This window comes from Mirounga angustirostris, unplaced genomic scaffold (genome assembly GCF_029215605.1).
Source record: "Mirounga angustirostris isolate CCGP_5_RB_7025 unplaced genomic scaffold, mMirAng1.0.hap1 SCAF_13, whole genome shotgun sequence".
In the NCBI taxonomy this organism is placed as follows: domain Eukaryota; kingdom Metazoa; phylum Chordata; class Mammalia; order Carnivora; family Phocidae; genus Mirounga; species Mirounga angustirostris.
The window spans coordinates 35,300,988-35,445,166 of NW_026991721.1; the positions used below are offsets into that span (position 1 = coordinate 35,300,988).

General features: G+C 37.3%; 1 protein-coding gene across 2 annotated transcripts; it reads right to left on the reverse strand.

The window, feature by feature from the left end:
- Positions 1-8,039: 8,039 nt before the first annotated feature.
- On the reverse strand, positions 8,040-114,456 carry ANO5 (anoctamin 5). Of its 2 annotated transcripts, none has more exons than XM_064576730.1 (22): positions 114,172-114,456; positions 103,120-103,166; positions 89,723-89,770; positions 81,222-81,263; positions 78,381-78,494; positions 73,380-73,448; positions 72,053-72,331; positions 67,502-67,615; positions 64,947-65,062; positions 44,044-44,178; positions 43,585-43,690; positions 43,420-43,480; positions 34,910-35,061; positions 32,539-32,613; positions 30,739-30,961; positions 28,387-28,556; positions 27,662-27,759; positions 20,725-20,855; positions 18,336-18,541; positions 16,012-16,190; positions 14,518-14,623; positions 8,040-11,821 (listed from the first exon to the last, which is right to left on the reverse strand). In XM_064576730.1, exons 1-22 carry the CDS (start codon positions 114,209-114,211, stop codon positions 11,600-11,602), a joined length of 2,733 nt encoding a protein of 910 aa, XP_064432800.1. In that variant the 5' UTR covers positions 114,212-114,456; the 3' UTR covers positions 8,040-11,599. The 2 variants fall into 2 exon arrangements, with proteins under 2 accessions (XP_064432800.1, XP_045751241.3); XM_045895285.3 differs by having other exon boundaries at positions 89,723-89,773.
- Between the last annotated feature and the right edge of the window lie 29,723 nt (positions 114,457-144,179).

Consider the following 144,179-nt stretch of genomic DNA (forward strand, 5'->3'; position numbering starts at 1 on the left):
CTGGATTTTTCTTTCCTCCTTTGAAAACTGTTTTTGAAATGCAGTTATATTATTATTAATCCATCTGATTCTTTCATGACGTATTTTTTTTTTAAAGATTTTATTTATTTATTTGAGACAGAGAATGAGAGACAGAGAGCATGAGAGGGAGGAGGGTCAGAGGGAGAAGCAGACTCCCTGCTGAGCAGGGAGCCCGATGCGGGACTCGACCCAGGGACTCCAGAATCATGACCTGAGCCGAAGGCAGTCGCTTAACCAACTGAGCCACCCAGGCGCCCTCATGACGTATTTTTAAACATTGTTAAGTTTAAGAGTAGCCTACATTCTAGGGCTAATTTAAATCTGTCTCACATGAGACTACTCTAAGGTGTCATACCAAGGTGTGACCTTTCTAGGATCTCTACTGATTGTCACAGGTGTTCACAAGTTCTTCCCACCGTACATAGTGAGAACTCTGCCTTTCCCCCATACCGACATGAGCGTTGAGAACTATTCAGCTTATGGCCATCTGGTTATCATTTGCCTGACCTCACACAAAGTTTAGGAGCTGGTAAGAGAATCAAGGGAATTCCTGTGCAGATTTCTGGAGCTCCTTCTCTACATAGGTCCTTCCTTTCCAGTGGTACATCCTGCCAATATCAGCCTTCCCAGATCCCTGAACCCCAGTATCTCTCCCCTCCACTCAACAAGCCAGGCCCTGCTTGGGCCTCCTCTCCCTATTATTCAGCCTTGAAAGTGCCTCCAGGCAGAGAGCCCAAGGGATAAGAGAGCTCTCTTCATTCCTTTCCCTTCTCTCAAGAAGCCCAAGTTAGTGAGGTCTAGTTGTTTATTCTTTGCAGGCAAGTCCGGGACCAGTTGCTAAGTGCACTTCATAAGGTCTTAATAATATCTGAGTATTACATTGGAATTTAATACTCACGTATGTGAGTCCTCTAGCACAAAGTCATGAATAGTGGTGCTGATAATTACTGTTCTCCCTCACCTGCCCACCTTTCAGTTCACAGTAGCAATAAATCAATGTTTAGGAAATTATTTACTCACCATGTGTCTGTAAATATACTAAAATCCACTGAATTGTGCACTTTAAATGACTGAATTGTGAACTATGTATTTATATTTCAATAAAGCTGTTTTTTTTAAAATGCATTTGGCTTCTGTTTGCAAACCAAGAGCTGAGCTTAGAGGTGTCACCCATAGAGCTCTTTCAGTGCATAGAAAAAAAATCTCAGTTTACTATTTAAAAAACCTTGAGCAATAATGGATTTAGAACTCAGAAAAAGCAATGTATGACAAATGGGAAATCCCACTGCTTTGGAGGATGGTGACAGAAAGATGAAATCAAAAAGAGGAAAGCCTATTAATCAGACATGAATTTCAATTTCCTCTTCCTAAGTTTCAGTCCAGAGGAATACGTATTCTAAAAAGGTGAGGGGATGTAAGCAGATGCCACTGGTACCCTAGCCATTGCCCTTCACTCACCTAGAGTTTACTGCAGCTTCTGTGGACAATTTCCATAAAGACTGTCGGCATCCCACCCCAAGTGCCTGCATCTATTTACCCTTTTCAGAATGATTTTTCCGGCTGCTAGAGTGTTCTTGGCATGCAGGGACAGGTAAAACTTTGTAATTTTTCCTAGGAGCAACCTTTAATCAATGAGTCATGGGAGTTGGTGGATAAAGACCCCGTCTTGTCCCTCCCTCAGTGTAAGAATTCTGAACTTTGTTTTCAATAGTGTTTCTGAGGATTCTCAGTAGGGCTGAACTCTAGGTTCCTATAATGGTAGCCCACTGATAAACACATGCTTTATTCCCTGCCTCCTCTTCTCACTCCTTGGAATCACATCCTAAAGACAGTATTTCACCCGATCCTTATCACATTCTCTGCAACAAGCACGGGAAGACTGAAAGCAGGATGTACTTGCCCCGATATCCAGTTGGGGTCTCAAGGAGGAAACTAGGAGGTTATACACAGGACTCTGCACTAATAGGGACCAGCCCAACCTAGCAACAAAGAGTGGATGGGTGTGATCAGGCAGACTATCTAGTTGTCCTCCTCAATTCTTGTGCATAGTGGATCCGAAGCTGAGAACCCGGAAGACTGCCAAGATAGAGGGCACTATCCAGCAGAGGTTGAGAGCTGGCCACAGCACCAGGGGGCCAGATGCGGCCATGACATAAACTGAGAGGCAGCTAGCTAGTGAAACCTGCGGGCAAATAGAGCCGGCAAGAGGAAGATAGTTGCTCCTCCTGAGGCATATTGTCCAAGCCAATATCACAGGTTTACTTATCATAGGATGCCACCAGGCTCCCAGTGGCCATGCTACCAGGGTCATTTGCCAAAGAACAGTGGAGAACGGTGCACATACACACTCCAAAATCAGTGTGAGACCAGAAAAACTCTCCTCCCATTCCACATTTCCCTCTGCTTATAAACTGGAATACCATCTTTGCTGTAGAAATAAGAGGGGAGGCAGGATCCCTTAGAGACTGAGCATTTTTATCCAGGAACTACTGAGATTAACCTAAGCATTCTGTTTGCTTCTTTGGATCCAACTTCCTTGGAAACTGCGTAATGGTTAAAAATTATATTTCTCCCTGCTACCAGCAGGTGGCGATCAAGATAAGAATAATTATGGACAGTAACACTCCTGCTTATCTCAGTTTCTAATGTGAGTTAAATTGTGAACTCAACTGTATACACATGAAATTACCTGTTTTGTAGAATCTCCATATTAATTAATATCTGCAGTTTACAAGTTTTTTATTTCTGTAACATAAATTTCTAGAGTTAAATTGCTTGTCAGACAGTATGTAGTTTGTTTTTGACTAATTCAGATACATATTCAGAAAAACTTCAGATACATACAAAAGTAGAAAGAATAGCTGTTAAAACCCTTATGTCCTCATTATTGAATGAGAACAAATGTGAACACTTGGCAATCTTGTTTTATTCATATCTCCTCCCATTTAATTATTTTAAAGGATATAATCACTATGTCATTTCACCCACAAATAATTAGGATGTGTCTCTAAAAGATACATACTGTCAAAATTATAGCAATAATGCCATTACCATACCTAAAATTTGAAAATGATTCCATCCTCCATTTTGAGATGGAAAAAAAATAATTTTCTGAAAGTTTTTATTATGAATGGGTGTTGGATTTTGTCAAATGCTTTTTCTACATCTATTGATAAGATTATGTGATTTTTCTTCATTAGCCTGTTGGTCTGACGGATTAACTAACTGATTTGTGAAGATTGAACCATCCTAGCATTCCTGGGATGAGTGCCACTGAATCGTGGTGCATAATTCTTTTTATACATTATTGGATTTAATATTTTGTTGAGAATTTTTACTTTGATGATCAGGTGAGATATTGCCTGCATACTAATTTTCCTGCATAATAATGAAGTTGAGTACTTTGTCAAGTATTTATTGGCTATTTGGAATTTTTTTTTTAATATTGTGTGCTTAAGCCTCTTAAACATTTTCAATAACAGGTTGTCTATCTTATAAATTTGTAGCAGTTTCCAAAAATATTGTGGATATATCTTTGTCAGGAATATATGTTGTAAATACCTTTTCCTATTCCATGGTTATAATTTCAATTTTTTATTGATGTATAATATTCATAGAGTACAGTGAACAGATATGCACAGCTTAATGAATTCACAGTTATGTATACACCTGTGTAACCACAACTCAGACGAAAATATAAAACATTTTCAATAGTACAGGAAATTCCTTCATGCATTCTCCCAAATGACAACTCCCCCAAAAGTAACCATTATTCTGACCTTTACTATCATGGGTTCATCTTGCCATGTTTCTTAACTTTATGTACATCAAAAACATGTACATTAGACTGCAAATGTACTCCTTTGTGTTGAGCTTCTTTTATGTTCTTTGAACTTTAATAATGTCATTATTTCATTGCTGTTAGCATTCTATTTAATTAATATAACACAACTTAATTCTCCATTATGTTGTTGTTAGATTTTTAGATGGTAGCTAGTTTGGAGTATAATAGATAAAGCTGCTATGGACATTCTTTACATGTCTTCTGGTGGATTTAAGTATTTAAAAATTGTTCAGTCATAGGATAAACTGTTTAGATTTAGTAGCTCATACCGAGCAATTTTCAAAGTGTTGGTAATAATTTTCAGTCCCATCAGCAGTGGCTGAGAATTCCACTGGCTTCTTTCCTTTCAACACTTTTATTGTCGGTCATTTCATATTTGCCATTCAGGTAAGGGTGTACTGGTCTAACTGGCATCTCTCTTAGAACTAACAGTGCTGTTTACCTTTCCATAGTTCATTGGTAATTTGGACTTCTTTGGTAAAATGTCTATTTAAAGTCTTTTGACCACTTTTAAAAATTGGGCAGTCTTTATTTCATTTATAGAACTTACTCATATATTCTGGGTACGAGCCATTTTTTTTTTTAAGATTTTTATTTATTTATTTGACAGAGAGAGACACAGCGAGAGAGGGAACACAAGCAGGGGGAGTGGGAGAAGGAGAAGCGGGCTTCCCACCGAGCAGGGAGCCCGATGCAGGCCTCTATCCCAGGACCCTGGGATCATGACCTGAGCCGAAGGCAGACGCTTAACGACTGAGCCACCCAGGTGCCCCTGGGTATGAGCCATTTTGGAAATACTTTATCTGTGGCATATATTTTCACACTCTTAATGTTGTCCTTTATTGAATAGACCTTCCTAATTTTAAAGAAGTTAATGTATCTACCATTTCTTTAATTGTTATTGTTTTGCTTATTCCCAGCCATGAAGATAGTCTCCTGATTTTGGTAATTTGTGATTTCTCTGTCTTGTGATCATTTCTTGCTAGGCATTTATCAATTTTGTTAGCTTTTTCAAAGAATCGACTTTTGTCGTTAATTTTCTCTGTCATATGCTTGCTTTCTATCTTATTTTTATTCTTGCTCTTTTCTCCATTCTTTGAGTTTATGTTGCTAATTTCTTCCTATATATTTGAGATAGAAGCTTAATCTATTTTCATAATTTCATCTAATGTATGCATTAAGATCCAGATATTTTTCTTAAAACAGTGATTTAGCTGCTGACCACCAATCATGAAATGTCAATATTCATTTTCATTTAAAAATGTTACCTAATATGCATTGAGATTTCTCCTCTAATCCATATGGCATTGAGAACTGTGTTGCTTAATTTCCAGATATTTTGAAAATTTTCTAATTATCTTTCTGTTGCTGAGTTCTAGTTTAATCCACTGTGGTCAGAGAACATACTCTAAATGATTTCAGTTCTCTGAAATTGTATTTGCTTTATGGCCCATTTTAGTAAATTCCATGTGCCCTTGAACAGAATGTGTATTTTGCTATTTTTGATGTAATGTTATCTCTATGTCATGTTGATTGACTGCATAGTTAAATATTCCACGTCCTTGTTGCATTTTCTTTTTTCTGCTTACTCTACCTGTTACAAGAGCATATCAACATGGTTGTGGATTTATTATCCCTTCTAGTTCTACCAACATTTCTTTTATGTATTTTCTTGTATGTTATTAGATATACATCTTTAGAATAGCTATGTATTCTTTTAAAAATTACCATTTTTTCATTATAAAATATCTCAAACTCTAGTTATTACATCTTGCCTCACAATCTACTTTGCCTGATATTTGTATAGATCTATCTTATTTCATTTAAGTTAGTATTTCCATGGAGTATCTTTTTTCCATTCTGTGCCTTTCAACCTCTCTGTGTCCTTATACGTGAAGACTCAACAGACAGCCCTGGAATTTACCAAGGCTAGTTTATCGGGCCCTGAACTTAAATATTTTTCCAAAGCCCTAAGTCTGTCGAAAGCTCAGCTCAGCTTCTCTCCCTTTTAGCTAGTACTTTTGCTTTTGGAAACTCCCAATTTCCTTAAGGAGAAAAATCACCACAAACACGGGCTGACCTTGCTCACTATGTTTTTCTCCCCTCTCCTGGATACTGATTCTAAAAGGCTGGAAGTCCCCCTTTGCTTTGTAATTCTGATATTTCCAACTTTTTAAAACATTTTACCCAATTTTTCTAGTTGTTCTCAGAGTTTCCATGATCTGAACAAAACCCAGGCTATTACTACTGGAAGTGTAATTTCTTGTTGCTAATAATAAAAGGGGTGGGTCTAACATAGTCCCATTAAAAATGATGTTTTCTGTAAGCTTTTTATTAATTTCTCCTCTTAAATCCATTTCTCCTTCCTTTTCCTTTCTGTTTCATTGCTGTTCTCTAATTTCTTTTGATGCTTAGCCTATTTTTTCTTTGTTCTGTTTGAATAGCCTAACTGAAGGCTATATGCTTCCCCTAAAAGCAACCCACAAGTATTTAGTACACTCACAAAATTTGAGCTGCTCAGTACTTTTAGTTCTATGTAATTAGGTCTTCTAGGTTCTATTTTGATTTTTTGATTCACAAATTATTTCAAAATCTGTCACATAATTTTCTAGTTATCTTATTATTGTTTTCTAGTTTCATTTTATTATAGACAGAGAAAATTACCTTCTGGTTTTAGTCCTTTGAAATTTTTTTTTTTTTAATGGCCTTGCATTTGGTCAGATTTTGTGTTTACAACGTTCTTGAAAAGAAATTCCTATTCTTAGTTATTGAATACAACGTTTTATGAAGGCAAATTGGCTTCGTTTTTTAGTCACATCGTCCAGATGATCAATAGTTTCATTAATTTGGTAAAGTTTTGTTTATATGGTAGTTTTGGTTAAGCTGGAGCTGTAATTCCCAGAAGTCTTTTCCTTAGATGGTGTCAGTGAGATTTGCAAAAGAGGCAGACAGAAGTGAAGCAGCTGCTATTTCCCTCTGGAGATCTTTGCAGACAGATAGATGAAGGACACATAGACAGGAATCTTGTCTCACTCTTCTCCACTTCATGTCCAGATCTTGCTGACCAGCAGGGAAGCTGGGCTGCAAACTCACAGAAGTAGCTTTAGGGAAGCAATGACCTTCCAAAGACTCCTTCATTTGCCCTCCTTCCCAGTCTCACTTCAGCTCTTGAATATCTGTAAGTGGTCCAATTTGTCCACCAACTGCAGTGTTCCAGGAGAGCTGAACAGTGCCTTTCTCTGATCCTTCAAATCTCCCTTCCACACCATTGCTTCCCACTTTCACAGTTTCAAAAGGCATATTTTTCTATAACAAATTCTTTATTCTATAATATTCATAGTTTCGCTGTCCTGATTAAATTCTTTCAACCTAAAATTTGTCTTTCTTACAAAGAATGTGGTGGAGTCACCTTGACTTCTGACCAGTGTGCACTTTTCTTTTCTTGAATATACTGGTAAAAGCAAATATATTTTATTTTATCCTCTCTCTTTTTTTAATTAAGTAGAAACTACAAGTCTAGGGCTCTTAAGGTATAAGATTCGGATTACTTCTGCACACTGCAGAATTAGAACAGTTCTATGAACTTGGAAATCCCGAGTCTACCTGCCTTGACATACCTCCTTGATGAGTTGGAATGACAAGTTTGGGAGCTATTATGAAAAAGTGCTTTAGGCTAGGAAATGTGGCATTCTGAGGAAATTCTTGAGTAAAATGTAACTTGGGAGATTTTTTAAAGCTCTTCTCCCAAAGATTTTGATCCTAGAGATCTGGGATAGGACCAAGGGATATGAATTTCTCACAAATATCCCAGATAATTCCAATGTATGTGGATGTGGGTTTCTTTTTCAGAAAGATGGGATTTTTATTCAGAATATATCTCAACATACTATTTTTCTCCTGGGGCTTTCTATTCACCTTTATCAACTTCCCAAAGCAGAAAAAAATAAAGAGGCAAAACAACAAAAAGTACCACTTTCTCCAAATTTTCTGGACCATGCAGCCTCTTATTTTGAGGAATTTGCACCTCTAAATGTCACAAACATGTAATCTGGTGAATTAAACATGTTACATGTAATGCATTTAATGTTTCTAAACAAAAAGAGGCTTAAAAACCTTTTGAGAGCACTCAAATTCAGAAGAATTACATCAAAGTTTACTGTAAGAATAAATTGAATTCATGTCAAAGTATTACTTTATTCACTGTATGAGTTTGAATCTTGAGATTTACATACATGTTACTAAAGAGCAACTTCCCCTGCGTAACTCCATATACATCACCTTGGAGGAGGGAAAAAAATGGAAGAAAGAAAAGAAAAAGGAGTACTTATTTTCTTGGTTAACCATGGCACAAAATCACTTATAGGAAAGACATTCTTAGTCAAATGTTTTCGGGGGGGAATGGAAGAAGGTATCTCATATACATTGAACTGTGCTATTCTTTTTAATATTCTCATGAAGTTTTACATAGTGCTGGAATAACAGACATACTTGAATTATCACACATAAAGCAGAAGAGTAAAAATTTGTCTAGAAAAAGAATAACGTAATAGTTATAGTGAATCATGGTAGCAGACTTCAAAGCCTAGCCAATGGTACTTCTGGAAATGCTTTTTTCCCTGTTAACATTCTTTGATAACATAATAACTATTGCTAATTAAAAACAACTATTATAGGGAGGTTCTTTCAAAACAGTAGATTCCCCTTTTGAATGAGCAGTACAAACTCCTCACCCTCGACTGGAGTCAATCAACAGAGATTCACAGCTGCACATGGCACCTGACAGTACAAAATCACTTGGGAATCCAAGTTTTACTTTTGACCTGGAACAGTTTTCAACTTGAAACTTCTTTGGCTTCCTCTCATCCTAAGATGGCTTAGGGGAGACGTTCCTCTTACCACCCACAGCTGCACCATGCTGTCTCCACAAATGTCTTTCCCATGGAAGCATGCATAGCTTTATAAGGACAGAACTCTTTATCTCATTCATTCTCTGTCCCTCCTCTTCTTTATCAACTTCTTTCCATCTTCTTGATAACTTGCTTAATGGCTTAGTTAAGAGAAGAATGTTAAAGCCAAGAGGAGTCATGAGATGCAGCAAAAATAGGACAGCATTCCATCTAATTAAGATATTCCCTTCTTGATGGATTCCTCTAAAATAAATGTTTTGAAGAGGATTCTGCTTCTTGTGTGCAAAGAAAAACTAATGAAGGAAAGGATTAGAGATGACATTTGAAAGAATTATGTAATTTTTGTTTTATTTTTGCACTTAAAATTATTTCAAATAAAATCTCAAAATCCCAATGTTTCCTGGGACATTTCTGAAAAAAATAAGTATGGGTTTGATCGGATGATAAAAACATCAGCCATGATGATAAATATCAACTTACATTTGGTAGTCAGGTGCTCTTAATTCAGCTCTCCCATAATAACATGAGTTTAATTAGATAAGCCAAATCTACCCGAATTGATTTGGCTTTAGATTTTGGTTAGCAAGCTTTTATGAAAGGGAGGAATACTTGTATTTCATTTTAAAATCTGTGAAACAAGGAGAAATTTCTTGGTAGAAAATGGAAACATGAATACAAAGTATTTGTCAATAACATTTTAAAAGGAAATATCTACCAATCATAGGAACTATTTACTTGTCTTAAAACTATTTCCTCTCTTGCTATTTCTCCATATATTCTAGAAACCTGATGCTGGAGTTGGTTTGTTTTTAAGATTGCAGTGTACAGATAACTTTGAATTAAATTTGTCTTTATTTATCTTAACACTCTAGGTCTATAAATACTGTTAAGCCATACAAACTAAAACTTATATCCAAGAAACCAATTTCCATACTCTTCCTTATTTTTATTAGCACCTAGGAAGAAAGCAATATGTATGAACTGTGCAAAGGGACAACACTGTAGTAACACAGAGTTTGATATGACAAGCCAAAGACACTGCATCTGTGGCTTATTTCATAGTAACACTGACTGGTGTTCTCAAGCAAGAAATAGGTCTCCTCCTCCTATGAAATCATTCTTTAATATGAGATCATTTTAAATTACACAAAAATGTTTTTTATAAAATCTACCCAGTGGATGACAAGTCATTACTGCCAATATTGGGGTAACTGTCTCATGGTTTTGTAAAATTCATAATCCTCATTTCTACATGCTTAATATCGATCATTAATTAATACTACCTGCCATAAACTTAATATTGGCAATTCTACAAAAATGTATTAGTATCAAATAATGAAACTGCTTTAAAAAATATCTTGTGATAAAGTTTCTTCTTTGGTATGCAATTAAAAAAACACTATTCTTTTGGAACTGAAGTGTAATTTGAAGCTAGAGATGCAAGTACTATATCTGAACAGTATCTCTCACTTTATAGTGTTAAAAATATATACCTTTTTTTTTTTAAGAGAAAGAAGAACTGGTATACATGTGCCATGGGCCTAAGTATGAGAGAAATAATGCAATTAATTTTATCCCACTTAGCTATCAAATCCATCACCCCCTTCTTACTTGGTTGATCTACTTTTGGTGTTAAACTCTGTGACTGATGTTAAATTGACAATTTCTCTAAAACAAGCTAATATTTGAGATGTCACATCACGTCAGATGAACAGCACAACCACTTCTTGTGTGTCAAAGGCATAGGGAGAAGGCACTGAGCTTGTATGAAATGATGCATCAATAGAAAACAGTGTAAACTCATTAAAAGATTCAAGATTGCTTTAAACAGAGAGATCAAATTTCATAAACAACTTGTACCTAACTTATACAAAGAGCTAATACTCAAACAGGCTTCATGATGCAAAATACGCATTATAGAAGAAAAATGATTTTTAAAAATAATTCAACCATTTTTTCAGATTGAGGTCAATAAATTAATCAATATTCATTGTCTTGCATTTGTTAACTACTAAGAAGACACATTTACTTCTCTACAATCTCTTTCATTTACTTGAAGAACTGAAGCAACCTAACAACTTCTTAATGCTGTTTTCCAGATAAGACAATCCAGCCTTGAAACTACTGTTACCAAAATGTTGTCTTTAAAGAACAGAGTTGTTAGTCTTTTGTTGAAACCCAAATGTTCAGTCTCTTGAAAAATCAATTCTGCATTGACCTGGAAGGGGAATCTGGGATTCTGATGGAAGTTTAACTTAACTTACTCAGGATGATTTCAGGAACAAACCCATGCCATGATATCTACCCAACATTTTTAATATGTGAGTTTTCTTAAGTTATCTGATTTTGGTTTTTCATTCACATAGTCTGCGATGGCAGGATATACATGGCTCAGGGGGCCTCTTCACTTCCTTTCTTTTTGTCCCAACATTTTTCTTGATGGGAAGGAGTTATAAAACAACCCAATAGAAGACCATGAAAATGTGCAGATGCACTGGAATGTGATGCGGCAGCCCAAGTCCAGTGTTTAATTCTAAACTGCAACATTCCATGATTTTCCAATATTCTGATTCAACATGCCCTTTTAACAATCATTTCTAGAACTCCAGAAAACAATATCTGGGGAGAGCTCAGCCAATGAAGCAGACAAGTGGTATTCTTCCAATCTCACAAAGGTGGCCTCTGTAGAAGTGTACAAAAACTTTGAATTAAAAAAGAAGGAAGAGGAGGTGGGGTGAAATTGACACATGCCTTCTGGCCTCTAGCCCAAAACCCAGGGAAAATCCTGAAGCCAGACAGGCAACCAGTTGCTTGCTCAGTATGTTGATTAGACTGCTGATTTAGCCAGTTGTGCTTTGTTTTCCTGAATCAAGACTTGTTTGGCAAGTTCACTAGAATTAATTCTCAAGTTCTCTTTTAATTTGTTAAGCTCAAAGTCATGGAGAATCTTGATAGTCATTAACTTTTCTCGCTTGATTCTGTCCAGAACATCTTTTGGAACATCAGGGATCATCCAGGCCAACAAAAATTTAACTAAAAACACAACATGCTGGAGGACACATAAAAGAAAATCAAGGACACTGTTAGAATTGTCAAATGTTCAGCGGGAAGTTCTTACAAATCATTCATTCAATAGACCGTGCTCAACAGAGAAGGCATGAGGAAAAGCAAAAAGATATGGTTCCTGTCCTGGAACTTTCCCAGAAAGACAAACATTAAACAAATAAATATATACTAAAATGTATAATTACAGAAATTCCAGTTGATCATGGTTATTGAATATTCTCTTTATCTGTGCTCACTCCTGAGAACCTAATAAAATATTTGTAAGGGAATTCTAAAAAATGGTGTAACTCACAAAGACAAAAAAAAAAAAAAAAAGAGGGAACAGTGACAACAGACTCGAGAGTAAAGAAAGCTGACACTTAAAATTGCAATTGGTGACATGATGGTGGTAAATCCCAGCAAGTCAAAAGCCATCTTTCTTTAGATCTTCAATAAAGCTCAGGAAAGTTGGTCCTAAGGACTTTGAAAGCATACATGTGGGTGGAGTTGAAAACCAGAGGATTAGCCAACATTTGGTATAAGGAAAAGTTGGAATTTTCAGGACCTCTCTCCCATCGTCATCCAGGTACTACTTCTCCCCAACCTGGCAGCAAATGAGTAATTTACTCTGTGCAAAAATCAAAACAGGAAGCTGTGAACTCAGGAGCACCAGAGACAGTGGAGGATGGAGGAGTGGCGCCATACTGAAAATAGGGCCACTAAGTGAAATTCAGTGCATCCTAAGATCCTTAGTCTTCTTTGTCTTGTTCAGCTCTCAGAACACAGGCAGCCATAAAAGAGCTCAACAGAAAGGAGTTTGGAGGACTTTTCTCTGGGAAAAGTAAGTAGTCTGTGAAATTAGAACTGCAGATACCAAATTTTGTAGGTTTCAAATAAAAAGGTCCCCTCACTACCTCATCACCCTACAGTGAAACCTACCAAGTGACATTCCTCCTCTATGCACACAAAGCGTATAATCAGCTTTCATTTATTCACTCTTAAGTATGAGCAGATTGCCAAGAATTGGCAAATACATAAGAAAGTCTCTAATGCAAAAGAAAAAGATTGAAACGGACAAACAGAAACTAAGAGGAAACAGATAATGAAGGAGCAAAAGAACAGCAGAATAAAAAGACAAAAACATGAGTTCATCTATTCATAGGAGAGAAAATAATTACAATTTCAAAATAGGAAGTATAACACCTGAGTAATAGAACTTCCAGAAAGACAGAATAGAGAAAAGAAGGAAATAATTAAAAAAATAATATGTACAAGCAAATTTTCTCGACTTGAAGGGTAAGTACATTTTCAGATCCATAGGGCTCAGCGAGTGTCCAGAAAAATGAGTACTACCCAATAACAAGAAACTGTCTTGTGATGTTTCATAAAAGAAGGACTAGTGAGAGAATCCTTAAAGCTTACTGATTTATAAAAATATCATAAACAAAGACTGGGGAATTGGAATGGTAATGCATTTTATAACAACATTGAAGCTGACAGAAAATAGAGCAATGTCTTCAGAAATGTCAGGAATACCTAAATAAAGTTGGTTGAAAATTTTTCAGGGAAAATGACTCCCAATCTTGAATTCTATACCATTTAATCATCTCTGAGGAAAGAAAAGAAATGTTCAATATTCAAGGTCTCTACAAATGACCACCCATAATTTTCCTCAGAAAATTATGAAAAATGTACTTCATCAAAATAAGCTAGTAAACCAAGAATGGGAGAAACACAAACCACAGAAAATACAGTTTTCAATACAAGAGAAGGTGAAGAAAAGTCCCAGGATGATAGTGAGTCAGAGCCTGGCATAATTAAAAACATTAATAGAATAATAAATAAACAAAAATCAAAAAATCCCTGGTGCAATTGACCAGACTGAAAGGTGATCTAAACTTATGATGGAAAATATGGGAATGAAAGAGTGATAAAGTCATAAAGAACAGAGAGAGAGAGAAAGAAAAATATGGGGAGGGATATACATAAGACTGCTCTCTTTTTCATCATGTAGAATTTGTGTGTGCTTGCATTAGACTTGACTACTACTGAACTTCATGGCAGAGTGAAAAAAGTGCCTTACCTTTATTTCTGTCTCCTTTATTGGTCCTCATGTCTTCTGATATAGAACATTACTATGAAACTTACCCACATCCCCCGTGTGTATTTGTTCTCTTTTAATGCATGCCCTATATCCATAATAAGATTAGATATTCCACAAAGGGGTAACATAATATAGTGGACAGAGCAGATGCTTGGGAGTGATACATCTGGCATTGAAACCCAGCTCCAATATTAGCTGATTATCTTTAAACCCACTGCCAATTCTGCTGAGTCTCAGATTCATTTTTCAAGAGTGAATAATAAAGTCTAACTTACAAGGTTATTATCACAGTGTCTGGAACCAGTATGTATTAGCTATTCAGTAAAATCCGTGCATTCTCTGTCCTTTTCCTGACCTCGAGGGAAGAGGCCCTGTTTTTTCTTTCTTTATGTCACCTTGATATCTTCAACAATAGTAGGTGAATAATAGGCAACAACCCATTGTACTGAAAATATCCCTAAGTTGCTCTTCAGGACAACGAATACTTCCTTCAAAACAATTTACTGAGATAATACTAATTTTCTGCTGAGCAGATACCTTTAGAAATCTGAAGGGAGAGGACAGACTAACTGGAATGCAAATTACAAGAGGCTTACTTCCATAACAATGATGAAGGTCATCTTGGCAGCGAGGACATGCCAGTACTGCATATTATGAAAATATTTCTGATCATGATCAGGAGGGTATCTGTAATCTCTGTACCTGAAAAACAGAGGTAAATAAAAAAAATTAGCTATAGCTTCAAATAGAGACCTAGCATTATTTCTCTTAAGAGACACTTTTAATTGACTACAAAAGTAAAGTCATAGGAAGTTAACTGCTATTATGATACATTTCATTTTTGCACAGATAAAAATCATGGCTACATGTTACTTAAATATAGACTGGTGTAGCAGGAGACACAAGTGAAACTTCTCTCCTGCCCTTCAAATTTCTCAAGAGTCAGCAAAATGATTCTGTCTCCATTCACTCTCTTCCTACTCCTTAACACACGTAGTTCTATCCACCACTCCACTGACACACATTGTCTCCTGTCATTAAACTGAAGAAACATGCTAATCCTCATCTTTTGTGATCTTTTGAGAATAGGACTTGACACTGTTGACTGTTTTTATTTTTTTAAAACTCTATTTTCTTTTGGCTTACCTGACACTGCATTGTTTTTATTTTTCTTACTATTCTTCTGGATTTTCTTAGTGCTCAACTTTGTAAGCTCACTGTTTTCTACAAAGTTGCTAGACATTGATATTATTCAAAGATTTAGTCCAACTAGGAAGTGATGAAATCAAGAAAATGGACACATGTCCATGCTCCTAAACACCATATTATGATTCCCCTATATGCAAATCTAAAATCTAACAATGGTTTGGTCTACCTGTGTGTCTACCAACATTTTGCTGTCTCTTGCTGTTTCCCAGATGAAGTAGTTTGCTTAAGGTTTAAGTTAAGTGGTCTTGATGTACTAGATATGTATTTTATATATATATATATATATATATATATATATATATATATATATATAATCTTTATGTACTATATATAAAATCTTTATGTCATATGTATTTACTATATACAATCTTTAAATCATACAGTAAAAAGACCCTCACAGTACATGAGACCCTCAGTATGGAAACAGGTTCACAAATCTAATTTCATGCTCCCTGCACAGAAGAAACCCTTTACATGGGATGGATGGTAATTTTATCATATTATTTCTCCTTTTCTCAGTCTATCTCTTTTTAAGAACATATAGTTAAATTCAAGTAGGTTAAATGCAGATATAATATGATCATGCTGTATGATCTAATAGATATTATATCTTGGGACCAAGGGGCATTTGTTGGTGCGAAATCTCTCCAATAAATTTAGAAAATAAGAAACAATTCAAAATTGATATTATTTTTATCCATAATATTCTTTTATTTTTGGACATTCTACTTTTCCAAATCAGATTCATACGAAGAGTGAAGTCTAAAACTGATGCACTTGCCCTAAGTAAATCCTTTGCATCTCAAGCCATGGAGGAAATGGAGAGCTTAAAAAATACATTTTAAAAAGCAAAACTGAAAGCTAAGAAATCAAGAGGAAACCTGCAAGTGATGAAGTCTCGTTTTTCCGAAGGTGCCGTGTGGTTTGGAAAATCAGCTATGAGGAATGTTGACAGGCTGTCGTTGACATATCCTCTCATGGGCTCAGTGGCATCTGTTGAGTAGGCATAGTAGTAAACTAAACGGGGAATGATGTCCGATGTAAATGCAACAATAAAAGCCTGAAAGAAAAAGCAAGAGGGAAATCTTGAGCTAACGATCTAGGTTTTAAAACGTCTGATTTACATACCTCTCCGTTCCATATGGATGCAAACGATTGAAATGCTATTACAAATTACGTTAATATAGGAGTCTTTGGTCTACAACATGAAATAGTCCTTTTCAGGTGTATGATCTAGTACTCCAAGGTTTCCCAGCTAGAGAGCGGCCAAGTTGAAAACTGAACCTAAATGTATCTAGCTCCAAAAATCATGCTTTTTCCACTGTGCCTTGTTATTTTTTACATCTGTTTCAAAGTACATTTCTACTGTCCTTAACCAAATTCATTTGCCTGAACCAACTTCATTAGCTAGGACGGTGTGTGTATATGCGTCTGTGCGTGCACATACATGCCCTCATACTGGTAGGGGATTGGTGGGGAGGCAATGGGAAGAGAGAAGACAATGTGATGGGTAATTTCCCACAGTTCAGTGCAATTAATTTCAATATTTGATTCTATAGGAATGGTCTTTTCCCATCCTTCCCTAAGCTCTGGAATGGTATAAATACCATGTTTCTTTTAGGTTAGGTAAGTCCATTTAAAACCATCTGGCTCTGCCTTCTACATTTTTAGTGCTAGGTTGTTTTGTTTTGTTTTGTTTTGTTTTTGTAAAGATTTTATTTATTTATTTGAGAGAGAGAGAGAGAGATAGCGGGAGAGAGCATGAGCAGGGGGTAGAGGGAGAAGCAGGCTCCCCGCTGAGCAGGGAGCCCAATGCGCATGGGGCTGGATCCCAGGACCCTGGGATCATGACCTGCGCCGAAGGCAGACACTTAACCGACTAAGCCACCCAGGCGCCCCTTAGTGGTAGTTTTTTAAAAAACTTTTAATATTACTTTGATAGCTACTGGTCCAATCAGGTTTTCTATCAGTTACTGAATAAACTTTGGCAGTTTTTATTTTCTAAAAAGGTGACAATTTCAAATAGATTTTAAAATTTATTGGAACAAAGGAACATATAACAGTCTCATAATTTTCTCACCTGTATCTTGTAAATCTTTTTTTCTTGCTGGAGATTTTCAGAGTTCTGTTTATTTTATACGTATTTTCAATGAACCAACTCTTGATTCACTTAGGAATTATACTGCTTTTTATTTGTTTTCCAATTTGACTATTTCTGATTATATCTGTATTAATTATTTCTTACTACTTCCTGTTGATTAGTTTTATATTTTTCCTTAAGTTTCTGAACTCATGCTCAGCTCATGCTTTCAAGTCTTCTTTTTTAATAATAACAGCATTTATTGCTATGAATTTTTCTGTAACTGTGGTTTTAGCTAATTCCTATAGGTTTTCATTTTAATTAAGTACTCTTTATAATTTCAATTTTGCTTCCTCTTTACACAATAAAGTTTACTTAGAAGTGTGAATGTTAGGTGGTTAGATTTTTTTAAAATTATCTTTATTATCAACTTCAATTTTTACACCATTATTGTATATAAATATATATTGTAAAAATTTCTGCTTTTGGGGAATTTAGCTTTATTATCTTTTTTTTAATAAGTGCTCCATAAACATAACATGTAAATGTTGTATATTCTCTATTTGTAGTATACAACATCATGTGTAATCAAGCTTTAATTGTGTTAGTCAAATCTTTTATATAGCATTACATATTTTCTGTCTACTTTGTCATGTGCTATGAAACTCTATCATGGTATTTCAAGGAGAGTGGTTTTACAATTTTCCTTGTATTTCTAAGAGTTTGCATGTCCTGAATTTCTCTATGTTGTTTAGTGCATAAAAGTGTAAAGATGGGGGGCACCTGGGTGGCTCAGTTGGTTAAGCATCTGATTCTTGATTTCGACTCAGGTCACGATCTCAGGGTTGTGAGATCGAGCCTGGTGTTGGGCTCTGTGCTGGGCGTGGACCTGCTTAAGATTCTCTTTCCCTCGCCCTCTGCTCCTCCCTCCGACCCCCATTCACCCACATGCTCTCTCTCTCTCTCTCTAAAAAAAATAAAGTGTAGGGATGATTTATCGTTATGGACTGTCACCATGATGAAGTCAACACAGAAAAAGACTGAGTTAAGCATCATTCATGGCTTCCCATCCCCCAGAAAACAAAATAAAATACAAAGCCACCCAAGCAAAATTGGTCCACTTACATTAGTTGCAACAGAAAGGACAGCCATTCCGTAAAGAATGTCTTGCCAAACACCTATGCTGTGAGCTTTAGCAGCAACGGGTCTCCTGTACTGAGTTGTAAGTTTCCAGGCATCCACTCGGATCTCTATAATATTATTCAAGAGAGCAAGAAGAGGAGCCAGAGGAAAAGAGGCCACAAATAATGTAACAAATCCAAACTGGATAACTGTAGGGAAAAAAGAAAAATTAGTGAACTCGTTATTGTGAAGGAGAAAAGGAGGAAAACTTTGCCCAAATCCTGCAATGTCCTCATTTTGGAGGGATCTACACCAGCAAAACACTCCAGGCCTCTTTCCATTTGCCCACCTCTTCCCCACTGGAAGCATAGTGACTTAGTTACTGGCTAGAATAGAAAGGAGAAACTGGGCATGTACAGCACAGTTCTGCCCTTGCTGTTTCTTTTGACATCTGCTTGTCAGATGAGGAAGATGTCAGAGATGAAGAAAGCATCTCTTCTTGTTAGATAAGAGATTCTCTTTATTCTTCTTAAAACATACCCTTTTATTAGGGGCTATGTTTAGGTCTATGCTGGTCTAGTCTTAACACTGGTAGTGACACATTAGTGGCGTAATCAAGTTTTTCTATCTTGCTAAATCTATGAGATCAGGGATAATGACTGATTCATTTGTATGCTTCCAAGAGCCAGCATGTGTTGGGTATATAAACATATCCAACTACAACAGTGTACAAACTATACTGTTTAAGGTTGGAAGATGCTAACAATTGAAAAGGCAGTGCAAAGGAAGATATTTGAGAATAAATCAGAAAATGAGTCATCTAAAGCATCACAACATATATAAATTATATGTGGGCCAAGAAAATACACAATTTTTTGCAATGAGGTGTTTGTTAAGGTCCTGATCTTCTATCCTATCTTGACATCTTCCTAAATAAATTTTATTCTCTTTCCTCACTAAGACTTAACACCTATGTAAGTTAGCTTCTTTTCCCATTTTTGTTTTTTTGTTTCCAACAATGACTGAGGTACAAGAATGCATTCAACTGGCAGTCTGGGCTTCCCACATGAGTGGAAACCATATAATAGATATGGGAATGCCTTTCCACTGAAGGGAGAAAGAAAGACTCTTCTACTAGTCCTCTATTTTTAGATGAATCTCAAGTGTTTCTGGATTTCAACTTTTCTCACAGGAGTTTCTCAAAAGAATTAGCCTTGCCATTTACTAACCCAACTGAACACCTCTACTGAACTAAAAGACAGAAAATTCAGAGGAAGCATTATGTAGAAATAACTCGAATTTTCTGGGTTCAAATCCCACATTTTACTTAAAAATCTTTGTGGCACATGGCATAAATTGACCCATCCAAATTTCAGTATCCTCTAAAAACAAAATGCAGTGAATAATGAGTACCCTGTGGAATGTTTCAAGATTAGCGATAATGTACATAAAACATCCAGAATAAACTAACTCAGCTGTGCCTCAATAAATGGTAGTTAATTTTCTTATGAAACCTTGATTTCATTTCTTAATTTCAGCGATAATCCCTAATGCATTTATGCGCAAATGCATTTGATACTTACACAATTAATTAAAAATTACAGCCTTATCACCCTATAAAGCAAGGACTGCCCAATTTTACAACCAGCTATATGAAACAGACTTCTCTTGATTTGTCCTAAATTCATCTATTTCAATCCAGGTATCATGTATATGTATCACAGTGGAGAATCAGTAGCAATTTCAGGTCACTTTTTCATTCCACCATACTTTTATGGGCCTTGAGAGTAAGTAAAGCAAAATGTCCTCCTTAATTTTACCAGGGAAACAGAGAAGTAACTTGAGAGGAAACATTTAAGTAGACTTTATAAGCAGTCTCCATCATCATCCCTCCTAATATTTCACCTCAAAATCTCTTCTCTGTTCAATCCTTAGCATTTTTTATGCATTTCTTGTGTTCAACGTGAACTTCCCCTACACAACTGTTTTTAGCCCGCTTCTTTTCAGCCTGAAATAAAGGACTTACACTAAATGTATGTCAGACTCTGGACATGTCTTTCAACTTATTCTCTCTCTGGGCTGTCAGTGAGGCAAACAGGATAGCTATGCAAGCTAATTTGAGACAGGAGTTAAAAAGTGATCCTTACTTTATTGGTTCAACAATCTTAACATTCAGTGATAGGAAATACATCTCTAACATTGCCGTTTTGAAACTAAACTTCATTCTTCATTCTATCTAGTAAGGAATATATCCAACCACCTGTCTTTTCATCCACCATTCAACGGTTTATTGGACACCTACTAGGTGCAAGGCAGGAAGAAATATTAAGAGCTAAAAAAACTCACTTTACTCAGCCTGACCCTATGTTTCAAGAAAGTGGTTAAAAATTACCTGTTTCTAAATACTCATAGAATAGCCCAAGAGATCCAAAAGTTTCAAGGTCATGATCCTGCTCCCATCTACTGTACAGCTTTTCAGAGTTGGTCCGAGCTTTTCGACGTCTCCACCAATTCAGAACCATACTGTTGGAAGTGATAAACGTAAATACATGATTAGAATTTAAAAGAAAAGGGTCAGAAAACCAGGTTGTTAAATCTAGAAATTGGTGGTAAGAGAGGTTAAGTAACTTAAGATCACAGAGCAAAGAGAGTATAACTACAGCTAAAGTCGAAATAAGAATCTAGTGTTCTTTTTACAACACATGCTGAGGTCAAAGTTTTTTATTGACATATTAAGAAAATAAGACAACCCCGACTCTCCCCATAGGAATATATTTACTCAGAGACAATTCTGTTAAAAAGCATGTGGAAGAGAAGGTCACCAGAGGACCTTTTTTTTTTTTTTCTATTTAATTTATTAACCTTTATGTTGTCATGAGGATGCTCAAGGAAATGAGAAACTGGTTACAAGGGAAAATATATGACAAAGGAAACACATAGACCTATCAAACACATGAAAATAAATGCAATAATCCTAAACAAAATATTGCCTAACTAAATTCCATACTATTTGAAAAATATTGTATCATGGTAATGTTGGATTACTTTAAGGAACAGAAGGGCTTTTTTTTTTTTATTAGAAAAGCAATCGATGTAATAAATGACACTAACAGATTTAAGGAGAAAAACATAAAATTATGTTGACTAATGCAGAAAAATGTATTTGATACATTTCAAGCACCTATTAAAACCTATTTATGACAGAAAAGCAGGAAAAGAAGGAAATTACCTCAATGTGATCAAAAACATCTACAAAAATCCTGGGGCAAACATCATTCTGAACAGAGAAAAGTTAGAAGCATTCTTTTTAGGATCAATAACAAAATAAGACTGTGCATGATCTTAGTCAAGAATCTATTGGACACAGCAAAGAAAACAAGCAACAAACTATAAAAGACAACGTACTAAATAGAAGATATTTGCAAATGACATATCCAATAAAGGATTAGTATCCAAATATATAATGAACTGATACACCTCAACACCCAAAAAACAAATATTCCACTTTAAAAATATCAATATGAACAGCCATTTCTCCAAAGAAGACATACAGATGGCCAACAGACACATGAAAAAATGCTCAACATCACTCATCATCAGGGAAATGCAAATCAAAACCACAATGAGTAATCTCCTCACACCCATCAGAATGGCTAAAATCAAAAAAGACAAGAAATAGTAAGTGTTGGCAAGGATGTGGAGAAAAAGGAACCCTCTTGCACTGTCAGTGGGAATGCAAATTGGTTCAGCCACTGTGGGAGACAGTATGGAGGTTCCTCAAAAAGTAAACATGGAACTACCCTATGATCCAGTAATTGCACTAATGGGTATTTTCCCAAAGAATACAAAGACACCAATTCAAAGGGATACATGCACCCCTATGTTTATTGCAGCATTATTTACAGTAGCCAAATTATGCAAGCAACCGAAGTGTCCACTGATAGATAAATGAATGGATGAAGAAGATGTAGTAGGGGCACCTGTGTGGTTCAGTTGGTTGAGTGTCCGACTCTTGATTTTGGCTCGGGTCATGATCTCAGGGTTGTGGAGCCCCTCATCAGCTCCATGCTCAGCGGGGAGTCTGCTTGAGATTCTCTCCCTCTCTCTCTCTCTCTGCTCCCCACCACCCCCCGGCTTGTTTTCTCTCTTTCTCTCTAAAATAAATAAATAAATCTTTAAAAAAAATGATGTGATATGTGTGCATACACACACACCATGGAATATTATTCAGCCATAAAAAAGAATGGAATCTTGACATTTACAACAATGTGGATAGATCTAGAGAGCATAATGCTAAGCAAAACAAGTCAGAGAAAGACAAGTACCATAGGATATTACTCATATGGGGAATTTAAGAAACAAAACAAAGGAAAAAAAAAAGGGACAAATAAAAAAACCAGACTCTTAACTATGGAGAACAAACAAATGGTTACCAGAGAGGAGGTGAGTGAAGGAAAGGGTGAAATAGGTGAAGGGGATTAAGAGTACACTTATCTTGATGAGCACTGGGTAATATATTGAATTATGGAATGACTATATTGTACACCTGAAATGAATATAACACTGTATGTTAACTACATAAATTAAAATAAAAAAAAGAAGTCATCTTACGTCAATAAAGTAGCACTATGCCGAGCAAGCGTTATGAATTCATGGTCAATTTAATAAATAATTTTCTGCAAAAAAAAAAAAAAGAGAAGAGAGAATCTACAGGAGATTTTAGCACAGCAAGACGAAAAAGAAAAAGGCAAAAGAATTGGAAATGAAGAGAAGAAATCTCTGACTCAGATTAATAACAGTCACGTGAATGAACTGCCTGCTTAGAAAACCCAAATGAAGTTATATAAGAATTATTAGAAAAAATAACGGAGTTTATCTACATATTTTATTCCTACGTACCCACAAAACACAAGTAGAAAACATAATTTTGAAAAAGATATCATTTACAGTAGCAACTAAAATTGAAAGTACCTTTAGATGGATTTGACAAAAGATCTATAAGACCTATATGCAGAAGTTTAAATATTTAAAGTCATTAAAGTCCAAAATAAACATTCATGAAATAAAAAGACTTGGTATTATGAAAATGCCAGTTATTTTACTGAAACAACTGAAATGTAATTTCAATCAAAAAACCAAAATACTTTTCCATGTGGGGTCTGACAAGATGTTTTTAAAATCTGTACAGAAAGACAAAAGACAAAAGATAGCCAATATATTTCTATAGATCAAGAATAAGTTGGTAAGACTTGACCCACCAGAGATCAAGACTTATTATAAAGCTGTATTAATTAAGAGAGTGTAGTATTGGTGCAAGGATAGACAAATCCTGGAACAGAATGGAAACCTAGTATAGCCTTGCACTTGCTATATGGCATAAGGTAGTATTGTAGATCATGAAGACTGGAGAAGAGGAACTTCTTGATAAATGGTAAACACAACAATTACATATCTGTGTGTATGTGCGAAAGAAATTAAATTTGAACTTCCTATCAAACACAAAAATCTTTTCCATGTATATTCAAACTTTAAAAGATAAAGACAATAATGTAAAAATGTTAAAAATTTAGAAGTTTATGAGAACATCTTTTTGATCTTGGGGTAGGGAAGGATTTATAAATAAGACTTGAAAAATGCTAACCCATAAAAGAAAAGATTGGTAAATTCTACTGTATTAAAAGAATATTCTTTTATCCATCTATACCAGAGGTTCCCTAGAGAGTGATTTAGCCCACAAGGGTACATTAGCAATGTCAGAAACATTTTTGGTTGTCACAGCTGGGGAGAGGGTGGGCTACTGGCATCTAGCCTGTATAGAGTCCAAGGATGCGGCTAAATCTCTTACAATGCAGAGGACAGCCCCCTACAACAAAGAATTATCTGGCCCAAATTGTCAATAGTGCTGGGGTTGAGAAAAATAAAGAGACAAAATTTATGTTCGGATAAAATATACACAACACATATGACCAAATCCCAAACAAAAACAGTCACCAGAAGTTATAAAGTATTCCTACAAATCTATTAGAAAAGGATAAATTGGTAGAAGAATGGTTAAACAACACCAAAAAGCATTTCATTGAAGAGGAAACACAGTGGCTAAAACTGCTCATTCGTGTTATTAATCAGGGACATGCAAAATAAGACCAAAGTGAGATACCATTTGTGCTTTCCAAATTTGTAAAATTTGAAGTACTATAGCAAATGTACATTAAAATGACACTTACATGCTGCTTTATATCCAAACTGAAAGACAAAGAGGAACAGCACAGAACACCTGAGATTTTTCAGACAATATCAAACAGATGGGCATACATGGAACTGGAATCACAAAGAAAAGGGGATCACCCAGTTTAAGCAAGAAAAATCTCCCGGGAACCCCAGGAGCACTTCTTACTAACTCCTCAGTCCCCACATAGTAACCATTATCTTGAATTTTATAATAAGTACTTTCTTGCTTTCCTAAATATGGTTTGATCATCCATGATCCATTTTCAGTTAATTTTTAAATGAGGTGTAAGGTTTACAACAAGTTTTGCTATTTTGCAAATGGAGGTCCGATTGGTCCAGCACGAGTTGTTGAAAAGACTGTTCTTTCCTCAATGAGCTGATTTTGCACCTTTGTCAAAAATAAAATGGCCATATTTATGTAGATTTATTTCTGCAATCCCTACTCTGTTCTATTAATACAAATATGTATCCTTTCACCAATCCCAACATCTTGATTAATACAGTTTTATAGTAAGCCTTAAAATCGAGTAGTACAATTTTTTCAACTTTATTTTTTATCAGAATTGTTTTCCTTATTTTAGCTCTTCATCTTCTATATAAATTCTAGAATCTGCTTGTCTATATGCACAGAAAGAAATTCTTCTGATATTATGACTTGAATAACAAATCTATATATCAACTTGGGGGCTAACTGGCATCTTTATTAATTTGAGTCTTCCAATACATGAACACAACATTTCTCTCCATTCATATACATTAAAAAAATTTTTTCCCATCAGGATCTGTAGTTTTCAGCATACAAATCCCATATATTTTTTAGATTGATATCAAAGTATTTCATTTTTTTGGTGCTAACTACCTCTGTACTGATCAATGTTTCTTGCATCCCAAATTTTCATTTTGTATTCTTTTCTTGCTCAACTACACCTTTCAGTGATGGTCTATGAACATAAACTCTTGTTTTTTATGTCTAAAAGTTGTCTTTGTTGCACCCGCACTTTATACATTAGTTAAACTGGTTTTAGAAATCTAAGGTGCACATTAATTTTACTCAGAATCTTGAAAATACTCTGTCTTCTGTATCTAATGCAAGGAGTAAGAAATCTGTGGACAGTGTAGATGATATTGTTTTTTCTCCTGAAAGATTTTAGGATTGTTTAGCTCTCAAGTTCTGGAGTTACACCATAATGTATCTGAGTGTGAGTTTAATTTTACTTATCTTACTTCATACTCCAAATTCTTTCTCATTTCTGAAACTTATGTTTTTCTTCATTTCTGGAAAATTTTCAGCAATTACCTATTTAGAGAATTGGTAAGAAAGAACTGGTGAAAGAATTTTTTCCTCCACCATTTACTCAATTCTCTTTTTCTGGAACTACTAGTAAGTTAATATGGAAGCCTTTTAATATAATATAGCTTCCTGTCACTTCAATTTTTTAAATCTCATTGTCACTCTGTTGTATTGTACAATGAGGGAATTTCTCAGTACAATTTTCCAAGTCAATAATTCATTCTTCAATTGTGTCCAATCTGCAATCAATGTCACCTACTGTACTCTTTATTTAAAGTACCATATTTCATGTTGTAATGTATGGGGATTAACATAAGAATAAAAAAAAAAGTTAAAAAAAATAAAAATAAAAATAAAGTACCATATTTCATTTATGTAGAATTGGTTCTTTTTCATATTAATTTGTTCTTGTTTCATTTATATCCGTTCTTATTTAAATTATTTCCTGACCCTTTTAAATGACAGTATCACCTCTTTTTATGTTTTTGGTTTTTTTTTTAAGATTTTATTTATTTATTTGACAGAGAGAGACACAGCGAGAGAGGGAACACAAGCAGGGGGAGTGGGAGAGGGAGAAGCAGGCTCCTGGCTGAGCAAGGAGCCTGATGGAGGGCTCAATCCCAGGACCCTGAGATCGTGACCTGAGCTGAAGGCAGACGCTTAAGGACTGAGCCACCCAGACGCCTCCTCCTTTTATGTTTTTAGGCTTTGCCAGAATCTTCTAGCTAGAGTAAGTTCACTTTCTAAAAACTGATTTTGCTAGTAGACTTTGTAGCATGACATGTCCTCATAAGTTTTGGAATTTTGTTTCGTAGGCTTAATTTTACTTGCTTCTTTTTTCTTTTACTTCCCTGTGTGTCTGTCTCTTCTCCTTCCTGTGAATATTTATTCTCCCTCTTGTGTTTGGTTTAGGAGTTATCCCCATTCTGCCCTCCAGGTTCTCAATCTACAGTTGGGACTTAAGATAATAGCTTAGCGTTATTTCTCTATGGTAACTGGGATATGGTTTATCACATACTGTTTGCAAAGATATGTCATGTTCTTCCTTTGTCCGCATATGAAATAGTACCCCAGGAGAACTACTGAACTGCAGGGAGAGATGGGAGCAGAAGAGGAAGGTGTTTTCAACCTTCTTTCATGAAGAGGTGAGAATAAACCTAATCCCTACCTTCACTACAGTTGCTCTGGCCAAGCCCTGGTCTCAAGGGGAGCACTTCAGTCCACTTGGTACTACAGGTGCTAAACCTTGATGCTGTCATTTCCTAACTAGGAGCCCTGCAAGATGACAGGCTTATGATTCTTTCCCTTTTTATTCATGGAAATTTTCAACTTATATTTGAGATCAACTGTCATTTTGGTTTTCTCATTTCATAACATATTCATTATTGCTATGCTTTTGGAATAGGAAGCAATCCCTTCATATACCAAAACTTAATTCATGACCAATTTTTGTGCCTAAGTGTGTCCATGTCACAAAAATATTTTTATGGAGTTCAACTTTTAGTAATCTTGAGAAGTAATATGTAACATATAGAATAATGTACAGAGGATAAAACATTTAGATTTCCCAATGGAATCTCCATAGGAGAGGGGGATAATACCTTTTCCTCAACTTCACTCAAGCAATAAAAATCCGTATCTAAAAGCCTATTTTACATTAGTGCATTCCTAACTGTTGATTAAAAGTGAGTTTTTGTTGAGTTAACCATTTGCTAACATTGCTACCATGATAATAAAAGAATTCCATCTTCTTCCAGAGGAAATCTCTCATGGCTACTTGAATCAAGAAAAACTTGTAAGTCATACATACGGATAAATGGCTTCTTTGACATTTCCGAAGATCTGTTTCCCAGTCATTATGATGGTCAACTGGGTTGTCAATTCTATTAGACAGCCTCCAGGATCACACTAGTCAGAAGCAAGAAAAAAAAGAAAAGTGAACGATGAAAGATGGACTTTGCCAACAAAAGAAATCTCAGACCTGAAGACTAGAATCTGAAGATTTTGATGGGAATGGATATTAGAGGGATATAAAGAGATATTTAGCTCAATAGTTTCAAGCAGGATCACTAATCAGTTACAGGATAGCTGCATTAGATTCAGATTGCTGGGTCTCATTGTTAGAAAATCCTGCATCTTTCTATCAGGATCAAGGCTAGGAGTTGTTATTTTCTTCATGTGATTTGGATGCAAGGCAGGTATGGAAACCACTGATGTGGTCTCGCTCTATGACCCATGGTAGAGCCCTTCTTGCTCTACTTCTGGAACGCTATTGCTTATCCTTTGCAGGACGCCTTCCCATTTCATAGCTCATATTTTATTCCTAAATAATAGGCACAAAATAACTGTTTGCCCCAAAGGAACTGGAAAGTCTACCAGACGACAGGATTGTAAGACCAATACTCTCTGTGGAGAGAGTCAGTGTCTTAGACTTCTCTTAAATCTTGATAAAATCTGAGTTGGTGCTGGGCACACAACGAGTATGTAGCTAATACTGAGTTCCTGAAGCCACAAGCCTCTCAAGAGAATTCTTACCTCTTCACTTCTCCACACATTAAACAAGTATGTGTATTTTCCGGGATAGCCCACGAACTTCCCTTTAAAGAAAGCTACATAGAAGCAGGACGAGTAAAAATTCACAAACTGAAACAGGAACATTTTCAAGGTAAGACTGCTCTCATATTCCTGGTAGGTTCGAGGAATTTCTGTTAAGTAATAAAACACCAAAGTTAAATTATGCACCTTCCTGTTTCTCCCTCAATTCTGTATCGTCTGGGACAAGTCATATTATTAGTCATATTATTCTGAGAGCCTGTTGAAATACGACCCACTCTTGTCCTAACAGACCAATATTAAGTAACTACAGATTTGTGCTTGGCTTTCAATTAGAGACTTTGTATTAATCTAATCACTGGAGAAGACTAGGAAGCAGTTATTATTATATTTAGATGGATAAAATACTTCACATGGAGTCACATAGTCAGAATATGGAATTCAAACCCATATCAGACTGGAGAGGCTTATGCTTACCCTGGTATACTTTATGATATCCTGTAAACATATCAGATCTCTCTCTCTTGTCTATTGTCAATCAGGTTTAAACAAAGTAAAGGGCATCTTCAAGGGCAGAGGATGGTTTCCAAACTAAATTGTGTTTTCCTCTCATGAATTAAATGGTTGTATTAATTTTGAAAAGAATGTCATACAATTGGTGGCAGTAATAATACACTTTCTCTCTCTTTTATTTAAAATGCATGATCATGATCTAACATTTAGTGAATTCCAAAGATAAAAAATATTAGATTCCCTTCACATCAGAGAGAAGCATCTGGAGATGTAAGAGAGTCAGGAAGCATGTTTTTCTGAGCTGATGATCTCCGAACAGCCTGAGCTGATCTAGCGAAATTGGTGACAATTTCAATGCTACTGAAATGGTAACACATATTATTCTAAAGACACAGAAAATTCCTCCATTTTAGTGAAATTCAGCTGCATTCTTACAAAATCTCTAATGTGTAGACAAGTGTCTCACCGAAATCTCTGATTTTTTTAGATGCTTTGTTTTTAAGTGCTTATCTGCTAGATTTTTTTTTTATTAACCAAAAAAAAAAAAAAAGGCAGTAAAATTGAGTGAGAACTACAAATCTGAAAATAGCACTTAATGGAAGTTGCTTCCTAGTGCATACTCTGAAGCTCAATGATAATGTGCTCTTTCTGGTTACGGTTGGGCACAGAGATGGTGTACTGATTTTGAGGGGGGACCTGAGCATGCAGAAGAGAAGCTGAGGCCTGGAGGGAGTCTCTGAAACCACTTCCAACTTGCTGGGGGCAAGACCAGAAGCAACTGTGCTCCACACTCCTCTCCCTGACTGAATCTCCCACTTCAACTGTGACACCTTTACTATCCCTCATGGCTATAGGAGAACTTTTATTTTTACTTATTTATTTTTTAAATTTTATTTATTTATTTGACAGAGAGAGACACAGCAAAAGAGGGAACACAAGGGGCACCTGGGTGGCTCAGTCATTAAGTGTCTGCCTTCGGCTCAGGTCATGATCCCAGGGTCCTGGGATCGAGCCCCGCATCGGGCTCCCTGCTCAGCGGGAGGCCTGCTTCTCCTTCTCCCACTCCCCCTGCTTGTGTTCCCTCTCTCGCTGTGTCTCTCTCTGGCAAATAAATAAATAAAATCTTAAAAAAAAAAAAAATTTAAAAGGAAAAGAGGGGCACCTGGGTGGGACTCAGTTAAGTGTCTGACTTGACTGGCTCAGGTCATGATATCAGGGTTGTGATCTCACCCCCCCCTCCTCGGGCTCCATGCCCAGGATGCTTAAGATTCTCTCTCCCTCTCACTCTGCCCCTCCCCACCACAGCATGCACACATGCTCCTCTCTCTCTCTCTCTCAAAATTAATTAATTTTAAAAAGGAAAATAATCCAGGGTCTAAGACCTATGGCAACTGAAAAGTACTACATTTTAGATTTACTCAGGACGAGCTGATTGTTTTGTTTCTCCTGCAATGATTTTCAAAATCAAATACCTTCCAAAACCATACACATGAAATAAAAATTATCTGTGTCTTGACAAAAGTCAGGATTTTACTTAAAATTCAACTAGCCCAATCAAGGGAAGATTAAGACAAGAATACCCTGAAAGATCTACAGAGTCTTAATTCTTCCATTTAGTTCTTTTTCTTGCTTCCACCATAATGGACCTAAATGTGCCTATTAGGGGAATCTGACTACCACCAGCCTATGTGTCTACCTACAGAACAAAACTGCTTAGCATGTGCCTTTAAAAATGATCTCCCTGAGGAATGGCCCAAAATGGATATATAGTGCTGGTAGAACATTTTTTTCAGTGTCACACCGATGACCTAGCCAGCTTACCCATTTTTGTAATCCATGCAGATATCTTTTCATAAAAGAAATTCAAGATCAAGATGACGATAAAGTTCAAGCAGGATCCACTGAGTGACGTGGTTATCTGGGGAGTGAGGAAACTTTTGACATGCTTGAAGGATGCTTCACTTTCCATGAAGCTAGCGAATGTAGCAAACACTGACAGGCGGTACACAATCACAGCTACCATACACGCAATGACAAGGGCCATCTGGAAAAGGGAAACAAGGACTCCATCACCCTGGTCTCTGTATCTCTGCAATGCACACACCTGAGACATACGACTCTCTTCATCTCATTATGTTAAGGTTAGCCCCTCTGACTTGGGAAGCAGACCAAGCCAGTCTCTCACCACAGATGGCAGGAAAAGAACACTGGCAAGGCAAAAGGGTTGGAGAGAAGACAAGGCATATGGTTGTGGTTGGGTGAGTCTAAAACACACAAGTAGCCATTGCCCATCCTTTAGGACTGTCCTCTACCAAGCGTTGGAAAACTAGCCCGAAGGCCAAATCCAGCCTGTGGCTTTTCTCGCTCTTGTATGGTTCTTGAGTTAAAGATGGCTTTTTGCTTTTTTTGAAGGTTATATGAAAAAACAAAGATGATTACATGCAGAGACTATTTGTGGCCCACAAAGCTTAAAATACACATGGCCCCTCCACAATGCAAACTCTGCCCTAGGTTGTAGTTAAACAGGTAGTGTGAAGACCACGTACTTTCCCAAGAAGAACACATTTAGAGATTCTATTCCATTTCCCCTCAGAATGTTGCCATTAGTGTTCTGATATGCCTGGTAGTTTAGATATTTGTATAGATTCTATATAAATTTTAAACACTTCCCATATTGCAAAAACCCAAAGATGTGGGGATGCATTAACCTCAATGACTGGAAAATCTGATTGTGAAAGTTGAGGGATTGAATCAAATGGAATGAGTACTAGAAATAAAAGATAGAATAATCTTTCTGGGACCACACTGTAGATTATTTCTCAAGCAGTGCCCTGAATTGATTATTGCTCTATTATTAATAGAGTATTATTTACTCTATCACTTCTCCTCAGTGACTGTTATATCATCTAAGAAAACACACATTTAAAAGAGAAAAATCAATACCTTTAACTAGAAATGTTAAAGATAAAATATTATGGGATAATATGAACTGTAAGGTTAAACTCTAGTAAGGTTAAACTCTCAGAGGGTTAACATTGCTTCTTTTCCTTAAAATTCAAGGCCAACTGTGAGAGGACACACATTTGGAAAGTTGGAGGGCAGGAAATAAATTGTGGTGATGGAGGAATCTATTAACTAAAAGGCATGGAAAAATCTGGCTCCCTCACAATGGGACACGCTAATTAAATTCTTCAAGTAGTAGTACTTTCTTCTATTTATTTCAGCAAGAAAATAAATTTTAAGAGTATATGCTTTTCTTCTGCATTTTGTGTAGATATTTTAAGTGGAGATAAAGATAAATTAATGATTTTTTTAAGGAAACAAAACCCAAATGGCCTGCAAACAATTATCAGTTGCACTGTTCTGGTTGCTGGGAGAGGGGGAGGGGCAGGCTCTAAGATGAGGCACCAGTCTCTCCCCGAGCTCTTTCTCCAAGGTTCAATTATGGCACATCCATGTGGATCACACTTGATTTTACATAGGAGCTCTATTCAAAATAAAAAGCCAAAAGAGGGGGAGAAAGGGGAGAGGGACTCAAGAGCCATGGCAGATGAAACTGCTGAGCTAATCCTAATATGATTGCACATCAAGAGATGAGAGCAGTTTTCCAAGAATGCTCACCCATAATGTCACCGTAGCTCCTGATAAAAAGTACCATGGAAGACGACTACATAGAGGCATGTAAGGTTCCATCTCCTGCAATTTTGAAGAAATCACAGCAAAATTCAAAATCTACCCTCAAAGTTGGGATGCCAAGCAGTAGTCAAAACCACAAAACCCAGTTAAACTAGAAACCTCCCCCAGAATCCACTACAGCTCATGGGCAGCTACATTCTAGCAATGGTTCCTTCCCTTCAAGGAGAGACCTTCAGGGCTCTTAAGTGAGATATTTCACACAGGGTATGAAACATAATGGATACACACTATATCCTCAGGATTGAATTAGAGTGGTATTCAGGGCCTGGTAGATGGGAAACAAAGTCAAAGCCTGGGGGCTGCTGCTTACATGGACATGCTTTAATAATATTACAGTTTTCTTCTAATTGAACTGAATTGAACTGCATTGCTCTATAATTGCTATACATTATATCAAATAGGGCACCATCTTTATATTTAGTGTTCTGTGTGTTCTTCCACACAGTTCAGGGGACCAGAATTTTCTATCTTGATGTTTGTCTAACTCATTAATGGAAGATATTCATTATATCAGCTGAAATTCTTAGCTATATCAGGAGGCAATGAGATCTTACCCAAAAAAATTGCTATATAGTAAAAAATAGCTGTCAGCAGAAATCTAAATCATGTAATCCTATCCTTTAGATAGGGAGGATTTTTACACCCTGAGGATTTTTAGGGAAGACTGAATGCAAACAGAACTTGACAGGCAGAATAGCTGTCCCAGAGTTTCTACTCAACGTGTGTGCATGTGTATACATGTGTGTCCAATATGTATGTGTTTGTGTGTGCATATTTGTTTATGCACGTGTGTATGTGTGTCCATACATACATGTATGTGTTTCCCAATACAGACTCAAACGTGAGAGCTCTGGTCATCCTGACCCGCTGAAGAAGCACTGCAAGGAAGTCAAAAACCTTGATTTCAAAACCATTCAAGCGGATGACTCACAGTGAATTGATCCATATTGTTTTTCAGCTGGTTTCAAATGTAAACGTTCAGCACATCTTGTTTTTATGGCAATGATTTTAGGCCTGCTTTTAGTTTCCTTTTTATACCATGAAATATGAATAGATACACATCATGTCATTATCATGGCAATGTCTCTTTTAATGTATTTTCTTAATGTCATACAGCTACCCAAGTTGTTAATGTATTTTCCGAGGCGTTTTTCCCCTTTGCTCATTTACTGAATTTTTTGTAATGTCCACTAAAAGTTAATGTTTAGTGAATGCATAAATGTCTAAACTGCGAAAATAATTTTGAGTATTATGCCACAAGAATAGTGCCCTGAACAGAGTGGGAAATTCTGCTGAAGAGACTGTGTTAGAGGCATACTCTATTCTCCCTTTAACAGCGTCAGGCCACACGGTGATTATGGATGATGAAAGGTAGGGACGCTAAGAATATGCGGTCAAGAGTCTGGTCTTTGAAGGCAAAGTACCTCGCATTTTTCACATTAAAAAAAAAAAAAGAGGTACCAAGAAGTCAAATTACTCAGTCACCAACATATAGGTGATTTGCCAGTGAAGGAACCCCAAATCTAGACTTTGCCATCCAGACACAAGTGCAATGATCTTCCCATTATAATAAATTAAAAGGGACTAGGTGAATAAAATTAGGTCTAATAAAACAATCACTCATAAGCTCACTATCTTAATACAATACTATTTTAATTTTGGTATATCAACATAGTATCATTTCCATGTGCATATGTATTTATATACTAAGTCCACTGCATACACATTGTTTTCCATTTTCCTTTTATTTTATTTATTACAAAACTAGGTTATTTCATGGCATGAGGCCTTGTATATGCTTCAAAATCATCTCGTGGCAGGGAGGAGCAATTGTAAATGAAACAAGACTGTCCATGAATTAGTATTCTTTGAAGCTGGGTGATGGGTCTATCCTGGGGTTCGTTATACTTTTCCATCTACTTTTTTTTTTCCTAAAGATTTTATTTATTTATTTGACAGAGAGAGAGAGACAGCGAGAGAGGGAACACAAGCAGGGGGAGTGGGAGGGGGAGAAGCAGGCTTCCCGCCGAGCAGGGAGCCCGATGCGGGGCTGGATCCCAGGACCCTGGGATCATGACCTCGCCGAAGGCAGCCACTTAACTGACTGAGCCACCCGGGCACCCTCTACTTTATTTGTGTATGTTTGAAACACGTGTGAGAAACAAGGAAAGATGTTTATAAGCTTTATATGTTGGAAAATATTTTAAAGGCACATTAAAATATACACTATTATTTGTGTGACGACCTACAGCGGTGACTCCATTGAGACATGCTGCCCGTCAGTGCCCTGACCTACCTTAGTCACTGCATTCATCTTCCTGTGTTTACACATCGCTTCAAATTCCGGTCTCAGCTGGAGCTGTTGTTGCTCCTCTTCGAAATCCACCAGGTCCCACTCATATTCCATTCTGGCCTGTCGCTGTTTCCAAAACTCCAAAAACAATGTGACTGTAGACAAAGAAATGTGTAAAAACAACTGTAATCAAGGGATGGAGAAATAAAGTCCATAACAAAGTAATCTGGGGCTCTTTTTTTCCCCTTGACTTTAAAAAACCATGTTGGCTGAATATGGTTCTTCTGTCACTACTATGTTGGCTTAATAGCAGGTAATAACATTGAAATAATGCATATATAAAAACTCCAGGGCGCCTGGGTGGCTCAGTTGGTTAAGCGACTGCCTTCGGCTCAGGTCATGATCCTGGAGTCCCGGGATCGAGTCCCACATCGGGCTCCCTGCTCGGCAGGGAGTCTGCTTCTCCCTCTGACCCTCCCCCCTCTCATGTGCTCTCTCTCATTCTCGTTCTCTCAAATGAATAAATAAATCTTTAAAAAAACAAAAAAAACACTCCAGTTAATTTCGTAGCAGTCCACTCAAGAAAAAAACATTTCAGGCACGTTACTCTAGTCTGAAGTAATATTTAAACTTAACTTTTTACTAAAACCTAGATTTGGCTTGCATGTTTGTTTTTGTTTTTTTTTTTAGCGAAATCATTCAAGTGATCATACCAGTTTTTCGGGCTTAGGTAAATTTAAGGAAAACATGAGAGCCCCTACCATAGCACAATCTCTGTCTGTCTCTCTGTCTCTGTCTGCCTGTCTCTCTTCCTCTCTCTCTCTTTATATATATATATACATATAATTTTTAATAAACTTCCAATTGCATCATAACATATTTACAGAAAAGTACATAAAACACAACGGTACAATTTAAAGAATTTTCACAAAATGAACATTCCTATGTAATCAGCATCAATATCAAAAAATAGAACATTACCAGAACCCCCAGAAACACTCCCTTATGACTCTTCTTTTTTTTTTTTTTAAAGATTTTATTTATTTATTTGAGAGAGAGAGAATGAGAGAGAGAGAACACCTGAGAGGGGATAGGGTTCAGAGGACGAAGCAGACTCCCTGCCGAGCCGGGAGCCCAATGTGGGACCCGATCCCAGGACCCTGGGATCATGACCTGAGCCGAAGGCAGTTGCTTAACCAACTGAGCCACCCAGGCGCCCTCCCTTATGACTCTTCTAAGATGTAAGTGTAACTAGTATCCTAGCTTCTAATATCATAGGAGAGTTTCACCTGTCTTTGAACTTTTCATAAATGGTGACATACCATAGGTAGCTTTGTGTTAGGTTTTGTTTTGGTTCAACTTTTCTTATAAACTGAATCCATATTGCTGTGTATAGCAAAAGTTCATTTATTTTCATTGCTGTATAGTATCCCATTATTTATGTAAATCACGATTTTGTTTATTCTCAGGTTCATGGGCGTTTCAGCTATTGCTAGGTTTTTTGCTATTATAAATAGTGTTGCTGTGAATGTTCTTGTGCATATCTACTGGTGGGCATATGAATGCCTTTCTCTTGGGTATATATCTAAGAATGGAATACTAACACAATCAATATTAACTTATAATTTTATCACCTGTGATTCAAATTTTAATGTTTCATCTGACACATTCCCTGCTTGCTTTTATTTTAATTTTTAATTTTTTTTTAATTTTTAATTTTTTTTAATAGGATCCACACCCAGCATGGAGCCCAACACGGGACTTGAACCCACAACCTTGAGATCAAGACCTGAGCTGAGATCAAGAATCGGACACTTAACTGACTGAGCTACCCAGGTGCCCCTTTTCCTCCTTTAAAAAAAATTTATTTTATTGTAAGAACAGTTAAGCAGCTTTCTACCATCTTAACAAATTTTAAGTCTACAATACCTTATTGTTGACTATAGGCACAAGGTTGTACAGCAGCTCTCTATAGTTTCTTTATCTTACTTAACTGAGACTATATGCCCATTGATTAGTTACTCCCTTTTTCCCTCACCTCCACTAATTCCCAATAATCTCCATTCTACTCTCTGATTCTATAAATGTGACTATTTTAGATACTTCATATAAATGGGATCAGGAAGGATTTCTCTGTCTGTAACTGGTATATTTCACTGACCATAATATCTTCAAGGTTCATCCATATTGTCACCTATTGCAGAATTTCCTTCTTTTCAAGGGTGAATAGCATATCAAATGTATATACCAACAGTATGTGGTGTATTTATATACCACAATTTCTTTATCTATTCATCTGTCAATGTGGACATTTAGGTAGTTTCCACCTCTCGCTTATTGTGGATAGTGCTTCAGTGAACATAGGAGTCCCAACATCTCTTCAAGATCCTTATTTCAATTATCTGGAGTAAATACTCAGAAGTGGTATTGCTGGATATAGTAGTTCTATTTTTAGTTTTCTGAGGAATTTCCATACTGTTTTCCAGCTGTACCATTTAGCATTCCCACTAACAATGTACAAAAATTTATTATAATTCTCCACATCCTCACCAGCTCTTGTCTTTTGTTGTCTTGGTAATAGCCATCCTGACAGGTGTGAGATGACATCTCATTGTGGTTTTGATTTGCATTTCCCTGGTAACTAGTGACACTAAGCATTTCTTCATATACCTATTGGCCATTTGTATATATTCTTTGGAGAATGTCTATTTGAGTCCTTTGTCCATTTTAAAATCAGGTTATTAGGGTTTTTTCACTATTTTTTCAAAGATTTTATTTATTTATTTGAGAGAGAGAGAGAAAGAGAGCGAGCATGAGTGGGGAGGGGCAGAGGGAGAGGAGAAAGAATTTGAAACAGACTCCAAACTAAGCACAGAGCCTGACATAGGGCTTGATTCCACGACTGCAAGATCATGACCTGAGCCGAAACAGAGTCAGATGCCTAACCGCCCTGGGTTTTTTCACTATTGAGTTTCAGGAGTTCCTTAAGTATTTTGGAGATTCACCCCTTATCAGAGATATGATTTGCAAATATTTTCTGCCATTCCATGGGTTGTCTTTTCACTCTGCCATTTTCTATGCTGCACAGAAACTTTTTAGCTTGATGCAGTCCAACTTGTTTTTGGTTTCTGTTACCTGGGCTTTGGTGTTATGTCCAGGAAATAACTGCCAAGATCAGTGTCATGAAGTTTTTCCTTAAATTTTCTTTGAGGAGTTTTATATAGTTCCAGGTCTTACATTTAAGATTTTATCCAATTTTGAAGTGATTTTTGTGTATAGTGTAAGATAAAGGTTCAATTTCATTATTTTGCATGTAGATATCCAATTTCTCCACACCATTTGTTGAAGAGACTATCCCTTCCCCATTGTGTATTCTTGGAAATCTTGTCGAAGATTAGTTAACCATATATGTATGGGTTTATTTCTGAACTTTATTCTGTTCTACTGGTCTGTATATCTGTCTTTATGCCAGTGCCATATTGTTTTGATTACTGTAGCTTTGCAATTTTGAAATCAAGAAGTGTGATGTCTCCAGCTTTGCTCTTTCTCAAGACTGACCCAGCTACTTCAAGACTCTTGTGATTCTACATGAACTTTTTTCAGTTGTTTTTCCCATTTCTGTTAAAAAATGCCATTGGGATTTTGGTAGAGATCATATTGAATATTTAGATCACTTTGGGTAGTATGGAAAAATTAATAATATTAAATCTTCCAATCCATGAGCATGGGATGGCTTATTATATTATTCCTCCAAATATTTAGAAATATAGATACTGTTTGCTTTGCGTGGTTACAGTATGCATGTTCCAGTTTCCATGGGTTAGTTATATAACACAAGTCCCCCAGCATGACTCAAAGTTCAGGTACTGCAGTAAATTAATTGTGAACTGTTGCATAAAGTACAAATTTTGCTGTTAGTTCTTCAAACCACAAATCACTATATAAATAGCAGATGTATAGCATGATTAGTGACCAATCACATCACGTTAAATGCTGCTGGTGTTTGAACCACTACATATCTGTTACTCCATTAATGCACAGAGAGCAAAGCATCCATTTGTTTTCTCCTTGTCTTCCATGTGACATTTTACAAAAATGGTTATCAAAAGATAGTACTGATCAACAAGGACGAAAGTATAGCAAGGAATAAAAAGTGATTAACAAATAAAGCATAAATGGAGTTACAGAAGAAATAGAGGACTCTGAGAAAAACAAACTGAGGGTTCTGGGGGGGAGGGGGTGGGAGGATGGGTTGGCCTGGTGGTGGGTATTGAGGAGGGCACGTTCTGCATGGAGCACTGGGTGTTATGCACAAACAATGAATCATGGAACACTACATCTAAAACTAATGATGTAATGTATGGGGATTAACATAACAATAAAAAAAAAGAAAGAAATAGAGGACTCTGAGAATATTGACACTGCTGCCATTTGAGAGACTACACATAGAGCCAGAGAAATCTAGCAAAGGCAATCTTACTGCCATAAATGAAGAAAGCAGTTGTGAGGAAGAGGATGATGTCCCACAGGAAGTGACGTTGGCAAAACCTTCAGCTTAAAGGGACTCTCAGAGACGGTTCATTACAATGAAGGCATAGAGGATAAGCTAATGCTCACATCAGATTGTTCTATCCTTTCCCACCCTTTTTCCCTATCAAAATCTTATTTTTTAAAAAAACCAAAACAAATTCCATATCTTCCATAGTTATCTCAATTCCTCTAGTCAAGAAATAATTCCTTCCTCCTCTGTACTTCCTCAGCACTTAAAATTTAATGAGAGCATGTATTGGATTCTGGCCAAATTAGATTGTGACCTTCTTAAGAACAGGTTATATTTCACTCATTTATTTATTCACTTTTTATTTTTTTTTATTATTATTATTTTTAAAGATTTTATTTATTTATTTGCAAGAGAGAATGAGAGACAGAGAGCACGAGAGGGAAGAGGGTCAGAGGGAGAAGCAGACCCCCTGCTGAGCAGGGAGCCCGATGTGGGACTTGATCCCGGGACTCCAGGATCATGACCTGAGCCGAAGGCAGTCGCTTAACCGACTGAGCCACCCAGGTGCCCGATTTATTCACTTTTTAATTTAATACTGACTGAGACAGATGGCTTTTACTCATTTATTCATTTCTTTACTCATGTGTTCAGTAGATACATTGTTACTAGGAGAACAAAGTTTTAAGAGCATAGTATAATTAAGCAGTGTTTTAGTATTCCAATATTTCCCTGAAGGAGATCTACTTGCATACTTAGAAGCTGCTTCCTAAAGGTTTGGCTTCCCTAGTCAGGCTGCATCTAGGTGCTGATTGAGATCTTCCCCCTTTGGGACACTGACAGGTCTTGGCATACCCCCAAATACTGGGAACCACTAAGAACAAAGAAGGCAGTGGAGATAATCACAGAGTTTAGAGAGATGACCAAGAGTTCAGACTGGATTGATCAAAAAGATTCATCTCCTATACCAGATCACATGGTCAGGACTGGGAGAGGTAGTTGTTTTATCTAATGCACAGAAACCAACACAGAGAGACAAAGCAAATGAAGAAACCCAGAAATATGTTCCAAACAACAACAACAAAACAAAAAGAAAAAGAAAATAAACCTTAGTAAAGGACCTTAATGAAATGAAGATAAATGATTTACCTGATAGGGAGTTCAAAATAATGGTCATAAAAGATGCTTACCAAGGTCAGAAGAACAATGTGTGAACAAAGTGAGAATCTGAACAAAGAGACAAAATATAAAAAAGTAATAAACACAGAGAGCTGAAGAATGCAATACTGTACTTAAAAATTTCAGTAGAGTGATTCCACAGAAGATTAGATCAAGTGAAGCAAGGATCAGCAAAACTGAAAACAAAGCAGTGATGAATTCACAGAGGAGCAAAAAGAAAAAAGAGTGAAATCAGCTTAAGGGACTTAGGAGACAATATCAAGCTGACCAACATTTATATTATAGGCTCCCAAAGGGAGAAGAGGGTAAGACAGGAGCAGAAAACTTACTCAAAGATATAATGTTTGAAAACATCCCTAACATGGCGGCGGGGGGAAGGAGGAGATATATCAAATCCTGGAAGCCAAAAGCATTCCAAATGAGTCCAAAAAGACCCACACTACGACACACTATAATTAAATTCTCAAAAGGTAAAGGCAAAGAGAGAATCTTACAACAACAAGAGAAAAACAACTTGTTATGTACAAGGGAACCATCATAAGACTATCAGCAGATTTTTCAGGAGAAACTTTGCAGGCCAGGAAGAAGTGACATGATATAGTCAAAGTGCTGAAAAACAAAAACTGCCAACCAAGAATATTCTAACCGGCAAGCTCTCCTTCAGAACTGAAGAGGAGATAAAGAGTTTTCCAGACAAGCAAAAGCTAAAGGAGTTCATCACCACCAAGATGGCCTGGCCTTATAAGAAATGTTAAAGGGACTTCTTTGATATGAGATAAAAGAATGCTAATTAGTAACATGAAAACATATGAAAATATAAATCTCACTAGTAAAGATAAATATATAGTTATATATAGTTAAATTCAGAATACTTTAATGTGATGGGAATGGGTAAGTCATTTATAAAACTAGTATGAAGGTTAAAAGACAAAAAGTAGTAAAAATAACTATACAATAACTGGTTAATGAATAAACAAGACAAAAAATGTAAATTGTGACATCAAAAGCATAAAAAACGGAGAGGAAAGTAAAAATACCAAACTTTAGCATGCATTCAAAGTTAATCTGTCTTAGCTTACCATAGACTATTCCTAACTATAAGATGTTTTATATAAGCCTTGTGGTATTCACAAAGCAAAAACCTATAACAGATACCTAGAAGATAAAAAGAAAGGAATATGAGCATACCATTAGAGAAAATTATCATTGCCCAAAGCAGGAGGGCAAGACAGGAAGGAACAAAGAAATTATAAAACATCCAGAAAAAAAATTAAAATGGCAAACGTAAGTCCACACCTACCAATTATGACTTTAATGGAAATAAACTAAATTCTCCAGTCAAAAGTCTTGGAATGGCTGAATGAGTAAAAAACAAGACCCAACTATATGTGAACTGCAAGAGACTCACTACAGCTTTAAGGACATACATATTGAAAGGGAAGGGATGAAAAAAGATATTCAGTACAAATGGAAACCAAAAGAAAGCAAGGTTAGTTATACTTCTATCAGACAAAATAGACTTTAGACAAAGGCTATAATAAGAGGCAAAGAAAATCATTACATAGTGATAAGGACTAGTATTGTTCCTTTAACCTAGAATGTGTTAAGGACTCAAATTTGGCCACGATCCTCAAAAAGCAAAGGTGAACCAATTCACTACTAGAGTAAACTTTTCCCAGAGAACTGATGGTAGCACCTCTTCACACACACAAAGGTCTGTATGTTCCACATATGGCGGCTTCTGTGATGAAATAGAAGGTTGCAGTGGGTGCACAATCTCTCTCATTGGAAACAACTGCAAACTATTGTATTTGCTGTAATTGGTGCACCTCTCATGCACTGTTCATTCCGAGTAATGATAGAGGAAGGACTTGGCAGCCATACGATAAAAGCTGGACTTAGCAAAGTTGGGGTAATTAGAGGATTGTTAGTAAGATCTCTCTGTCCTCTGTTCTTTAAATCTAGGCTGCTCTCTTCACATAGCAGCTCTGCATTTAGCTCTGCTAAATCCCTCTGCTTCACACCCATATCCCCATGTTTTGGTGTCTTTTTGCCTGGATTAAGCTACCCTTGTTCTCTTGCCCAGTTTTCAAATGTACATATTGTTGAAGACTTTTTTTTTCAAGTTGGAAAGAAAAAAGTATATTTTTTCCCAGAGTCCCCTGAAATTTGGGACATGTTTTAGAAGTCTTCAGGCTTCCTCCTGCTGAGTTACTCTTACATAAAATATTTTCCTCACTGATGGCAGGAACAACTTCATGACACCTCTGTTTCTCATGTAAAATGAAAAAGATGAAATACTGGGACATTTCCAAAATTAAGGGGAATTCTACTTTACATGGAAGATTCTTAACAAACGGAACTGGAAGCTGGAACCAGAATTATACACAGGAAATTTAGATTCAAACATGGATTTATTAGCCCTCAACAGTTTTTGATTCTTGTTCAGCTTTGTGCCCATGATTCAATATCATCCAGCCAACACATATTTATGTGTATTCTCTCCTGCATTAAGTACTTATTGAGCTGGTTTTTTTACCATAGTGCTGGGAGACAGTATGAGCTGAATGCATACAAAGTTTCAAAAATGATATTATCTCTCAGAGAAATAAAGAGACGATCAATAAAGACCTTTTTGGACCAAGGACCAAGGACTACAGACCACCGATGTAGACTCCATCAGTGTACTGATGCTAGCTAGCAAAGACACAAAGGTCCAAAATCACTTTTGGTGTATAAGGTATGCCATCTGTATATGTTAGATATATGTTATACAGATGGGTCACATAACACATAACCTAGAGAAAGTTGTTTTTTTATATGACTATTTACTCACCCCAAATTCCCATGAATATTGCAAAGAACACTGTTGACTCGTTATCAAATAAATGGGAGATCTGTAAAAACAGCAATAACATCACAAAGGCTACTTAGTGTATCAAATGCGATACAAAAAGAGAGAAATTCCAAGTCTTTTCATCGTTCCACAATGCATACATACCTTTGAAGCCAAACACGTGGTATTTAGTCTCCAATAATCACACACTTGATCACAGAGTGGACACATGATAATCTGACCTCCAATTGTAGGGTCACAGATCTCAGTGCTGCAGAGGGAACAGCAAAGTTATTTTCAAAGTGATGTGCTTTCAGGTGACAGAACCACTGTCTATACAGCTTCTCACATATGGCGGAGGGGTAATAAAGCAGCAATTTGTCGTTGGTCAAGTCATGTTTTGAGAAACAGAATATTTACAGCTGATCATTAAAAACAGATTTTCCATAAAACACCAGGTGAGGGGCAACTGTTACGTTTTGTTTTGTTTTTCTCTCAAAAATATCAATTATCTACCTGCCATCAGGAAACATTCTGAGAACATGCCAGGGAAATAATAACAACAGTCTCAGTTAGTATAACAGCGAGATGTTCTCTCTGTTTGGGCAATTCAGTTGCACTCACCTGCTTGAGTTACCATCCATTGATAATAAGCCGTAAATGAAACAAGCTAAGCCAACTATAGCTGCAAAGGACAGCATTTCGGTGTAAAATCCAAGAAAGACAAAATACATGGCAATTTTTTCTCCAAAATAATTCCTATGAAAGAAGGTAGAAATAAGATCAAAAGTTAGAAGAATGATACCATCCAGAGAGCTTTGTTGTATTCAGACAAGACCTATATTCCTGGCTCCTTTGCTTTCTAGCCCTGCGATTTTGGTAAAGTTACTAAACTCTCCTCACTTTGGTTTCCACAACACAAAATACAGGATGATGCTTATCCACAGAATTGGTATAATGACTAAAGGAGATAGCACATAAAAGTCAGAAACCAACTGAGTATAAGTTAAGTTTTAATTCTGAGATAATAAGGTAATTTGAAAAGCTTCTAAGTTTTAAGGAGAGTTTAAATGTATTGAAATAAACTGCAGAACATTCTGCAATGTAACTTCCAGCAATTAAGATCAAATCACATTCACAATGTGAATGGAGTTTGGCTTTATTTCTCTTTCTAATATAAAGAAGGTACTCTGACCACATTAGACAAGGTTCTATGTATAAGCTTCCATCTTCCTGCAATTTTGGATCTCTGATGGATGTTTACAGGGTTGTGAGATGGGTAGCAAACCAAGGAATTAAAAATGACCACGTAATAAGAGTTCCGTAAAATACGCAGTTCGGTTCTTGCTTTACAAAAAGTTAAAAAGTTACAGCATTACGCGTCCTAAGTGTTTAAGTCTTACCACCAAGGTTTTTTTCTTGTTTCTATTTTTGTTTTTCAGACCAAGTCCCCCCTTAAGGAATCCCTTAAGGAATCCGAGAATATAGTTTTCTCTGTCTCAAAAACCTCATTTTTTAAAACCAGATTAATCCTCCTATTCATATAGAGTTTGGCTTATCAAATCTGTGAAACCTTTCCACAGTTTCCAAGGCAGATAGATATGATCCCTTCTGGGTTCTAATAGCATGCTATACCACCATCTATTACATGACTTAATATTAACTTATAATTTCCATACATGCTCAAAAATACAACTCTGAACATAAGGGTATAAACTTAATTTCCCAGTATTTACATATTTTCTTGTATTCAGTACTAATTTTATTGAGCCTCATATTCTTCAAGTACTCAAACGTCCTAATCTTTTCTAATTAAAATAGGCATCTCGCTGCTTATACCATCTTTCATTCTTTTCACTGATTATAAACATTTTTGCACTGTTGTTTTCTCTTGTTCTGTTCCTCAAATCACTATAAACTTGAAATTAAATTATAACTCCATCATGGTCCCTTGTTAATTTGCCACTCCCAAATTCCTTAGGCTCACTTACACTTAGAATAAGTGAATTTGTTTTTTTCTTTTTTGCTGAAAAATACAGCAATTACTTCAATACTGCATAATATAAAAATCTTTTTTTTTTAAGATTTTGTTTATTTACTTGAGAGAGAGAGAGAGAGCACGAGCCAGGGGAGGGCCAGAGGGAGAAGGAGAAGGAGACTACCCATTGAGCACAGAGCCCAACACATGACTGGATCCCAGGACCCTGAGATCATGACCTGAGCTGAAGGCAGATGCTTAACCAACTGAGCTACCCAGGCACCCCAAAACATCAAAATCTTTTAATAAAGGATAAAAATATTTGATTTTGTGGAGTTTACTATTCATCATATCTATTTCCACTTGATGTTTTAAAAATTACAAAACCAATCATTTTTTGAAGTGAAGATATTAATATTACTGCTATAGATTTAACCTAAATTCTTTGGGAATTCATGAAGAGACCAGATATTTCAACAACCTTAATTTTAAAGAACTACCTTTTTCTCCCTTTTAAATTTCAAGAATCTTACTCCTTGAGAACTAAAAAAAAAAGTCTTCAAGAATTCCAGACTTATAATTAGTATTAAAAAATTCTTTAAAAGAGAAATTCTCAGATGAGCATTTATTATATATGGAATCATAGAAATTATTTTACTAAACTTTCGATTTGGGAAGCTTAACAATCACAGATTAACAACTAAACCATCTCTTGCAAATGTAAAATGCAAAAGACATATCTCAGATTTGTATTATGGCAAAAATGTACACAGTATTGAAGTAACATTTAAGATGTTAAATTATCTCATTATTCATAACAAAGAAAATGGGAGAACTCTAATAATATGAGATACTCTATAAAGACCCAAATATAAAGAGAACCTTTCTTTTGAGTATTTATTTTTAGAAAAATGAGCCTTATATGCATACCTACAGTATTTCTTAATCTGCCCATTTTACTTACTAGACTTTGAACCCATCTGTAGCCCCATAGCATCTAAACAGCACGTTGACAAGTAGGAGACATTCATTAATATTGTTTGTGAGATCTGGTGAGAAGGCATTGGTCTAATTTTATATTTCCAAGACTTATTCTGAGCCACAGCAAATAATCAAAAGAATGATGATATAATTGAGCTGAGTATGGGCTTGAGGAATGAGCAAACAAATGCAAACATTTAATTAAAAGGGATTCATTTTTATAGTGAATTTATGGCATCTGAGACACTTAGCTATTACATTTAATAACATTTGAATAGCACCATTATATTCAATATAAATATATTTATTCTAAGCTATTTACTATATAGGCATATATTAAGTATTAAACCACTCAGAATAGGTGATATCAAAAGAAAAATAGAGAGAGCTCTTAAATTGGAAAGAAAAAATAAGATCAGAGGGCATGTAACACTGAAGACTGATACACCAATGATGGCAACCTCAGTATTCCTACCTTTTCTTTAAAAATAAAATCTAATATGACAAAATGATCAGTACCCAAAAGACAGCAAAACTATTTACAAATGTTTGAACATGAAACTAAAGTTTGGTGTAGAGGTAACATGAACTATGTGAAATCTCAGAAATCAGACTCCTAAATTCTAAATCTCTTTCTAGCCATCCCAAGGCATCCTGTCTTCCTTTTTTTTTTTTTTTTGAAATTTTCCATATCCAATCATCCACTAAATGCAATAAATTTTGTTATAAAAATCTTTTTCTAATCCATAGTTGCCTCTCTTTTCTATTACCAATATCTTGCATGTGACCATCAATACCTATTCCTGAAAATTTTTAATAGCCTCCTTACTTCTCTGACCTCAGTCTTGCATCCATCTCTCAACTATCTTCATTTCCAATGAGGTGATGGTTCTTTTTTTTTTTTTTGTAGTTTTTAATTTTATTATGTTATGTTAGTCACCATACAATACATCATTAGTTTTTGTTTTGTTTTGTTTTTTTAAAGACTTTATTTATTTATTTGACAGAGAGAGAGAACAAGTATGTAGAGAGGCAGGCAGAGGGAGAGGGAGAAGCAAGCGCCCCGCTGAGCAGGGAGCCCAATGTGGGGCTCGATCCCAGGACCCTGGGATCATGACCTGAGCCGAAGGCAGCGGCTTAACCGACTGAGCCACCTAGGTGCCCCACATCATTAGTTTTTGATGTAGTGATCCATGATCCATTGTTTTCGTATAACACCCAGTGCTCCATGCAGTACGTGCCCTCCTTAATACCCATCACCGGGCTAACCAATCCCCCTTCCCCCTCCCCTCTAAAACGCTGTTTGTTTCTCAGGTCCATAGTCTCTCATCGTTCATCTCTCCCTCCAAATCCCCCCGCCCATTTTTCCCTTCCTTCTCCTAAAGTCCTCCATGTTATTCCTTATGTTCCACAAATAAGTGAAACCATATGATAATTGACTTTCTCTGCTTGACTTATTTCACTTAGCATAATCTCCTCCAGTCCCATCCATGTTGATGTAAAAGTTGGGTATTCATCTTTTCTGATGGCTGAGTAATATTCCATTGTATATATGGACCACATCTTCTTTATCCATTCATCTGTTGAAGGGCATCTCGGCTCTTTCCACAGTTTGACTATTGTGGACATTGCTGCTATGAACACTGGGGTGCATATGGCCCTTCTTTTCACTACATCTGTGTCTTTGGGGTAAATACCCAGGAGTGCAATTGCTGGGTCATAGGGTAGCTCTATTTTTAAATTTTTGAGGCACCTCCACACTGTTTTCCAAAGTGTTGGCTGTACCAACTTGCATTCCCACCAACAGTGTAAGAGGGTTCCCCTTTCTCCACAACCTCTCCAACATTTGTTGTTTCTTTCCCTGTCCACTTTTGCCATTCTAACTGGTGTAAGGTGGTATCTCAGTGTGGTTTTGATTTTGATTTCCCTGACAGCTAATGATGATGAACATTTTTTCATGTGTCTGTTAGCCATTTGTATGTCTTCTTCAGAGAAGTGTCTGTTCATCTCTTCTGCTCACTTTTTGACTTGATTATTTGTTTTTTGGGTGTTGAGTTTGAGAAGTTCTTTATAGATTTTGGATACCAGCCCTTTATCTGTAGTGTCATTTGCAAATATCTTCTCCCATTCTGTGGGTTGCCTCTTTGTTTTGTTGACTGTTTCCTTTGCTGTGCAGAAGCTTTTTATCTTGATGAAGTCCCCAAAGTTCATTTTTGCTTTTCTTTCACTAGTTTTTGAAGATGTATCTTGAAAGAAGTTGCTGTGGGCAATGTCAAAGAGGTTACTGCCTATGTTCTCCTCTAGGATTTTGATGGATTCCTGTCTCACATTGAGGTCTTTCATCCACTTTGAGTTTATCTTTGTGAATGGTGTTAGAGAATGGTCAAGTTTCATTCTTCTGCATGTGGCTATCCAATTCTCCCAGCACCATTTATTGAAGAGACTGTCTTTTTTCCATTGCATGTTTTTTCCTGCTTTGTCAAAGATTATTTGACCATAGAGTTGAGGGTCCATATCTGGGTTCTCTATTCTGTTCCATTGGTCTGTATGTCTGCTTTTGTGCCAGTACCATGCTGTCTTGGTGATCACAGCTTTGTAATACAGCTTGAAATCGGGCAACGTGATGCCCCCAGCTTTGTTTTTCTTTTTCAACATCTCCTTGGCGATTCGGGGTCTTTTCTGATTCCATACAAATTTTAGGATTGTTTGTTCCAGCACTTTGAAAAATGTCATTGGAATTTTGATCGGGATGGCATTGAAGGTATAGATTGCTCTGGGTAGCATAGACATTTTAACAATGTTTATTCTTCCGATCCATGAGCATGGAATATTTTTCCAACTTTTTGTGTCTTCTTCAATTTCTTTCATGAGTGTTTTGTAGTTCCTAGAGTATAGATCCTTTACCTCTTTGGTTAGGTTTATTCCGAGGTATCTTATGGTTTTTGGTGCTATTGTAAATGGAATCGTTTCTTTAATTTCTCTTTCTACAGTTGCGTTGTTAGTGTATAAGAAAGCAACTGATTTCTGTGCATTGATTTTGTATCCTGCCACATTACTGAATTGCTGGATGAGTTCTAGTAATTTGGGGGTGGAGTCTTTTGGGTTTTCCACATAAAGTATCATGTCGTCTGCGAAAAGAGTGAGTCTGACTTCTTCTTTGCCAATTTGAATACCTTTTATTTCTTTTTGTTGTCTGATTGCTGTTGCTAGGACTTCTAGTACTATGTTGAACAACAGTGGTGAGAGTGGGCACCCTTGACGTGTTCCTGATCTTAAGGGAAAGGCTCTCAGCTTTTCCCCATTGAGGATGATATTCGCTGTGGGTTTTTCATAGATGGATTTTATGAGCTTGAGGAATGTTCCCTCTATCCCTATACTCTGGAGAGTTTTAATCAGGAACGGCTGTTGTATTTTGTCAAATGCTTTTTCTGCATCAATTGAGAGGACCATATGGTTCTTCTCCCTCCTCTTATTAATGTGTTCTATCACATTGATTGATTTGCGAATGTTGAACCACCCTTGCATCCCAGGGATAAGTCCCACTTGGTCGTGGTGGATGATCCTTTTAATGTATTGTTGGATCCTATTAGCTGAGATTTTGTTGAGGATTTTGGAATCCATATTCATCAGGGATATCGGTCTGAAATTCTCCTTTTTGATGGGGTCTTTGCTTGGTTTGGGGATTAAGGTAATGCTGGCCTCATAGAATGAGTTTGGAGGTTTTCCTTCTGTTTCTGTTTTTTGAAACAGCTTCAGTAGAATAGGTATTATTTCTTCTTTGAATGTTTGGTAGAATTCCCCAGGGAATCCATCAGGCCCTGGACTCTTGTTTTTTGGGAGGTTTTTGATCACTGCTTCAATCTCGTTACTGGTTATTGGCCTATTCAGGTTGTCAATTTCTTCCTGTTTCAGTCTTGGCAGCTTATAGGTTTCCAGGAAGGCCTCCATTTCATCCAGATTGCTCAGTTTATTGGCATATAGTTGTTGATAATACTTTCTAATAATTGTTTCTATTTCCTTGGTGTTAGTCGTGATCTCTCCCCTTTCATTCATAATTTTATTAATTTGGGTCCTTTCTCTCTTCTTTTGGATAAGTCTGGCCAGTGGTTTATCAATCTTATTAATTCTTTCAAAGAACCAGCTTCTAGTTTCATTGATCTGATCCACTGTGTTACTGGTTTCTAATTCATTGATTTCTGCTCTAATTTTAATTATTTCTCTTCTAATGCGTGGCTTAGGCGTCGTTTGTTGCTTTTTCTCTAGTTCTTTAAGGTGTAGAGTTAGTTGGTCAATTCAGGATTTTTCTATTTTTTTGAGTGAGGCTTGGATGGCTATGTATTTCCCCCTTAGGACTGCCTTTGCAGTATCCCATAGGTTTTGGACCGATGTGTTTTCGTTCTCATTGATTTCCATGAATTGTTTAAGTTCTTCTTCGATTTCTTGGTTGACCCAAACATTTTTTTTTTTTTGACCCAAACATTCTTGAGCAGAGTGGTCTTCAGCTTCTAAGTGTTTGAATTTCTGCCAATTTTTTTCTTGTGATTGAGTTCCAGTTTTAGAGCATTGTGGTCTGAGAATATGCAGGGAATAATCTGAATCTTTTGGTATCAGTTGAGACCTGATTTGTGACCCAGTATATGGTCTATTCTGGAGAAAGTTCCATGTGCACTCGAAAAGAATGAGTATTCTGTTGTTTTAGGGTGGAATGTTCTGTAAATATCTATGAGGTCCATCTGGTCCAATGTATCATTCAAAGCTCTTGTTTCCTTGTTGATTTTCTGCTTAGATGATCTGTCCATTGCTGAGAGTGGAGTATTGAGGTCTCCTACAATTAACGTATTGTTATCAATATGACTCTTTATTTTGGTTAACAGTTGGCTTATGTAGATGGCTGCTCCCATGTTGGGGGCATAGATATTTACAATTGTTAGATCTTCTTGTTGGATAGAACCTTTAAGAATGATATAGTGTCCTTCTGTGTCTCTTATTACAGACTTTAGTTTAAAATCTAATCTGTCTGATATAAGAATTGCTACCCCAGCTTTCTTTTGAGGTCCGCTGGCATGGAAGATAGATCTCCATCCCTTCACTTTGAGTCTGGATGAATCTTTAGGTTCAAAATGAGTCTCTTGTAGACAGCATATGGATGGATCCTGTCTTTTTATCCAATCTGCAACCCTGTGCCATTTTATGGGAGCATTTAGGCCATTCACATTGAGAGCGATTATTGAAAAATTTGAATTAATTGTCATCATGTTGCCTGTGAAGACCTTGTTTTTATGGATTGTCCCTGTAAATTTCTGTTGTAGATCACTCTTGGGGTCTTTCTCCTTTTATAGAACCCCCCTTAATATTTCTTGCAGGGCCGGCTTAGTGGTCACATATTCTTTCAACTTCTGCTGGTCGTGGAAGCTCTGCATCTCTCCATCCATTCTAAATGAAAGCCTTGCCGGATAAAGTATTCTTGGCTGCATGTTCTTCTCATTTAGTACCCTGAATATGTCTTGCCAGGCCTTTCTGGCTTGCCAGGTCTCTGTGGATAGGTCTGACGTTATTCTGATGTTCCTCCCTCTGTACATAAGGAATCTCTTCCCCCTAACTGCCCTTAAGATGGTTTCCTTGGTTCTAAGATTTGCAAGTTTTACTATTACATGCCGGGGTGTTGGCCTGTTTTCCTTGATCTTAGGAGGGGTCCTCTCTGCCTCTAGGACTCGAATGTTTGTTTCATTCCCCAGATTAGGGAAGTTCTCAGCTACGATTTGCTCAAATACATCTTCTAGCCCTCTCTCTCTCCACTCCCTCCGGGATTCCAATTATTCTGACATTGGAACGCCTCATGGTATCACTTATTTCTCTGATTCTATTTTCATGGATTCTGAGTTGTTTTTCCCTGGCTTCCTCTTTTCCCTTTTTATCTATTATACTGTCTTCCAGATCGCTTATTCTCTCTTCTGTCTCAGTTACCTTAGCTGTTAGATTATCTAGATTGGATTGGATCTCATTGATAGCATTTTTAAGTTCTGCCAATTCAGCTTTCATTTCTGCCCTTAGAGACTCTATGTTGCCATTAACTGATTTCTCCATTCTAGCCATTGTCTTCACAATTGATAGCCTGAATTCCATCTCTGACATCTTGGTTATATCTGCATCCATTTGTAAATCTGCAGCGTAAGTCATAATCTCTGAGTCTTTTCTGTTTTGGGGGCTCCTCCTCCTAGTCATTCTGTTGATGGGTGTTTGAGGGAATGTATAGAGTCCAAATTATTGACCAGAACCCAAGCAAGATGCACCTGTTTTCTTGGGACCGTAGGGTTGCTGGCCTCTTGTTTTCCCAGCCTGTCTTCTGCGGGAGGGGCCTGCCGTGCTGTTACCCAGGCAACCCTGTTTGGGCGGAGTTGCCCTGCGCCCCTGTGGCGGGGGATGGGCTCAGTGGGAATCAGTCTTTGGGGCTTTTGTTCTCTGGCACCTTTCCCTGGCGGCTTTCCGCGTTTCTTCCGCGAGTCAGAGCAGAAGAGACCGTTTCCAACCCTCTGCCTCAGAGCAGAGAGACCTCAGTCTGTTCTTCAGTGAACTCTCCAGGCCACACTCTCTCAGTTTCTGTCCGTGCTGCTATAAACTGCAGCGTCCTGGGTTGTGCGCCCCTCCGCAGCGCTCCCAGTCCTGCCTCCAGGTTGGGGCACGTCTCTGCTCTTTGTGCTTCTAAAACTGCCAGCTGCTCCCAGTTCGCGCGCGCGCGACTCCGCCGCTCAGGGTTTCCACCCCCAGGGGTTGTGGTTCACCAGCGCAACCCCAGCGCACCGGGTTTCCGTCTCAGAGGCTGCAGTTTGCGTGCGCGTGACCGTCACTCCAGTTTCTGTTTGGGGGGCTGTGGTTCGCGCGTGGGCAACCATGCCGGTCTGGTTTTCCACCCCAGGGGCTGCCCTAAAGTCCTTTCCTGATGCTACCAGTCTGCGAGTCTGTGCCCGTCCCCAGTGCATGAGGCTGTCACTCACCGGTGGTGTAGGATCCCCACGTCCAGGCACCCTCCCGCTGCCGTTTATCCTCCGATATCTGCCCGCAGAATCACGGCTCTCCGTTTCGTACCTCAAAACCAACCACCTGCGATATTCTGTTTGTAGAGATCCAGATCTTCTTACATCTCAGGCTGGTTTCGTGGGTGCTGAGAGTGGTCTGGTAGATATCCAGTTCAATTGCGGGGACCAGTTGAAATAGGGTCCCCTACTCCTCCACCATCTTTCCCCTCTCCCTGAGGTGATGGTTCTAAAGCAAAAACTGAACCATGTCCTTTTCCTGCTTCAAAAAGGTTTTTATCCCTTCTTTTAGCAGTGTTCTGCATGATGTTGCTGATAAACATTCAAGTCTCGCCTTCTTCTACTCCTATATGAAGAACTAAACGCCCAGTGTTCCTCCTCAGCCCAGTGCTCTGCACTACGTCTCTCTGCCTGAGACATTCTTACCTAACTTGTTTACTTTGGAACTTACTACTTATCTTTCAAGACACAGCTCAAGAATAAGTGCTGTGAACCTTTCCCTGAACTTGTCACAAAAGTAGGTGCTTTTTCATCCATCCTCTGTTCTTTCAGGAGTATCGCTCTGTTATAATTATTATAAATTTGGGTGTCTTCCTGTGAATATATTCATAACCATCAAAACCATGTTCTGATTATCTTTGTAGCCCTACTCTCTTGCCTGGTATCTAGTGATGTTTAATAAATGCTCATTAAAGGAACCGTGTGCATTGTAATCATGCACCTATGGACAATTCCTTTCTCTTTTTAAGGATGTTTTTTATTTTTATCATCTTGCTATCAAGTGCTACCAAGTCTCTAAAACTTTTCCTAAAACCATAAAATCAACAAGGAAAAGAAATAAAAGCACACCAATACAGGCCTTCAGCATCATGACAGAGAATACCATGATCTTCAAATTAACTATAAGTAAAGAAAAAAACCCAGTTCCAAGAGAGGACCTGCCACCTGTTGTCACAAACCTGATGTACCAGAGAGCAAGGAAGAAGATGCTTAAGAAGTTCCAGTAAAAAAAAAAAAAAATGTAAAGTAGGGTACAGACATTAAACAAATACAGACAAAATAACCGCCAGGGGGAGAAAAAGATGTAACTAAATGTCATAATACTGAACACATTTTGGGATAGGGTAATCCACAGCACTGGCCAAAAGGAAGGGATCTGAAAATAAGCAGGAATGGAAGCCTCAAAGAAGCAACATTTGGGGGGGAAGAGTCACATGTAAATGGTGGTACTCCTTAAAGGTGTGGCAGGAAAGAGAAAGAAGAAAGTAAGAGGGATCCTGTAGATCCTAGACAATAACCACACACCATCATCCATAAAAGAAACTGCACGGAATAGTAAAGGGCTAGCAGAAGAGTGCACTCTAATGCTTGAAACACTATGAGTTAAATACAAATAGACAAAAGCAGACCATATCTATACAAAACTATATTAGAAAAACCAACAATGTTAAACAAATAATTTCAGCTAATGAATATTCTCCCAAAGGAACATAAGAAATAGTGGAATAAAACACTACAAACTGAATTAAATTTTCTCAAATAAATAATTGAAAACATAAGAAAATACCAGAAATATATAAATAATAAGTGTGGGAATTGGAATAAATAAAACAAGAGGTGAAAGAACTCCATAAAGAGAGGAAAAAGAAAAATTGCAAAAGGTTGTATCAGAATTGATGCTGAAATGTCCACAATAGCCAAATTGTGGAAAGAGCCAAGATGTCCATCTACAGATGAATGGATAAAGAAGATGTGGTATATATATACAATGGAATATTATGCAGCCATCAAAAGGAATGAGATCTTGCCATTTGCAATGACGTGGATGGAACTGGAGGGTATTATGTTGAGTGAAGTAAGTCAAAAAGAGAAAGACATGTATCATATGATCTCACTGATATGAGGAATTCTTAATCGCAGGAATCAAACTGAGTGTTGTTGGAGTGGGGGGTGGGGTAGGAGGGATGGGGTGACTGGGTGATGGACACTGGGGAGGGTATGTGCTCTGGTAAGCGCTGTGAATTGTGCAAGACTGTTGAATCTCAGATCTGTACCTCTGAAACAAATAATGCAATATATGTTAAGAAAAAAAAAAAGAAGAAGAAGAAGAGGGTAGCGGGAGGGAAGAGTGAAGCGGGGGGAATCGGAGGGGTAGACAAACCATGAGAGACGGTGGACTCTGAAAAACAAACGGGGTTCTAGAGGGGAGGGGGGTGGGAGGATGGGTTAGCCTGGTGGTGGGTATTGAGGAGGGCACGTTCTGCATGGAGCACTGGGTGTTGTGCACAAACAATGAATCATGGAACACTTCCTCTAAAACTAATGATGTGGGCACCTGGGTGGCTCAGTTGGTTAAGCGACTGCCTTCGGCTCAGGTCATGATCCTGGAGTCCCAGGATCGAGTCCCGCATCGGGCTCCCTGCTCAGCGGGGGGTCTGCTTCTCCCTCTGACCCTCCCCCCTCTCATGCTCTCTCTATCTCATTCTCTCTCAAATAAATAAATAAAATATTTAAAAAATAAAAAAATAAAAAAATAAAACTAATGATGTAATGTATGGGGCTTAACATAAGAATAAAAAAAAATTAAAAAAAAAGAATTGATGCTGAAATTATGAGGTATTCAAAAGGGAGAATAAAGGGACAATTAAGTGAAAATCTAATAAAAGACAGTAAGAAAAACAGGAAACCTATCAGAAAAATGAAAATGACATGGAGAAGTAAAAAGAGTCTCAGAGAAATCGTTTGATATAAAAGCAGACAAAAAAAGACCAATATACATATAAGTGGAGTCCAAAGAAAACAAAAATACTGGAAAAGATCTGATATTTTAAAACTATAATCCAAGAACACTTTCCAGAAGAAAAAAAAAAAAAATAGAAGGTATGCATTGAAAGGATCCAGTAGGAACCAGGAAAAACTGACTTAGAACAATCACCTCCAAAACACAATGTGTTAAAACAATCAGATTTTAAAACAAACGAGCAAGCAAACAAAACTCTCGGAGCTTCCTAGCAAAATGATAAAGTAATGTTCAAGGACAAAACAATTTTCTACTCATGAGGACACACTGGAGGCATTTCCACAAGGCAAGGACACCCACTATCTCTACTACTATTTAATATTGTTCTGGAATTACTAGCTAATGCAACTGAACAAAAGCAAATAACTGGAGACCTAAGAATTGGTAAAGAAAAAAGTAAACTATTTCTATTTAAAAATGACAGGGTGGGACACCTGGGTGGCACAGTCAGTTAAGTATCCGACTCTTGGTTTCAGCTCAGGTCGTCATCTCAGGGTCATGAGATCATCAAGCCCCACATCAGGCTCCTAGCTCGGTGTGGAGTCTGCTTGAGTTTCTCTCTCCCTCTGCCCCTTCTACTCATGCATGTGCTCTCTCCCTCTCAAATAAATAAATAAATCTTTTAAAAAATAACAAATAAATAAATAAATAAATAAGACATGGTACTATACCTAGATAACCTTAAAGAATCAATGAAAAAACTAATTCAATGAAGAATTCATCAAGGTGTCAGAATATAAAATTAAGATGCAAAAATCAATAGCATTCAGTATATAAATAAAAACAAGTTAGAAGATGTATTATGAGAATACATAATTTATAATAGCAACAAAAAATATAAAATACCTAGCATTAAACCTAAGAAAGTTGCCTAACCTATACAAGGAAAAATCTACAAGCCTCCTGAAAAACCCAAAAGTACGCTTGAACAAAGACATCTTTTCCTTGACATGCCTTCTCCTTGATTAGGATGACTGAATTATCATCAAACTATCAGGTCTATCTAAGTTAATTTGTAAATTTAATGTGATACCCATATAAATACCAACAATCTGTTTTTTAGTAAAGAGCTAGCCAAGTTGATACTAAAGTTTATATGGAAGAATAAATATACAGAATGTAAAAGGAAACACTAAGAGTAAAACCTATGATGAAGTATTAGCCCAACCAGATTCTAAAACATACTACATAGTACTACATAGTAAAACATATGTAGCAAAGGTGCTATAATGAAAACAGCCTGGTACTGATACATGAGAAGCTAGTTAGATCAAAGGAATAAAACAGAACATCTAGAAAGAAACTCCATTGCATAAAGAAATCTAGTTTAAGATAAAGGTAGTACCTCAAATCACGGAGACATCAATCAACTTCTTAATAAATGGTGTTGGGACAAATAGATAAAAGTAGATCTACTCCTCACATGATATGTACGAAAAATTCTAAATGGATCAGGAATCTAAACACAAAAAATGAAACTATGCAAGTAAAAGAAAATGTAGGAGAATTCCTCTATAATTTGTGTGTACAAAAAAGGTATTGTCTGGGCGCCTGGATGGCTCAGTCATTACACATCTGCCTTCGGCTCAGGTCGTGATCCCAGGGTTCTGGGATCGAGCCCCGCATCAGGCTCCCTGCTCAGCAGGGAGTCTACTTCTCCCTCTGACCCTCACCCCACTTGTGCTCTCTCTCTCTCTCAAATAAATAAATACAATCTTAAAAAACAAAGCATTGTCACTAAAAATCCAAAAGCAATAAAAATTTTGATAAAGTTGACTTCATATAAAATAAGAAAATACTTTTACATAGCAAAAAATAAACAAACAAATAAAAACAAAACCCATATACAAAGTCAAAATGCAAATGACAAACTTGGAGAAAATATTAGGAATATGTATTATAGATAAAGGATTATAAAACCTCAGTATATAAAAAATGTAAAAACACTAAAAAAGGAAAAAATTCTATAGAAAAATGGACAAAAGGTATGAATATACAATTCATTAAAAAGCTACAAAAATGTCCCTTACCATATGAAAAGATGTTCAATTTCATGCATATTAAGGGAAATACAAATTAAAACTACACTAAAATGCCATTTCTCACCTGTCAGCTAGCAAGAATTAGAAAACTTGACAGTGCACGCTGTACTCTCATACATTGTTCGTGGGAATTCCATATAGTCCAATCCCACTGAGAGGGAATTTGGCAATTTTTAAAAAAATTTATTTATTTATTTATTTATTTATTTATTTATTTTTAAAATTATGTTATATTAGTCACCATACAGTACTGCATTGCATGGAGCACTGGGTGTTACACACAAACAATGAATCATGGAACACTACATCAAAAACTAATGATGTACTGTATGGTGAATTTGGCAAATTTTAACACAACTATATATGCACTTACCCTGCAACCCAACAATCTCACGCATATGGATTTACCCTGAAGATACTCCCAACAATATGTCCAAGGACACATAATGGTGTACCATAAAGCAGAAAAATGAATGACGATGTCTCCCATGAACTCATGCATTGATCTTCAGGATATACTGTTAAGTAAAAATAGCAAAGTGCTGAAGAGTCTATACAGAATGCCACTTTTGTTTAACAAGGAGAAATTTTAGAGAATACATATATCTGCTTCTTTTGATAAAGATAAATCAGGAAACAATGAAGTTGCAAGCTATAAGGGATAAGGAATGAGAGAAGCGGGCAAGAAATGGGTGAAAGGTATCTGGGAAGGAGTGCCGCTCCCCTGGATTTTAACTAATATTGAAAACAAACTGAAATAAGCCTTATTATGCCAAAAGTGAAAAGGGTAGAGTTTTGGGGAGGAAAAAGGAGGAATGTTAGAAAGACATGGGATCCAGTTCCAAGGGCTTTGGCAAAAGAATGATGAGGGACAACTAGTAAATGTGGAAGGAGTGCTGCAGTTGGAAACTCATTTTGCAACCAAAACAGTGAATACTGGTTCAGTTGAGAATCATTCTGTATGCTAAGTCTAGGGAGAAATTGTAATGAGTAACACAACTTCCCACAGATTGTTTATTACTAGGAGGGTAAAAACAGTGGAGAAGTCCAACAAACTCTTAACTGGATAAAAAAAAAATCAATATAAAAAATGAGGGGCTTATGGAAGCAAGGGGAAAATAATATATAGAGCTGTGAAACAGGATCACACTTTGGATGCTCAAAATTATCATCAACGACCCGGTGCTCCCCCAAGCTAAAAGTCAACCCAGAAGACGGTGTCCGTGGCTGGTGCTGCTATCTCTAACGTCACAGGAGGGGGCCTGTGGGGCTGGGACCCAGGTCTCTGAGGAGGAGGTATGACAAGTTGGTGGGCTATCTCACAATAGATATGGGGTTGGATCTGCAAGTGTTGGCAAAACTGTAAACAGCATTCAGCCACAGCAATAGGAACACACGGCCACAGCCAGGAAAGAATTGTTGGGGAAATGCTCACAGGAAGGAAACGGGAAACACATAAATAAACCAACAGAAACAAATCCTCTTTTCCTCCTCCCATCTTTTGGTCTCCCTAGTGCTTCTTGCTGGCAGAGCCCAGCAGTGAGCTAACTGGCAAAGCATACTGGTGATACTCAGAGTTCCAGCCTCAATTTCACAAAGCAGATTATAGAAAGGTGGGCTGCAGCTGAGGAACAATAGCTTAATGACTGGTATGTAAGTGAGATCACATCAAGTGTTAATCTAGGAATCCACATCCAATTGCCACTTCCTACCTGCACAACTACAGGCCTTGCCCCCCATCTCCGGCGTCATTTCCTTCCAGGCATCCTGGGGAGTCCCCAGACATGTCTCACTTGTACTAGGAATATCTTTGGGGAACAGCTTTCTTTTTTTTTTTTTTTTTAAGATTTTATTTATTTATTTGACAGAGAGAGACAGCGAGAGAGGGAACACAAGCAGGGGGAGTGGGAGAGGGAGAAGCAGGCTTCCTGCCGAGCAGGGAGCCCGATGCGGGGCTCGATCCCAGGATCCTGGGATCGTGACATGAGCCGAAGGCAGAAGCTTAACCAACTGAGCCATCCAGGCACCCCTGGGGAACCGCTTTCAACACTTTGTCCAGGTCACTGTGTAAGGATTGCAGCTCCTCCACGCCAGTGGTGTTCATTTCTCCAAGAAGGAATTCCCCCTTCCCCCTCTGAGTTTCTTCACTAAACCCATCTTACCCTCTATCCCAGAAAGTTAATCCTCTAAGAGGAGTGGGTTTGTTTGTTTGTTTGTTTTTTTATACAAATTGATTGGGGTGTAATTCATATATAATAAAATATACCTAAGTGTATAATTTGATAAGTTCAAATGCATGCACTCTTGTAACTAAGTAAGAGACAGGCGAAGCTAGGTAGGGGGTTACATGACCAGGCTCACAGAAATCCCAGATGTGTTGGAGCACCTGGGTGGCTCAGTCAGTTAAGTGTCTGCCTTCAGCTCAGGTCATGATCTCAGGGTCCTGGGATGGAGCCCCACATCAGGCTCCCTGCTCAGCAGGGAGTCTGCTTCTCTCTCTCCCTCTGCCTCCCCCCTCATGCTCTCTCTTGCTCTCAAACAAATAAAATCTTAAAAAAAAAAAAAAAAGAAAAGAAAAGAAATTCCAGATGTGGAAAAATGTTATACACAAGATATTAACTAGAGAGAAGAAAACATAACAAATCCACTTTGTTTGTTCTAAATATAGACAAGATATTTTCATAATATTTTCAAATCTACCTTGTTTGTCTTAAATGTTACAGACAAGATATTTGCCAAGTTCCCTGGTCAGTTTTTTATAAAAGACCGACCATAAAAGTCCTCAGTGGCAACCCATTCGGAACCCCTGTCTAGGGAGCTTTCCTTTCTGTTCTCAACTTCCATTAATAAACTCTCGGTTCACCCTATTTTCCACAAGATTTATACTTCAACTCCATGAGGCAAGAACCCTGCAACCCCACAACCCTGCAATATAACCACCACCACAATCAACCATACAGAGCATTTCCATCTCAAAAAGTTCCCTTGAGACCCTTGCAGTTAACCCCTTCCCCAATACCAAGATCTGGGCAACTACTACTTTAATTTTGGTCCCTATAGTTTTGCCTCTTCCAGAATAATGTTTTATAAATGAAAACATAGGACTATGCAACATTTTGTGGCCTGCTTCTTTTCCTTAGCAAAGTGCTTTAAAGATTCATCCTTTGATGTTGCGTGTATCAGTAATTTATCTCAGAGAAAAATATCCATTGTGTGTATACACGATTGTTTATCCATTTATCAATTGATGGACTTTTGGGTTGCTTCCAGGTTTTTCTTATGAGTTAAGCTATGAACATTCAAATAATGGTGTTTTTGTGGACATATGCTGCATTTTTCCTGGGTAAAGACTTAGTAGGGGAATGGCTGGGTCGTAAAAAAGTACATATTTGGGGGGCCTGGGTGGCTCAGTCGTTAAGGGTCTGCCTTCAGCTCGGGTCATGATCCCAGGGTCCTGGGATTGAGCCCTGTGTCGGGCTCCCTGCTCCACAGGAAGCCTGCTTCTCCCTCTCCCACTCCCCCTGCTTGTGTTCCCTCTCTCTTTAATAAGTAAATAAAATCTTAAAAAAAAAAAAGAATGCATATTTAACTTGATAAGAAACTAAAATTTTTTATAGTTTCTCCACCATTTTGCATTCCAGCAGCACTTAGAGATTTCAAGTTGCTCCAGATCCCTGTCAGCACTTACTGCTGTCAATTTTTTAGATTTTAGCTATAATAGTGGGTGGTGTAGTAGCATCTCAATGACAGACGTTTTAATTTTTATTCCTCTAGTGAATACAGATGCTATGTATTTTTTGATTACTAACTGGCCATCCATAAATACTTTCTTTGGTGAAGTATCTGTTATAATCTTTTGTCCATTTTTAATGATTTTGTCTTATTACTGAATTTTAAGAGTTCCTTAAAATATTCTAAATGTCTTTTGTCCATATGTGTGTTGCCAGTATTTTCTCCAGCCTGTGGTTTGCCTTTTTGCTTTTATAACAGTGTCTTTTAAAGAGCAGACTTTATTATTATGAAGTCAAATTTATATATATTTAAATTGTACTTTTTGTGTCTTTCCTGAAAGGTCCATGCCAAACCCCAGGCCATATAAATTTTTCTGCTAAACGTTCTTCTAGAAGTTTTATAGGTTTAGCCATTACACTAAGTTCCCTGATCCATTTCAAGTTAGTTTAAATTTTTGTATAGGATCAAGATTAGTGTTTTGCATATGGATTTCCATTTGCTCCAACATCATTTGTTTAAAGGACTATCCTTTCCCCAGTGAATAACCAGGTACCTTTGTTGAAAATCAATTGACCACATATGTGTGGATCTGCTTCTGTACTCTCCTTTTATTAAAGTCTCCATTTGTTCATAATTTCATATATATAGAAAAAGTTGTAAGAATAATTTAGATAACTTCCATATACTCCTTAATTCTTTTATTGCAAAAATATTTTTCCATTTGTACTTTCTCTCTCTTCATATAACTCCCTCTTTCTCTTCATATATATATATGTCATATATATATATATGAAGAGATATATATGTCTATCTATCTATATACCTGTATCTATATATCGATATCTATCTTTGGACAATATAGATATAGACATATAGAGATATAAATATAGATGGAGATATCTTTTGATGAGCCATTTGAAAGTAAGTTGGTTGAATATGTCATGGTCCTTTATCCCTAAATACTTCATTGTCTGTTCCTAGAAAAAGAATATTATCTTACATAAACACTAAAAAGAAACCCTAGAACTAATAGTTGTTTTCTGCAGTTGCTACTTCTGTGATAACATAGTGTTTTCTTTTTTGCCTTTTAAGTTAACTTTTAAAAAAATTTTCACCTAAGTTATTTACATTAAATATTTATTAAATATTACATTAAATATTTCACCTAAGTTCTTTACATTAAACTTGGTTAAAATTTTACATTTATTTAAAAATATCATTTTACTATTGAAATGAAAAAGCAGTATAGCTTGCTATAAATGGGAAGTTATTATAGTAAGAAGATGAAAAACTTTTAAAAATTATTAAATTTATGCTAGGCACTGTCACCTGATTAAATATCTGAGTTTCCATTTTGTTGTAAAAGGAAATTTGCAAGGGCTAACAAAGTATTACAGATATAACCTCCACTGACCCAAGATGTAATGTGTTTGTATATACCCAAGGTCATAAATACAAATCTTTGGAGAATACTTGTAGTAGAAACACCTGTTGATAGTTTAAAAATTTTAAATGCATATATACTTTCAATATATTTTGAGCAATATAAACTATGTAAACGTTCATTCTGATGACTATGCTTCTTTAAAAATATGCTATGAAAACATTCTCCAAGGGCCCAATGTCTGCAAATGTCCTTAGCAGCAGGTTTGTAACAGTGAAAAATCTGGGACAGCCTGTTTTCTGACAGAAAAAGAGATAAATGAATTTTGCAACATTTATAATATGGCACTCTGTGTTCTGTTAAAAAACTTGAGATAGATCTGTGTGTATTCACAGGAGGAGTACCAATAATATATTATTTAGCGAAAAAGAAAATGACAGCAAAAAAGTAAATAAAGATGCCATTGTTTTTTCTAAGGAAAAAATATGATTGTGTATGCATTTCATTACACATGCACATAAAAATAGAACTGAATAGATATACCAAATCAAGGGCAATTACTTCTGCCAAGTTCGACAGAGGTAGAATTTCACTTAACATTTTGCAAGTCTCTTCACTATTTGAATTGTTAAATGACCATTATCCAAAACAATTAAGACATCTATCCAACAAAGAGTTCATATAATGATTTACAGAAAGTACCAGGTTATCTATGCTACCTGCCTTTCATTTATTCTTAAAAATCTCCACTTACTTGCCTTAAACAAAACCTTTGAGATAACTGTTCTACTGATTTGGGGACATCAGCCTCATAAAAAGGACACTGTGATGCTGTGCAAGCATAGCATTACCAGCATAAATCCCCAAGTGAAACACCAGGTGTGGAGCAACCAAGGGTCTCATCTGATTGTTCCTTTACTGAAATCCTGGCACGAGTCTCCTGACATCCTGTATGTATGGGGCGTTGTCAGGGTTCAAAGCAGGAACCTGCAACGGCAGGCTTCTTGCTTAGCCAATGAAACTGTCTAAAGAATTGAGGTCATGGAACACGTGCCTTCACGGATCTCTGAGATCTACACGCACACACACATGCATGCACACAGACCTCTGTGCACAAGCTTTCTGCTAGTTTCTAAATCCCCGGACTCAGAAAAACAAAACTAATATGTATGAAGCACTAAGTGCTAGCCCCTATGCTAAAAATATAGACATGTCTCATTTCATTATTAAACAGACCCATAAGGAAAGCACCATTGTTATTCCCATTTTACAGAGGAGCCTCATAGAGGTTAAATAATTTGACCAAGTTTATGTAGCTTCTAAGAGGAAGAACTTGGATCTGAACCCAGCCTACCTAAATACCAACTACCGAGCTACCTCTGCATGGTAGTTAAAAGTATTCTGGCAACAGCATTCTAATTCACAAATGAATGACTAAATGATAGTGTGGATACAAAACTAGGAAGATGTAACATGTTGTGGATGAAAACAGTGGTAAAAGAAAGGGAATGCGATGCCATTGTGAATAAAAATCACATCATCAAGTTTTAATCAGTTTGATACTATGTAAGGAACTTACCTAACCAAATCTAAAGGCTGCTCCTTGTAAAAATAGGAAAAGCGGGCCCAATTCTGGCAAAGTATGTACCTCTCGTTGACAGGATTGGGAGGTTCTGAAGGCTTCCAATACTGACCCTACAGATATTCAAAAAGAAAGTATTTGAATGACAAAGCAAAAGACAGGGGTGCAGTAAATAAACACAAATTTTATAAGGTTAGTGAATGAAGCAAATTGTTCTTTTACTTTTGATTTGAATTTTCATATTCCACTGATGTATAATTATCTCCTAAAATCTATAATAAACTATAACAATAGTGATAATCATTAAGATCCCCCCCACCCAGTTAGTTAAAAATACAAGTTAAAGTTTGAGACTCTGGCTTTACTCTAGCTGCTCTTTCCTGTGGAATGCCCTTTCTTCTCTACTCAAATTCTACCAGATTATTCACAGCTCAGGGATTCATGTTAACAGTATAACTGGCTGGGACTTTAGAAATACACTTTTATTTTATAGATGGAAAAATTATACTCAAGCAAAGTTCAGTGAATGATCCAAAGTCACACTACTATGACAGGAATCTCTTCCAGACTTGTCTGGCCCTCACTGGTAATCACTGACACAATTTCCCAGAAAATTTAAAACATGCATCACAAATGTTAGCACCAAAGAACCTCAGTACTGTTTCATGCATTTTCCCCATTGTTACATACTGAGTTGCCTTATTAATAATATCCCTTTGGGACATAGCAGAGTACTATCTACACATGGTAGTTCAACACATTCTTTTAACTGTTTGCCCAGACAAGTGAACTGCCAAAGACAACATGAATAAATATCCAATTGAAAATTAAGCACATGTGAAAATCTCGATATGATAAGGTATAAGATTTTATATCACCTAGATTCCAACTTTTTTCTTCTTCTGTAGCTAATCCTCCTGAATCTTGAAAATTGAAATAAATAAATAAATAAATAAATAAATAAGAAAATTGAAATAAATAAAAAGGCAGCCTATTTGGGTATCTTGAAAAATGATTCTTTAATTCACAGAAGGGAAAATCCAGTACCTAACCTTGCATTCAGGATGGGAAAAAAAAAAAAAGAAAAAAAAAGTAAAACTAACAGTAAGTTATAACTATCTCTCACAACAGCTAAGTACCACTGATCTTCTAGTGATCATAAATGACTCTGCTGGAAGGCTGGATGTACAGATTAAACTTGCTGGTGACTGAGGATATTAATTTGGCTTAATGACCTGGTAATAGTAAGAAGAGAATTAATGCCCTAAAAACAAACCAAACCTCAAAATCTTCTAAAACGGAATGAGCCCTTCTGTGAAGAAAGACTGACAGAGAATGCACTGTATAGTGTTTATTAACCCACTATATATCTCTCTACCAAATGACCATGGCATTATATTGAATCTTTAATCCCCTATTAGTTCTTCTGCCAAATGTGTGTGGAGGGAGGGAGGGGCTTGGGGAAGGAGGATGGTTTCTCTAACACTGAAGTTAATTTCACCTGAATTGATACTCCTGTTAAAAACTGCCACCCATTCTGGAAAATTCTGCTGTACTTTTATAGAAAACATATCAAAGATAATCAACTAGACAGTAAGGAACAGACCTTGTTCATCAAAAAGCATCTCTCTGTACAGAGAAATCATTTGTGAAAGGAAGAGTCAAATCGATATGACAAACTTCATTTTCTTATTTCAACATATTGCTATGGCCACCCCAACCTTCAGCAATCACCACCCTGATCAGTCCCCAGCCATCTGGAGGCAAGACCCTCCACCAGCAAAAAGACTGCAACTCGCTGAAGGCTCAGAGGATGGTTAGCATTTTTTAGCAATAAAGTACTTTTTAATTAAGGTATGTACCGTTTTTAGGCATAACCTCTTGCACACTGAATAGATTACAGCTTAGTGTAAACAATTTATATATGCAGTGGGAAACCAAAAAAATTCATTTTAATGAGACATGAAGTAAGCAAATGCTGTTGGAAAAATGGTGCCAATGGACTTCCATGACACAGGATTGCCAGAAACCTTCAATTTGTAAAAAAAAAAAACCCAATATCTGCAATGTGTCATAAAGCAAGGCACAAGAAAAGGAGGTATGCACGTACTTAAAACCAATCATGTATCTAATGAACGAATACATAAATGCATATAATTTAAGCCAAAACTTCATAAATGAGAAAAGATCTGATGGGTTCAGATAGAAATTTCCAAATATTCTACTCTGCAGTGTTGTTGTTGTTTTTTTTTTAATAAAACTGCTATTTTTCAATATGGGTTCTAAAGAAAATTCACATACAAATGTAATATCTTTTAAAAATAAATTTCCATTGAAACCACAGTGTAAAGTTAACCATGTGTTTCAGCATAGCTAGTAAGTTTCTCAGCTGGGAACTAGGGAGTCTTTGGGGGATTTTCCCAACATGAGAAAGAATTAAGTAACCTGTCATAAAAAAGGAAGCAAAGGGAAGATTCTCTCTCCCAACAAGGCAACCTCTGAATGTCAGAGGGAAAATGGGCTCAGTATTTCAAAACCAAGCTTATACTTACATCATGGAGTGGATAGGCAGATGAGTAAGTATTAGAAGTTAGCAGTCTTTCAATCCCAAACTTTTTCTTCCCATCTTCTATGCCAAAAGGACACCGTGAGAGAATATAATAAACCTATGAGGTAAGCATTAGACACACATTTCAGAACTTTATGCTATCCACATTTTTTTCCCATCGCAATTTAACAATGTCCAACTTTGTCTGAATGTAGATACAGGCTCTGATTACAGAAGGAACCTTCCCTCTGTTGTTTGAGGGAAGATGTAGAGGATAAGCTTGTATGGAGTTTGCAGGTAGTTTAGCTCCTGGGTATGGGAGCTCTCTATTCCCTTGGGAAGAGGCAGGAATGGATCATGATTTATTTTGCTTCTCCTGTCCCAAGCTCCTCTGGAAGTCTTGTGCCAAAATTCCTACAATCAGGCGTTCAAGTTGGGAGTGTAATATCACCACTAACAGTTCAGCTGTGGGAATATGGGATAGAATTGATACTCAGCTACGCTGATTACTTCAGTTACACTGAGGATTTATACAGGGCCTCTTCCTGACATCTGAATTTATTAACACAAGATTACCATATCTCTACAACTACTTTGCATTCATCTGTATCTTTGCATCAGTGTTTTCCTCCATATAATTTTGGCTTTGGTGTTCTCTGCTCTCATATTTCTGCCAGTTCAATACTATCTGTACTTTGTTTTCCAGCACCTTTTCAGAATTTCTGCTTTTCTGATGAATTTGGTCTTTTCAGCACCGTTTTCAATCTATTTCCCTCCCCGCCCCCCTTCTCACATCTCCTAAGTTAAAGAATTGTTGGTTGGAGTGCTGGTTGTTCTCGAATCACCATTAGCTAATCTGGTTACTCATTTAAGTGCATCTTACTATTTTATGTTGGTAAATACATCATAATTTATGAAAGCAGTTTTAATTTTTACAAATAATATGATAGATATTAATTATTTTACATACTTTGGATTATTTCTTTAGGAAAGATTCACCAAAATTAGAACTCTGTCCTAGGGTATTAACAAAGTGGAAAATTTTACTCCACCAGATATTGAGACTTATTATGAAGCCATGGTGAAAAAAAAAAATACAGCATGTTATTGTCAAAAAAAATAAATAGATCTGGACTTAGGAAAGACATTATATGAAAAGATTATTACAAGAGGGGGAGGGAAACTTGTAATAGGGAGCCCTGTGAACATCTGGAAAGTCTGGCAAAAAGAGACTTTTCTTTTTATTCATTCATTTATTCATTCATTCACTCATTCACTTATTCATTTGGGAGAGGCAAGCCAGGGTCAGGGAGTGTCCTTCTTTGCGGTAAGGAAGGGCTATTATACATGCCAGTGTTGGCTTGGGTTAAGGGTACATCAAAGTTTAGGTTTCTGTGGGAGGAAAGTTTAATTAATGTTCGGTCAATTCAGCTAATAAATACTTTGTTTTGATGATCAGTGGGGATAAATAGTTCAGCTAGTCATTTATCAGACCAAGAGTGAGAATATGGAGGGTCTATGTTTGACTCTTATTACTACAAACTAATTACAAAAGGGAGAAATTACAAGGCTAATTATAAATCTAAAAGAACTGAAATTTCCCTGGTGCCAAAAGGGAAAGAGACTTCCTCCCCGACCTCTCTGTTCTTGGAGCATTTCCTTTAGAGAGCTTGTAATTATAAGCTCTTTCTCTATCCCTTTGAGACTTATATAAATCTGTAGCAAAGCTAAATAAGCCTCTTGACAGTTTTACAACCCAGGAGTGTTTTCCTTAAGTTTTCTAGGAGCCATCCCTTTTAAATGTAAACATCAAGCAAGATAGCATCCCTCCCTGTTTCTATGGGAAAGTAGCCTGGGCACCTGACTCCAACTTGTAACTACTTGTTTGGCATAGAGATATGAGAAGCTTAATTTTTTCTTGGTATAAAGACAACTACCATAGATGGACACTTCAATCGCCAGGCGAATTTAGGATGAATTATGTGGCAAGCGGTGCTGTCAAGTCAAACTGGGAGATGGGGGCAGTGGTTATCTATGAATACTCATAGGGGCTAGGGTGATCCTTTAAAGGAAGCAGTTCACCAGAATGAGGAATGAGGGATTTCCTTAACGGTCCCTGTTTTCTAGGACTACAGAACTCAAGTAAGGTTCAACGTTGTCAGTATCGATACAAAAGGAGACAAAAGATCAAAGCTGCAGAACTGGGCCCAGAAGTAGACCTATGAATATATAGAAACTTGAGTTATAACAAAGGTGGAACTGAAAAACGGTATGAAAAGTTGAATGTTTTCAATAATTGCTACAAACTGAATGAATGACCACACATACGGTGGGAAATTGCACCATGCACAAAAATGAATTCCAGGTGGACGCTAGGTTTCAATGTGGAAAATAAAATAATACAACTTCAAAAAAATAACATAGGAAATTGACGTCATGGTCATGGTGGTAGTTAAAAGATTAAGAGCATGATTCATAAAGAAAAGGCTTGAGAAACTGGACTACATTAAAATTAAAAACATCTGTTTAGCAAAAGAAGCCATTAAAATAAAGAAAAAGGAAGCACAGGTAGGAAAAGATCAGTAACGTATATGATAAACAAAGGGCTCATATAAGGAATATATCAACGATTTCTACCAATCAACCAGGAAAGACCTAATTGAGAAATAGACAAGAGACTTTAGCAGGGACTTCACAAAAGTGCCTATGTAAATAAGCAATAAAAGCATCCAAACACATATCAGAGAAATGCAAATTAAAACCATAATGACACACAAATAAATTTCAATACGAAGTAATGAAAATGAATGCACAAAAACTCATACAAGAGCTAAATCACCCAAATAAGTGTTGAACCAAAGAAGCCAGACTCAAAAGAATATATACTGCATGATTCCACTTTTATAAAATTTAAAAGTCAACTTCTGCTGAGGACAATGGGAATAGTAACTGGGAAGTTAGTAGGACTTCTGGAGGGTGAACAAGTTTTTCTCCTTGATGTGGGTGGCAGTTACATGGCTGCATTTGCTTTGTGACGATTCAGTAAGCTGTTTGCTTGCAACCTGGGGGCCTACCTCTATTCATATTATGCCACAATTAAAAAAGAAAGAAAAAGAAAGATTGGTAAATTCCAATGTCGAGAAAGATGTAGAACATGGAGCACTCTCATATGTTGTTACTAGGACTCAAATTAGTACATCTTTTTGTAAAGAGTGATAGTGCAATATAAAATTTTAAATGTGTGTGCCCTTAGATCCAGTAATTTTGTATCTGGTATCAATTTTGCAGAAAAATTTACATATACACTGAAATATGTAAATACCAGGTTGAAAACTACAGAATTGTTTGTAAATCAGAAAAGTTGGGAATAAACTCAATAGCTGTTAGAATTGGGAATATATATACATGCTAGATGTTATAAAATATACATCACGAGGCTCAAATGTCATGATGGTTGTGAAGATGCTTTGAGAAGTATGAAATTCAATACCAATGTAAGAGGCTTTTGGAATACTTTCAATGTGTACATACATAAACTTGAGTGTCCTGGATGAGGATAGGAAGGAAGGAACTCTTCCACATTAATCTCCCAAATAACTTCTTCAACAGAGCAAAAATAGTTCTGCTCCACTGAAGGAGGAAAAACTGCTGTTTTAAAGCTGACTTAATCTAAGGTATCCACACTCTTTACACAGAACAAGTAAAGAGAAATGGATACTAATATTTCTATACCTGATCGAGTTCCTAATTTGCTCCTCCTAGTTCCCTGGACTTTTGCTAGCTACTTTTTAACATAACAAGTCTATCTAAAGTACTCTACAGTTTGCAAAGTGCTTCACACAGAGTCTTTCATTTGATTTTGACAGTAATACCTAACACTTATTGAGCACCTAGTATATTCAGGTATCAAAGTCTTTCATACCTTAACTCACTTCATTCTCAGAGTAACCTATGAGGTAGACTTTATTCCTACCTTAACATGAGGAAACAGTGGTAGGGGAAGCATGATTCTTTAGGAGAGAGGCTTTTAATGGGAAACATAAAGATTCTAGGACTACAAATAGAGAGGAAATATTATTATTCAGGACTGAAAATGGTTTTAAATGAGAGGAAAAAGTTTTGAGGTTTCTCAAACGCTACCTATATATAAAGAAATTTTAAAATTCCATTTTCATTTGGAATGACCAATATTCTTCCTGCTATGCAGTGTATTCATAAAACCAAACTCTAAAGCCATTTTACAAAGAACGAATAAAACCTAAGCCCTGGCTCTCAATTAAGAGCTTGTCCCAGTATTACATGAAGCCTCTATCTTAACTGTGTCCACACTGTCAAACTTTTGTGTTTAAACAAGTTTGATAAGTCAGTAGGTGAACAGGTTTAAATGGTCCAGGTGGACTTTTGAACCCACTCAATCCCACCAAACACTTATCAAAATGCATGCAGACACACTGTGCAGACATCGTACCACACACGTATACACACACGTACACAAGCACACACAGACACGTATGCCTCAGTTGAAGGGATGTGACCAAAGGTCTTCTCTACCTACAATTCTGTTTCTTGATGAGGATGGAAAGAAGCTTGACTCGTCTTCAATGAGGAAGAGTTCCTGCCGATGTCTGGTGAATTGGGCAGTGAAATATTCAGGATGAGGGTGCCTCACATTCTTTGGGAGCTTCAGAGGCCCAAGCATATAGGGGATATTCTCAGCTGGAGGAATATCACTCTCCTTAATAGGCATTTTGATTCCCAGCACTTCAGCGTAAGTAACTAGTACCTCCCAAGGGGCATGGATCTTGACAAAATAAGTCCTTCCATCTTCAGAGTTCTGTAGAAAAAGGAGGCAAAATAACAGGAAGCATTATGATTTATTTGTTACCAAACTGACCAAAGAAACAAAGTTTTATAAAACTCAAACAAATTAAAGATGTTACAGCAGTTACAATTTATTGACATTTTTCAGCAAAACTTCTAGAGGAACAAATGCTCAAAACATATATCTATGTATTACACTTACATATACATGTATGTATATGTGTAAATGTTGTGTGTATGTGTGTGTGTATGTGACAGAGACAAAGAAAGAATATTCTAAAAAATATATTTCAGAGTCAATGTACACAAGCCAAGAATCTACAGATACATATAGGATTCTGGGCAATCTCTTAAGTTATTAGTGACTAACCATGAGCTCAGAACTGTGCTTAGGATATATGAGGGACACATACAAAGGATAAGACATACTTACTCTTCTTACCCATGGCCTATACCTAGAAAGAAGAACTTTAATAGGGGTTCATGACACCGAAGAATGACCAAGTTATAGATTGTAACACATATTTATTAGTTCGGTAAAAACAGATAAATAAGAACTAGAGAATACTGGAGTTTCATGGACAAAGTGGGATCCGAAATAGGTCTTTAAAAACCATTTTGAAGGAAATTCTAGAAAACCAGTGGATGGCAAGAGATTTAAAAAAATAAATAAAAGAATTTGCCATATTCATGAGCAGAGAAAGTCAACTTGGCTTACCCATAGTGGGTTGTGCTCTAAGACAGCCAGGTTAACTAGAGTGTCAGATTACAGCAGCCTTCAGAATGAGAGATATGAAACAAGACCTGTGTCTTCACTTTCTTTGGACCCTGAATAGAATTATGTATGTCTGTTTTTACAATGTTTAACTCATCATCTTATATTCAGAGCACTGACCTGCTTATTTACCAGGAAGACCACAGGCCCTACCATCTACATATCTGTGGCCAACAAAACTACTGTATTGCTCCCAAACACGAAGTCTATTTGGTCAAGGTCCATAGCAGAAGAAAACAATGCTTCAAACACCAAGACTCTGGTACAAATTAACAACTATACTTACCCTTTTGTCTTCAACTTCCAACTCAAGACCTGTTTTTCTGAGATTTTGTTCAAATTCTTTTCTCCTTTCCTATGGAAAAACAAATCAATAGAATTATGTAGAACACTTTTTATTTGCCCAGTGACAAACAGACTTGTTATTCCAGATGGTCCTCTGTCCCTCCCATGGTTATACGTAAAAGTATTTTATGTATTACCTGCATCTTAGCACCATGTCCTGCTATTCACCTGTGTTAAAATTCACAATATAACTATAAAAATCCAATATATCTAGGAATAATTTCCAGGAAATGTGCAGGACCTCTATCTGAAAATATGTGCAAAACTTTACTAAATAACATTAAAAAAACCTTGGTAAACAGAGCGACATATCATGCTCCTGATTGGGAAGACTCAGTATGACAAATATATCAATACTCTTAAACAGAAATGATATATTTAATTCAATTTTAAGCCAAAATATCATTATGACTTTTTAACCTTGGAGAACAGAATAGCTTCACTTAGAAGAAAAATTAAATTAAATTAAAACGATCATTACTTGCGGGCTTCAAAACAATGCATTGATTGTTGAAAAATCCTGTGGCCTTCATTATAACTTAAGTGTGAAGAATTTTATAGTAACTGGCTTTATGATGATAATATAGAATGCTTACCTTCAAATTGATAGGTCTACCTTGATATATCTTCAAACTTTACAAAGAGTAAAAGATAATTTAATGTGCTTTTTCTCCACTTGCAAAGTTTGCTACAGATGAGAAAAGGTCTATGATAGTGGTGCAAAGTTTCCTCTCCACTACCCCTTCCTAATTGCCCTTCTTTTATGTTATCAGATTGAGACAGACAGCAAACTTCCAGAAGACCAAGGAAAAAGGAGGAGGTGGACAAGAAAAAGGAGGAGGGCATTCAAAATATTGTTATCAGAACTGAGAAAGCGAACGGCTCTTTTCATTCTAGTAACAAATGCTTTTGCAAGTTACACGGCTGCCAATTCTCTGAGGTCAACAAAAGTGAAGAACTAAAAGGACTGTTAGCCAATGGACCATTAAACACTCTTTTTATGATACATTACTATAATTTGGAGACAGTATTCAGGAGTCCAAAAAAGATTAAATCTGCTTAAATGATAATCTTTCTATTCCAATCTATTTATTTATCTGAAGAAGCTGAATTTATACTACCATATAAAAACAAGAGAGGAATATAGCTGAAGTTGAGCCAACTCATTCTGGAAATAATTCTTGTTCATCTATTAATAAAGAAAATATATTTAAAGCCCCTCTGTCCATCTCATTAACTGACGAACTTATGATGAGTTTATTTTTTTATGTTTGGTAATTGTCAAATTTTGTAACACAGTCATGATGCTTTATCAATTATATACTTGTACAATTGTTTAAAAAAACTCAAAACAGAAGAAAAAGTTTAAGGCTTAGACTGTTCTGGTTAAGGGAAATAAAAACATTTCAATGTGTATACTTATATTTGTTGCAGCAAACTTAAAATGAACAAACAAGAGACTCCCAAAGGTAAAATATTTACTTCAGGAAAAATTTAAGTGGGGAAAATGGGATGGAAATTTTAGATGAAGGAGAAAAATAAATGATGTAAAATTTCAAGTGTGGAAGAAGAATTTCTTCATATAACTCATTTTTTTTAATGAATGATGGTGGGTATCAAATTTCCATATTTAAGTTCTACGGATATATGCTAAAAAGTGGTTTAAATGGACCATTAGCAATACGTCAAAAATTACATCCTTTGCAACTATTGAAATGTAGGATCAGTAACTGGAGATGGGGAAGACCTGTAGATAGATCAGGATTTTAGGAGGGGCGGGGGATGTTCAGGAGCTCATTTTAGACCTATCAAGCCTGAGATGTCTATGAGACTTCCAAGCAGAGACACAAAATAGTCATGTGGGAGAGAAGAATGGACTGGAAGGTGAACTTTGGATTTAGCACAGATGTGGTTTTATAACTGTGAGACAGAATGTTTCATCAAAGAAATGCATGCAGGCTGGGAAAAGAAGAGGATTATGAATTGTACCCTTAGGCACTATGATAATAAAGGATCAGGAAGAGGAAGAGATTGAGAAGGAGCAACAAATGAAATAAAAGAAAAACCAAGAGGATATAGAATTCTGGAATTCAAGTGGAGAACATACATATGAGAAGGAAATGAGAAACACGCTGCTAATAGGTCAAGTAAGATGTGGGTTGAGACTTGATCACTGGATTTATTTATACGAAAATGAGAATGGTTGAAGTGATGGCCTGATGGGAATGGGTTTAAGAGAAAATGGGACAGAAAAGAATTTGAGAAAAGAATAGTAGCTGGCAGGGAAACTGAGATCAAGTGAAGGTTTTTGTTCTTGGAGAGTGGGAAAATGAACTGAATAAGGAGATGAAGCATGACTGCTGAGGCATGATTAGCTTCACTCAGCTGAGGTCGACGGGCACAAACATGAGGTAAAATCTGTAAGTGAACTGCATGTCCTTCTTTCTGCCGGGTTCCGGTATACCGTCAGTGGAAAGGTGAGTTTAACTGCAGGTGCTGTTTTACCAAGGAAGCACAAGTGAGGGAGGGGCAGGGGTTTGAAGGCATAGGTAATAGAGTGATTACATTTGTTGACCATTAGATTTAAGCTGGATCAGCATAGGAAAGCAGTGGATAAGGACTAGCAGTGAAAAGGGGGTTAAGGTATTTGTATCTTATATGGTCCTGCTAGAAGGAAGGGTATTGGTCCAAAATATTTGAGGGGTTGGTCAGATAGTTAGATGCCTGGAATGAGATGATAAAGACTTGTAGTTGTTAGTAATGACAAGTTCTAGGTAAGTGAGTGGCTGATCCAGAGACTAAGATAAATGGAAAGGGGAGTTGAAGGAAGAAAGAGGACAGGATGCTAAAATAGTCATCTGTGTGAGGGAACACAGAACTTCCTGGAACTCCCCTTTCCATTTATCTTAGTCTCTGGATCAGCCACTCACTTACCTAGGTGGGAATGCAAGCTAGTGCAGCCACTCTGGAAAACAGTTTGGAGGTTCTTCAAAAAGTTGAAAATAGAGCTACCCTACGACCCAGCAATTGCACTACTGGGTATTTACCCCAAAGATACAAATGTAGGGATCCAAAGGGGTACGTGCACCCCAATGTTTATAGCAGCCAATAGCCAAACTATGGAAAGAGCCAAGATGTCCATCAATAGATGAATGGATGAAGAAGATGTGCTGTATATATATATATATATATATATATATATATATATATATACACACAATGGAATATTATGCAGCCATAAAAAAAAACCCCACGAAATTTGCCATTTGCAATGACGTGGATGGAAGTAGAGGGTATTATGCTAAGCTAAATAAGTCAACCAAAGAAAGACATGTATCATATTATCTCACTGATATGAGGAATTCTTAATCTCAGGAAACAAACAGGGTTGCTGGAGTGGTGGGGGGTGGGAGGGATGGGGTGGCTGGGTGATAGACATTGGGGAGGGTATGTGCTATGGTGAGCGCTGTGAATTGTATAAGACTGTTGAATCACAGACCTGTACCTCTGAAACAAATAATACATTATATGTTAAAAAAAGAAGAAGAAGAAGAAGAAGATAGTAAGAAGGGAAAAATGAAGGGGGGTAAATTGGAGGGGGAAACGAACTGTGAGAGATTATGGACTCTGAGAAACAGACTGAAGGTTCTAGAGGGGAGGGGGTGGGGGAATGGGTTAGCCTGGTAATGGGTATTAAAGAGGGCACGTTCTGCATGGAGCACTGGGTGTTATATGCAAACAAGGAATCATGGAACACTACAGCAAAAACTAATGATGTAATGTATGGTGATTAACATAATAAAATAATATTAAGTAATAGTTATCTGTATATGCATTGTAATAATCAATGACTTAAGAAGGAACATTGATGGAGAGAATGAGAGTGAACCAGGAGCTCAAACTGTTGAGAAATAAAACGGAAGACCCAGGGAAAAATTAATGACAGCAGCAAAGCAGGGCAATGATTAATCTGATCGGAGTTAAAGCTTGGAGAATTTTAGAGATGAGGTAGGAAGAACAGACTGTAATCAACAATTAGATGGGAAAAGGGCAGCCATTTACCAGAAAAAGGTCCTATGAGTGAAAATCAACCACCACCTGAGAGACTTGGAGAAGGCAATGAACCTCAATGAAGACCCCAGTTTCGGGGGGACATTCAGAGGAAAGGAAAATAATAGTGGGTGGGTTTCAGGGGCCTGATGGAAGGGCTCCCAGGGAAAAAGGGTGGAAAAAAGGAATAGGGTCTTATGGGATAATATCCATTGTTTTTTATTTTTATTTTATATGATATTTATTTCCCATGTAAGTATGTTAGTAAATGTGTGTACATGCTTACATGTATGGATTCATTTATTAATTCACTATTTCAAATATCCAATATTTATTGAGCATCCACGATACTGCCACTGCTGTTTTAGGCATCTGGGTATACAGCAGTGAACAAGACAAAGTCCTTGGTCTCATGAAACTAATTTATGGTGTTGGACAGAGCAAACAAGTTAAACAGTGAATATATATAAGTCAGAAAGTGATGTGTTATAATGAAAAGAAAACAGGATAAGGAACAGAGCATTGTGTGAAGGCTATTTCAGACAGTATGGCTTAGCCATACATTTTCAAAATGAAAACTGCCTACAAAAAATAAATATTATATTCAGACATACACCTCAAATTTTGGAGGTCACATTTAATGTTGTGGAGCTACATAAAAAATATGCCAGTCACTTGGAAGAAGATAAAGAAGGTAGAGTTCAAAATAGTCCAAAAACACAAATTGACTTTACACATCCAAACCATTCTTAGATATTCTCACCCAGTCTCAGCTTTCAGTAACATCTGAGAGGCCTCTGACTTTTACAATATAAATTCCATGGGAACAACCCTGTTGAACTATAGAAATTGCTTCTTTTAATGATTCCATTTCTGTCACCTAAGTACTTACCGCCTTTAATTCCGCTTCTTTCTTTATGTCATCAACATACGAGAGCACAAAATCAATTTGCCTAATCCCATCTCGGAAGAAGATAGAATCTTTGCTTTGTTCATCTTTTTTAAACTGCAGGAGAAATGAATGACACAGCTTTCACAGTTTTATTTTCAAATGGCAAAAACATGAAAAGAATTAGCTAAAATTTGGTCTAATTTTTTTTCTCAGTCCTGAAATGGCAGGTGAAGACAAATCACCAGAGTTTTTATCAACAAATTATGTTTGTTTTAGAAAGTGAAATCCCATAAAGGAGATATATATACAAGAAAGACCCAAGATGAAGCTAAGCATTTAACTACATGCACACACAACAAAAATGATGCAATTATACCAAAATGTAAAATGAACATATGTATACATTGATCCCAAAACGCATATTCAGAGGGAGACTTGTTACTTCATTAAAGAACATACCAATTAGTCCAACAGATAATTCATGTTCACACACTACTTTGGGGATGTAATTATAGACCAATTAATGCATCTCACTCTAAGGAAATTAATTGATGACTCATGCTTATACTGTTTTCATAAAATTGCCACTTTCTAATTCAACTTTGGAAGGGTTAAAATAAAATCAAGGTGCAGTTAAAAATGAGAAAGCAGGTAGCTTGCCAGCTGGTTTTACTACAAGTAAATGCTCATGCAGATCTCCTTTCAACACCAGTCCCTAAGTCAGCCAGAATCCATCCTTTGTTTAGAATCTGTGTTATCAATTCTCTCAGTATAACAGTCAAACTGACAAATTCAATGTTCCCTTGTTGTATGGCTCATCAATTCCTTCCCTTTCAAAACCACAAAAACACTAGAGAGCTTCAAAAGAAGAGATCTCATGTTTGACTGATTTGGCCTTCCCCACAGTTTATTTATAATATATAATACATAATATGTAATATTTGGAATAGCCCACATGTAATACTTAGAATGATGGCAAACAGATGATGCAGTAGATGTCAGTGATCTCTCTCACCCTGTGATGCAGTTATAACTTAACATAGGCAATTTTCCAATTGCTTCAGCTAACCGGTGAATGGAGAACTGGGTGTTTTTTTATTTTTCATAACTGGTATTTATGTTAGTTTATGAGTTTCTGTTATGGTATTCTATGTTGTTTTTCACCCAAGGCAGGCCAGGGAGACCTTCCCTAAAAAGGAATGGATATAGATCAGTCATGTATAAGACAAAAATTTCATGTCTGACCTGGTCTTTGAACAAAGTAACTGTATTTTATCTAAGTGAAGGCAGAGCTGATGTGTCTTGGGAAGAACTAGCTCCCAATGCACAGGAGGAAATGAGTGGGAAAATAAAGAAACAAGATACATCCAGGGAGTCTAGAGAGTCAATATCAAAATACAGTAATTCAAATGTTATGTCTGAGTTCTCTGCACCCTAACAAAAGATGCATAATCATCTCCATTATCCTAAAAGTAAGTAAAAGAATCTGAGAAAACTTACTGTTATCATGTTACCTCTTGATTTATATAAATCACTACAGAAAGGAAAAGCAATCAAAACAAAAAAAATCATTTGAGCTCTTGTAAATCATCATAATATTAAAACATTTTATGAAATCCACCAAAACTCATGGAAGCCAAACTGGGGCAGGGGGAAAAAAAAAAAAAAAAGGACTAATTGGACTAAATATAATCAAAGCAAAAAATTAGGTGAAAAAAGAAACCAATAATTCTTTTGTTCTTAGTTTGTGACAGCCGAAATTTGCGTGGTAGAGATTATTTTTAAAACAATATATATTTACAAATGTTTTTATTGTTTGGCAAGCTAAATCTAGGTCCACAGAGAAGTTCTGACAACAGAGGACGTAAACGTAGAAATCAACAAAAATCACACTCAGAGTATTTGACTATTAGGGAATAAACAAAGTAACTAGATGAATAGTGACTCTAATTTTTCTGAGTGTTCAGTCAAAATGGGTATATATACTTCCCTTCTGAAAGCCAAATGCTACCTAGGAAAACCCAAACTTCCATCATGATGTCATGCCCTAATATTGACAGTAAAATGTTTAAAACTATGGAGAAATCACTGGTAACCTTGTTGATCACCAAGAGGCACATGTCTTAGTACTGTTAACAAAAAACTGGTTGAAGCAAACTAGGGGAGAAAAGCCTGATAATTTTGTTACATAAAACTGAAGGCTATTAAAAAACATCATTCTTCTGTTTTGCCCAAGACATGACAGTAAGATAATATTTTGCAATGTGTGTATGTGTCTGTGTTTATATTTGATTTGTTCTTAGAAATGACAATTTATAATGAAGCAAACATCTGGGTGGCTTTTCTTTGAATGAGGTAGTTGTTCTAAGGTTCATAGTCTAGGATCCCTATTGGAAGCTCATAAACTTCTAAAACTGTAGGCAAATTGTGTGTATGTATGTGTATATGTACGTAATATATATATGTGTGTGTGTATACATATGTAGATACCAAATATAAATATATATACTATATATACCAAATATATATATTATAGTATATATTAGTATATATGATACATATAAATATGTATACACACCAAATATAAATATTATATATAATATATACATAAATTATATGTATATGAATAGACACACATATACATTTTTTAGAAAGAGGGTCCACAATTCTAATCAGATCCAGAAACAATTAAGAATCACCATTCTAAAATCTCAATTGCCTGGGGACTGGGAATCAGTGACAAAGTCCCCCCAAATCACGGTATACATTGGAATAAAAGTGACTGGGGCTATTACTGCAGCCATCCAAAGCATAAGCAGCATCATTCAGCACTTGTTTTACCATAAGACGTCGTCTCAGGAACAAATTGAATCGCTTTGCAGACTGTGAAACAATCAACAGAAAGTTAGCAAATCCTGCCTGACATTAAAGATTCCCAAACACAGGCATGCAAATACACAAACCTTCAGTATGATCACTCAGGTACACGTGTGTGTGTGTGTGTGTGTGTGTGTGTGTGTGGCATTTAAAGCTGGCAGGTGGGATTAAGGAGGGCACACGATGTGATGAGCACTGGGTATTGTACACAACTGATAAATTATTGAACATTACATCTGAAGCTAATGATGTACTATATGTTGGCTAATTGAATTTAAATTAAAAAATTAAAAAAAAATAAAGTTGGAGGGTGGGAGAAGCTAGTAAGAGGGAAAGAAGAACAAATGTAGGAAGAAAACAATAAAGAATAAAGAAAAGGGGGGAAAATGAGACTTCAAAGTGAATTTCCCTAAGTTCTTTATACAGTAACTTTAAATAACATGTATTTGTAGAACTGAATTAAGGAAGAAAGGAGAGAGAAAAAAATAATGAAGAAAAACATGAGAAGAATGGAAAATAAAGTAAAATATTAAGTATGCCCATATGTATCAGGCAAAGAAAGTAAAATCACTACAATTATACTGTATGGTATGGAAAGTTCACCTAATAGCATAAAATATTTCATAGCCTCCCAAAATACTGGGGTAGAGAAAGGGAAAGACATTTGGTTATTTAAATGCTGAGTTGTCTTCAATCTTTAGTCACTACGACCGTTATTTTTAAAACACCAAGGCAATGACCTAAAACATCTGGGAAAATCAATAATATTTGAAAGAAAATCAAACAAGGACACACAAAGGCAAGTGCTGTGTGTATTTTATAATATAATGGAATATAAATACTCTAATAAAACTGTCAATAAAAAGTTTTAGTCCTTGTCATGGAAAAAGTTTTGCTGAAACTGTTGTTTTCTTAAAATAAGCTAGAGATCTAAGCAGAGGTGAGTACTGGAGTGAAACCTCGCTGCTCTATATAAACCAAGGACCAACTATGTATAGTCGAGTTAATACTGCTGTTGATTAAGAACACAAGAGACACAAGATGGATGCTGGTGACTGCATGAAGCATATTTTATTTTATTTTATTATTATTTCTAAATCCTTTTATTTTTTTATTTTTTAAAGATTTTATTTACTTATTTGTCAGAGAAAGAGAGAGAGAGGATGCACAAGCAGGGGGAGCAGCAGGCAGAGGGAGAAGCAGGCTCCCCGCTGAGCAAGGAGCCCAATGCGGGGACTCGATCCCAGGACCCTGGGATCATGACCTGAGCCACCCAGGTATCCAGCATAAAGCATATTTTAAACTGCATTTTTCTGCTGGACTGACATTTTTCATCTTAGCACTTTAATTTTCTTAGGATCTTTCATGAGATCCACAAGTTCTGTTATTCTCAGATGTTTTTCCTAAATTCGTTATAGAATTATTAAAGGAAAGGAAAAAGTTATGCACTAAGAAGTCATGCAGGAACACATTATAACTTTCATGGGCTCTGTCTGGCTTATTTGCTTTCTGTGGGCTCCTTCCACCATTAAAAAAATTTTTTTTTCAATTTAAAAAGAAATAAATGAGGGGAGCCTGGGTGGCTCAACTGGCTAAGAATCTGTCTTTGGCTCAGGTACGACCTTGGAGTCCTAGGATCCAGCCCTGCATTGGGTTCCCTGTTCAGTGGGGAGCCTGCTTCTCCCTCTCCCTCTTCTGCTCCCCCTGCTTGTGCTTGCTCTCTTTCTCTCTGACAAATAAATAAATAAACTCTTTTAAAAATTTTTAAAAATAAAAAGAAATAAATGAATATACGTGTGTGTGTGTGTATATATATATTCATATACACAATTATATTTATGGGGGTTTTTTTGTTTCTTTAATTCTGATTTTTGAAGAAATTAAAATTAAAACTTTTCCATGGACTCCAAAAAGTGTCGTGGGCCTAGTAGGCACAGTACCCACTGTGCCTATAGAATAAGTTGGCCCATGGGGTGCCTAGATGGCTCAGTTTGTTAAGCGTCTGCCTTCAGCTCAGGCCCTGGTCTCAGAGTCCTAGGATCAAGTCCCATGTCAGGCTTCCTTCTCAGTGGGGAGTCTGCTTCTCCCTCTCCCTCTGCCCCATTCCCCTGCTTGTGTGTGCTCTCTCTCTCTCAAATAAATAAATAAAGTCTTAAGTTGGCCCTATGGTTGTGAATTAACTAAGTATCATACATTTAAGAGCTGCTAAGAGTGCAGGGTTTAAAAAGTTAGCTAGATGATTCCTAAAAAGCCTTCTGCAATAAATACATCTAATACCAGGTTAGTCTGCAGTTTTCCAATACATACGATATCTTCACAATATAAAAACCAATGGGATCAATACCAGCAGTTGGTCTGAAAGCATACTGACTCAACAGTTAATATTTTTTAAACTTGATTTTAAATATATTATAAGATCACCACCAAAGGACTTGACTACAAAAGATAAAATTACGATCTAGAGATAAAAATTACTGAATTAATAACTTTATTACATATTTCCATCATGTGCTAAATTATATTTGCTTTTTTATTAAAAAATGGGTAACACTGGGGCGCCTGGGTGGCTCAGTTGGTTAAGCGACTGCCTTCGGCTCAGGTCATGATCCTGGAGTCCCAGGATCGAGTCCCACATCGGGCTCCCTGCTCAGCAGGGAGTCTGCTTCGCCCTCTGACCCTCCCCCTCTCATGTGCTCTCTCTCTCAAATAAATAAATAAAATCTTTAAAAAAAAAAATGGGTAACACTGAAACTAATGAAAAGGTATTTTTAAAATCATTGCTATTTCCTTGTTACCTTAGTAACTATTTGATGTATTTATTTCTGGCTTTCTCTAAGCACTGAATTTTTTAATATAGTAAATCATTATATTTAACATACACATTTTTCTTGCCTTTTTCATAATATTACCATAATATTAAAATAAATTTTCATATATTATATTATTACATATATTATATATTACATATATTACATACATATATTATAAACTTTTCATAAGAAGTTTTCTCTATGTAATTTCAATTCATTAAATTTAATCTAACTTATTTGTAAGAAGACACTTTAGAGTCCTTTCTCTAGGAATAGAGTTGATAACCTGTATTACTGGTGCCACATAGTAGGAGTTGTTAATAGTATCTTTCTCTCATTATATATAATCTTGATCACTCATCTGCATTGCATTCCTCTTTCTCTATGTATTTCTTTTTTCTCACACCCTTCCTTGGCCATTTTTGAATGTCAATAGCCCAGCTACCACCAACACAGGCACTACTCAGCGTGGTCTAGCAGGAAGCACTTGAGAGATTGCTGTCTCAGCTACTAGATCATTGGCAACAGATGAGGCAAGGCATGAAAGTCCAGTACCATAGACAATTCTGGAACGTATACTGTAAGTGAATGAAAATCAATATAATTCATGGAGTTGTAATACAACAAGCCATTCAATGCTCTGACTTTCTCAGCAAGAAAAAGTCCAGTTGCTCTTGAGACTTCGATTTCACATTTAAATCTACATTAATCCTTGATGATAAGGATGTAGATACTCAATCTACAAACTATAAAACCCACTTACTGAGTGGACCCTACACAAGTTCTAAATTTAAACAAAACCACAGTAATTAAACAGTAGCTACCAAATCTTAATTTCTTTGTGCCAAACACTGGGTACTCTGTATATTTAATGTTATCAGGTAGATTCTTATTAATTATCAGCAAATTATCAGTAATAAAGACATATAACCAGCTAGGTACACAAAAGGCTTGCACCCTTGGTGTTCACCCAATAAAATAATAAAAACAACAAAAAGTCAACTACTAGCAAATTCTTATGAAATTGGTAAAATATTCCTTCTTGAAAAATATATCTAAATCCTAAACAATTGCTAAGTTTCTGATGAGTTTTAATATTGTATATGTAAGTTTCAATTTAGTAAATGGATGTTAATTTGGAGAATCCCCAGTTATGTGTGACCATGTCTGGACATGCTGACACTTGTGGATTCAGCAACACACTTTGCTTTGACAGTATATGTTTAATTTCCTTGAAGATTGCTTTGAGTGCATTTCATATTCCCAGCCTCTGTGGTCTACATATTCCTGTGCTTAAACTGTAGCTTCAAAATATACAATAAAAGCCATGTGGAATTTCCTTTCTATTTTTCTAGTTTGAAGTATTAGATGGATTAATTAGACACAGAAATATTTGCAAATACTTGCAATGGACCTTAAGAATGTACAGTGAAACACCAAGCTTTAAGACTGTTCCTTGAAGACCAGCACATAAAAATCACAGAGGAACAATTAACCATGTAGCAAAAAATTTAAGGAAATGGATGCTTGCACATAAAAAGAGAATCCAATTTATGAGAAGAATGTTAGGAAAAGGACAAAAGACTCCAGTCTTACATGGCAAGAAAAATCAAAATTTCAATGTCTGAATTCCTCAATCAGTTTCACCAAGAAGTAGACACTCCCTTTTTTTTTAAGATTTTATTCATTTATTTATTTATTTGAGAGAGAAAGGGAGCACAAGCAGGGGAGGGGCAGAGGGAGAGGGAGAGGGGGAATCCCAAGCAGAGTCCCCACTGCCCCCTCATTCACCCAGCTGCCCCCTCATTCACCTGTTGATGGATATTCATATTGTTTTCAATTTGGGGACCATTATAAATGAAGCTGTTATGAACATTCATGTACGACATACATAATTTGTATAGACATATATTTTAATTAATCTTGGTTAATTTCTTAGGAGTAAAACTTCTGGACCTTATGAAAGAATATGTATAAATTTATAGAAATTGCTGAACTCTTTGTAAAAGTGGTTCTGCCATTTTTCTTTCCTACCAGTAACGTATGAGAGTTCTAGTTGTTCTATACCAAAATTTTGGCATATCCTTACAATGAAATACTATTTATCAATAAAACAAAATAAATTGAATAAAAAGCTACAGATATGTTCAATAAGATACAATTTATCAGTATCATTTGAAGTTCTGGATACACCTCAGCAACATTATGCTGAACAAAAGAAGCCAGACACAAAATAGTATATAGAGTCTGATTCTATTCACATACCACTCTAGAAACAAAAAACCAAATCATTGTGTCTAGAGCAGAGGTGAAACAGCAAAAGGACACTTTGAGGTAAGAGAAATCTGTATTTTGATTTTTGTGGTTTATTAAAACTCATCAAACCATACACTTAAAATAGTGCATCTCATTGTATGTAATGTATAAATAATGCATCGGGCTCCCTGCTCAGCGGGAAGCCTGCTTCTCCCTCTCCCACTCCCCCTGCTTGTGTTCCCTCTCTCGCTGTGTCTCTCTCTGTCAAACAAATAAATAAAATCTTTAAGAAACAAAACAAAACTGAAACAACTCAAAAAACAGATATTTAATTAAAAATGGGCAGAAAACATGAACAAACACTTCTCCAAAGAAGACATCCAGATGGCCAACAGACACATGAAAAGATGTTCATCATCACTTACTATCAGGGAAATGCAAATCAAAACTACAACGAGGTATCATCTCACACCTGTCAGAATGGCTAAAATCAACAACACAAGAAACAGCAGGTGTTGGGGAGGATGTGGAGAAAAAAAGAACCCTCATGCCCTGTTGGTGGGAATGCAAACTGGTACAGCCGCTGCAGAAAATAGTATGGAGGTTCCTCAAGAAGTTAAAAATAGAACTACCCTACCATCCAGTAATCACACTACTAAGTATTTCCCCAAAGAATAGAAAAACACTAATTCAAAGGGATACATGGCACCCTATTTTTATAGCAGCATTATTTACAATAGCCAAGATAACAGAAGCAGCTTAAGTGCCCATCAATTGATGAATGGATAAAGAAGATGTAGCATATATACACACTGGAATATTATTCAGCCATAAAAAAAGAATGAAATTGTGCCATTTGGCAATGACCTGAATGGAGCTACAGAGTATAATGCTAAGCAAAGTAAGTCAGTCAGAGAAAGACAAATATATATGATCTCACTCATACATGGAATTTAAGAAACAAAACAAACAAACCAAGAATTGGATTCTTAACTACAGAGAACAAACGGATGGTCACCGAGGGGAGGAGGTGGAGGGATGGGTGAAATAGCTGCTGGGGATTAAGGAGTGTGCTTGTCGTGATGAGCACCGGGTGATGTATGGAAGTGCTGAATCACTATACTATACACCTGAAATTAATATAACACTGTATGTTAACTCTACTAGAATTAAAATAAAAACTTAAAAATAAATAAATGCAATGTAATATCCTAGATGGGATCCTGAAATATAAAAAGGACATTAGGGAAAAACTAAGGAAATCCAAATAAAGTATGGGCTTCAGTTAATAATAATGTATCAATATTAGTTCATTAATTTTACCATACTAATGCAAGATGTTAATAACAGGGGAAAATGGAAATGGGGTATAAGAAATTTTATGTACTGTACTTATAATAAATCGTAAATCTAAAACTATACTCAAATAAAAAGTTTATTTGAAAAAGAAGCTTACTATTTAATTTTCACAGCTTACTGTTTAACCAAAGACACTGTCATCATAAAAAATGAACTATCATAAATCATTTTCAAATCATCTGGAATCTAGAATTTTAATTATGAGCATTTGACATAATGGGGAAATTACTTACAACTCATATAACAGGCAGGGAGATAACAATAAATATGTAAACAGCTCCAAAAAAAATCAAGAGAAAAAAGAAATACCTAACAGTTTGACAGGAAAATAGACAAAATAAATGAACAGAGTTATCCAGAAAAATAAATTAAAATGACCATCAACATAGGAAAAGATGAATGTCCCACTCATATTGAGAGAAAGGCAAATTTAAACCACACTAAGATACAGCTAACTGATGGAGCTCCCAACAGCCACTAGTTATCTCACCTCAGATAGGCAAAAATCTAAACTCCTGACAACATGCTATTGATGAGGCTGTGGGCATATAGGCATTCTTGTACACTTGTTAGAAATGCAAAACAGAGGGGAATTTGGCAATATGTGGCAAAATTACATATATGTTTATTCTTTTATACAGAAATCTTATTTAACACTGGCCAAAATATTATTAAGACTGACTCCCAAGGGTATTTATTATAATATTTGTAATAACAAAAGATTAAAAACAACTCAAATGTGCATCAATAAAGGAACTGAATGAATACACCATGCTAAACCTCCACAATGTAATATTATGCAACATACAAATGAATAGGAATGAAATCTATATACAATATTGCATGAACTCGGGTTATGTTAAGTAAAAACCAAGGAACAGACCAGTACATACAGTATAGTGTAAGAGGCAGGAGGAATATAAATATACATATGTATGTATACACACACACACACACACACCCCCCATACTCGAGTTTGGGGTGTAAGAAATTTTATGTACTGTTAAGGGATACGTTAACAGGATAAAAGGATAAACCAAGTAAAAATGATCACTACAGAGGATTAAGAGGAAAAACAAGAAAATTTTCTTGGAAAATGTTTCATTTCATAGTTTCATCCTCAGATAGATCTACCTTCAAGCTAATAAAGACAAAGCTTCAGGGCTTCTTGCTTGCATCAGCCCCTCCAAGGATTTAGAAGGACACTCTAACAATATGTTCTCATGGTTAAATATTTTGTAAATTTTTTTAAAGTAAATTATTGTTCCATTATTCTTCTTAAAGAGTGATACTAAAATAGCATAAGCTTTAGGCTCCATTAAACTTTATTTGATCTATGGCTTTCAACTTTGGAATCATATAAATGTTTTACATGATCAAAAAAAAAAAAAGAACCAACAAAGTTTCAATTATAATTTGATGAACCCCACATCCTTCATTCTGGAACATTATAGATCAGTATGCTAACAGAAAGCAAAACATCACCCATTAAAATTGTCAGTATAAGAATATAACTCTATTTCTAGCATCATTTTTTTTACTAAACAATAAGTGAAAAATTTTAAATCCCTTTACTAACCTCTTAATTGATATTCAAATTTGATTTTTAAATAAACTGTACTTCATGATTATTCTTAGGCATGTACTTAACAGGTAAAAGGATTGAAGAGATGAAGAAAGAATACTAAACCACAATTCAGAAATGCGAGTTCTACTCCAGGATCTGCCTCTTCAACGTCTGGTTAATTTTGGTGAAGTCATTAAACCTCTCAGACCCTTCATTTTTTTCTCATTTGTAAAACTGAGAAATTAAAATGCAAGCAAATAGTTATACTTTCTGTGTACTTCTCGTTAATATGTTTGTTGTTACTTTTTTCCCCATAAGAAACTGATTTTTTTCCAAAGTAATAAATTCTCGACTATCACGTATAAGGATGTGAAAAACAACTGACCTGGGAAAGAGAGCATCACCCTCTCTGACTACAAAATAATACCCCATTTGTGTCCGTGCAGGAAAGTACAGTGCTGATGGCTGCTTACCGCTGGTTCTTCACTGATGAGAAAGCTCGTCTCTCTGCTGCTCAGGGACTGCTAACAGTAACATGGGGAAGACAGAATGCTGTTAATAATAATGCAAGTGGGGAGCATGTCACTTTCAACAACAAAAATTCTAGGTTCTCAATACAGAAATACTAAACCTGCAATTCAGAGGGCTTATGAAACACCTGAAATTGAATGCAAAACTTTGTGTATGTACGTGTATCCATGCGCATGTGTGTTAATGCTTGTGTGTGTGTGTGTGTGTGTGTGTGTGTGTGTAGAAAGAGAGAGCGAGCTTGGGAGAGAATGGGAATTTTGAAGGCAGCTTTATCAAATCATAAAAAAAAATCTAAGATGCGAGAAATGGTTAAGAAACTACTGTATTATAGGGCGCCTGGGTGGCTCAGTTGGTTAAGCGACTGCCTTCGGCTCAGGTCATGATCCTGGAGTCCCTGGATCGAGTCCCGCATCGGGCTCCCTGCTCGGCAGGGAGTCTGCTTCTCCTCTGCCCCTCCCCCCTCTCATGTGCTCTCTCTCATTCTCTCTGTCTCAAATAAATAAAATCTTTAAAAAAAAAAAAAAAAGAAACTACTGTATTATAGAGAAAACAACAAAGAGCACCACTCTTTGAATGATGCTGCGTCCTGAACAGGACAAGGAAAGGCAGAATTAATTGGCTATTTTAGACTTTTCAACATTTGTTTGGAATTATTAAATAAATATTTATTAAATAAGTTATTTAATTTATCAATTTATTGAATTATTAAATAAAGTGAAAACCTTAGGAAATGCACCACCAGAATTCTTAAGGATCTGTACTTACAACCCAAGAAAGAAGCCATACATGGATATAAATACACACAGAACACTTGTAATTAAAGCAAGAGCGATGCCTGGTGTTTGGTGGATTTCAAATCCTCATGTTCCCCGACAGATTGCACACCACAGCACATGCTCCTGAGACAACACCCTGTCACTTCTCCGGGGTCTCCAGTGACAGGTACCGTAGGGTGCTATGGAGAGGCAGCAGTCAGCAAAAATGACCTGAAACTCATGTCTAGACTGGGAATTCACTTACGTGGTTCCTGGAAAATCACAAACAGCATCATTATACCCAGGTGTTGCTGGGCTGATCAGTTTTGAAAATAGGAGATAAAAAGTACTATTAACATTTAAAAAAAATAAATCAAAGGGCACCTTGGAAATACATCCAATGCTATGAAATTTAAGTTGCAAAATATGCCACAAAAACAAAAACACAGTAATTTATCTGTGTTCTTAAGGAAGACAAGGAACAGAATTTTGAACACCTATTAATTTTCATATTACGGTATTCAAAATAAATTCCATGAAAAGATGAATGTCATCTATGGTATTAAAGCTATACTGAAACAGTTGGAAGAACTACGGTAGACTGAGTCTAAGAGTAAATATATGCTCAAAATCCTCTTTCACTGATGTGTGTTCTGCCTATGGACCTTGAATGAATTCCATTAACTCACCTGAGCTAATGAATATCTTGATCACTCAATTCCAAAATAGCAGCCTGTAATGATAAATTGTGTATCTACATTTCTGCCTTAAAGATAATATATGAATCTATTATAGGTTCACTTTATGTTGACTCCTCATAACCTAATTTTTTTCAATTATGGTAGAGAACGGCCAGTTGCTTACTTACAAGAAGGTACAAAAAAACCATACATTAAATGTCCCAAAGCAACAGGGCTAGTCACTTTACAATCTCTCACTGTAAGAAACATGAACTTACTGTGACTTTTCAATCAAAAGTTCTGGGTGTATCTTCAATTTGCAAAATAAAATTCACATAGGTTTCTTCATACTTTTTGCTGAGTATTTCATTGTTTCATTTGTCACTGACCTTAGTCTCAGGCCAAAGGAGAATCTCAATTCTACATTTTCCCCTTCCATAACCATCACTTTCCTGTCTCAGGCTGCCTCTTTCCTGACCCCAACCATTAAGGAATTGAATAAAATGGTAAAAAATGGAATGAAATGAATAAATAGATGAATGAATGATGCAAACTCCCAGCAGCAAAACAAAAACGTGGCAATATTCAGAAAATCTACACATCACCATAGAAACTAAGTAGCAATCCTGACTTCTAAATGTGAGAAGCAATTGTTTGGAAACTGAAATTCAGGGGGAAAAAAGTACTTCTATATAGGATTCTTAAAAGAAGTAATACTGTAGAGTGATTAAGAGAGCAAGCTCTAGAATCAGCCTGCCTGGGTTCAGAAACCCAACACCAGAATTTTATGGCTATAACAATAAACTAGTTTAGATAGTCTCATTTTAGAGACTCTTCATAACCTTTTTCTTCAATTATGCAAAACTAATGGCTTGATACATATAAATTTGAGCAAGTTAACCTCTCCACGCCACAGTTTCAGTACAGTGAAATTAAATATGGTAACACATGGGAAGTTTTCAATAGATGTTGACATTCTAAAATTAATTTTTGCTTAATTTCTAGGGATCATATCATAAATTTAATATATTTATCGTCCCATACATTTTTAATTCACATGCATTCTCTGGAATCCAAATAATTCTAACAATGTTCAGTGATGACCTACATCAATTGTAGATCAGAGGTAATACTCTAGAATTTAGTCCTTTTAAAGTTTAAGCAATCGTGAAAGCAGAGATCATTTGAAAGTGTAAGAAAATTTTAAAATAGTTAGCCTAGAATTTCTCTGTATTCTGTCTTGTAAAAGGCCTGAACATTCTTCATAGCTATGAATTTGCTAATGGACTAAATTGAATTATTCTGATTATCTTTGCCTCAATCCAAAGCTTGAATGAATATTCTCTTATTACTATGTCTTTTTTTAAAAAATTGACTACAATGTAGATTTTGTGTTTTTATACCATTTGAGTCAATAAAAGGAAATCAAGTTGGCACGGAGGAAAAGTTAAATAAGTTGTATTTACTTATCTTTTTTCTTTTCATTTTGAAACAATTATAGATTCCTAGGAATTTGCAAAGATAGCAGAGAAATCCCATGTGCCCACCACCCAGTTTCCCCCAATGATTAATGCCTCACATAACTGATACAAGCTCAAAACCAGGAAACTGACATGAGTACAATGTGCGTGTATAGCACTGTGCTGTATCACATGTGTGCATTCGACTAAGAACCAGCCCAATACACAGAGCAATTCTAGCTATAAGGATCTCCTTTGTGCTGCTCCTTTTTTTAAAAATTTTATTATGTTATGTTAATCTCCATGTTACATCATTAGTTTTTGATGTAGTGTTCCATGATTCATTGTTTGCGTATAACACCCAGTGCTCCATGCAGAACGTGCCCTCTTTAATACCCATCACCAGGCTCACCCATCCCCCCACCCCCGTCCCCTCTAGAACCCTCAGTTTGTTTCTCAGTGTCCATAGTCTCTCACGGTTTGTCTCCCCCTCGGATTCCCCCCCTTCATTTTACCCTTACTATCTTCTTTTTTTTTTTTAACATATAATGTATTATTTGTTTCAGAGGTACAGGAACAGTCTTATACAATTCACAGTGTTCACCATAGCACATACCCTCCCCAATGTCTATCAGCCAGCCACCCCATCCCTCCTACCCCCCACCATTCCACCAACCCTCTGTTTGTTTCCTGAGATTAAGAATTCCTCATATCAGTGAGGTCATATGATACACGTCTTTCTCTGATTGACTTATTTCGCTCAGCGTAATACCCTCCAGTTCCACCCACGTCATTGCAAATGGCAAGATTTCATTCCTTTTGATGGCTGCATAATATTCCATTGTGTGTATATATATATATATATATATATATATATATATACCACATCTTCTTTATCCATTCATCTGTTGATGGACACCTTGGCTCTTTCCAAAGTTTGACTATTGTGGACATTGCTGCTGTGAACATTGGGGAGCACGTACCCCTTAGGATCTCTACATTTGTATCTTTGGGGTAAATACCCAGTAGTGCAATTGCTGGATCATATGGTAGCTCTATTTTCAACTTTTTGAGGAACCTCCATACAGTTTTCCAGAGTGGCTGCACCAGCTTGCATTCCCACCAACAGTGTAGGAGGGTTCCCCTTTCTCCGCATCCCCACCAACACCTGTCGTTTCCTGACTTGTTAATTTTAGCCATTCTGACTGGTGTGAGGTGGTATCTCATTGAGGTTTTGATTTGGATTTCCCTGATGCCGAGCGATGTTGAGCACTTTTTCATGTGTCTGTTGGCCATTTGGATGTCTTCTTTGGAAAAATGTCTGTTTGTGTCTTCTGCCCATTTCTTGATTGGATTATTGGTTCTTTGGGTGTTGAGTTCGATAAGTTCTTTATAGATTTTGGATACTAGCCCTTTATCTGATATGTCATTTGCAAATATCTTCTCCCATTCTGTTGGTTGTCTTTTGATTTTGTTGACTGTTTCTTTGGCTGTGCAAAAGCTTTTTATCTTGATGAAGTCCCAATAGTTCATTTTTGCCCTTGCTTTCCTTGCCTTTGGCGATGTTTCTAGGAAGAAGTTGCTGTGGCTGAGGTCGAAGAGGTTGCTGCCTGTGTTCTCCTTTAGGACTTTGAGGTCTTTCAACCATTTTGAGTCTATTTTTGTGTGTGGTGTAAGGAAATGGTCCAGTTTCATTCTTCTGCATGTGGCTGTCCAATTTTCCCAACACCATTTGTTGAAGAGACTGTCTTTTTTCCACTGGACATTGTTTCCTGCTTTGTAGAAGATTAGTTGACCACAGAGTTCAGGGTCCATTTCTGGGCTCTCTGTTCTGTTCCACTGATCTATGTGTCTGTTTTTGTGCCAGTACCATACTGTCTTGATGATCACAGCTTTGTAATAGAGCTTGAAGTCTGGAATTGTGATGCCGCCAGTTTTGCTTTTCTTTTTCAACATTCCTCTGGCTATTCGGGGTCTTTTCTTGTTCCATACAAATTTTAGGATTATTTGTTCCATTTCTTTGAAAAAAGTGAATGGTATTTTGATAGGGATTGCATTAAATGTGTATATTGCTCTAGGTAGCACTGACATCTTCACAATATTTGTTCTTCCAATCCATGAACATGGAACGTTTTTCTATTGCTTTGTGTCTTCCCCAATTTCTTTCATGAGTATTTTATAGTTTTTTGAGTACAGATTCTTTGTCTCTTTGGTTAGATTTTACTCCTAGGTATCTTATTGTTTTGGGTACAATTGTAAATGGGATCGACTCCTTAATTTCGCTTTCTTCTGTCTTGTTGTTGGTGTATAGAAATGCCACTGATTTCTGTGCATTGATTTTATATCCTGCCACTTTACTGAATTCCTATATGAGTTCTAGCAGTTTTGGGGTGGAGTCTTTTGGGTTTTCCACATAAAGTATCATATCATCTGCAAAGAGTGAGAGTTTGACTTCTTCTTTGCTGATCTGGATGCCTTTTATTTCTTTTTTTGTCTGATTGCTGTGGCTAGGACTTCTAATACTATGTTGAATAGCAGTGGTGATAGTGGACATCCCTGCCATGTTCCTGACCTTAGGGGGCAAGCTCTCAGTTTTTCCCCATTGAAAATGATATTCGCTGTGGGTTTTTCATAGATGGCTTTTATGATATTGAGGTATGTACTCTCTATCCCTATACTCTGAACAGTTTTGATCAAGAAAGGCTGCTGTACTTTGTCAAATGCTTTTTCCCCATCTATTGAGAGGATCATATGGTTCTTGTTCTTTCTTTTATTAATGTATTGTATCACACTGATGTTTGGGGGAGGAAAATAGACATAACTTTTAAAGGAGCAGCACACAAATCAATCAATGTGCTGCTCTTTTAAAAGTTATGTTTATTTTCCTCCCCCAAACATCCATAACCCCTAGCAACCACTAATTTTTTCTCCATTTCTATATAGTCATTTCAAGAGCTATAAAAATAGAATCATACAGTATGTCGCCTTTGAGATTTTTTTTTTCATTAAACTTAATGCCCTGAAGACCCATCCAAGCTGTGTGCATATCAATAGTTCGCTCCTTTTATTTGTGGGTAGTGGTCCATGGTAAGGCTATGCCACAGTTGATTTAACCAGTCACCTACTGTAGGACATTCGGGTTGTTTCTAGTCTGGGCTACTACAAATAAAGCTACTCAAAACATTTGTTCCAAGGTTTTTGTGTGATTATAAATTTTCATTTCTGTGGGATAAATGCCCAAAGGTGTGATTACTAAGTCATAGGGTAAGTGTATGCTTAGTTTTTTTAAGAAACTGCCCCACAGTTTCCTAGTGTGACTGTCCCTATTTTCCATCCCCACCAACAATGTGTGAGAGCCCTGGTTTCTTGGCATCTCCACTGCTGTTTGGGATTGTCACTATTTTCCATTTTAGTGGTTCTTATGGGCATATAGTGATAGCTCAGTTTGGTCTTCGTTTGCAATTCCTTAATTGCTAGTCATACTGAACATCTTTTATTTGCCAAATGTATTGATTTGCCATCTATATCCTCTTTAAGGAACTATATCATCGTGTATTTTACTCATTTGGGTTAGTTGTTTTTTAATACTGGGTTTTGCTGCTTCTTTATAATACCACAGATAGGAGTCTTTTGTCAGATATGTGATGCACCCATGTTTTCTCTAGATCTGTGGCTTTTCTGTTCCTCTTACCAGGGATCTTTCATAGAACAAAAGTTCTTAAATTTGAAAAAGCCCAACTTAATCAATTTTTCTTTTACAGATCATGCTTTTATGTCATGTCTAACAATGCTTTACAAAGACCTACTTTCCAAAGGTTTTCTCCTATTTTTTCTTCAAAAAGTTGTATAGTTTTATGGTTGAATTGATTTTTGTGTAAGGTGTCAGGTTGAAGTTAAAGTTCATAATTTTGCCTATATACATCCAAATGCTCCAGCACCATTTGCTGAAAAGACTATCCTTTCTCTACTGAGTTGTTTTTACACATTTGTCCAAAATCGTTTGGGTGTCCTTGTGTGGGACTAGTTCTGCAGTTCCCTTTGCTTCATTAATCTACATGCCTCTCTCTGCAAATATGACAGTATCTTGATTAAACAGCAGCTAAAAAAAAAAACAAAAAACAAAACAAAACCAAGGCTTTAAATTGGGTAGAGTGATTCCTCTCACTCTCTTTTTTCAAAACTGTTTTATCTCTTCTACTTCCTTTGCATTTTCATATAAATTTTAGAACAATTTTGTCTATGTCTACAAAAAGTCTTGTTGAGACTTCGATAGGAATTGCATTAACCCATATACCAATTTGGGCTTCCACATGTTCACTGTTCATAGATAGAAATGCAACAGATTTCTGTATGAAATTCACTTCTTAGTTCCAGGAGGGTTTTGTTTGTTTGTTGTTTTGGTTTTTGGAGGGGTTGGGTTTTTTGTTTGTTTGTTTTGTACATTTCTTGGATTTTTTCAATTTAGAACACTGTGTCATCTGCAAACTGGCAGAGTTTTATTTATTCCTTTCTTATCCATATACCTTTTAGTTTCTTACCTTATTGCAAGAATTTTCAGTACTACGTTTAATAGGAGGAATAAATGAAGACATTCTTGTCACATTTTTGACCATAGAGGGAAAGCATTCAGTCTTTTACTACTTAATATGATGTTATTGTTTTATTGATGTTCTTTTTCAGGTAAGGAAGTTCCTCCCTATTCCTAGTTTTCTGAGATTAGATATAAATATAGATATAGATATAGATAGATAGATATGTGGGTATATATATATAAAATAAATGTCTTCTCTGAAAAAAATAATAAAATCATCTGATTTTGATTTTTTATCCTTTTAATATAATCAAGTACATCAACTGATTTTTGGACAATGAATGAGCCTCCCATCACTGGGATAAACTTTACTTGGTTATAATATTATATTCTTTTCATATTCTATTTGCTAGTATTTTACTAAGGATTTTTGTGTCTATGATCATGGAAAATATTAGTTTGTAGTTTTCTCTCTTTTTTTGGTACTATTTTTTTTTTTTTTTTTTTTGGTTTAGTACCAGGGTAATGCAAGCCCCTAAAATGAGTTGGGAAGTGTTCATTCCTCTTCTATTTTCCAGAAGAGATTGGTGTTAATTATTCTTTAAATATTTGGTAGAATTCTCCAGTGAAACCACTTGGGCCTAGAGATTTCTTTGGGGGAAGAAGTCTTTAAGTTACTCATTTTATTTCCTTAATAATTATGGGCCTATTCATATTATCAATTTAATATTGAATGGGCTGTGATAGTTTGTGATCTTTGAGGAATTCATCCATTTTATCTAAGTTGTCAAATTTATATGTACAGAATTATTCTTAGTATTTCATTATCATTTTGATATGGAGTCTATAGTGATATGCCTTGTTTTATTCCTGATTATGTCTATCTCTTCTCTCTCCCTTGCTCGCTCTCTCTCCCACACTTTTTTTATAAGTCTAGCTAGAGGTTTGTTAATTTTATTATCTTTTCAAAGAACTGGCTTTTTGTTTCAATTATTTTCTCTAACATTTTTCAATTTCCAATTCACTGATTTCTGCTTTTTATTATTCCCATAGTTTTGTTTTCTCTGGGTTTATTTTGCTCTTATTTCTTGAGATGGAAGCTTATTATTGACTTGAGACTTCTCCTTTTTACTAACAAACATTTAGTGCTACAAATTTCCCTTTCAGCATTTCTTTGGCTACATCCCTCAAATGTTAATATGCTGCATTTTCACTTTTATTCAGTTCAATGTTGTTTTGTTTTGATTTTGTTTTTCTCTTGAAACTTTCTTTGTCCTTCAGGTTGTTTAGAAGTATGCTGTTTAGTTTCCAACTGTTGGAGCTGTTCCTGTTCTCTTTCTCTTACCAATTTCTAGTTTGATTTAATTGTGGTCAGAGAACTCACTCTGCATGATTTGAATTATTTTAAATTTGTTAAGGTTTGTTCTATGGCCCACGAAATGGTCTATCTTGTCATATATTCACCAACACTTGAGGTGGATGTGCATTCTGTTATTGTTAGGTGGAATAGTCTATAAATGTCAATTATATCCTATTGGATGATATGTTGAGTCCATCTATATCCTTGCTGGTTTCTATTTAATTGTTCCATCTGTTGCTGAGAAAGAGGTGAAGTCTCCAGTTATAATTAGAGTTGTGTATTACTCTCTTCTATTATATTAGTTTTTGCTTCACATATTGTGATGCTATTATTTGGTGCATACAACTTCAGCATTGCTATGTCTTATTGTTGAATGGACCCTTTTTATCTCTATATAATGTCCCACTCTGTCCATGGTAATTTTCTTTGCTCCAAAGTATACTTTATAGGATATTAATGTAGCACCCCTACTTTCTTTTTATTAATTTTGGCATATATCTTCAACCATAATGTATATTTTTAATCCTTTTATTGTCATGTTTTTTAAAACATTTTTCAAATCTCTTACATTTCATGTAATTATTATACACATTAGGGATTAATTCTACCTTTCTATTTTTTGTTTTCTATTTGTTCCCTCCATTGTATGTTTCTGTCTTTTCATGACTTCATGTGGGTTCCTGAAACCTTACCTTATAATTCCACTTTTATTTATCAAAACAGTTTTTGAGTGTATCTCTTCATATAATTTTTTAAATGGTTGCTTTTTATTTTACATTATATATACATTACTTATCACAGTCTGCAGTTTACATGCTTTCTCTCCCAAGTAAAGTTTAAGATCCTCACCTCCCTTTACATCCCAAAATTTTTATAAGTGTCTTATATATTTCTGTGCATACATTGAGAACCACATCAGACATTGTTAAAATTTTTACTTCAACTGTCAAACATAATGTTAAAAACTCAAGAGGAGAAAGTCTTATTTTTATCTTTCTGTTGTTTTTTTCCTCCTTCCTCATGTTACAAAATTCTTTCTATTTTCTGTTAGAGAACTTCCTTTGGTCAGTCTGTTAAGGCAGATGCACTGGTGAAAAATTTCTTCAGTCTTCCTTCACTTGAGAATGTCTTACTCATTCCTGAGGATAGTCTCATTGGCTATAGAATTCTGGATTGGCTTTTTTCTTTTCATCTTTGTTTCTTTCTTTCTAGCACTTGAAAAAACATGTGTACCAGTTCTTTCAGCCTCCATGGTTTCTGATGAGAAATCTACTGTCATTTTAATTACTGTTCCCCTATGGTTAAGACGTTTCTCTCTCACTGCTTTCAAATTTTCTTTTTCTTGTATCTAGTTTTGTGAATTGGTGTGAATTTCTTTGGGTTTATTTATTTCTGTGATTCCTTCAGCTTCTTGAATCTGTAGGTTTAGGTCATTTGACAAAAATTTCTATTCTATCTCCAAATTCAGTGATTCTTTCTTTTATCCTTTCCACTTTGCTGTTGAGTTTTTTTTATTTCAGTTATTCTATTTTTCAGTTTTAAGCTCTCCATTATGTTCTTCTTTAAAATTTCTATTTCTTTTTTTTTTTTTTTGGTGAGACTTTCTATTTTTTTTATTTGTTCAAAGAATGTTCACAAATACTCATTGAAGCATTATTATGATAGTTGCTTTACAATCCTTATCTAAATAATTCTAACATCCATGTCACCTCAGCATTGGTATTTGTCTTTTCTCATTCAAGTTGATATCCCCTTCTGGTTCTTCATATTACATGTGATTTTTCTCTTGAAATCTGGACTTTAGAGTTTTATGTTATGAGTCTAGATTTTATTTAAACCTTATGTTTTATTAAGTCTCCTCTGATACTACTCTGGTGGGCTAAGTGGGATGATGCCTCACCATCTGATGCCGGTAGAAGTCCAGGTTCCCCACTCAGCCTCTGTGGACATGAGGGGGTGGTAAGGTGGTGGAAGTGTTTCTCATTAATGATGGCTGGTGTGGGGAGTTCAAACTTACCATTAGACCTTCACTGATCCCAAGCTGGCTAGAAAGGGCAAGGGTGCCTCCTCCTGTTCCCCACATGGCCTTCACTATCAGGGAGTGGTATGAGGTGGTTTTTCTCCGAGATAATGATGAAACCATTGGCTCTCCATTGGGCTACCTCTGATACCAACCCAGCAGAAAAGGGTTGGGCACCTTATTACTACTGCTGAAAGTGGAAGTCTATGCTACTTACATGGTCTCCACTGACATCATGCAGGGGATTGAGAGAGACAGACATGTTAGCATCCAGTGGGAATGAAAGTCCTGGCTCCCCACTCAGAATTCTTTGACACAAACTCTAGGAGGAGTTGGGGCATCCTATTATCACCAGACAGGGGTTAATGCCTAGTCTCCTCATGTCAGCTCTTTTGGAGGGGATGATGGTAGGACTATGTTGTTGTTGTTGTTGTTTTTCCTGTAGTGTTTGGCTACAAAAACAGTCATTGATTAATAGTTTTTTGTATTCCTAGGTCACCCTTTTTCTGGTCCATCACTGAAAGAAAATAGCCTTTTCTTGGTGCTTTGTCTGGGCCAGTTAGCATTTCTGCACTTGCTGGCCTCTCCTACACCCAGTCTGTACTAGATAAAGCAAACAGAAAACCTAGAGAACTAACTTCAGTGTTGTTCCTTGGGTCCTGAGGTCACTAGACAGTTTTCTTCTTCTCTCTAACTTTCAGAGTCTTCTTGTTTTATATATAATGTCCAGGGTTTTTAGTAGTACTTAGCAGAAGGAACAGGGAACATTTCTTCTACTCCTCTTTCTGGAAGCAAAAGCTACAGTCACTTTTCAACAGATTAATTCAATAAAATATCCACTTAATAATTCCAAACTTTATTAGGCATTCTTCAACTATGTTTCAGAGAGATGCTGTTTTTACTCCAAAATACTTTATATGAAAAAAGGTAAGTCAAATGTAAAGCCTTAAAAATCTAAGCAAAATTGTTTCAAATGAAGGGCTATCCAAGGTTGAAAGCAAGGAAGTAATATCCATTGCTTTTTAAATATGCAAAGAGATAAGGAACAGAACAAATATGACTTGATGAAATTGTTTTTCTATTACAGAAGTTTAAGTCTACAGTGTGTGTGTATATATATATATATATATACAGTGTGTGTATATATATACACACACACATATATACATATATATATATGAAAGATACACACAATAGCAAAGAAATGAACTGGAATTGAAGTTAACTTGAGCAAGCATATAGAGATCTGTGTGGAGTATATTACTATTATGTCAATATGAACAACATGAAAATGACAATATATTTATTACCATTTAAATTGGATCAATAAATCTCATATAACTTTTTCTTCAGTCCACTCCAGAGACATACAAATTTTTTACATAGTTACCTTGATTCACTTACTCATTTAATAAACATGTTCCCTGTGTCATATTACATCACTTTAAGTTGTGGAGACTCTGCTTTATGACAGTGTTTTTCAAACTTCAGGAGCAATAAAGATCACTTGGGGGTGTTATTTTTAAATCATGACTCTATAACCTTATTGCCCAAGAATACGGTTAGCAGATTGGACCCAGGAGTCCACATTTTTAAGAAATTTTTAAATATAATTGTTATTCAGGTCATCTACAAACTGCATTGTAAAAATCACTGAACTAAATGATTTTCATAGTCCCCTTGGCTGTCATATTCTATTTTTCTCAGCATTTTGATCACAGGTTTTAAAGGAATCCCAGAACTTCTATAAATTTTAAGTCAGCCAGTTTATCTAGCCAGTCTATCTGGTGGGTTGTTTTCTAGGGTGGGAATTTCAGTTATTCCTAAAAATCTATCTATTTTTAAAGAACTTTTTTTCTATCTGGCTGGACACCCCTAACCCAACTCAAAAAAGTCTACCTCTGTGAGTGCTTCTGTGTCAACTAGAGCCTACCAGAAAGATTTTCTTATCCGAAATATCTTTAGAATGCTTATACTCTGTATACAAGAAACGTAAATTTTTAGTATCTTTTTGCAAGTTTATAAAATAAAATAAGGCCTTTAGTTAAGTTCTTATTTTTACAACTTGTATTTAATTTTATTATTATTTCATTTAATATATGTATTTAATTGGAGTTGAGTCACTAGAACTGTATTTTAGTCATCAATAAGCACTCCTCACATACCAGTAAGTGTAACATAAAAAGCTGTCACATATCCCACCCTCATAACACTCCAGCAAAGCATTAAGCCAAATACTTTTCTCTTACACACCAAGACTCAGCATATCTGAGTTTGTTTCACAGGGAGCCTCAAAAGAAATCCAAACGTATATTTGCTCCCTTATCGCATCTAGAAAGATCAAGTGTTAAATCTGCATGAAACATGGAATTTGCTTTCCTTACCAAAAACATGAATAGATTAGAGGACAAAATAAAAAGAATGTAGTATGAGTAAATAATGAAGTACTAAGTATTCAGAAAAAGTACATTTGTAGCCTTGTCTCGATTTTCTGTTGACTTATTGGAAACTAATACATATACATTTAACTTACCTCATTCATTCCGAAAACATATTCTGTTTCTATATTGGACATTCTCTCTAAATAAATAAGAAAGGAAAAAACAAGTTAGAATGACCAACTGATCAGAATAGGTTAGAAGTCTGCATGAGGAGAATACAGAAATTCCAAAATCAAACAAAAAAGTTAGAAGAAAAAATACTGAAAGGAAATATCCAAGACCTCCCTGGAGCTAAGTTGTTCAAAATAGCTGCCAGTAGAAGTCAGCACCAAAAACTGTCTATAACCTAGGGGAAAAGCAAACACTGATGTGTAGGATATAATGTCTCCCACTAAGAAATAAAATGAACTCTAATAAATGCAGTTATTAATCTGTAGCCTCAAAACTGGACAGAGGAAAGCATCCAATAGGGATGTCCATAGCTACCTCTTAGTTTTCAGTGCATAAGATTTAATATTCTGTCAGCGTGTTTCCCTGGAATTGAACCAAACTGCAAGGAAAGCACTAAAGGACACCACCAGTTCTAAACAGGCCAAATGACTTTCCTCATACACAGGGATCTTTGTGATAGTTACGTGTTGAGCCATTTGGACTGAAATACATCCTCAAATAAGTTTCTAATGCTAAAAAAAAAAATATTAAACGTAGAAGATTCTTATTCTCCAGTGATTCCACGTTGGAGAAACACCGAGAAATACTTCTCAAGTCAAAATCTTTCTATATAAAAACACTTTTTGGAGAAAATCACAGTGGGAATGGAATAAAGGGCCATCCACAGTAACTGTAATCTTAGGAAGTATTCATATATATTCTGAAAATATAGAAAATATAAATCTACCATTTGTAAACCTTTTTCTGTTTCTTTTTTCTTTCTTTCTTGCTCTTCTTTCTCCATTTTTTATTGTGTAAAATACACATAACAAACTTTACCATCCAACCATTTTTAAGTGTACTGTGCAAAGGCATTAAATATATTCATAATATTGAACAACCATCACCACCATCTATCTCCAGAACTCTTACATCTTGTAAAACCGAAACACAATACCCATTAAAAATAACTCCTCATTCTCCTCTCCTCCAGTCCCTGGCAACCACCATTCTACTTTCTGTCTCTATGGTTTTGACTACCTTATGCACCTCATAAAAGTGGAATCATACAGAATTTGTCATTGTGTGAATGGTTTATTTCACCTAGCATAATGTCCTCAAGGTTCACCAGTGTTGTAGCATATGTCCTTCCTTTTTAAGGCTACACAATATTCTACTGTATGTGTATATCACATTTTATTTATCCATTCATCTGTTAATGAACAGTTGGATTGTTTCCACATTTTAGCTATTATGAATAATGCTGCTATCAACATGGCTGTATAAATATCCCTTTGAAATCTTCCTTTCAATTATTAGAAAGGAATTAGAACAGATCTTAAAAGTGGAATTGCTGGATCATATGGCAATTCAATTTTTAATTTTCTGAGGAACCGCCATATTGTTTTCCACAGCAATTCTACCATTATACATTCTCAACAGTGCATAAAGATTCGAATTACTCCACATCCTCATCAAATCTTGTTATTTTTTGGTTTTTTGATAGTGGCCATTTTAAGGGGTTTGAGGTGGTAGCTCAATTTTTAAAGAACTTTTTTCTATCTGGCTGGACACCCCTAACCCAACTCAAAAAAGTCTACCTCTGTGAGTGCTTTTGTGTCAACTAGAGCCTACCAGAAAGATTTTCTTATCCGAAATACCTTTCGGATACCTTTTTGATTTGCACTTCCCTAATGATTATGCTATTGGGCATCTTTTCATGTTCTTATTGGCCATTTTTATACCTTCTTAAGAGAAATGTGTATCCAAATCCTTTGCCTGTTTTTTAATCAGACTTTTCTATTGTTGAGTTTCAGGAGTACTCTATATATTCTGAATCAGATACATGATTTAGAAACATTTTCTCCCATTCTGTGGTTTGCCTTTTTAGTCTGTTTATGGTGTTTTTTGATGCACATTATTTTTAATATTCATGAGGTCATTTTGTCTATTTTTCTTTTCTTACACGTGCTTTTGGTGTCATATCCAAGAGACCACTGCCAAATCCAACATTATGAAACTGCTGCTCTCTTTTCTCCTAAGAGGTTGATAGTTTTAGGTCTTACATTTAGGTTTAATTCCATTTTGAGTTAATTTTTATATATGGTCATAGGTAAGGGTCCAATTTCATTCTTTTGTATGTGGGTACCCAAATTTCCAGCACCATCTGATGAAAAGACTGTCCTTTCCCCATTGAATGGTCTTAGCACCATTGTAAAGAAATCACTTGACCATATATGTGAGAGTTTATTTCTGGGCTTTCTATTCTATTCCATTGGTCTATATCTGTCTTCATGCCAGTTCTACACTGTTTTTATTACTGTAGCTCTGTAGTAATTTTGGAGATCAGGAAGTGTGAATCTTTCAGCTTTATTCTTCTGTTTTAAGATTGATTGTCTATTCAGCATCCCTTGAGAGTTCATATGAATTTTAGGATGGCTTTTTCTATTTCTGCAAAAAACATCATTGGAATTTTGATAGGGACTGCACTGAATCTATGATCACTTTGGTTAGTACTGACATCTTATTAATATTAAGTCTTCCAAAATATGAACATAAGGTATGTTTGCATTTTTTTAAATTTTTTTCAGCAATGTTTTGTAGTTTTATTTATATAAGTCATGCAATCTTTGGTTAATTCTTAAATATCTTGTTCTTTTTTTAAGTTTTCATTTTAATTTCAGTTAGTTAACATACAGTATTATATTAGTTTCAGGTATACAATATAATAACTCAACAGTTCCATACATCACCCAGTGCTCATCACAACAAGTGCACTCCTGGATTAAAGACCTAAATGTCAGACCTAAAACCATAAAAATCCTAGAAGGCAGTAATTTTTTTGACATTAGCTGTAGCAACCTTTTTGTAGATATGTCTCTTATTCTATAAATAGAATTTTTTTCTCAATTTCCTTTTCAGATTGTTCATTGTTAGTGTACAAAAATTTAACTGGTTTTTGTGTAGTGACTTTGTAGTCTACTTTTATAAATGCATTTACAAGTTCTAACAGGTTTTGGGGGGGACTTTTTAGGGTTTTCTACATAAAAGATCATATCATCTGTGAATAGAGAGAATTTTAATTCTTCTTTTCCGGTGTGGAAGCCTTTTATTTCTTTTTCTTGCCCAAGTGGTCAGGCTAGAACTTCCAGTACTATTTTTAATAAAAGGGGTAAAAGTGGATATCCCTGGTGAATAACAATAGACATAACTCACATAAACAAAAGCTCTTTGAGGTTCCTAATTATTGTTTAAAGTATAAAGAGGTCCTGAGATCAAAAAGTTTGAGAAGTGCTATCTTAGGTATAAACTCAAAAGAAATACAGGCATTATGGGAATGTACAAGAATGTTCATAAAAGCATTTCTAGGAATAACTAGGAAACCAAAATCATCTCAAATATCCAGAAATAGTAAAATGGATAAAACAATTATGTGGTATTATGGCCAATAATATATATAATAATAGCACATACTGTATCTAGTAACAAAATTGAATGAATTTCAATTACATGCAAAAAGATGGATAACTCTCCAAAGAATATTATTTAGCAAAAAAAAGGGGGGGGGCTGAAACTTTAACATTTCACTTATATAAAGATAACTATGCAAAACCCAAGGATGTTACTTAGGAATGAATACTCAGAGGCAGATATTGTTTGGAGACAATTCTCCTTGGGTCACTCACATTTCTGCATACCTTGCTAGTGAGACACTGACTGCCATTTGTTCTGGATTATCTTTTCAAGGATCTTGGGTGAGTGAACACCCTTGGAAGATACAGCATCTCCTTCTGTAGCAAAGGGCAGGTTTGCTCACAGTCCGGGACTATTACAGTGTCTCCGTCCAGAGCAAACAGAAGACATAATTACTGACCAGTACAAAAGACTCAAGTTCCTTAACTTGAGACTGCTCGACTGTATTGCAACCCACCACATCTGCAGGTATTTTCTGGGCCTCTTTGCATTGATTTTTGGCAAACGGGGCCAAGAAATGGGCAAAAAATCCTGCCACTCTAGCTACTATTAATGCTGTGAGTAATAAACTGTCCTTTGTCTCTGAGCCATGTGTCTTATGTCTTCTACCAGTATCCATGAAACTGTAACGGGATATTCTGTTAACCTCCAGCTATAGTAAAATCTCAGACCTTTAACAGTTCTTGATACTGGATCGTTAATATAACAATGGTAATAATGTGATAATGGCTAACATTTGTTGATTCTCCATTGTTAAGAAATTTACAGTTCTGTAGAGGAAGCAGACCAAAACTTGAGATAAATGCTATAAACAGAGCTGGTCAGGGGAGTAGTTTAGATATGAGAAAATCAGAAAATCTCTCTGAGGCAGGAATATATATACTGAGATCTGAAAGTTGAGGGCATTCAAGCCATGTGAGAACACATAAAGGCTGTAAGGCAGGAATGGTTTTGAGGTGTTCAAAGCAGTGAAGGTCAAGCTGGAGACAAGTAAGTATATGGTAGAGGGGCAGGACAGAACAGAGAGACTCGGAGCACGGGACAGTTTGTGGAAGACTTTGTATACCTGGATTTTTTTTCTAAGTAAAATAGTAAGCCACAAAAAAAGCTTTATTTTTTTATTTTTTTAAGTAGGCTCCATGCCCAGGGTAGAGCCCAATACAGGGCTTCAACTCATGACCCTGAGATCAAGACCTGGGCTGAGATCAAGAGTAGGACGCTCAGCCAACTGAGCCACCCAGGTGCCCCCCCCCAAAAAAGATGTTAAGTCGTATTTACATTTACATTGTATGAAAAGCACAGGTCCTTCAGGGAAGAATGGGTTAAAAGGAAGGGGGAGAGACCAAGCCAAGAGACAAATCAGGAGTTGCTGCAGTAAACCAGTAAACCAGGAAGGAGGTGTGGCTGGCTGGGCTGCAATGGGGGCAAGTGTGTATAAAGACACATCAATGGCTTACAGACACTTATGTAAACATTTGAAATAAACTGCTGTCAAATTTCAGATGTGCAAGTTGAGGAACTAAGATTGAGGACTCTCCTAGGTTTGGGCAATTTGAGAAGATTCTATTTAATAAAATGGGTAAGATTATTAACAGTGGGCAAATACAGGAGAGGCTACCACTGGCTGCCGACAAATATCCTTTCTCCTCCTTCCTCTTTACTAACAAAACCCTAATTATTGGTGAAGCAATGTGCTCTAGCAAAAACAAAAACAAAACAAACCAAAAAGCACATTTCTCAGCCTTCCTTGCAACTTCTATGCATGAATTGAAAGCTCTCAAGTATCATATAAATGACACTAATGTCTACCTTATCAGGTTTGTGCAAGCATTAAATGAGACAATGCATGCAGCTTCATGCAGCCATGGGCGCAGAGGTCAATGAGTGTTAGTTACTTTTGTTGATATTGTTATTATTATTAGGATATATCCTATTATTGATTTTCAAAACTTAAATTCTTTGAGATAAATTCGAGTGTCAAAATAAAGATGAAAGAATTTCTTTTGTATGCAGATCTTTTTTGTTGCAGGGTCTGCTATTAAAAAGTTAATAGTTATGGCAAGCAAAGCATGAAAACTAAACAAATTTGGCTATAGCTGTATCACTTAATTTTTCCAAGTACAGGCTTTCTCATCTAAAAGACTAAAAATATAAGTAAAGATTATTTGAAAAATATAAAACATGGTCCAGTACCATCAGCAAAGGGTTTTACCCATGAATACTGTCTAGATGTACAGCTCAAAACTGCACAATACGGCCACCAACTCTCATTGGATTTTCGAATGAGAATAAAACCAATCTAGCAAACTCTTCTAATATGTATGTAAAAAATAGGATTCCAAGGAATACACCCTTTGTCTTTCAATGCATGGTACTTGAATGCTGACTTAGGGGAGGCTTTTATTTTCTTGAGAACAAAAACAGTCATTATGCAGAAGAACTGTTCCAAGTACAGAGGAAAGAAGTGCAAGCCTTAAGCGAGGACTATAGAGTATTTTAGAATTGTTTTTTAGAAGAGAGAGTTGAAAATCTGTAAGCACTAACCCTTCCTTCCCCTTAGCATTTTTGCTGCATTTAACATAAAACAACTCATTGAAAACAATGTTTTCAAATTGCTATCAGAGCTGGATGCAATGTTTATTTGAGAATTTGGAAAAGGGACAACACAGTTCCTCCAGATTATTTCCTACCCCTACTAATTCTCTCTTACCCTTTTCCCTTTCAACTTGCTGCTGCCCTTCCTTAGAACTAACAATTGCCTTCTTCCTTGGCTAACTATTGCTCGTTTTTCACACCGTATCCGCTCTGACATCCTCCTTTCAGTGCTGGTCTGAAACCTCCTTATCTGTCCCTGTGTTGGTCTCCTACCTGCTCCGGTACCACCCGGAATGGTGCCCTCTCTAGGTACCCAGCCCAATTATATCACCCTCCATGAGAGGGCAAGCCCCCTGAGAGCCAGGTGGGACACACTTTGTAAACTGTCCCCTTTTCTGAAAAGCAGAAAGATTAGAAAAAACGGACGTGTTTCTTCACACTCTGTGCCCCTTCTCACACATAGTGCTCACTAGCTCTCTCTCTGACACACACAGGCACAATTAGATGCTCGCACATGCCAGAGACATAGACAAACTGTCACACTCACAAAGTATGAAGTTGTCATAACGACACATAATCACCAAGCCTCTGTCAAAACAGAAACATATCTGAGGCAGGATTTGAAACCAACAACTCTAAGTCAGTCTCTTGTCAGTCCTCCAGCATCCTCTAAAATCAATGGCAATAATTATACTCTTCCTATGGGCTAGAAATCAGAGATATGAAGGGTTTAATACCAAATGCTACGGAGAATCATAAAATACGAGTGAAAGTAAAGCCAGCCCAAAGACTGAGCTTTGAGTTTCCTCTGGAAGCACATTGCTAAGAATACACACTCCAACAAACCCTGAGCCCAAAAATAGCTCTTGCATTTACCAAATGATCTTCTCAGTTTACACCTCTTCCAGCAGCATAAAACAAAATGCATGTAATCAAATATTCACATTTCTAAAAGAAGGGTGATTTGGCTAAATACAATGCTTAATGCAGTTGTAAAGATTCGAGCAACTTTACATTCAATTTTAAAAGTGCCTTTTCCAATGTTAAGCCCTTAAAACTGTCTTTTGCCATGCTGAATATGTCATAAATCAACTAAAGAATGAATATTTCAAATCACAACTTCCTTACAATGTCAACCAGTCAATATTTCAATTTCAGCAACACTGACATTTTACTAGCAGTATTTGTTTACATTAACTATTTAAATATTATTACACTTGGGGCGCCTGGGTAGTGCAGTTGGTTAAGCAACCAACTCTTGGTTCCCGCTCAGGTCATGATATCAGGGTCCTGAGACTGAGCCCTATATCAGGCTCCATGCTCAGTGCAGAGCCTGCTTGAGATTCTCTCTCCTTCTTCTTTGTCCCTCCCACTCGTTCTATCTTTCTCTCTCTCTCTCAAAAATAAATAAATAAATCTTAAAAAAAAATATATATATATATATATATAGTTACACTTTGTCTTTACGATTCATTTTAAAAATTATTAGATAGTAGGAAAATAGCTAACTAGAGAAGATTGATTGCTTATGTGTTCGATTTTGAAGAAAATTTAAAAAATGTAACAAATCCTAGAAATACCTCATTAACTATTATGTCTAAAAGGTAAAATGTTAGCATTCTCTCTCTAGGAAAAAAATCTCATCACATGTAAATCAATCATTTAACTTTCTCCTATTAACTCTTCAAAGGTGATTTAGGGAACATAGAATATACAAGATCCAGGCTTCCCTGTATCAGTAAATTTACTCGAAGACATTAGTTTACATTTTAAAAAACAGAAATGAAAGTAGCTCCTAAAAATGGATGCTGTGGAACCCAGTCGTTTTCAGCCTTCTTCAGTGAATACTTTGGTTTTTAATACTGTGTCGTTAAGCTCTAGGAAGAAACATATATTTAGAATATTTAGAATGGTTTCTGAAAATCCATTGGATTGTTGATGTTAAAAAATATACACTCATTTTAATGCACTTTTCATACAACTCCAGTAATAACAGGGGTCTCTGTAATGGGCAGTAAAACCAACACACAAAATAACTGACATATCGAAAAACATTTAGAAAACTGAGAGTCATCTGAGAGACCAGAACCACCCTGCTCCTTAGGCCTTGTTCTCACCAATGCCCCAATCCTCCACTGCTTGGATGCTGGATCCATGAACAAAACAGGAAACAGGAACTTGGACTGGATGCAGTCATCAGACCCAACCATCAAATATATCGTACTCCACATCAATATCCTTTTCTCCTACCTCCACCAAAGCAGAGGTGAAGTTTTAATCATATTAAGAGGGAATACAGAGAAGTTACAAAGGTCTTTGCCAAGGAAAGGGAAAACAAATTAGTTCAGGAAAAGTTCTAAAAGTCTTCCTGAGATGGACTTAAGCGGCAGTATGACCTCGTGGCTGAAGTAATACTAATTTGAGTACACATTCTAGTAAGCAAAATTATCCTGAGGCTACACTAGATCATACTTCTAACATCTGAAAGAGAATAATGGTCAATCTCTGTTATGTCATATTGATACATTTTTTCTTCATAATGCACAGAAAGTTGCATACTCCACATTTTCCCCTCCTCTCTTCCTTCAATAAAAAATATATTTCTGTACCTTCTCATAGCTTTACTTCAGAAAGACTGATAATAATGACTTACTGAATGTTTTAAGTGGAAAAAAAATATCTATTAAGACCTTCGGACTACTGAAATTATAACTGAAAGTAATTCTCAGCAAAGCAGGAAACCATTAAGTAAGTATAGAAAAGGACTTTCAGTTTTATACATCTAAAAGTCATTTCACTTTGCATAATGAACCAATCATTTTCACTAACAAATAAATTTATGGCATCATTTAGCCAAGCCATTAGTCAAAACTTAAAGTTTTCAATAGTTTTATTTCCTTCTACCTTAAGTTGTTTTTTGATTTAAAGAAAAGGGAATTGCTTTTACGTGACACTATCAAGAACATGGAAAGACAACTCACAGAATGGGAGAAAATATGTGCAAATAATACACAGAGAATATATAAAGATCTCTTAGAATGCAATAATAAAGGGTGCCTGGGTGGCTCAGTTGGTTAAAGCAACCGCCTTCGGCTCGGGTCATGATCCTGGAGTCCCGGGATAGAGTCCCGCATGGGGCTCCCTGCTCAGCGAGGAGCCTGCTTCTCCCTCTGACTCTCCGCCTCTCGTGTACTCTCTCTCATTCTCGCTCTCTCAAATAAATAAATAAATCTTTAAAAAAAAAAAGAATGCAATAATAAAGACAATTTAATTTTTAAAATGAGCAAAGGACTTAAGTAGGTATTTCACCAAAGAAGATATATGAATGGCCAATAAGCAGTGGAAAAGATACTTAATGGAAAAGCGCTGGGAAAATGCAAATCAAAACCACAGAGATAGCACTTCACAACCAGTAGATGGCTATAAATAAAAAAAATAAGACAGTAACAAATGTTTGTGAGAATGTGGAGACATTGTAACCTTTACATATTGTTGGTTGGACTATAAAATGGAAAACAGTTTGGCAGTTTCTCAAAATGGTCAATATGAAGCTACCATATAATCAAGTAATTCCAGGCCTAGGTATATACCCAAGAAAAATGAAAACGTGTGTTCATGCAAAAACTTGTACACGAATTTCAGAGAAGCATTATCTGTGGTGACGAAAAAAAAAAAATGTAACAACCCCAATGTCCTCCAATTGATGACCGGATAAAATGTGGCATATCTATAACAATGGAGTATTATATCGCAGTAAAAAGGAAGGATGCAAATTACAACATGGATGAACTTCACAAACATTATGGTAAGAGAGAGAAGACAGTTACAAAAGACCACATATTGTAAGAGTCTGTTTATAGGAAATGTCCAGAGTAGGTACATCTGGAGAGTAAATAGATTAGTAACTGCCTAGAGCTAAGTGTAGGGAATGGGGGGATGGGGAGTGACGGCTAAGGTTTCTATTTGGGGTGATGATTGCAAAACTCTATAAATACACTAAAAAAGCACTGAATTGTATACTTTAAATGGGTGACTTATGGTATCTAAATTACATCTCAATAAAGCTATTGAGAAAGGAGAGGCGGATGCAATCATGCATTGTATTTCTTGGTGCCTCTGAAGATTGAATGCTAAGATTACTTAGGTGTTTCATCACTTAGAAAAACTGTTTCCATGTTCAGATCTAATACCAAACAAGACATGAAAAGAGAGTGTCACTGAGGGAAGTGTCACTGAGAGTCCCGGAGATAGTCGCAGAAAAATACGTGCATTCTTAAGCATGCGTGTGTACTAAAACAGATCCACAGAACATAGGTCTGCGGCACGGCCTTAGCAAACAATGAACAGATACTTCTCAACGGAAGGGAAGACGCGATGAAAGCCAGTAAAACGGCAGCGTTTCCAGGTGCACAAGAATCTCCAGCTGATCGACCCTAGGGTCCGCCCCCCGCATAATTACCAAGGATCTCAAAGCTTGAGCAGTAATCGGCAAATGAAGAGAGACAAAAGAACTCAAGGGCTAGCTCCCGACACAGGGGACCGCTATCACGCACCCTAAGCGGCGGCTCCGCGTGGGAGGCTGAGGCCGGAGCGCCGCAGCTCCCGCGGCCAGCGCGCTCGCCTAGCCTCCCAGCGTTATTCCACCGCCCGGCGGCGCACACTGGAGCAAGGGGGCGGTCTCGGAAGCACAGCGGTCACAGGACGCAGGTCCCCGGCTAGCGCGAGCAGCAGAGGAAATCACGGTGCGCCGACACCCAGCCACCCGCCGGGGCTCGGACTGTTCCTCTTGCAGCCCCTGTCTCGCGCAGGGCATGCCACCCAGCGAACGTCCCCGGGATCCAGGCCGCAGGGCCGCCAACGTCCCCCGGGGTCCCCGCGCGCCCAGCCCGACCCTCCCCCGCGCCACTGAGTCCGCCGGCTCCTACCTTCCTCCTGCACCATTTCCAGGACGTTTGGGTCGCCCATCTTCGCCAGCTCGTTAATGACACCGACCGAGTGGTGGCAGATGGACCACTGCGACTGGAGGTGAGGTCTAGGGTAGACGTTGACTCGAATCGTGGGCCGCTGGCTTTGCTGCCCCGACGACACCCAGTTGGCCAAGTTTTCGTCCGTCTTCACTCTGAGGACCTCCTTCTCCTCGGTCTCCACCAGCCTCGGGTCCTTCAGCCAGCTGGGCTTCTTCTCCAGCCGGTGCTTATTCTCGACCTGCTTCGTGCCTTTGGCCCTGCGCTTTACCTCCCTCTCCCGGTAGCGCTCCTGGGTGCCCTCCCAGTACCTTTCCCGGAGCTTCCCGGGCTCCGGGACTCCCCGGCTCCGCAACTCCTCCCTTAGCTTGCGGATACTCTCGGCCTCGCAGGACTGCCCCTCCGCTTTCACCCCGTCCCTCTCTCCCCGCCCCTCCGCGCCCCTCCCCCCCTCCGGACCCGCCGCCGCCGCTCCCTCGGGGGCCGCCCTCGCCCCGCCCCTCGGCTCGGCGGGCGCCCAGCCCGCCCGCCCCTCCCTGCTCCCGCCGCCCGAGCCCGTGGGCCTCGGCTCCTCCGCCTCCTCGGGGCCCGCCGCCTCCGGGACCGCCACGGGCCCCGCCGCCTGCCGGCTCCCCTGGCCGCTCAGCCCCATCAACAGGCCTTGCTGGTCCCCTTCCACCCGGTTGGCCCACACCCAAGACAGCTGGTCCGCCCGGCCTGCCTCCTCCCATCTCACCGAAGCCGCCTCCTCCGGTCTCCGCCGACCGGCCTGCTCCTCTTCCATCGGCCGAGCCCTCCGCCTTCCGCGGGTGGCACTCGGAGGGAACCCCCTCCCAGTTGAGGAGTTACTTTTTGTCGGGTGAGGAAAAGCCCCCCTTCCTTAAGGGGGCCCCTGCTTTAAGGATGGCGCGTGGGCGGGTCTCCGAGGATCCTGCAGCCTCTCCCTTCCGCCGCTGCCACCTGCCGCGCGGGTCTTTTCTCCTGGCCCGGCTTCCTTCCTGGGCGCTAAACCCGATCTCTGTCTAAGACAGTTGCGGACAAGTCAGACACTTTTTACCTGAGTTCGAATTCAAGCAATGCCCCTTAAAAGTTGGACGCATTGTGCGAGTCTCTAGAAGCTTCAGTTGCCTCATCTTTAAAATAAGAACAAAAGCACCTACCTCCCAGGGTGTTGTGAGGAGTGCAGAGTGGTAGCATAATGGGCTAAAATTCAGCTGCTCTCAGAACTCAGCCATGTTACATTGAGCCCTGCTCCACCTCAAAGTGTCCCTTAGTGCCTCGAGCAGAGGAAATGGCCCCACTCTTCACAGGCTCCTCTGAACTGGTCCTGTGTGGTTGAGATCCTATCAACTGCCAGCTCCCCAATAATTGGGAGGTAAGAATTATCGTCTAAGGGGGGGAAATAGATGAGGGACGGTGAACTGAGGGTGCGGTGGTGGTCTGAGCTGAAGGCCTTGACAGTGCTGAAAAGGGAGTGACTGAGTTTGGGGCAGGGATGGGGTGATTTAAGAATGAGGAGGAGATAACCAGGGAAAACTTGACCTTTCTTCATTTTTATGCTATTCTTTTTTTTTTCTTTTCTATTGACATTTTGGAACTGAGAATTACCTTTTACACGTGAGGAAACAGGCCTAGAAAGAAATGTTTTTGGTGAAGGTCACGGTTAACTGTGCAAATGAAAATCTTTTTTTTTTCTTCTTTCTTTTCTTTTCTTTCCTCTTCTTTCATTTTCTTTTTCTTTCTTCTTTTCTTCCTTTCTTTCCTTTTCTATACCATGCTCTCTGTTCCCTATTTAAACTTCTAGGAATGGCATCAGTTCTGGTCAAGCGATTTGAGACTAGAGACAATTCCTTACTTGATGCATTTTGGAATTGTGTTTGAAATATGAATGTACATAAGTTAAGCAATAGTCTTAAATGTGATCATAATAAATCACTAGTTATGATGTGTTTAGTTTTTTTTTTTAAGATTTTATTTATTTATTTATTTGACAGAGAGAGACAGCGTGAGAGAGAACAGAAGCAGGGGGAGTGGGAGAGGGAGAAGCAGGCTTCCCACTGAGCAGGGAGCCCGATGTGGGGCTCGATCCCAGGACTCTGGGATCATGACCTGAGCCCATCCCAGGACCCTGGGATCATGACCTGAGCCGAAGGCAGCCACTTAACGACTGAGCCACCCAGGCGCTCCAGTGTTTAGTTTTTGCCTCCTGATTATTAATCATTGTTTGATTCCAGTAAGATGTGGAACAACATGATGTATTTCTTGTTCTTCCCGTATACCAGTACTCTGCTAGGTGCCGTGATACATGATTAAACAGATGACTACAATCTTTGTTTTACATAGATTAAATAAAAATAAATGCAATAGTTATTTTTCTATAATTTTATAAATTTGTTTTATATTTCTTTATTCCGTACCATATTTGAAGTGACACATATGAGAAGACATTTCATGTTGATGATTTTGCACAAAAGTAAATGGAATTTTTGATGGTGTATTTGCTGATATTTTATCAACTTCTTGTAAACTTTGTTAACAAAAATTTGAAGGCTTCTTTTGTTCCTTTGGTAAAGGTCTTTATCTTACCCATAACTCTTTGGAAATTTTCTCTGTATCCTTATCACTGAAATATTTTATATTGCTTATCCATTTATAATTTCAGGATCTGTCCATTTCCTCCATTGCTACATCCTGCATCTTTCAACAGAATCGTCAACAACACATTTCCAGAATTTTGTTCTGAATAATGAATACATGTTCTTTTTTAAAAATTTTTTTATTGTTATGTTAATCACCATACATTACATCATTAGTTTTAGATGTAGTGTTCCATGATTCATTGTTTGTGCATAACACCCAGTGCTCCATGCAGAACGTGCCCTCCTCAATACCCATCACCAGGCTAACCCATCCTCCCACCTCCCTCCCCTCTAGAACCCTCAGTTTGTTTTTCAGAGTCCATTGTGTCTCATGGTTCATCTCCCCCTCTGATTTCCCCCCCTTCATTCTTCCCCTCCTGCTATCTTTTTTTTTTCTTAACATATATTGCATTATTTGTTTCAGAGGTGCAGATCTGAGATTCAACAGTCTTGCACAATTCACAGAGCTTACCAGAGCACATACCCTCCCCACTGTCTATCACCCAGTCACCCCATCCCTCCCACCCCACCCCCCACTCCAGCAACCCTCAGTTTGTTTCCTGAGATTAAGAATTCCTCATATTAGTGAGGTCATATGATACATGTCTTTCTCTGATTGACTTATTTCGCTCAGCATAATACCCTCCAGTTCTATCCATGTCATTGCAAATGGCAAGATTTCATTCCTTTTGATGGCTGCATAATATATATACCACATCTTCTTTATCCATTCATCTGTCGATGGACATCTTGGCTCTTTCCAAAGTTTGCCTATTGTGGACATTGCTGCTATAAACATTGGGGTGCACGTACCCCTTCAGATCCCTACATTTGAATCTTTGGGGTAAATACCCAGTAGTGCAATTGCCAGATCGTAGGGTAGCTCTATTTTCAACTTTTTGAGGAATCTCCATACTGTTTTCCAGAGTGGCTGCACCAGCTTGCATTCCCACCAACAGTGCAGGAGGGTTCCCCTTTCTCCGCATCCCCACCAACATCTGTCATTTCCTGACTTGAATACATGTTCTTTTAATGTAATTGAATACATAGTTAAGTACTGGATCGGGGTCAAAAAGTTGTCTTAAAAAAAAAAAAATCCTTGGCACATAGGAGACATTAAGTAAATGTGAGTTTTTGTCTTCGTTTTGTACATACTCAATGATTTCCTTGGCTCTTTCATCATCTCTCAGCAAAAGGTCCCTTTTATTCTCATTTACTATTTTTCCCCATTAACTATCCTTCTTTAAGACTTTCTCTCAAATATCCAGCTCCACACTTACTTCCCACTGAAAATTTGTAAGTTCCTGGGGCGCCTGGGTAGCTCAGTCGGTTGGGCATCTGAGTCTTGATTTCGGCTCAGGTCACGATCTCAGGGTCGTGGGATCAAGCCCCGTGACAGCTCCATGCTCTGTGTGGAGTCTGCTTGTCCCTCTCCCTCTGCTCCTTTCCCTGCTCGGGTGCCCGCTCTCTCTCTCTCTCTCTCAAATAAATAAATAAATAAAATATTTTTTAAAAGAAAGAATTTCTAAGTTCCTCACAAAATTTATGTCACCTGTGTGTTCTAACATTACCTTTATTTGAACAAATCAATCTTCCTTCAAACTAGTTCAACTCCCAGCTCTCCTACTTATTTCAAAGTTGTCAGGGTTATCTCAAACTAGTGATAATAATTACAATAGCTACTATTATTCAAATATGTACCAAATAATGTGCTTTGCATGCATTACTACACTGACTTTGAATGATGATATAAGTAGGTACTTATTATCAGACACCTCTTGTGTGCACTGCACATCTTGGTTCACCCTTTCTTTTATTATTTTTTTTTTAAGATTTTATTTATTTATTTGTCAGAGAGAGAGAGCACAAGCAGGGGCAGTGGCAGGCAGAGGGAGAAGCAGGTTCCCTGCTGAGCAAGGAGCCAGATTCAGGACCCTGGGATCATGACCTGAGCCAAAGGCAGATGCTTAACCAACAGAGCCACCCGGGTGTCCCTCACCCTTTCTTTTAAAATCAACTTTATTGGGGCATAATTTATAATAATTATGATTATATTAATAATTAAACTCACCGATTTTAAGTGTACAGTTAGATAAATTTTGTGATATGTACGTCATCACCACATTCACTATATAGACTATTTCCCAAAACTATTCCATGCATTTGTAGTCAATCCCCTTGTCCCATCCCCTGGCCCCTGGCAATCACTGATATTCTTTCTATCACCAGTATTGGAGCTCTCCTTTCCATTCCAGTTTTTACTATGGGAATTACTTGTCCACATGTATAATTGGAAAGGATCTTGCCTCAACTCCACTGAGTATCTCATGTTTTCTGCCCTAGCATTTATCTACCACCATGAAGTCGGGTTCCTAAGTGTGTCTATGCTGCTACTCCAACACATGTGCAAACCTTTAAGAGGAAGGAAGTCAGCTGGGGCACCTGGTGGCTCAGTTGGTTAAGCATCTGCCTTTGGCTTGGGTCTTGATCCTGGGCCTGGGATCAAGCCGCATCAAACTGCACAGAGCTCCCTGCTCAGCGGGGAGCCTGCTTCTCCCTCCCCCTCTGCCCTTCCCCCCACTCATGATCTCTCTCTCTCTCTCTCTCTCTCTCACTCACTCTCTCCCTCTCAAATAAATAAAATCCTTTAAAAAAAAAAAAAAAAAAAGGAGGAAGTTAGCACAACAGGATCAGCTCTGACCAGTAGGGTTATTGCCATTCTTTGGTGGGACATTTCTGAGGTGCACTTAATTCAGCTCTTCAAGGGTACACCAGGGGGACCATCTCCCATTTGCCCTTGGAGTGTTTTTTTCTTCCTTTCCTGTGTGACTCTTCCTAGCATTCCCTTCCTACCCACTCCGCTTCCTTAGAATCGCTTCCCAAAATAATCTCCCTGTACATAAGTCTTACCTCAGGCTTTTAGGGGAAACTCACGCTAAGATAGAATCACTTTTGTATCCCTATTTTTTAAAAGCATTTAGGAAACTGAGGCAAGACGAAGAAGGAGGAGGAGAAGGAGAAGAAGAAGATTAACTGCCCAGAATTGCATGGCTATTAAAACACAGAGCAAAAGCTTGGATCCAGAACAGCCTGACTCCACAGTTCATGCTCTTAATCACTGTATCACTTTTCAAGGTGGAAACTAAAATTAGCTTTGATTTTGTCCAATATGTTTATGATGTATATCTAACTTACCAGTTTTCTGTCATTTCTTCTTTTAAAATGTCTCACTCATCAGTTATTGAAAATGCTTTCATCTAGTTGGAAGCCAAAATGGGTAATTTCCTGCAGCTATCACTTTACAGACTCCCTCTTAGATTCTTATGACAGCCTGATAGCTCATTTTCTTCCTTCCCATCAGGCAATACTGTTTAGAGATAAGTGTGTTGGCTTGGGGGTTTGATAGAACTGATTCAAATCTTAACTCTCTCAGTTCTTAACTGTGGTATCTAGTAAGGCTCTTATCCTCTCTAAGCCTCCCTTCCCTTATTTGTAAAATGGAGAAAATAAATCCTAACTCACAGGGTTGTTTGGGGCAATGATATAATAACTCATATGTTTTCATTTGTTTAAATATTAAACCTTGGCATGCCATATTCATTTTATCACATCTGTTACTATTCTTGTTGAGTTGATTTTAAGTGGTAGAGTTCTGGAGAAGCTAGAGCCTTTTATTGTTAAAGGCTTATTCATCCCTTTGTTTTTCATGGAAGGATTTATTTTTATGAGTCTATAATACTTCTAGTAATCTATGAAGCAAACCCAAAGATTTCTGGACTTTGAAATCAAGTGCACGATGCATAAAAATGTCGAAATAAATATCGCTGGAAGCGACAGAAGGAACTCTAAAGACCCAATGGACTCACATATTGATTAAAGTGCTCCATTATGTAGCATTCAGATGATCTTTTGTGCTGTGGCAATGAAATAAAAGCTTCTGAGAAATAGTAGATTCCCATTAAAAGATGATTTAATGCTTGTATTCAAATATGCTCTCAGCCAATTTGCGTTCCCTAAAATACATTATACCCACTACTGAAATTCTAAAGAAGTCCTTAAAACTTGGGTTACATAGAAAACCAAACTTGACTGAAATACAGGAGCTTTAAGTTAGCCAAAGCATACAATTACATATGCTAAAATTAGTGAGGCCTTTTATAAAGTATATTTATAAAAACATAGTCTATTTTCAAAGTATTTAATTTGGTTACAATTTCAACCATGAGTACAAAGAAAATATGATTAAAGAGTTTCACTGCCTCAGTGGTTACAACTGGGGTTTTATCTACCTTATTAAATCCTTTTTCAAGTACCCCACCCAGTGGCTACATGGTTTCCACCAGCAGCATTAGAAGCATCAGGAATATATTTGACTCTCCCCAAATCATGAGCATACTTGCAACTGATCCAGCTGTGGTTTGTAATTTCAGGTTTTCAGGAGAAAGTTTTTAACCACATTCTTTATTTAGTTCCCCCAAACGAGATACTTATTTGTTGTTGCAAGGTCACAGACAAAATGAGCTCACCCGCCTTAATTATATATTTGCTTTACATTAAGGGGATGGTTCTAATCTGAATTGCCAGACAAGTCATTCTTCAAGAACAGAGAAATGGGAGTCTGTAAAATAAAAACAGGTCTGCTTCAAAAGTTAACTGGCAATATATCCACTGCACTGAGGTCAGAGAAGGCCTTGAAGATGGACCCCACAGCAGGGTCTGAAGAACCATGACTTGGCCAGGTAAGTGGAGTGTTTAGCAAGAAGAGGATGACATATTAGCCAGGTAAGTAGAGTGTTTAGCCATGATGGGAACCCCATGCATATTTTACATATGTGGTTATTTAATTATTTGCTCACTATCCTTTCCTCCATTACCCCATGAGGAGAGGAACCACGTCTCTTTTACTCATCACTGCATCTACCAGAGGCAAGCACAGCGCTTGACATAGGAATATTCATGGATGGATAGCCAGATGAGTTTCTCCTTCATTGTTTTGCTCTCTGCTAGTTTCTTTTGCGATTGTCTTACCTCCCCAACTAGACTGTAGTCATCTGAGAGCAGAGACTATATCTCATATTCCTCCCAAATCCTTCCCAATGGTGTTTCATTCAAATTAGTCTCAATACCTACTGATTAAGCTGTCAAGTTGTGAATTTGAAAAGTTGGGAGGCAAGAAGACTAGCAAGGAGTTGTCATGACTTCTGTATAGTATATCTCTAAGTACACATCGAATTATATGAAATTCCCAAATTTGGCCATTTAATTTCATATTTGCTTCACATGGTTCCATCTAACTACTGAAGAGTGATAAAAGTTGCAAAACCAAGAAAAACCGTGACATTTTGGGTGGACAGACTGAACTTTATATCATAATTCTGCTACTTACTAGTTTTATAATCTTGCACAAGCTTCCAATTCTTGTTTGAGCTCAGTTTTCTCAGTTGTGAAATGGGCATAATTCTCTTTTTGGAGGGTTGTAGAGATTATATGAGCTGAAAACTCTAAAATCTCTAGCCCATTACAGAAACTCAGTAAAAGTAGTTCCACTCCCCAATATTCTTGCAAGTATGCTAACATCTCCTTTTCTCAATCTGCTTCTCTGCAGAACAAGCAGAAGACATAAGGAAGTTAAGTATGATTCAGAGCTCATGCTCATAACTACTATACTGTACTATATTATACTGTACAGTACTATTATAGTTTCTATAATGGTTTTGAATTCAACTTGCATAAAAATTAATAATCCTTCAGACAAGAAGATATGGACCTAGTCTAAAGGATAGACGGGGGAAAAAAAGGGGGGGGGTGTTTGGTGAGGGGGAGTGTTACAGATGTCTGTGTCTGGCTCAGGTCACTTATTTTTTTTTCTCAATGCATGAATGAATAACTAGTATGTGTCATACTTCATAAATCTCTGTGTGCCTTACCTTCATTTGGTAGAAGCTTGTAATGTTTACCTTTGGGTCAGAGTTTGCAAGTCTGCTCACACTGTAAGTTGAGCTGTTTTGAGTAATAGAAGGTTAATAGTACAAGTATATGTGTCATTTGCTTTATATTTAGGGATATTCCTCTTAATCATTTTAATCAACTGATTTCAGTTGTATCCTTGGCACTGTTCTAAGGACTTTACATATATTAATTCATTTACTCTTTTTAACAACCTCATATAACAGGTGCTATCCTCCTTCTTTGTCAGATAAGGAAACTGAGGCACAGAGGGTTTTAGTAACTCGCCCAAAGTCACATAGCCCATAAGTGGCGGAGCCAGAATTTTCATGGAGGTAAATAGACTCCAGAGATTGTGCTCTCCCTCTCTGCGCTATTCTGCATTCTAATGGTTTACTAATTTTGTACATTACAGCTGAAAACTCTTACTACCTAGCAGATGTGTTATAGGCAAAAGTGATTACCAATTAATGTTATGGAGACATCACCCCTCGGTGATGTCCTGGCAAAGATAACTCTCTAACTGCTTCTAAGTGCACTATTAGAGTTCCATTTATTTGCATCACAAGTTATTCCCTTTAAGGTGGATGAGAACTTAAGGCTGGTCACCGGAGGGGAGAGAGAGAAATGAATCCTGGGGCATTGGAGAGCTGCGGGAAGGTCAGGACTGGATTTGATGCCTAAATAAGAGGAAGGCAGAGGGGACAAAAGGGACTTCCCTATTAGGTAAACTACGACAACAGTGATATCATTACCATGAATCCCTGCTTGTGAATGAGGAAACAAGAGCAGAGAGTTTAAAGACTCATCCATGGTCACGTAGCTGGTAAGCAGCAGAGCATGGATTGGAAATCATGTTTAACTGACACCATATTGAAGTGCTATTTCCTCCATTACCCTGGGTAGCTTCTAGGGAATGGGAGAATAAGGGGCTATACTTACTATACTTACTTTAGGGTCCTAAAAAGGGAATTAGGAGAGGATGGGGATGAACAAGCCTTTTTCTAATTTTCTAAGATTGCCCTGCTCTCTGACTTTCTATTTATATTCTTTGATTATGCTCTTTATCCTCTATATTCTGCTTTACTTGAAAGGACTTTATTGATCACCCTTGATGCACAAAGTACTGTGCTTGCTGCTATGTGTTTTTGTAGTTGGCAGCATGGCGTGGTGGTGGGGTGGAGAGATAAATATTTTACCCTCTAAACCTTCAAGGAATTTATGATCTGGTTAGAGAAATAATATGCACATTTTCTCCTGGATACAGCCTAAACTCTGAGCCCAGCAAAAAAAGCTCTTCCCAACTGGACCACAGCCTCCCTTAATGCCCTCAAAACACTATCCTTCTCCTCATCTCGACCTCCTTTGAGAACTTCCAACTACTCATCATGCAGGTTCTTGCCTTTGTGACTTGGTAAATACAGTTTTCTTCCCTGTGTCTCTCATTTCAGTTACTCCCCTCTCTCCTCACACAGAAACTGATGGAGTAGCAGCTAAGGGATGGTCACGTGACTGAGACTTTGCCAATCAGCTGCTCCCATTTGATTCACTGAAACTGAAGCATATGACATAAAAATAAAGAAGATCTGAACGCATTTGCCATGGTGGCAGGTGGACTCTCACAGAGAGGCGCCATGCTCAGGCATGCATGGTGGCGGCCATGTATCCAGGACGGCCGGGTGTCCTGCCTAGGCCATTCCTACCATGAGATGGTTATTGTCCCTCCCGTTCCTGGGCCCTTGGAAATCGCTTTGATTTCTGTCTCTTTCCTAAACCCGGCTCTCCTGCAAAGTGTTGGCTCTCTGAGCCCTGACAGTCTTCTGCTAAGTCCCCTTCTGTTGCTGCAACCAGAAACAGCAAATTGTTCTCAAACTGTGAAAACTTTTGTCTCAAGCATTTTCTGATACTGGTGATCCAAATTAAATAGTCTCCTCTTTGTGAAATGTGCCAGTTACTATGTGAGGTACATTGAAAAAATATAGGTAAGAAATTTGAAAGACTATTCTTCTTTAAGGATACAGTATAGCACATAGCAGGTCCTTTTACAGAACTAGGAAGATGTAAACTCAGGACTTAACTAATGAGAGCTTATTGTACATAACGAGTCATCTTCTTGGGTGTTCTACCAGTTACCTCTTTCTCTCCTTTCTTTCTCTCCCTCTTTTCTCTCCTCATTCATTCATTCATTCATTTAACAAACATCACTGAGCATCTTCACTGTTGATTGGCATTATTCTGGGCTCTGGGGACACAACAGCAGCCAAGACAAATAAGGTCCTGATTCTAATGAAACTTCTAGTGTCTGGAGGAGAGATAAACAGGTAAACAATTTAAAATGATTATTTCAAAGGGTTATAGGAATAACAACAGAGCAATGTGATCAAGAATTATTGGGTTGGGGGCATGAAGGAGGTTGTTTTTCTTGTGGTTTATACAGGAACATCTAGGAAGTCTTCTTTGGGAAGATGATACTTAATCTGAGGCCTGAATAATGAAAAGAAGCTAACCTTACAAAGCTGTGGAGGACGAGTAATCCAGGTAGAAAAAATAGCATACACAAAGGCCCTGTGATGTGTTCAAATCTAGGAAAGAGACTAGAGTGAAGGGAACCCAACGAGTAAGTTGTGGATGTTAGAAGAGGGGGGTTAAGAGGGAGAACAGGGGCTACTTTGTTGGAACATAATGGGTCACCAAAATATTTCCATTTTATTTTTTCATTTTTGATGGAATCTCCTCCTCCACCCCCTCACTCCCATTCTGTGTTTCTGAATTTCAACTTTCCTAAATAGGAAAGATTTAATTGAATAGATTACTCATCACCCGAATTGCTTGTATTAATCAAAAGAGGGTTTACTCTTCTGAGAGATAATCCTCAAAATCTCCCTGACTTAATACTGACTGGAAGAGAAGTATATTTCTTACTCCATTAAATTCCAAACCAGTGCTCCCGATCAGTGTTGGGAGCTGTTTTACTTAATCATTCACAAACCTAGACTGATAGAAGATTCACCATCTTTCACAAGTGGCTTTTAAGTTTGCCCTGAATGCAGATATCCAGACTGGGAGTGGGTTAGGGAATTTGGGGAGAGAACGTGTGAACTCATGCGAGGTTTGATGGGCCAGCTGGAAGAGATGAGAAACACTTCTGCTCACGTCCTTTTGGGCAGAATTTAGTTACCAAACTGCAAAGCAGACTGGAAAATGTAGTCTGGATGGTGCCCAGGAATAAAGGGAAATGGCTTAATCAATCATGGCCTCTATCATGACTCGCCCGAGGCTGCCTTTCTTGGTAGGTATTAGTAGAGCACAGTGTAACTGACAGGTATTTGGGGTTTTCTGCTCCATAGGGATGGGAGGTGAGTAAAGACAGAATGTATTTTGAAAACTGAAATTCACGTAAATATGATTTTATCCCTAGAAAATGAAAAACATGAAAGCTTTGATAGTACAAACTGCACAGAAAATAAAGCTGGACCAAATTTTCTCACCTGGTTGAAATGAGCAGAAAATAGAGTGATTTTCAATGGAAGGAACACTTCTTTCACTAGGGGAGTGTAGTGGGTTGAACAGTGCCCCCCAAAAGATATGTCCAGGTCCTTACCCTTGGGACCTGTGAATGTGAACTTACTTGAAAATAGGGTCTTTGTAGAAGCAACTAAGTTGATTACTGTGGGATGAGATCATCCTAGATTTAGAGGTCCCCTTTACATGGAAACATGGGGCAAAAAGAAAGTAAATCCCCACCTTAAAATTGCCCTAGTCAGTACTTCCAATGTCCCCCCACACCGTCTTGCTGCATGAAGTATCTCCCCTCACCATTTCCAGGGATCTTTAAAGAGCATCTGTAAAACATGCCCAAGTTTTGGTCTCTCTGCTCAGCCCCAGCCAGTGAACTGCTGTGCAGCATCTGCTGGGTCCCACTCAGTTCTCCCTTGTCTGATCCCAGCATCTCCCAGCTGCTTGAAGGAACCTCAGCAGGCCTGGGATAATACACACATCCAGTCCAGCTAAAGCTCCTCATGTTCCTGGAGGTCAAAGCAGAGTATTTTTCGGAAAGAGGGGACTGATCCTCTCTTCAGCTTCCTGGTGACTGAGTCCCATTGCAGCTGAGAGGGTTCCTAGACTCTCACTGGGTCCCTCACAACAGGGGTCCACCATGCTCAGGTCCTAACTCCCTCTTGACCAGAGGCTCTCAAGTGACCCGAGGGCTTTGGTGAGTGGCCAACATCATCCCATTGCCTTGACTCTTTCCACCTCTTCCATTGCCTTGGCACCTCTTCCATTGCCTTGGCGCCTCTTCCTAAAAAAAAAAAGGAAAATAAACTTTGTTCCTTCAGCCAAAGTGTCATGAGCCCCACGTATAACAACTTACATAAAAAGAACCCTTGGAGAGAGAGAGGAACATCACCTAACCCCACCCAGCTCTACTGCTCCACTCCAGGTAACATCCCCATAGCGCAAGGAAAAAGAAGGGAAGGAGAGGATTGTTGGCACAGAGCAAGTGTGAGGTTGTAGAGACAAGCAGCTTCTCTCCTGTGGTTCCGCCTACTGTGCTAAAGAGCCATCAACAACTTTGAACTTGTTACTCCAGGTTTTGTGTTGTCATAGGATTTCTTTTTCTTCAGTGCCACAGTTCTTGGTCACACCGCTTGGAAGAATGAAGAGGGAGACCAGAGGAAGAGTGGTGGGCAGCAAAGCAGTTTATTGAGTGATAGTACAAAGCTCCAGAGGAGGGAGGAGAACCGGGAGGGTTGCCACTGGAGTTTCTAAGGCTAGGGGGTTTCATGGGCTTTTTGGTGGGCTGTTTTAATCTGATTAACCCTCCACACGCCTGTCACCCAATCAGGTTTTTGTCATCTACCTATCACATGGGAAAGGGTAGAGGGCTCCTTCCAGGGTGGTGTAAAATCCTTTAAGGGTGGTTTCCTCTTAGGGAGGGGGCCCCCTTGTCCCTGCCTGCCTTTCTTCTGACTATCCTTCATTAGTGTCACGTGTTACTATTTCCAGTGCCCACCTAGAGGAAAGCAGTTCACTTCTCCACGTCTTGGTGGGATAGTCGTTGATGAGAAGTCTATAAGGTACAGTTTCCAGGCTTTGGTTCAATTCAACCACAGGATTTGGGTTGAGAAGAGAAAGGATGGGATTTGGTGGTCCATTAGCCCTCTGAAAGAGATCTCAAGAAAAGGGCCAGCATCCATTTAGATCGATTTTGTACCCATAGAGGCTAAAAGCAGGCCTAATATAGGAGAAGAGATGCCAATTACAACTAAGGAAAGAAGCCAAGAACAATAACCGAGAAGGAGACTGAATTAGGTTTGAGGAATGAGTCCTGGGTCAGAAACAGAGACTAGGAAGGGATATTAAGTGTGATATGTCAGAGATATATGGGTGATACTGTATTCGTTTGCTAAGGCTGCCATATCAAAATACCGCTGATGGGGTGACTTAACAGAAATTTGTTTTCTCCAAGTTCTGGAGGCTAGAAGTCCAAGATCAAGGTATCCCCAGTTCCCCTTCAGTTCAGTTTTCTCCGGAGGCTTGCACATGATCATCTTTTCCCTGTATCTTCACATGGTCACCCCTCGGTGATGTGTCTCTGTGTATTCAAATTTCTTCTTCTTTTAAAGATACTAATAATATTGGATTGGGGCCCATTTTATCAGCCTTATTTTAACTTAGTTATTTCCTTAAATAAATACCTTATCTCTAAACCTAATTACCCCCAAAGAACCTTACTTCCAAATACAGTCACATTGGGGATTAAGGCTTCAGTATATGAATTTTGGGGATACAAACATCCATCCAGCCCATGACAGGTACAGAGGCTTCCTGACTAGGCTGAATGGCTTTGTGATCTCAGACGCTTGCAAATGTTATTGGATCCTTAGCAGTCACCACCAATGAGCATCTCTCTTCATCAATTCCCTTGACTTGGGTTGATGCTCCATAATTCCAAGTGGTTGCTTATAGTTCATTTCCTTAGCACCCAGGAATCTATTGGCTAAAGCCAGCTTCTTGCAGCTAGGGCTCCTTTGCACTTCTAGATAGCTTTGCTGGAGAGGACCTAAGATAACCCAATACTGCCTCTTACTCCTGCATGCTTCACATCTGGTTCATGGAACACTCCCTCATTTCCCTTGCTTCAACAAAGTCTGAGAGTTCAGGTCTATTCCAATGCAGATAGCAAAGCTCCCTCTAGGGCTTTGCTGCCATAGCCTATGTTGGTATTCTCAGACATAAATCAGTTACTGGTCCTCAGGTTTTCTCAACTACAGAAACACATTTTAAATCTTAGGGGTGGTCCTATAAAATATTACCCTGTCTCGATAAGCTTCAGATAAAGGTTTATCCAATGCCTGGGGTGACGTGGAGTGAGGACTCACAGGGTAAGAAACAGCTCTCTTTAAGGACATCTCTTCACCAATTCTTCTGCCTACTTTCTAGTCCTATATTCTCAATTTGGTTGACATTTTCAAGAGTCAGTTAAAATTTCACATCTATTTGATTTGGGGACACATTCTTATCCAAAGAGAGTCAGTTCATGTAAAAGAGAGAAAAAGGAGTGTACTAAAACTGTTGAAAGAAATGGAGAGAGAAATAGAGGGATAAGGATAAATTAGGAGGAAGGAAAGAAGAGAAGAAGGAAAGGGGAGAGAAAGAGAAAGAAAAAGAGAAATATGTTAAAAATATTAAAGGTATTTATGCAGGAATGATGGGAAAGATGATTTAAGTTTTCCCCCCAAACTTTGCATTTTCCAAATATTTCGTATTGATTTTTAAAATAGAATATTTATTTTAAAATAGTTTTAGACTGGGGCACCTGGGTGGCTCAGTCGTTAAGCATCTGTCTAAGGCTCAGGTCATGATCCCAGGGTCCTGGGATCAAGTCCCGCATTGGGCTCCCTGCTCCATGGGAAGCCTGCTTCTCCCTCTCCCACTTCCCCTGCTTGTGTTCCCTCTCTCGCTGTGTCTCTCTGTCAAATAAATAAATAAAATCTTAAAAAAATAAATAAAATAAAATAAAATAGTTTTAGACTTACAGAAAAATTACAAAGGTAGCAGGGAGAGTTCCCATATACCCTATAACCAGTTTTACTTATTATTAACGTCTTACAATAGTATAGTACATTTGTTACATTAATAAACCAAAATTAATATACTGTCATTAACTAACATTCATATTTGTTCAAGTTTCCCTGCTTTTTACTTAATGTCCTATTTCTGCTGCAAGATCCCACCGAGATATCACATCACATTAGTAGGTCATAGGCTCCCTTGGCTGTGATATTTTCTCATTCTTTCCTTATTTCTGATGACTTTGACAGTTTTAAAGAGTACTGGTCAGATATTTTGTAGAATGTCACTCAGTTGGGATTTGTCTGATGTTTTTCGCATGATTAGACTGGGGTAACGTATTTTGGGCAGGAAGACCAGAGGTAAAGTGCCACTTTCATCCCATCATATCAAGGGTAAATACAATCAACATGACTTATCACTGGTGAGGTTCACCTTGATTAATTGGATGAGGTAGTATTTGGTAGATTCCTTTGGTGTAAGTAAAGTCACTTTTTTTTTTTTTTACCTCCTTTTTATACTGTACTCTTTGGAAGGAAGTCACAGTGCACAGCCCACACTTAGAGAGTAAAGAGTTATGCTCTGCCTCCTTGAGGACAGAATAACTCCATAAATTATTTGGAATTCTTCTACATGGAAGATTCATCTCTTGTTCCCTGTTTACTTATTCAACTATTTACTTGTATCAGTATGAGCTCATTGATATTTATTTTATACTTTAGGTTATATGATGTTTTTCATCCTCAAAAATAAACATTGCAAAAATGAAATAAATGAAAATATTTCTAAATTGGCATTGAATGGAAATGCATTAATAAACCCATCAGAACCTTCCATTTAACTTTTTTTTAAAAAAATTTTATTTATTTGAGAGAGAGAGAGAGCACAAGCAGGCGGAGCAGCAGAGGGAGAAGCAGACTCCCCACTGAGCAGGGAGCCAGATGCAGGCTTGATCCCAGGACCCTGAGAACATGACCTGAGCTGAAGGCAGACACTTAACGACTGAACCACCTAGGCACCCCCTCTCCCGATTTAACTTTTTCAAGTAAGCTAACCTTAACCAAATATAATTTCTTTGTAAAAAAATAATTTTTTTCAAATAACATAACCACAATGAAGAAGATAAAAGGACTACCAAATAACTTTTAAAAATATTTTTAAACCTCAAAAAACTTTTGAGCTATATATTTATTCTAAACACAAAAAGAATGGTTAACGAAGCTTTCACTCTACTTGGTAGTTTTCACAGTAGTATGAGTATAGCAAATCTGAAACTATTCTCTGTGTATTGCAGTATTGAGTGCATGAGTAAAGACACTGATGATGTTCAGAGTCAGGGTTTGCACTCTTAGAGAACTGAGATACAAATACGGAAGAGAAGAAGGCTACAAAGAACCCTGTACTGTTGGATTGGAATTTTCCATGGTTGAGACAGGAAAAGTACAAGATGAGTTTGGAACATTTTGTGGTGCCACAAAGTAAGGAAGTGCTGAAAAAAACAAAACAAAACAAAACTGATGGGAGCATGTCAATAGGACAAAGGGCTGTCCTGAAGGGCTTTCAGTGGTCAAATCTGGCACAATTGGAAAACCAAAATTAAAAATAGTAGTAATGGATTATAACTCATTGATTAAAAAAAGAATCCATATGCCTATACTGCTAATATATATGAAGAGAAAGGACAACTTTTTATAATAGAAGAAAACAAAAGTAAAATGAATGATGGTATTAAAAAATCACCATCTGTGATTAACTTAGTAATAATTGATTCAGGCATGGATCACCAAAGGATGATAAAACTATAGTGTAAATTTTGATGAGATACAGGATTTGTACATTATCTTAAAGCATCTTTCCAGGAATTAGTTATTAATCACCAAGGATGGGACATCTGATGTGAGTCATTGAGAAGGAAACATTACTTCATCGTTGTCCCAGACAAAAATGTATAACCTGAACTGGATTATAAGAAAAAAAAAATACTCACAATTTGTTGAGAGATATTCTACAAAATAACTGGTTTGTTGTCTTCAAAAAAAGTCAATGTTGCCAGGGACAAAGAAAACCTGAAGAACTGTTCCAGATTAAAAGAGCCTAAGGAAATATTGCAAGTAAATGCATTGTGTAATCCTGAATTGGTTCCTTGATTGAAGAAAAAAATTCTGAAATGGAAATTTTTGGTATAGAGGTAAAATTTGAATATGGCCTGTAATTATACAGTAGAAAATTCACTGCAGTAATAGAATTACTAAAGGCCAAAAATATCATAAGGCATATATTCAGCTTCAACAATAACCAAACAAGGTAATATAAAACAAAAACAAATTATATTATTCAATACTGGTAAGTTCATTGCAAAATAAGTACTCTTACATACTACCCATATGTGTGTGTGGATGGATGGATGGTTGGATAGATAGATAGACAGACAGTTGGCAATACATGTTTTAACTATTTTCAGCTCTTTAAACCTAGCCTAATAAAATCTGCTTCTACTATTCTTGCATCTTTTTGGAAATTTTGTGTTTTTCTCAAAATACAAGTTAAGAGCATTCTTTTCTCTAATTAGTATGTTACCCAGTCTAGAACATTAAGGAAGTGTGTAAAGTTTAGGAAGAAAATAAGAAGTATCTGTACTCCTACTACATATATCTAACCACCATTAATAAAGAAATATTTAAAAATGTGTTGGAAACATACCGGGTAAATAATTATATTTTCTCTTTTTTAATTTAACATTATATTATGATTTTATCAAATATCATTTAATAATTTTGAAGACCTATATTTTAATTAAAGCATAATATCATCTGGCTCTAAAAGTATTATAACATTTTCTTTATTATAAGATGTTAATTTTACTTCTACTTTGTTACTATTATATTGCTCTGGCAAATGCCTCTGTATATTTATATTTTACTTATCTCTTATTATTTTCTTAAGGAAGCTTTAAAGCAGTGAAGTTTTTCAGGTTAAAAAGATCTCCCTATTTATCTGTCTACACATATGATCGCCACGTTGCTTTCTGGAATTTTTTTTAAACAATGTAATACTCTCGCCAGTGGTATATGAAAGTGCCTATTACATTATATACTTACTAGCTTTTAACACTATCATTTTTTGTTTTATCTCTTATTGCTTTTTACTAGATGAACTTTTTTCCTTGTATTTCTTTTTGCTATGTTACTTCTGTGAATTCTGTTTTTATGTTTTACTCACTTCTCTATTGAGGAGCTATAGTTCTCACTGTTTGCTTTATGTGACATAAAGACATATATTGATAAACATATTGATAGTCCTATAGCTGGAGATGGAGATAGAAACAGAGGTGTAAGTATAGAAGGAGGGAAAGGAGAGAAACAGAGACAGGGAGAGGATAGCAAGGATGTATCTGATACAGATACAGATTTTCCATCACTTCAAGATTCCTGAGGAAGAGATTATCTTTGCTGGTTGGTTTTTATTATAATTCTCCTGATAGTAATATGTTTCTCTAGAGTAAAATAAATATTTATTCCCCTATCTTAAAGTAGTATATATATATATATCCACACACACACTACATAGACTTTTTCAAGAGTATGTACAGTATATTATTGTAACTTTTCCTTTGCTCCCTCTAGTGAGAAAATCTATGTATGTACAGTTTGTAACATTTCTGACTTCTTTTTCAGTATTTAGTGCCCTCTGGTGTTTGCAAAGAAGGGATAACAATGTATTTTGCCTCTAATTCATTTTCTGCTTCTAAGGATTCCTTGGCAGGAATGGATCTATATGTATATATCCGTATATAGAGGTAACGCTTGAATATTTTCAAATTCACTTCAGAAACAAAAATGAGTGAGTCAATTAGTTATTTGAGGAGAGTTCTGGCATTAAAAAATATCTGCCATCTCCATCTGGCAAATGACAGAATGAACACTGTCTGGGAAACTTAGTTACCAGAATGGCTCTCCTTTACAAAGCCAGATAGTGAAACATTCACACTCAGCCTGTGAAGTCCATTTCTTGCTAATGTAACAAATACTGTGGGAATAAAAGCAGCAAGAGGAAATGGAAACTACCAATGAGGAGGAAGGAGGCAAGGGAAGGGAACCGTTTGTCTTTGTTATTAGGGGACATATTTTTTTCCAGGGGATTTGCCTCCTCTTGGGGATTCTTTGTTTTTACCTCTAATAGAGAGATTATATATTAGCCACCTCTGTAACTTGCGGTTATTTCACTGACTTAATGTGGGCTTCCATTTTCTTATCTGGCCATCGAAATTTACTAGTTCAGTCATATTCTCTTTTCATTTTTTAAAAGATTTTATTTATTTATTTGAGAGACAGTGAGCACAAGCAGGGGGAGCTGCAGTCAGAGGCAGAAGGAGAAGCAGACTCCCTGCGAAGCAAGGAGCCCAGTGTGGGGCTCCATCCCAGGACCCTGGGATCATGACCTGAGCTAAAGGCAGACGCTTAACCAAGTGAGCCACCCAGCTGCCCAGAGTTCAGTCATTTTCAAACCTTTTTGATGGGGAAGAAGAGTGGACACTTATTCAAACAAAATAGTCCATGGAAGTCTAATGTAAATACAGGGAAAAGGGAAGTTAATCTGGTTCAAGTGGAGCAGAGAGGCTGGCAGGGGTTTGGTTCCCTGCCACGTAACCTTCCCTTTGTTTAATTCCAGTTGACCTCTGGATCAGCTCTGAGGCTTTCCAAATTCTTGAGGAGCACATTTTTACCAATAAGGGAAATTTACAAAATTTACAAAATGCTTCCTTCCCATAAGTGGTTAAATGTTATCCTCAAATGTAAAAAGTTTGCTTTCTGTAAGTGATTTTGTGTTCAAAAATGAGTAGAATTTCTTTCATTTATTTATGTACTTAACAAATACTTAATGACAACCAGACATTATGCTCGATTCTGCGGTACAATAAATTGATATGTTCCCTGTCCTCTGTAAGTATATGGTCCTGTAGGAAGATAACTCAACACCCAAAAAAACAAATAATCAAGTCAAAAAATGGGCAGAAGACATGAACAGACACTTCTCTGAAGAAGACATACAAATATCTAAGAGACACATGAAAAAATGTTCATCATAATTAGCCATCAGGGAAATTCAAATCAAAACCACATTGAGATACCACCTTACACCAGTTAGAATGGCAAAAATTGACAAGGCAAGAAACAACAAATGTTGGAGATCTTGTGGAGAAAGGGGAACCCTCTTACACTGTTGGTGGGAATGCAAGTTGGTACAGCCACTTTGGAAAACAGTGTGGAGGTGCCTCAAAAAATTAAAAATAGAGCTACCCTATGACCCAGCAATTGCACTACTGGGTATTTACCCCAAAGACACAGATGTAGTGAAAAGAAGGGCCATATGCACGCCAATGTTCACAGCAGCAATGTCCACAATAGCCAAACTGTGGAAGGAGCCAAGATGTCCTTCAACAGATAAATGGATAAAGAAGATGTGGTCCATATATACAATGGAATATTACACAGTCATCAGAAAGGATGAATACCCAACTTTTGCATCAACATGCATGGGACTGAAGGAGATTATGCTAAGTGAAATAAGTCAAGCAGAGAAAGCCAATTATCGTATGGTTTCACTTATTTGTGGAACATAGGAATAGCATGGAGGACATTAGGAGAAGGAAGGGAAAAATGAAGGGGGGGAAATCGGAGGGGGAGACGAACCATGACAGATTATGGACTCTGAGAAACAAACTGAGGGTTTTAGAGGGGAGGGGCATGGGCGGATGGGTTAGCCAGGTGATGGGTATTGGGGAGGGCACGTTCTGCATGGAGCACTGGATGTTATATGCAAACAATGAATCATGGAACACTACATCAAAAACTAACGATGTACTGTATGGTGACTAACATAGCATAATTAAAAAAAGAAAAAAGATTAATGAAATTATTTCATAAATAAATATAACATTATGAATGTGGTACATTAAATAAAGGAGAAGTAAATACTACCATGGGATCATATAATAAGAAGCTTCGATCTAGACAGGAATGTTAGGAAGGCTTTCTGGGGAGGGGATGAGTGAAGTGGTACCTGACAATAAGAGTTACAAGGTAAAGCAAAGAAGTAGGAGTATTTCATGCAGAACACAAGGCAAGAAGCAGCAAGGCATTTCAATTCATTGAAGATGGTCAGTGTAGCTAAAACAAAGAAAGCAAAGGGCAGGGGAGAAATGGGATGACTAGGGGGCAGGACAAACAGAGCCTTGTAAACTACTCAAAAGGATTTTGATCTGAATCTATATCTATATCTGTATATCTATGAAAAATAGACAGCTACCAAAGTGTTTAAAGCAGCAGTGACATCATCAGATCATTCTGGTTATAGCATGGTGAATGTATTAGGGTGGGGGAAGCAAGAAGAAGTACACACATGGACAGGGATACACGTGTGGAGATACTTTAATGTCTGGTAGAGAGATTATATTGTCTTGAATTGGGATTTGTTCATGGAGACAGAAAAGTAGATATATTTAATTAAGTGTTAAGGGACAAAATTGACTCAACTGGGTGATGGATTGGATACAAGAGGTATGGGAAAGGAAGGTGTCAAGGATAACCCCCAAATATCTGTTTTATTCAACTGAATGGATGAGAAATGGACCATCACAAGAAGGGTACAGCTTTTGGTGAGAGAAGGGGAGTCATGAGTGTGGTTTGGATGTGTTATGTCTGAAGAGTTTTTGAAACAATATTTCAAGTTGACTATTGCAAATTCATTGGAAATGCAAAGGAGCTATCCAAGCTGGAGAAACAGATCTGGGAGTGATCTATGTTTGGGAGCAATGGAGACATGAGTGTAGATGATGGTTCCAAGAAAGACAGTGCAAAGTTACAATTGAGTCTCTGATAGAACTTTTAGTAGCTTCAATGTCAAATGGCTAAGAAAAGAAGGCAAAGAGGTTAAAGAGAGCAGCCATAGCCAAAACTAGATGAAGAGAGTATTAGATCCTATAATAATGAGCAAGCAAGTGTTCTAAGAAGAAAGGAGTAGTCAGCAGAATCAAATAATGCTGAGAAGTTAAGTTAAAAGAGACCTACAAATATTCACTGGATTTAGCAACAATAGGTTTTGAGGGCCCTTCGTGAGACCTGTTTCTATGCAATGATGGAGTACAAACTCCAGACTGGTGTAGCTAGAAGAGTGAGTTGGAAATGAGTTGAAACATTTCTTTATATACATTTGGCCTTAAAGGTAAAGAGAGAGACTCCTTACTGGTGCAGGATGTCACATTTGAGGAAAGGATTATTTCAATTTTTAAATAAAAGAGACTTGAGTATGTTTAAACACCAATGGAAGAGTCCAAAGAGATGTCACAATGTATAAGAAAGAAAAAGAATAAGGGGGAGAATCAATGATGCAATTTTCCAGAGAAGAGTGAAGATGATAAGATTGAAAACATATAAGGAGGTACTGCCCTTGAATGGGCAAAGGGGTTGCACATCTTCTCTAACCAAGGAGAAACATTGTTAGCTTACTTTGGTATACAAGGCGAGTTTGAATACATAAATCTTGTATCTTCTCTGTAAAGCAAATGATTGCATCATCTGCTTAATTTTGAGAAAGAGAAAGGGGAGTTAAGATTTGAGGTTTAGGTCAAAATAATAGAAGAAGTGGACCACACAAATGTAGGAGGATAGACTGTCAGTGTTGACTGTATATCAAGGTTGGTTACCATGGATTTATGGGTATCCAATCTGCTTTCCTTGACTGACTCACCGTTATTTCGTTTTGCCTCTTACCACATACAGTTTAGCTGGAACAAATGTAATAAGAAGGCAATCACAGAAATAAAATTTTATGTCTACTTCAAACAGTTTGAATGGTGTTCTGCAAATTCACTATATATAATAACATTTTGAAATTCCCTGGAGCCACGCCTGATGTAATTGAATATGTACAAATGTAAAACCATGATCTAATCATTTAGCATATAAAGCCATTTAGAACAAGAAGAAAGAGGACAAAAGAAGCACATGACCACAGAATCTAATGGGGCACTGACATTCTGATATACTAATCTTTCCTGAGGTTGGGGAGGCATGAAAGAGGCCAAGAATGGTTTCTTCCTGCTTTCAGAATGCTTGTGGAGGCAAATCTACAATGAGATGAAGCATGCTAGTATATACAGATGAAAATGTTATTATGCAAAAAGAAGGAAATGGGGATTTAATGTGACTAATTTCACCTCTAAATCCATTTTTCATGCCATTGTATGAAACCCTGGGTCCTGAAGCTGAAAGAACAGGTAAAAAAAATGGTGAGATAGCAAATCCTGCAACATTTTGCTGCTGCCTCTTCCTTTTTATACGCAATCTATTATCCTTTCAATGAGACTGACCTTCAGTAAGCGATTATTTTTTGTTTCCAATAAAATCTGGCTTTAGTATAAGGATGACTGAACCTTCTTTTACTTCAGCTTTCCAACGTATTTGGTGCATGCGTAGTCGGGAATTTGACCTGCCCAAAGAGACGTTCAGCCTTTGAAAACCTTCATTATTTCCTGAGTGATAGGAGTATCTTTGTTATTCATGATGGGCCCTTGGGACCTCACCTGATAATTTATGCTACCTGCTATCAAGGGGGCTGTGGAGGGCCCTTCTGGTCATGTGATATTAGCTCAATCTCCAGGGAGGGAGCAGGTACTAGAGATTGAGTTCAACCACATGAATAATGATTTAATCAATCGTGCCTGTGTAATGAATCCCATTAAGAAATTCTGGCCACCGAAGCGCAGGTAAGCCACGCTGGTTGGCAATACTCATGTATATTGTCATACATCATGGCTCAGAGAAAGTCACACGGACTGGGGTGGTGGGAGGGATGACTAGAAGCTCCATGATTGGGCTTCCTAGACTTTGCCCTATGCGTCTGTTCCTTTAGCTGGTTCTAATTTGTATCCTTTTCCTGTAATACACGTGATTTTAAGTATAACAGTGAGTTCTGTGAGCTTTCTAGTGAATTACAAAACCCAAGTGTGGTTTTGGAACCCCCAAACTTGTACTTGGTGCCAGAAGTCTTGGGCAAAGTTGGCATTCTGGAGGACTGTGCCCTTAACCTCACAGTTTAGCTAACTCCTAATGATGCAGATCCAAATCAAAGTTTTGAATACCCCTCTTGACTATTTAGATGATCCTGGACTCTACAAGGCTTACCTTTTTTTTGCATCCTAAGTGAAGGTTTATCTGTTCTTCAAATGTAGTTTTCTTCCAAAGGCCTTGTTAATCTCTACGAACATCTATCTTCAGAAATAATGCCACTCTGGGAGGCTTAGCAGTGAGATTAGAAGATCCCTTTCCTAACAACATCACCTCTGAAATCAGTATTTCTGGGTCTCAAAATCTTAGAGCTGTGTTATCAGTCAGTGACCGACCAGAAGACAGAAACCATACAGTATTGAATAGGGAAAATGTAATCTAAAGAATTATCAGCTGTAACGGGATTGGAGTAATGAGGGTTTGGTGAGGAAGAAGTACAGAGAGTTCCAAAGAATAGAGAGATAGCACATATAAGGACCAGCTAGCACCTCTAGGGCTGAGATCGGACACCCAGGGGAGATCCTCCCCCTAACCCAAGGGCTGAGATCCAGATCCTGTTGGACAAGGCTCTGCTGTGTCTTACAGGATGATAGAGAAATTGCTGTGGTGTCTCACTGGTGGAACTTGCTGGGAACCGGCCCTCTGAACTTGCAGGAAATCCACCGTCTAGGGGCTAGGGAAAGTCAGTTCACAGAAAGGGTCTTACCTGAGGCATCATAGTACAAAATTGTGTTGGTGAAGGGATGCTGGAGGAAGCTGCTGCCCACTAGGTTCTCCTGCCCACTGTTCACTGCAGGAGCCACATGCTGGGGAAGTTGTGCTTGCTGCAGGAGCTGGGTGCTAGAGGAGCAGCGTTGCTGCCGAAACTTGCTGAGCAAGCACAGCTTAACCAGGAGGAAAAAATCCTTTCCTTCGGCTATGTCTTTCCGGCGCCCTCTACTGACAACGTTTAACATTGCACCAGCAGCAAAGAAAAAAGGTGTAAACACCCATCTCCATTTTCACACAGCGGGCAATAATTGATGAATTTGAACCTGAGGAGAAAATGACAACCGGAGAAAGCTTAAAGCTATATGATAGTCTATTTTACTGTCTGGGAGAGTAAGGGGCTTGTCTAAGCGTACATATGAGGGGTGGGACCAAGTCCCATCTTCTAATACCCAATCCAGTATAATACAAACATTTTTTTTTTTTTGCCAAGACATTGTCCAACTGAAAATTGTTTTTTCACCCAAATTATACTCTTCTGGAAAGATTTTCTCTCTTTGATGCGATAGCAACAAAAACAATGGCTGTGTTTATTGGGCAGAAACTATACTAAAAAAAAAAAAAAACAAAAACAAAAACCCAAACCATGAAACAAATAATATATGTTAATTAAAAAAATAAAAATAAAAAAACGGTGAAGAAGGTAATATTATCCTCATTTTACAGATGAAAAAAGAGAAGGCTTAGAGAGGTTAAGTGAGGTACTTAATGTCAGACAGTAAGTGGTAGAGTAGTTGGTCTAATTCCAAAACCTGGCTTTTAAATCATTACGCTAGTTGAATCAAATACTTTATTAATTACAGTCAAGAAATTCCAACTAAGCCGATTGGGAGTGTTCCTAAGATAAGAGGAAAGGGATAATGATGGGACAAGTGTGGAAGGGACAGCAAAAGCCGCACCAGCATGGCTGGGCAGCTTACTTGCGCACGTGGGGGTGAGAGTGAGGGCTGTAGACAGGGGCAGGTTGAGGAAATACTGCTTCCTGGCGGCTGGGCAGAAGCTGGGAGGGAGCGGGCAGCCAAGGGATGGGTAAGTGCGGGAGCCCCGAGACCTTTACAGACCCTCGATGCCTCCTTCGCCGTTTGTTTCGTCTGTAGAGTTGCGGAGTTGTAGAGTGTCTTCTTTCCTTTTTGCCTTGTTTCTTTCTTTAGCTGTGGGCTATAAATCTGATTTTTACATTTGGAAGTGGGTAGTTACATCATGTATGTAAGGGAAGGAGACGGATTTTGAGCAATTACCCTGTTGTTTTTTTTTTTTAAGATTTTTATTTGCTTATTTGACAGAGAGAGACACAGTGAGAGAGGGAACACAAGCAGGGGGAGTGGGAGAGGGAGAAGCAGACTCCTCGTTGAGCAGGGATCCCGATGTGGGGCTCGATCCCAGGACCCTGGGATCATGACCCGAGCCGAAGGCAGACGCTTGACGACTGAGCCACCCAGGCGCCCCTGATTTTTTTTTTTTTTAAAGATTTTATTTATTTGATAGAGAGACACACAGTGAGAGAGGGAACACAAGCAGGGGGAGTGGGGGAGGGAGAAGCAGGCTTCCCGCAGAGCAGGGAGCCCCATGGGGGGCTCGATCCCAGGACCCTGGGATCATGACCCGAGCCGAAGGCAGACGCTTGACGACTGAGCCACCCAGGCGCCCCGCAATTACCCTGGTTTTATGATGCCACCACAAATCGCACTCTCAGTGCAGAAGGGCCTGGAAACTTTGCCAAGTTCCTCAAGGTACACGCAGTATCGGTACAACCTTTTCCAAAGAGCGTAAACCTTCCGACGTGGTTTCATTTGAGTCCTCGGATGGGAAGTAAATTTTCAGTGAAATGAATGAAATGTCACTTGAGGTTGGGAAAGGAATACTTTAATATTTTTGAATCAGCTATGTTTAAATCACCCTGCCCAGGAAAGGCAGGTTTCCAGTTCATTGCTAGTTGGGTGGACTCAGATTGGCTGCTTCTGAGCCTCAGAGGTTTTCTGTGCATGTGTGTTTAGGGAAGGCAAACAGATTTTCTTGTGAATTTACAGAAAAAATGCCCAAGTATTGGTAAGCATACTTACGGTAGAAAGAGACAAGAAAAACAAAAATACTGTACAATAAAAAAAAACAACAAAATTTTACAAAAACTACAGTTCTAGAAAAACTTTGTAGAATAACAACAGGAAAACATCTTAGATATATTCTCATCCACCTTCTTAATTTCACACAAGGGAAACATGAAAGTTGGGTTTTTCTTTTGATAAACAACTTTGCCTTCATAATCCTTTTAATAATGCAAATATATTACCCCATAATGTACCATATGGACACGGAGTTGAAGTTGTAATTACAAAACCCACCAAAACAAAACCATAAACTTTGAGCTAAAAAAGACCTAAATCTCACCGAATCTAAACTCCTAATTTCTAAATTAGGAAAGAAAACTCTGTTAAGGTAGAGGCCTCCCTAAAGCCAAGACTGTAAATGATTTCCCCTGTTTTTCTTTCTTTCTTTTTTTTTTAATATTTTATTTATTTATTTATTTGACAGAGAGAGACACAGCGAGAGAGGGAACACAAGCAGGGGGAGTGGGAGAGGGAGAAGCAGGCTTCCCTCTGAGCAGGGAGCCCGATGCGGGGCTCAATCCCAGGACCCTGGGATCATGACCTGAGCCGAAGGCAGCTGCTTAACGACTGAGCCACCCAGGTGCCTCAGATTTCTCCTGTTTTTCTATTTGCTAGATGTAGGACTCAGGGCACCATCCTCAGTGACTTTCACTTATCTCCTTTATAAAATTGGGATAATAATTTTTATAAGATTGTTGTGAGGATTAGATGAATTAATAATGAGAAAAGTAGTTTCAAAATGTGATGTACTATGTAGTCACAAAAGTAAAAATGAGTACACTGTATACTAATAGATGAACATGATTGTTTTTATTATTTCAAAGGAAAACTCCTAGATAATTCTAAGCACTGAGTAGAGTTTTTATTTTTATGCAAAGAAATTCAGTATTTATTTATTTATTTAAAGATTTTATTTATTTATTTGAGAGAGAGAGGGAACACAAGCAGGGGGAGTGGGAGAGGGAGAAGCAGGCTTCCCGCTGAGCAGGGAGCCTGATGTGGGGCTCGATCCCAGGACCCTGGCTTCATGACCTGAGCTGAAGGCAGACGCTTAAGTGACTGACCTACCCAGGCGCCCCAAGAAATTCAGTTTTTAGAAATGACGACTTCCAAAGAAAACAGGCAACATTTAAGGCAAATCCACGAAGTATTTGATATAAATTGGTAGGAATCAGCATTACAAGAATAAAAAGTCACTGCTCTTGTTTTGGAATGTGTATAAGCCTTCATCTATTTTTAGGGCTACATGGCACACTATGGTCACTTTTGAATTATCTTATCAATTACCTGTATGCTTACTACACTTTCTATTATGGCAAAAATTCATTTGTCAGAAAGACAAACAATATGAACCAGTTCATTGTGATGAAGGCAGCATGAAAATCCAGCCTGGATGAGTTTGTTTTTGTGGAGAACAAGCACAGTGGATTCTGCCCCCTCCCCATCATTTTCTACCTCTGTCCTTCTTCCTTATTCTACATTGTGTTTATTTTTAGCACTTAGAACCATTTGATACAGGGCGCCTGGGTGGCTCAGATGGTTAAGTGTCTGCCTTCGGCTCAGGTCATGATCCCAGGGTCCTGGGATCGAGTCCCACATCGGGCTCCCGGCTCAGCGGGGAGCCTGCTTCTCCCTCTGACCCTCTCCCCTCTCATGCTGTTTCTCTCTCGCTCGCTCTCTAAAAAATAAATAAAATCTTTTAAAAAAAGGAACCATTTGATACATATTTGTATACTTGTTTTATTGTTTGTGTCCACCCAATAAATACAAGCACCATGAGAACTTAAGTCAGAAAACCAAGAAGTGTGTCGGGCATACGACGCACTCAGTAATCATTTCTTGAGTGAAGGCTACCAGTCAGTTTATGGCACAAATGGAGGAGTTTAGAACATGAAGCATAGCGTTTTTCTTTCTGTGCTTTTGCTCATTCCATTTGCAAGAACTCCAGCACTCCTGCCTCTCCCAGGATCTGATGCCACTTCACCTGTGGCCACATAATTCAACTACAGTTTGGAATAGGTTTCACATTATACCTCCATTTACTTAGTGTGGATTTAGTTATTTTAGGAAGCCAAGTAAAACTCTTGGCTTACAGTGAATTCCAGTCCATTGAAACACTAAGTTTTATTTACCTAAAATGATGCTAAGTAAAATGTCTACCTTCTGGAAAATGGGTTTATTTTTTCAAATCTAATGCAGGACTTTACCCTCTTCCTTTTGCAACTTGTCAAAAGCTGTTCCAATATATTAGCTGTCTTAACTGTAGAGGACATAGGTTGTTTCTCTCAGGGATTTAGCCTCTCTGACACTATTCTCACAGTGACAAGAGTTTGCATAAGTTCAAAAGAAGAGCCCTTGATCAAGAGGGGCTT

Coding starts and splice junctions, on each gene's coding strand:
- ANO5 (XM_045895285.3), bottom strand. CDS start 114,211: ATGGGCGACCCAAACGTCCTGGAAATGGTGCAGGAGGAAG. Junction 78,495..81,221: donor TCCTGAGACGACGTCTTATG/GTAAAACAAGTG, acceptor TTTCTCCTGCAG/TTTAAAAAAGATGAACAAAG. Junction 72,332..73,379: donor TGGAAGTTGAAGACAAAAGG/GTAAGTATAGTT, acceptor CTTTTTCTACAG/AACTCTGAAGATGGAAGGAC.